Here is a 144,179-nt window from a genome sequence, read left to right as displayed (position 1 = left end):
AAATATTTTCATGTCTAGGTTGTTGACCGTTGACTTCTTTTATCTAGCGCCAATCTTGGGTGTACAATAAAGTCATGCCTTCCATAAATATACATTGAGATCGAAACTGGACAATCATGTTATATTGTAACTCCGTCAGTCAAGAGGGAGTGGTCCAATTTCAGTGGTTCTAATGCAATCTTATTGCACCAAAAAAAACTAACAAACATCTATTTAATAAAAGCTTGTAAAAACACAGCCTTAATCTAACACAATGAAGTGCACAACCTTTTCAAATAGCGGAATAAATCAACATTAACAAAATCAAAGGGCCAAGAAACCAATGTTAAAATATTTTATGATGTTATCCTTAATTTAATTTAAAAAAGTACTTAGATAATAAGAATGTCCTTATTGTTATTTTGTTTTATTGTAAATTTGTATAATTAAGTAAGAAATATTAGGCTTTTTTATTTTTTATCTATTACATATTATTCCTTAATTTATGAATACCAGTAGTATTTCTTTAATTATGTATTAACATTTTAACACATTATCAAAGAACATAAACAAATTGCTTAAAAATATAAACATCAATAATATCCTTAACATTACACGCGTATGGATTATAATCCAGAGGCTACACGTTCCATTACGTTGGTTGAAATCTCTCGAGTGTCATCCACTAGATGACGTCATCAAAAACTTTATACAATGAACGGTAGCAAGCAGATTGTGAAACCAGTTAAAGTATCATATACAAGTAAACTATACAAATTCAATTAAATGTGAATAAAAAATAACTACAATGTGTTCAATTTAATTTAGATATTTAAAATGTCTTTATATCTTTAAACACAAAGTTATAGAAAACGACTATAAAGGCTGTATATAATGTGCGGTAAGCGTTGTAGGTTTTTCTTCTTATCGGATACTATGTAACAAAATTTCATCTATCACATATTTATTTACGATATTTTCCTTTACCCTCAAGCATAACGAATTATAGACACAAGTCAAGCACAAAGCCCGGTGGTTCTTCCCGGATATTCGAATAAAATCCCGAGTATTGTTAGTAAAAGTATTTTATCCGCTGAACCATAGCGGTAGGAATCGTACAAATCTACATTTATGAAATTAAAAATACTTTACATTGGTTTAATGTAGCATAGTTAAGAGCTAAATACAATCATACAAAAAGAATTACTTCTTAAAATAAGTTTAAAGTTGATCGAAGATTAAGAGGACGGATTATGAGTACTAATACAAAAAACATCTGAATAAGTATAATTTATTAGTAAATACCGTGAAATGAAGCTCTTTGAATGTCGTCGTGTTATAATTTCCTTTTATCTGCGCCGGGCTACTCCTGCGAGTCCCCGAGGACGCGGCGACGTCTACCATATATCAACGAGCCCGCTTTTAATCTCGCTAGCCCTATTTATTCACATTTATTTCAAATATATTTTCCCCTCGGAACTGCTAACATTTCTCGCGCTCAACTGATTTGTGTCTCTTCTATTATTGCCTGTTGATAAAATTATGAAATGTTTTATAAAAATATTTAATTTTCACATGTAAGGGACTGGTGATAACTTATATTACGTTTTAAAATATATTTTTTAAATTTATTTCATAAAATGTATCACTATGGTTAAGTTTTGGTTAGCAAACTTCACCTAAAGACAAGATACACCATGGGTTTTTTACCATCTTAGGTTTCATTGTCCATTTACGTATAATAACACTGGTGCACTAACCCTTTTTACTCCAAACACAAAACATTGCGGTAATAATAAAACTTTTTATTATTAGTGTGGGGGGTAAAACTACACCACAAGCTACTTTAACCTCTACCCCTCAATGAAAACCATTTCTTTATTACCACAGTACATTGATGGTAATTTTAATGGCGACCATTCTTAAAACACGAGTGTTAAACATAATTATACGCTTTACTATAATGTCAGTGTAAGAGCTCTTATGCGTCTTCATCAATCTTCTGTAATTACAAAGTATTCAGCGTTGTAGATGACGTTAAGGACATAATATATAGTATTGAGGTCGCATTACAGCATAATATACTCGTCCAGGCTGAACGTTTCAAGCGTGCGTGGATCGCTAAGTGGAACTTGCAAGAAATACGGAAAAATGGTCAAAGTAGTCGCGGTTATTACGATCTCATGATTAGATTTTATTTAAATCTATATCGCTAACTGGATATCAAGGATTTAAGCCTAAGTGTTGTTGCACCCAATAATGCCTGAGGCAATTTAAAATATGACGTGCTAAAGTATAGTGTTATGTTTAGTTTTATACAAAATGTACATTCAAATAAGAGTATGCAAAAAATCTTATATAATACAAATATAAAAATAGCTTAAACTCCAAGTATAATACGTTACAACCGATAATTAACAACGGATAAATTAAATCTTAATTAATATCAATAGCACCCGATATGTTTTCGGCACAGACCTCCTATACACTCAAGCGTATTCCTCTAGATGATGACTTCTTTCATGTCACTTATAATAAAAGATGAGATCTTGGGAGGTGTAGAATAGAGACTGTTGAGAGTTTTTATATGCACCGTGTCAAAATATACTTTATATGACGCGCCCTATTAAAAAAAATGGTTAGGGCGCGAAATAGCTCAACGTTACCGGCCGCACGTCGAAGACACACATGCTAGTATTTTAGGCACTGTTAATGCTTAGATAGAGATAGATTACTGTTAATATTGTACATCATTTTATAGCCATTTAGTTAGGAATAACAGGTGACATTTGACAAAATAATTCATTTATAAATAAAGTTTTTATGAAACGAATTTATTTACATGTAATGCAAATTTAATTAACTAACTTTATAAAATGAGACATTTGTTTGTTTATATGTAATATACATTAAGTACACGACCTTTTTTCCTTCAGGTAGAAATATATATTTATTGCATTAGAATCATGAAAATTAAGTGTTTAAAAATACATAGGTATGAATTAAAAATAGTAACTGTATAAATGTTGACCGCGTGGAATGGTGGCAAGAATGCTAGCAGCATTTCCCCGTCTGAAAGTTTAAGTTATCTTATATAGTTTTTAATATCTTAAATGTATATATCGTATAAATTTGAGCTATTTTTATGGACAGATAAATAATTTACAAATATAACAATTATGCTTTCTGATTAATGCAGTTCGTTTATAAACATAAAATATGTATTTTAAAACTTGCACCTGAATTCTAAATTAGTTCAACTTATTGAGCTAAAGTTTGGCACTTGATGAATTTCCTTGGTGCGAAAATAGTTTCCGAATCGTTTGTTTTATCCAGGATAATAAATTCATTCGATCACCACGAAGCCTGCGAAATGAAGAATGTACAAATGTGTTTATTCCAATGATCGATAGCGACGCCGGGAGGCTTATCCCGATGCAAACCGAATCGATACTGAATGTACGCGGCTTACTTTGGCTTCTAGTTTCATTTAAAGAGACGAAAATTTTCACGTCATTGTATTATGTTTTTATATTATTTATTTAAAATACGTGACAAAATATATCTAATTCGCTATAAATGTTATTGAAAAATATCGATATTTTCTAAACATTTAAGGTATGTGTAAGGTTCTTCTGAACAATTTTTGGCCATCGCGGTATTTTAGATTTCTTAATTCTTAGGGGAATAATAAAGTTCCTTAGGCCATGTCCTACCGCGGTATCATGTTCACCGACCGCTACAGCAGACGGGTCGTTGACGGAATCGTTCCGTGGAAGATTTCCCTTAGCGTATTCAACGGACATCTCTGCTCCCACAGCCATTCATGTCATTCCATTCAGTGCACCGGATAAAAACTCGTTCGGCCCCCGACGATTCTCATGGTGCAGAAGGAGGGTACTGATATGGGTGCAACTATAGGTAAACTCTTTACCGCCAAATGGGAAGAGATTTGGTGTAGTACCAGTGGCTTTACCGACTATTGAAGTAAATTAAAACTTGGGACGCTCCCAAGTTTTAATTTGAATCTGCGTGTTTGATATCTGTAACCGTACTATTGTTTTACTAATGCAGTAGTTATTATATGTTCATATTAATCTATTATTACACTTGGTATAATTGTGTGATATAATTTTATGTATTTAGATAAATGGATATTTATAGTATAAATTATTAACATTAATACAAATTAAAATTTAATTAAACATTATCGAAAACTAACTAACAACCACAGCGTTAACTAGAAAACTTTTAATGAGGCTGGAATAAAATATCATATTATATTTTATTCCACACTCATTATCCAAATTTTAATTACAGAAGTGCTAAAAAACGAAAACGCTGTCTAAAATTTGTAGTGGTACCAAAAAATATGTGAGTTACATTTTAAGAGAACAAATTAACAAACAGGTCATATTAAGTGCGCAAAAAAATATAATTGTGTTATAAATATGACGCAAACAATTTTAATTGCCGGTGGCAGAATGTGAAGGCTCACCAATTATTGTACTGTCAAACAGCGTTATTTTGTGTTACAATGCTCAGCGTTAAATTTTTACAGTGTAATTATCTAGAAGGGAAGAAGACTAATAGTTCTGTTCTCACGAAGGTGCTCCGCCATGTTAAATTATCGGTGTGAATGAAAAAAAAATATATGTACTTAAAGTTTGTACCGAATGAACTTTAAATAGTTTCATTCAGTTATTTGGACTATTACAGGGCTTTGACGTTTTTAAGCTAAAATCTTTATTAAATATAAAAGTGTCACCCTCGCTTAATTTACTAATTCGTAAAAATATCACAGACTATATTACAACCACTACGTTTTAGGAAATACTTGAGACATAAAAAGAACCGGCGGAAGGAATTCATTGGACCTTTTTCTAAATGATAAAATTACATTTTTTGTTATGATATCGGTAGGCGGACGAGCAAATGGGCCACCTGATGGTAAGTGGTCACCAGCGCCCACAGAAGGCTTTGTAAGAAATATTAACCATTCCTTACACCACCAATATGCCACCAACCTTGGGAACCAAGATGTAATGTCCCTTGTGCCTGTAGTTACACTGGCTCACTCACCCTTCAAACCGGAACACAACAATACTGAGTACTGCTGTTTGGCGGTAGAATATCTGCTGAGCGAATGGTATCTACCCAGACGAGCTTGCACAAATTCCTACTACAAAGAGATATATATATACCTACTAGCAATGACCAGAGACGATCGTTTAATTTCCTAAGTTTATAATTATGCGAATGCATGAATAGAATACTTCGTCAATAATAATTGTAAGCACAATTATTATACACGTTGTTATTCGGGGTCACAGTGTCAGTAACACTTATAATGGGGAATGTTCGGTGTGTGCAGCTAGGTATGAGCGAGATGTGCTGAGTATAAACGGGACGTATTGAGATGTATAATGTCTTCAGACATAATAAAAGAATCAGCCTGACGCCTTAATTCTTTTTGTAGACACGGCTTGAAACGGCATGCATTGAAACAATATTTTATTTTGCCAAACTAAGTATTCTATGAACTCTAATAAATAGTCTTTTATATAGATTGATATTGTTTTTAAAATTTAAAATGCACTTAAACTGACTATTTTGGAACATTGAACGATAGAAATAAAAAAAGCAAAGGTCAGGTCGTTAGTTTTGAGTACTACAGACCTTTGAGTACTTATTTATCAAAGGTTCTGCCGACTTGCTAATCATATATATTTATTATATACGTCATCGCTCAACAAACTAATAATGAGACGTTGATTTTATAATTGTAAAGTGCTTAATGCTAACAGCATTCTCTACCAGTCTCTCTTACGCACTGCAACAGTAGGCGTATAAAAGAAAACAACACTATCTTACAAAAAACATAGTTTAACACACATATCTAAAATCAAAAAAATTGTAAGTTCTTTAAATCATTTGATATAATATGAAATTAAATACTAAATAAATATATTTTTACTACACAATAGTCGCTCTAAATACTTTATGTTTGAGAAAACAGAGAGCAATAATAGAGTACAGTAATAATCTTTAAATCTAATCTAACAATTCAGCAATACTTTCATGTGTTCTTCGTCGTCGGTAGAGATTATTTTGGTTCACGCCTTCCCCGGCCTCACGCCTTCCACGTCTCGATCGTTGCTTTTCCTTTAGTATAAAACTTCTATCCGAATGGCTCATCCGGTTAATCCATAGCGAATCTAACACGAAAGCATCTAATAAAGTGCAGATGTCTCTGCGCCAAGCAGACCTCGCATAAATAGCTACATCCTGTCATATCAAGTGTTTTTACGTGACATCCGAACGTCTCGGCAGTATATCAATGGGCACGGTTTTAATCTCGCAAGCGCTATTTATGTACATTGATTTCGAAGATATCTGTTGAGCGCAATTTCCCCGCGGAGCCGACATTTCCTGCATTTAGCAGATTTGTTTTCGTTCTTTGTTGTTGCTTTATGAAATAAAGGATATTCAAATATGTTTTGTGAAACGAATAACGAATCGGAAATACTTTTCCGTGCAGCTTCGAAATAAACAATAATAGAACATTATTTATATGTCGCAGTAGCTTAGCAGTTATTCGGATAGGAAATATTTCTAATGATTCAAAAAAGTTTTAAAATTTTTATGATCACAACCAAGATTATATTGAATGAGTCTCGTTGGCCCGGTGATAGGAAGGCGTAAATTTTAAAAGATTGGAGAGATCGAACTCTAGCAAGCACCTCGAAATTTTCGTATGTTTAATATGTGTGTATGAAACATCCTTGCTTGGTGGTAAAGGAAAATATTGTAGGGGTACTTGCATGATGGAATAAGCTCTAAAAACGTCCTCCTCAATTGAAGCCCAGCAGTGGGTAATTTCAAGGATGTTACGTAACTAAAATTATACAGAAATTGAAACAAAAAATATTTAGTTCGAAAGATATTTTTCATCCATAAATATAATCCACAAGCCTGCTGCAAGCTGCTTTCAATGAAATTACAAATAAATTATACTTGAATAGCCAAATTAAACGCCAATTTGACGGTGTATATCTTTAACATAAATAAATATTCAAGGATAAAGTCAAATATCGAATGAATAGAACTCAGGACGAGGTTTTTTTTAAGAATTCAAGAGTTCAAATTTACGTAAAACCTTTTAGTTTTCCAAGTGCATTTTTTATATCTCAAATTAGTCGGGCTTTTTAGGAATTTACTCGACCACTATATATTTGCTTAGCTGAATTTCTCTACGATAGAATTCGGAAAAAACCTTTCATTAGCAAGGAATAAGGTATTTTTTAAGCTTAACCAATTAAAACATTAATTAACTATATTATTGACAGACATTCCTAGACAGTTACAACCAAAAAGAACAAAACAAGACAAAAAATTCGCTCTGTCACAAGCGAACTGACAACATTATAAATCTGACTTCCCAAGGTCCTTGATTAAACGGGCTTTTGAGGCTCTTATAGGCGAGTCCGCGCGAGTACGAGCGGCTCGCTTTGTCATTTGTTGATGGTATACGGCCCGTGAAATCACAAACCGTGAGGAGCTTAGCTGATGCGCAAACACAGTATCCGTAAGATGTGGTCTGCGCTTTATCGATATCCTAGTTCTTCCTGGCCTTCTTTTATCGTTCAACACAAATGGTTCATATTATTTATTCGTTCTTAAAAGACGAGACAGGTAACAGGACGAGTAATGCTTATTCCATTTAGTAGCAGCGTATCCACAACAGCTACAAAATATTTTATACAAGTTGACTTCAACATTTTTCATTTTCATAATACGAATCTGTCTGCATATGTCTGAGGCGCGGAAGCTAGATTGAAGCTGTAGGACAGGTGCCAGATACAACGACTCGGTACAGATTCAAGGAAATACATACACAAAGCTCATGAAAGGGATCCAACACATCCCCTAACAGGCTTTAATATTCTAGGCTGAGATCGGATTCGTACTTTTGTTTTTTTTATTCAACAAATTTTCTTCCAAATTTTATTGTCTATGTTTCCTCAGTAGACCCTATAGATAAATTATAAAATAAATTCACTTGACGCAAAAAATGCGTCCGAAGAAAAACAAAGGAATATTTAAAACCGCCAACGCTATACCTAACTCATAATTAATGATGTTTTGCGTAACCCTATTAATAAGAAAGAAGACGCCTACATAGGAATTATTTTCTTTTACATATTTTGCATTCAACGTGTTTGAATATAAGGATTACATAATACCCACAGTATATTTTCTATTAACCCTGTCTCCTATACAGAAAACTCTAAAATAAAATCTGTGTACTTAAGCTATTTACAAACGAATGCTGTAAAAGAGCAACACGATATATTATTACTCCCTGTCTATTAGAACGGTCAGATCACACCGGATTTCTTAGATATTACATCGCTAATTATCGTCTCTTTATTGAAATTCAACCAGGGAGACCAAACTCAAAGACAAGATATGTTACATGACTATGTTATAGTGCACAAATACGTGCAAACAAACTAGTATGGATACAGCGAGTACACTTGAATTCCAAGTACAATGTAACATCTATCAGATATGACTGGAAAGTGATCAGGGGATTTAGCCAAAGCGCTTCGTTGGCTTTCAAAGTTATGAGAGTTTCACACTGGAAGATTTCTAATTCTGGATTTACTATTAAATTGAAGACATCGATATATTAACGACAAGGCATTTTAAGTTTCATTTGTGTTTATCAAAGAAATTCAAATCCAAAAAACCATTACCATTAGCTTCGAAATACAACCGTAAACCGTTATTTGAGTAGTTAATGGAATATTCTATTTAACGAGTTTTCCTGTTTGTTTCGTTAAGTATTTCTTTGGGTCAAGATAATGCCAAGGTTCAGTGAGCATCGTTTACTGCGAGAACATTATATTAACAACAATAGAAAAAGGTGTTCGGAGATATTATCGCTTAAGGAAATTGTACAATCATAAAGGGTCCAATACAATGTAATAGTCTCTACGAACAATAATAAGAATTTTTAATTACATTCGTATCGATACAAAGATTTTTGACTTTAACTTAATATTTTACTACAATTATTTTAATAAAAAAAAAACTTGTACCTAAAAATGCATATTGTGGTCATCTTAAAGTTTTGATGGTTTTAAATTAATAAATAAATATACAGATCAGAAGTCTTAATCCAACGTTTTCATCTACTTGATTTGTTTCAATTCATCTCGTGCTCGGTGACGAAGAAAAAGACCGTGAGGACCGTGTAGCGGATAAAAATCTATCACATATGTGTGCTATTTACTGACACGTATTAAGACAGCGTTTTTGGACAAGAAACGCTAGATGTAATTACAGTAGCGCACACGTCATCGCTTCTGCCTGTTAACATACCTGCCCGCAATGTCCTTGATGTGTTACCATATTTGCCGTAGGATATTGGATGATAAATAATAGAATACCTAGTAGGCATAAAAGGTTGTTAACTTTATTTTTTATTCTATGTGTTGATTATTCCTTCAAACTTTATGCAAGTATCGCAAAGAATTTACTAGATTTATTTTAATTAAGCTTCCAGATTTCACAATGATGACTTTCAAAATCATTTAAACGAATGCGGAATTGAATGTGTCGAGGTCCCTGTTGACGACTAGTTGCATACGCGGTTTCGCCCTCATGGAATATAGTTTGTTGCTATAAATGTAAAGAGTGTATATGTAAATCGGTAGCAAATTTTCTTCGGGCTTCCTATACAAATACAATTATTACTAAAATTTTATTGGCTTCAATCTCATTACTTTATTCGTCGTCAACTGTAAGGCATAAGCAGTAGCTTATGTCCTTCCTTGGGATTCCATGCTTGGAATTAATTGCTTCAACAAATTGTGTTTAGTGGTTTGGCTTCCTCACGTTTGAAACCCAGATAGGACTAATTCATTTTTAAATAGAATTCTAAAATCCTAAATTAACCCTAATGTCAAAAATTATGAACTTCATTACAAATTTTCATCCTCTTATTTTCCATTTAATATTTATCTAATTACTATCCCTCCTAGGGAGTACATTTTCAAAAACCCTTGCCTTACTTATTAAGAATTCCTTTGCAAATTTGTATTCTCCTATACCGACCGAATTAGGTTGGGCGTCGAATTATTTAGATAGTAAGCATTTTATTTAATTAAATAAAACTTAATATTAAATATAAATTAAGTAAATTTTAGTGAATAAAAACGAGTTTATATCTTGCAACAAAATCTTAAACCATTTCCAGCAATCGTTTGTGCTGAAACAATCTTTTGGTATAGATATTGTAATTTCTACGAAAAGGCCGCTATAAAAGTTTATTTTTGATGAAAACATTTTTGACGTCACCTACATATTGCATTGCATTTGCCCATGACAATGTGTGACACACACACACACACACAGACACAAACTTGTGCATATTCTTCTGCTTTATAATATGTCCTACGTAGCTACTCCCAAGCAACGGTTCTCTGTATTGCTTTATTTCGGACTCTTCGGTTAGCAGCCCCATAAGTGTGTGACAAGTGGCGTTTATTATAAGTCTATATATAGGTGGTCCATTCGCTCATCTGCTCTCCTATATTAATAATAAAGGAAAACGTCATTAATATAATTTTATGCGCTACCAACGTCCCTTTAAAATTTTAAATAAAATATAATTATTGTTTGAAATAAAATAAAGACTCACTACGCTTTTTACGAGGAACCTAGGGTTCGATGGAAAAGTTCAGTTGAGTTCCAAGAGATTTACCTTTTTATTATATTATATTTTAGCGTCTTGGAAAAATAAACTAGAAATCGAAATATATTAGAAAAGATCTTAACCCAGCTTTAGGGCATTGACATATATTTTTGTTACTTTTATTTCATAATGAATAACATTTGTTTATAGTTCAATTGACATTCATTTTTTTTATTTGTGCCAAGAGGGCACAGATTATTTCGTCATTATTAGTTTGACAGTTCCCAAAAAAATAATAATCAATGTTCTGTGTTCTGTGGTCTCAATAGATTAGAGAGCGCTCGTGTAATGCATTACTAAGTGTAAAGTTAAGGACTCATCAAAACAAACCAAATGAGGTCAAACTCGAAGGGTTAACTTGTTGCCAATAAATAAAGAGGGAGAACTTGGCTGCCACCGAAATAAATAGTATACAATTCTTGTATTGTCATGCGAATAACAGAACATTTATTTACATAATAATTATTCTCATTGCGGGCAGTAATGAGTTTATACTAATTAAATCATGTGTGCTGGTGGCATTTATACGTTGAATCGCAATTCTGATTCTCTGAGCGAAAAAATGACCCAAATCTACTGCCACCGATGGAGGCAATGCGACCGGTTGTTACTTATTTCAGAAACGTTTTTGCACTAATAATTACATTGATTTTCAGTTGAGTCTCAAGAGATAACGTTATTCTATGCATAAAAGATAAATTGCCCGAATGTCACGGAGGGCGCTGGTTGCCGCCGTCATTTATTTAAAAGGCTAATTAAAGGAGTATGGTTCGACACATACTCCGAATTGAACGCTATAGAAGACGGTAGGCAACCGTGCAATCCAGTTTTGAGTTACAACAAATGAATAATATAAGACCTTTCATATATATGCATGTGTGTGTGTGTATGTGTGTGTGACGTATCACTTTGAATGTTACATGAGATATTATATATAAATGCTTAGTGATAAGTTGATGGTGTGACTTTTTTTAAGATAAAATAGCGCATACTTTGTTTTTTGTCAGTTTTGTTTATACTTTCCTTTCAACTGTGCCGTGTCCTAAATAAACTTCTTTTCTTTATCTTTTTTTCATAGTTATCTCTCAAGCGATCTCGAAGTTTATAAAACGGATATCCAAACGCCAATATTACTACATACGATAAATTTATTTATACATATTCAATCTGTATACTTATGTATATAGTTGCAATTGTAATACTTGCAGCTTTATGTATATAGAGCGTAGAACGTTTATGAAAAAGGAAGGCACAAAATCCTGTCAGTAATTTACTGCTAAAGTATACACAGTACGCTGATTGTATCTTTATTTATCTACACAGCTAACACGAGGACGTGTTACTAGTGTTCGTTGAAAGTAATACGCGGTACCGGGCGGTCCGGCGGGTTTTTCTAATTAATGATGTAGATCGCGTGCAGGTATCCAGCTTGTCAGTTTCTCAAAAGAAATTTGTAAGATATATCTAACATAGTTTAAAACTGTAATTGTATGTACATTACATTAGCAGCCTGTAAATTTCCCACAGCTGGGCTGAGCATATTCCACCACACTGCTCCAATGCGGGGTTGTGCATGCAGAATTTTGTTGAAATTAGACACAAGCAGGTTTCCTCACGATGTTTTCCTTCACCGCTGTGCAGGAGAAAAATTATAAACACTAATTAAACACATGAAATTCAGTGGTGCTTGCCTGGGTTTGAACCCGAAATCATCGGTTAAGATGCACGCGTTCTAACCACTGGGCCATCTCGGCTCATGGTGTGTAATTTAACTATTTCTAGTTATCTATATATCGGCGGCAGCGATGGCTGAGCGATAGAATTGTCCTTTTCTGTGTTCGGTGGTACGGAGTCCATCACGATGAATTAAAATAACACGTGGTATAGCGACAGAAGTTTTATTACGGATATACAACTTGGTTCTTAAATAGGTAAACCGACAGTTTCGCCTTAGAGGTGTGAGTTGATCAGTTACTCAAACGTAAGTGTCGTTATCCAGTCCACATAATCTCCAACACGACTCTGTCCACGTGACTTTAACATTCCATGACGTCACGGCGTTTACCCACTACTATAATAATCAAATAAGCTTCTTTTAATCAAAATGATTGATTTTCCACGACATATATATAAATCATGGTGATGAATAACTACTGGATTGATTATGGCTCCTCTTTCTTTTCGTACCAGCCTTCTTAAAATTATAAGTTTATTTACATTTAGTTATTTATTTATTTATTTATTTATTTATTATAATATCAACACCAACAAGAAGTACACTCATACACACAATATAGACATTAAACATAAGGTTTATATAAACCAAGTGTCTCCTTAATTATAGGTGTTGCAAGATATGTCAATATTACAAGTTAACAAAATATAATAATTTCCAGATTTACAATATTAATTACAATTAGAAAGAGATATTAAGAATTCAATTATTAGAAAAAATTAACACATAAATATAAATAAAATGAATAAGATATTATTATTAGAATACATTAAGATTTACGATTAAAATACGATTAAATGCAAACAATTAATTATAAGGTACAATTAATAAAGGGGTTAAAACATAGATTCAAGACAACAATTTATACATTACTATTTAAAAAGCATTGATATTTTTTTGCGAAAGAGATTCAATTTGTCATTAAATATATCAACAATAAGAGCTTCGTTTGACTTTTTCTCATTGTTAATCATATTGAGCGATTTATAAATATTGTTATGATCGATGATTAGCCTATTAATCGGAGAGTAGCGCCCTTGACGGGAGCGAGTGAGTTTTTCAACGAAGGGAGTATACACTGATGGTCTGGTGGCCTTAACGGGAGCCCGAATCATAACTTTAGAAAGTAGATAACTACAGTCGATTTTACCGTTCAATAAGTTATAAAGGAAAACGTTATCAAGGACACGTCTACGATCGTGAAGGGAAAGAAGATTAAAATATGCAAGTCTATCATCGTAACTTGGCAGTCTTTTGGCTAGATTTTGACTAAAAGATAAGTGCCATAAAAATCTTCTTTGTACACTTTCAAGCCTATTCTTGTAGATATCGTAGTGAGGATTCCATACAATGCTACCGTATTCCAGAATACTGCGCACTAAAGCAGTGTATAAAGTAATTTTAGTCTGAGGCTGTTTAAAATCCTTACAATTACGCAAGACAAATCCCAAAGCCTTAAAAGCTCTAGTTACTACATTGTCCACATGAAGATGAAACCGCAATTTAGTATCTAAAATGATGCCTAGATCACGTATATTGTCCACTTCTGTAAGCATATGTCCGTTAATGGTGTACGATCTATCGAAAGTGGTTTTTTTCCTACTGAACCGTATAACGAAACATTTTTCAGTGTTTAATCTCATGTCGTTTATGTGACACCATGAGACCAAACTATTCAAATCTCTCTGCAGAAATATGGTATCTGAAGCATTGGATACAGGTCTAAAAAGTTTGAGATCGTCAGCGAATAAATAACATTTAGAGTGTTTGAAGCATGAACTAATGTCATTAATAAAGACATTAAAAAGCAAAGGTCCCAAGTGAGATCCCTGAGGTACTCCAGAGTGAGATATGAAGGGTTTGGATGAGTAGCCGTTGATAACCACCTTTGACTTACGATCGTGGAGATAAGACCCAAACCAGTTAAAAACAGTGCCCGTTATACCAATCGATTTAAGTTTTTGCAATAGTTTATGATGGTTAACTTTGTCAAAGGCCTTACTAAAGTCGGTATAAATAGCATCAATGGAGTTGCCACCATCTACCGCCTCAGTAAGGTCTTCAACAAACGAAGCAAGGTTAGTTGTGGTAGAACGGGCCCTCAAAAAACCGTGTTGTTGCGGTACAATGGTCTGCTTTACTTGTGATAAGAGGCACGGGTATACAAGAAGTTCAAATATTTTACCAAATACTGAAATTATAGATATCGGTCTATAATTTTCTGCCGAAGCCCTGTCGCCTTTCTTATGCAAGGGTATAACCAAAGCTTCCTTCCAAGCTGATGGGTAGACCCCTGTACTCAAAGATCGGTTGATGATTAATGTAAGTGGCTTGACTAATAAAGTTATATTTACAAACAAGCAATGGATCTCCGTAATGTTCCAAGTCCATACCAAGCGGGCGGAAAATTGGTGCCCTGGTGGTAAGTTGTCACCAACTATTTTTTTTTTATGGCATTGGTTGGCGGACCAGCATAAGGACCACCTGATGGTAAGTGGTCACCACCGCCCATAGACAAAGCCGCTGTAAGAAATATTAACCATTCCTTACATCACCTATGCGCCACCAACCTTGGGAACTAAGTACGGTAAAACGGTAGAATATATGATGAGTGGGTGGTACCTACCCAGACGGGCTTGCACAAAGCCCTACCACCAAGTAAAACACACATCGGGCCTTATAAGAAATATTAATCATCGCCAACCTTGGAAAACAATAATGTATGTCGTGCCTGTAGTTACACCGGCTCACTCTGATGAATGGGTACCTACCTAGACGAGCTTGCACAAAGCCCTCCCACAAAGCCTTACCCCAGTTGTGGTACATTTGCGCTGGTAGTTCATATATTTAGCAATACTACGGCGTACCGTATATATTAATTTTATTAAAATATGATATTAAAATATGATAGTGCTGGTTTCTGCAGAGTCATCGATCGACTGTTTTCAAGCCGACTTTTTAAGCTGCGTACAGACTGCCGCGTGAATCATGGATTAACGTCGTGATTTTTCCGCAATTCAAGTGTAAAAATTATGTCCCTCCGCACTAGCAATCTATTATTATTCAAAGCTAAAGTTAATTTATAACACGTACTCGATTAGCTAGACGCTGCAATATTACTCGTAACTTCCGGTATAATTCTATCGCTATAAATATTGACTAACTAAAATGAAGGAAATTAAAAAAATCAATTAGCTACTTATTTCACAACGCGGGTATGGATCCGTTCACGTTCATACAGCATTCCACAAACCGATTAGCGCGGGCACAAATAACGCTTCGAAACGAAGCACAAGGTGCAGACATGCGTAAAACAAGCATGAATTAGAATTCGCGTTCGCGATACCGAACATGGCGCGAATGTAGAGCCTGCATTATTTATTAAAACTGCACCATTATAATCGTAACTCTACGCTTGATATTTACCGAGAAACAAAAATCTTTAAAATGTTTTTCGGTCCGTCCGCTAATGACTGACCGATATTCGTTGATTGCAATAATCTCAAATTTATTAATGTTCATATACCTGATTATTATTTACCATATACATATATTAAATTGATCAATACACTTACACAGAGTAATATTTCATTAAACATGAAATAGACGTCAAACAAATTTAACAAGATTAAAATGTTGAACAACATTAACGTGTTCAAGTGGTCCATTATAATATTTTTTATTTGTCATCATTGTTGTCTCGGAACGAAGGCTAATAAAAAACTACGTACGAAAAGATTCTACTATGAAGAACTGATGAGAAATTAAGTGGCAGTTATATAAGGAGTACTTAGTACACTCTTACAAAAAATGTAATTACATACTATGATCAACTTCTATATATCCTAGTCGGAAATGGAATAAAACTAACTACGCTTTCTATCGTTAAGTATTACATTAAGCGATAAGCTTATTTTTTTAAGCACAACAGTCATGGCCAAAGGCATACATACCAACGGAATTTTATTATACAAGCGATAAAGTTTCCACGGGAAGGATATATTGATTTTGCGCAGTTGGCAACTTGGTATAAGTTTATCTTTATTTCTCGTGTTCATACAATGTTTCTCACTGATTCTATTAATCTCAATACGACTGTAAATAGCTAGCTGTGATGCAACTAGGTATTCCTGCGTAGATAAAAACATCCCGGAGGGACTTTCGACCTACAATATTATAAATAGATCAGACTGTTTTTATAATAGAATGAAAACTGTTGGATGATTGAATGTAAATAACAGTAGAGTTATCCCAAAGGCCGTGAGACACAATACTATGAAAATAACCAAAATGTACTAATTGAGTAACTTAAATATCAGTTCCTTGTCTAACTTTTATAATCACGTAAACTGCTGAGGTTTAAAATGTAAAGTCTAAAAATATTGTATAAGTATAGAGTATTAGTTTTAATTTTACTTGGAAAATTTAGCCGCCTTTAAAAATTAGATAAATTATTTTAGAAAAAGTATTTTGTTCGCGATTTATGGTTTTATATCGTTTAATGATATTTCATTATTTAAAGGGAATAATTAAGATTTACAATGAACATAAAATATTTAATATTTTGATTTGCGAAAGTTCCCGATGAATACGAAATAGGAAGACAATGTATGAGGGTCAAGCCACAGACATGAGCTCCTTTTTAATAACGTCTCTTTTTACAAATGACCTTAATGTCGTAGTATTAACGCCAATATAATATACAATAAACATAATATATAAAATCAACAATTGAAATCACAATATACCTTATTCAAGTACAGACTTACAAGTACTTAAATGCAAAGCGGTTCTGAATGTTCTACAGAGACGAACCGACCAACGAAAAAGATATGAATGTTAATAAAATACAATTAAATTGTTCTCGTTCGAAAATCTTCTACTGCTTAGTAGTCATTTTTTTAATCAAATCTTGTATAATGTATCGCATTAAGTAACATGCCTCATTTGTAATTTTTTTTAACATAAGATTGACAGTTATATCTCACCGCTGTAAATCGTATCGATTTGGAAAATGCCTCAAAAATTTATCTGTTTCCGAAATCTCCAAACAATTCCTCGGAACATTCTCCGCGAAAAATGCGGTAGAAGATGCAGAGAAATGCAACATCTCTACACAAAGCCAAAAGATCAAGCAGTTTGGATAGGGCTTGATCGTCGATAATTCATGCTGCTCTGGGTTTAATACGCTCAAACGGAAGAGGCTAGTGATGAGAATCACCCGAACAGAGGTGAGAACAAAGAGTAGAGAGCAAGAGTTTGTGGAAATTTGCGACGTGAAGTACCGCCTTGCCTTGCTGAGTACACCAAGATCTTCATATGTCAATTTGCCTTTACCTTCCAATTGACCACGGAACTTAAGGAGGTTTGAAACATAATAACCTTAGTTTATATAAGTGTGTCATAAATGAGAAATATGAATGATATAAAAATGTATTTACAATTTCCTGATACATTGTTCAATGTATCCTAAGGTTTAACCAGCATTAGGTGTGTAGGTGTACGGAAACAGTTTTAGAATAAAAAAATACCATGATATTTCAGCCATTTTTCACACCTTTCTCGTTTATCGCTCTTTATAGTAGAGAAAACTGAATCGAAATCTGTTTAATGGTTTAGAAGAAATAAGCGAAGATACAGACAGAGGAAAACGATGAATTTGTTCTATACCATTTATAGATATGAATTTAATAACATAGAAACATGTCATTAAATGCCACCCATATAATATATTCCTTAATTTATAATTTAGCTAAACAGCTTTTGCGTGAATAATGTGAATTGTTTTATGTTATAACATTTACATTTAATAAATTCTACAAAACCGACGATTAGTCATTAGCTGTACGCTGAACGAGTTCGTTCAATTTATACAATGATTTATCAACTATGATATCGTTTAGTGCACAATTAATAATATCTATGCCCTTTTTATTTATTTGTATTTTTAATTGAAACTTTGTAATATTAGAATTATTAGATGTTTTGGAATGAATCACGTAACGTTTTAAACGTTTCTGACTCTAAAGCATTTCGCCCTCGTCACATATAGTGCTTACAGTTCAATCTGTGTTACGTCAGTAATATTTTCTCATCGATCTTATATAATTTTTTTTTTATTTACGTGTACAATTGAGAAAGCGAAGCCTCTTGACTGAATTTGTGCCACAGCGGATAATCTCAAGGAGTAGCCGACTCAAGAGATATTGAAATGCAAGAATATGTCTGATGTGGCAACAATTCACAGACTTCGAGCACAATAACAACGGTTTCACGGGCATCCCCACGAAAGCGTAACAATCTTGCCAAAAATTAAATACCTTATTCAAATCAAAATTCGAACCCAGGAACCCAAAATACAAGCTAACCATCAAACCAACGAGGCAACTTGGTGGAATGTGAAACTCCCAAAGGTCCGTGTACCGCAAACGATAATTTGCGTTCGGTTAAAATCGCTTTTAACCTCAGAGCACACGATCCATGCAAATGTGCGGCTCTTCGTGAGTTGCAACGCGCCACCAGTATGACTTTTTATAAAAACATGAATCATTGTTTTGTCTTTTAATACTTCAGATATAACCGTAGCAATATTCGCGAGGCGCCGTGTTTTCCTTACATCTGCAGAAGCGGTTTTCGTTGTTCACTTACGAAAACAGCGGCAATATTGTATATTTTTTATTTTAGGTAAAACAGCAACATGCGCCTTCGTAACATGGAAAGCTTTTCGATTAAATGAGGCTCACAGGCTAACAAGCCCTAAACAACTAAATATACTTGAGCATCACGTACACTATAAGACATAAACGCACGCACTGAAACACACATATACAAACAACACGCCTGCACAGACTAATAAAACGCTTATGCAGGTATTTCAATTTATATTTATAATTATTCGGTTATGTATGACTTATATTATTGTAAAATTTCTTTAAAATCAATTCCGTAGTTTTGCGTGAAAGAGTAACGAACGTCGATACATCCAAAATGTTCTTTGTAATATCAATAAGTATTACCTAAAAAATGCACAACCAAAACTGCCATTATACATAATATGTCATTGTAAATATGTCATATAAGTATATAACAAAGAAATACCGAGCGGGTGTGCATGTAGTGTGTGGCATACCGCAGCACCTTGCATGTCGATTCAGAAGGCAATTTATGTAGACAGTTGTTTCACTGGATTAAACGGAAATCAATAAATTCAATTGCCTTGGGTAAAGATTACCGTATAGCTTGATAGCGAATGGAAATTGAAACCGATTGAATGGATTGAAAACATTCTATCGAGTTTTCATAATCTACCAGCCGTGCCTCCGCGGCTCGGTAGCAAACGCGGCACGATGTCAAAGTCGCACATTTGATCCTTACCTCTTGAGATATTAGCTCTTTTCGCACAAATTATCTTGGTGCAAGTCCGTCCGGGTAGGTACCACCCACTCATCAGATATTCTACCGCCAAACTGCAGTACTCCGTATTTTTGTATTCCGGTTTTAAGGGTAAGTGAGCAAGTGTAACGACAGGCAAAAGGGATATAACATCTTAGTTCCCCAATTTGGTGGCGATTTGGTGGCATTGGCGATGTAAGCAATGGTTAATATTTCTTACAGCGCCATTGTCTATGGGCGATTGTAACCACTTACCATCAGGTGGCCTATTTGTTCGTCCACCCATGTATATCATAAAAAAAATATTTGAACGCTTAATTGGAATGAAATTTAGGAGACTGTGATAATAGTCTTCTTTATATGAATATACTGAATTTCAAGCTATTTATTTTTTTTCCACGTACTGCAATAATCTCTAATACTGTGTATACAGACAGAGTCTGTATACACAGCATTAGAGATTACACTAATGACAGAGTCTGGCACAGAAGTCTTCTCTCCAAGCTGCCGGCATACGGTCTGCCGGTTCAGCTCTGCACCTGGATTGCTAGCTACACAAGCGCAGCCTTCGCGTTCTAGTTGATGGTTGCGCTTCAAAATCCCATGTAGTGAATGCTGGAGTCCCCCAGGGGTCTGTGATATCCCCCACGCTCTTTCTTCTGCATATCAATGATATGCTCTCTCTCGGGAACATACATTGCTATGCAGATGACAGTACAGTGCACGGGGGATACCACGGACGCGCAGCGGCTGGACGGGCGGAAACTGAGGAGAGACGGAGGGATCTTGTTATTGAACTCGATAGGACGTTAGGACTCATCGCCAAATGGGGCTCTGACAATCTTGTTGAGTTTAACGCCAAGAAAACACAGGTGTGCGCTCTCACAGCGAAAAAGTCACCATTTTCCCCTCCTCCTTCCCTCTGTGGCACTACGCTGGAGATACATAGCAAAGTCGCCATACTGGGAATCGACGTTCGGTGCGACCTCAATCCAAAGGATCACATCGAGGCTGTTATAAAAACAGCCTCACGTAAACTCGGAGTCCTGAACAAGGTGCGGCGTTTTTTCACGCCTGCTCAACTGCTCTACAGCAGTATAAAACACAGGTACGGTCCTGCGTTGAATATTGCTCGCACCTCTGGGATGGCTCCGCTAAGTACCTACTGGAGGCCTTGGATCGGTTGCAGCGACGTGCGGTTCGCATTATTGGCGATGTAAAGGTCACCAACACCCTCGAGCCTTTACAATTGCGTCGAGAGATAGCGGCACTCAGCGCTTTCTATCGAATGTGTCACGGCGAGTGCTCAGAGGAACTATTCTCCCTTATTCCTGCTTCCCCTTTCCTTCACAAGTCCACGCGTGCTGGTTCTCGATGTCACCGCCTAACTGTGACATCAATTCCATCGCGTACAAAGAAATTTGGCAACTCTCTTTGTCGCACTTCCAAAACATGGAATTCTTTACCAGCGCACGTATACCCCTCCTCTTATGACCTGGGTTCCTTCAAACGAGGCGTGAAGAGGCATCTTGCGGGCCGGCAAGGCGGGGGCGGCTAGAGCAGATCACCTTTCCCAACTGCACTAGCCGTCGTCGCGTTTGGACTCTAATACCACTTACCATCAGGTGGAGCAGAGTCATTTGCCCTCCCGGGCTATAAAAAAAAAAAAAAATACACTGGGCACATAAGCTAGTAAACATTTATTGCAATCACGACACTAAGCGCTATTACCACTTAAATATATTATACTAGCGGCCCGCCCCGGTTTCACACGGGTGCAATGCTGCCACTAAATATACTACAGAATGTCTTACAACGTTCACAGTTTTTCAGTCGTTAGACAATACAAACCGCTATGTCCCTGCGTTTTAATCCGTAATATCTTCGAAAATATTCATTTAAATGACATGCTTAAATGCACAATGTATTTAAGGTACTTAATTGGATAAGGATTAATGCTGTATTGCTTAAAATCGCTTCGAAAATAAGCCATTATTTCTCGTAAAAAGTAAAGGATAAAAAATAGTTATTGTAGGTTATCCCTAAGAGATAGACCATCGCGGATTGAAGAGCTTTTAAGGTGAACAATACTGTAGTACATTATTTTGATCTATCTCGTAGGGTTGAGCCAGCATTTGCAATGTAAGCGCAAAAATTGTGTTTAGTTACGACATCACTTTGGAAAACTCTAAATTGATCAGTGTTTCTCTACTATATTGTGAATGTATAATACACATAAACCTTCCACTTGAATAAATCTATCTATTCAAAAAGAGAACGCATCAAAATCCGTTGTGTTATCTTAAAGATCTAAGCATACACAGGGACAGACAGCGGTAAGCGACTTTGTTTTATACTGTGATTTGATTTGGTTTTGATTAATGATTACTTAGTTAGTCTTTATTATTATAAGGTGTGTATGTTTTAAAACGTCTGATAAATTTGATATGACTTTAATAAAATACAAGCTCCCTCGATCTGACGCGGGTATAATTAATACTGTACGACGTAACTTTGTTAAATAATATTATGTTTATGTAGGCCGTACTGTATTATTACATTTTATTCAATACTAAAGTATTTAAATAAACGATCATATGTAATGGCCCAGTGGCTTAAACGCAGCTTAACCGAAGATTACGGGTTCGATTCTGGCCAACCACTGAATTTTCATGAGCTTAACTTGTTCGCTATAAAATACATCGCGAGAACCGCTGAGTGTATCGAATGTAAATCTGCCACATTTGTATCCACACAAATGCATTTGAGTAATGAAGTTCAATAAACTCCATACGCTCTTTTCAAAAGAAGTGGACACTTTTCCCAGCTGTGGATATTTTACAGAAAGTTACAATATGTGTAAATTCTACTGATCAAAATTGTAACATGTTTGCGGCAATTTTCCCAAACCAACAATTTCCTCTCGAGCTACATATAATAAGCGATAGCACATAAAATGTTTGTACGTTATAGTTTTAGGACGGACACAGAACAATCTATAAACTAGGATTATATAAGACATTTCAATCGGGTTAGAAGTGAATGAAGGGAATGAATAGGAAAATAAAAATAAATCTATTTAATATTAATATGGTCTGTATATCATGTCTCTAAATAATCTTGCATATTTATAAAATGAAAGAAAAGTTAATAGAAAACAGGACACATTGTAGACTATAAAAAAAAACACAAAATTAAATAATTTAAGTGAGGATACTTAAAAAATATTATGTAAAAGGAATATTAATATTTAAAATATATCCAAATAAATTAACTTAAAACGAAAATACACTTTACTGAATTTCAATCGATGTTTGCAATCTCGGCATAAATCAAAGTATTAATATTGATAGGCACCTCTCAATTTCAGTCAGATGTTTTCTTACCTCAAGAATATAGTATTTACAAAAGAAAATCACAACTTTACCACCTTCACCGGAATTCTAATTAAATAAATAATAGACATTAAATATATTGCTATCAGACCTCATTACAAAATATCGTTATTTTAGCGTAATTGCTCGAGTAACATTTAAATAGCAATTTGAGGTTTTGTTACAACTATTAGACGTCAATTTGTAGTCGAAGTTAGGTTAGGTTCAAGCAACAACAGACCGAGCCGAACAAATTTAAGTGATTAATATTTCGGCTATTACTAATATCCATCAAATTATATGTTTCGTAACGTATGTCTGTACACCGACACAAGAATATAGGCCACTGCGTCGTATGTCTAGTGGCTTACAGGGCTGCCGATTTCAAGGTTCTGGGTTCATTTCTCAGATCGAGCTCATCATTATTGGGTTATCCATCAAGAAGTTGGCATTGGTCATGCGCTCAAACTCTCTCTGCTGCATTCAATCCTGGGCAGTTAGCTAGTCTGCGTTGACGATCGGCGATTCCAACCGTAGGTATATTAGATAGTAGGATTATTAGAAAACATACCTACGATTTTATTACATTTTAGTGTCATCGATTAATTTAACATTCCTCATCTGCCTTCCTAAAATAAATAAGATAGGTATCGTGGGACACCCAGTTGGAACTAAGTTGCTTTCGCTATAGAAAATCAAAATCAAAATATACTTTTTTTCAAGTAGGCTTTTACAAGCACTTCTAAATAGTCATTTAACAAACTATTTAAAGTAAAGCTACCACCGGTTCGGAATGTAGATTCTACCTAGAAGAACCGAAGAAACTCAGTAGTTACTCTTCTTCAATAACTAAAAATATAGTCATGTTAGTTAAATACAATTATAATTATATTAAATATTATTATTGTACAGACACACAATATAAATGTCAAGAAATAAAATACCACGTGACGGAATAAGCACGACCTTACACTTTACAAGGAAGTGATTTCCTTATATACATACCACTTTTTATACTTTTAAATTTAAGTCAAGGCAAAATAATTGATTGAACTCGTATTATAAAAGCAACGCTACGAAAATTTATCCGTCTATGTATTTAAGAAGCGTAAAATTATATCTAGTCGAAATAATCGCTGCCATGCGGCCGAGTCGGCCCATTACCTTTGGCTGCCGGCCAAAAGCCTACACCGATGTACCGTATCCTTGTACATTTATTTATTTAAAGACAAGTTTATTGTGTCCCGAGTAATATATACGTGGGATTATTCATTCCTTTGTCAATACACCAGTGACTTCAATTAAATTATTGTATTCAAAGACGCTTATTACTTCACAAATACAATATCAAAAAAATCTGTAAGGAATGCCGAAGCAATATTCTTAGCATAATTTGCTTCGGTTTTTTCTTTTGTTTTCAGCACAATCAACATTTCCTTACAAAAATCGTTACTTTTAAAGTTACAAGCAATCATAATTAATAACCTAATTAGCTTTTAAACATTCTTATTATAAGTAAGGAAGAGGAAAAGTCGCAGCTATTTGCTGGATACGGCTGTTTTGGTACGCACGTCGAATAGCAATATACCCTGTGATGCGGCAAATATTAAAGATACCCCTTGCTGGTCAGTATGGAAATGCCATGCTTCATAGGTAGGAGAGCTTAATGAGCGGAGCTAGTCACCGTACTAAAGGAGATCCCTGACCCGCTTCGACAAAGACAAACGGGGCAACGCAGACTGCACTTCGCGCGACTTTTCTTAGGGTAACGATTTCCTAGCTAGAGCTTATTGATTTTTTGCTGAAGCACTATTTTCATACATTCATTTGGAGTGATCGTAACATCCCAAAAATATTGAAAATTTTACCGCTAATTTTAGGTAGTCTAGTAAGAAAAAGTGGGCGCATAAACATTTTGCAGCAGTAATGTATATTGTATGTATTACAAAGCTTAGTATGTATATGCTCTAGTTGAATTATTTTGTGTTCTTCGAAGTATTAAATAATTGAATTGGACAAAGCCATTTAAAATAATAAATAAATTAATAAGTAATTAAATCTTTTGTAAATGATCTGTCATTGTTGATGTAAAATATGTGTAATCAATTTATGTATATATATTTACTAATTATTTAAAATTCATAATACCTACTGTACAGGTCACATACGCTTGGATTAGAAGCAGGAAAGCTGGCATCATTACCCCGTTGAATCGCAATTCCGATTGTCTTGGACAAAAATGAACGAGTTCTCGCTCCTGTCACCAGTGGGGGCAATAAGACAGAATATATAATACCATATGAGTACACAGATGAATTTGTATCATTAATTTTAACATTTAAGTCTCTCTACTTTCAACGAAATTGTACAAACATCGGGGCTCTGATAGGAAACTCAGAGAATTGAAACACTCCCAGTTATTAAGTCTTGACATAGTTTTCAAGCACTTATTGTTACTAACACTAAATTGATTATGTTTTCTGGTAATTAATAAATATAATTAAAAACAGATAAATAATCCCAGACTATATGCTATAGCAAATCCGACATTCTATCTCTTTGGTGATTTACTTAACCGGTGCAGAAAACCTTCGTAGTAATCAATTTATTATCGATAATAACTGTATCATATTCCCGGTCAGACGAACCTGCTCGTACTATAATCTAGTAATCACGTTCGCTAAGTTCACAAATTGTCTGCGTTCGGTGGACCGTGTAACGAGCTATAAAGCTCTCATTAATTACAAATATAAACTTACTTTAAATCAGGTCATCGACCGATGCAGAAGCTTAATTAAATATCTATATTTTAGTTGCAGTTTATGACGATTATGATAATTTATATCTTGATTGATATAAATTGATTGATCCAACAACGCATTGAAATAACGCTGTCCTAAAATAAATGTCGAAAATTTAGACTTCAGCGCTCATCACTAAGAATCACTCATACCTATCGGGGTAAACATTAGTTTTTGTCAACAAATCCTAAAATCCCAAAAAATATTATAAAATCAAAATACCGCCTACGCCACTCGCTCTTTTGTACGCGTTCTTTTCAATATCTTAAATTTCTGAAAGTACAAAGTTTAGAAACGAAACGGAAAATTTTATTTAAAGATTTTGCTTAAACTTATGTGTCATTTATCTTGATAAGGGTTAATACTAGGTGACAAATAAATCGAGCTGAAGTAACGACTGTCTCCCTATTTTTGTACGAAAAATCTTTTATTATATACTCTTTATCTGCTCTCGATATAATAATGTCACCGACCTAAAAGCATATTGATTAAATGGACCACCACCAGCAAAAGAATTCCCAATGAGGGTTCCCAATCAGAAAGACGGCCATAAATACTTTCCATGCAGTTACCAACACACTAAACACACGCGTGACCTTGTCGTGTTTCCAACATCAGCAGGATGATTGACTTCGAATCTCACTCGCGAAATGTTCAGATCGACTTACGCCCGATACGTGTCCTATAAACGTTACAATTAATGTCGCTTAGCACTTTTTTACAGATTGAACAGCTCAGTTCGGAAGAATATCAAAACTGTAAAGTAACTCTTTCTCTCTTTTTATTAGATCATAACAATAAGGCCTCTGAAATGATCGTAATGAAACTTGAAATAGAGCCTGGAACCTCAATAAGGACGTAGGCGTATAAATTACGGGATTTAGAGAAGAATAAGGGATCTACTAAAACGATTCTAAGGTGGACGAAGTCTAGGGATCATATTAAATGTATATGTATACCTAATGTAAAAAAATCTATAGACATATTTTAGAGAAACCTGACAAGCGTTCAGGATAAACTTTGTCCAAATGACGACACAATAAGCCAAACGTCAGAACAATACTCAGTCTTATTATACGGAGAAGCAAATGTAATACACGAACTACATTTTATAATATAACTAGTTGCTACGCGCGGATTCACTTACTTTAAAAATTAATGCTTCACCCCTGGGGGTTGAGTCGTAATGTCGTAAATCCATTTTCAATAAACTTGCTATTTTATTGATAGTCGATGTTAAAAATGAAATACTCGTTTTCTTCACTCGTATAATCACTCGTATTTTTAAAGATAAACTCACAAAAAAAAACAAACAGAAATCTCTTCAATATAAAATAGATGATCTTGACATCGCGATTTAACATAATGCACAACACCATCTATTCATAAATAGAAGAACTAAATATAACACAACATCCACTAATAGATGGCGGTGTCCGCCATCATTTAATAAAATCAATGTTAACTTTTTACTCATTCCGCCCACCAAGGACTTGCTCCTTTACACCATAATAAGTAAAATGATCTTATACACTAATTACAAATTGCAATAGAGTAAGTTTAAACACGGAAAAAAAAAGAAAAGAGAAAAAAAAACACACACAAACACAAATCACATTATAAATGGAGTATTAAAACTATTTTTATAGAAACAAAACTTCCGCCCACCGTGAGAATGTAGTTTAAATCATGTAGGTTTTGTTAAGAGACACAGTTTACTAATTGGGCGCTTAAGCAATCCTCTTTTACATTTTAAGGTTACTACTCGAGTTACATTATCAGACCCGGCATGTTTTTCGATTACTTTACCTAAAAGCCATTTGGCGGGTGGTATATTATCATCTTTAACAATGACTACATCACCTACGTCAAGTTCAGGCTTTTTACTACACCATTTATTTCTTTGATTTAAATTGCATAAAAATTCCTTTGACCATCTTTTCCAAAATAAATTAACCATTTTTTGAATCATTCTCCATCTATCTAAACCTGTTACATTTTTATCAGAATAATCTACATCATTAATATTTAATAAGGATTCACCTATTAAAAAATGACCAGGTGTCAATGGAAGAGGGTCATTAGGATTATCACTGAGAACACTTAAAGGACGTGAGTTTAAGCAAGCCTCGATTTGTGTTAACAAAGTAGAAATTTCTTCAAACGTCAAAGTTGCATCACCTACGACTCGCTTTAAATGAGCTTTAGCACATCGTACACCCGCCTCCCATATTCCTCCAAAATTAGGTGCACTTGGGGGAATAAAATGCCAATTTGTCGATTCTAAAGTCAATAAATTTACCATTTCATGTGATAATTCTGATTTAGCTCCTTTAAACATATTGTTAAACATGGCGTTTGCTCCAACAAAATTAGTTCCGTTGTCGCTGTAAAGATCGCTGCAATGTCCTCGTCGAGAAATAAACCTCCTAAAAGCTGCTATGAAACCTTTAGCAGTTAGATCCGACACGGCTTCGAGATGGACTGCGCGAGTTACCATACAGACGAACAAACAAATGTATCCCTTGTAGGATTTAGCTCCTCGTCCAGGCGAAAAGCGTATATTAATAGGACCCGCGTAGTCCACTCCAGAGGTCTTAAACGGGCGACTAGGTTTTAATCTGGCTTCTGGAAACTGTCCCATCAACTGTGTTGCCACCGCTTTAGAATATCTTAAACAAACGACGCAGCTTTGATAGTACTTTTTTACCATTTCACGTGCTCTCAATATCCAGAATTTACTCCTCAAGTAATTCATCATGAGTTGTGGTCCGCCATGGAGAGTCTTCACATGAGCATTAGCCACTATTAGTTGACTAAGATGATTCTTAGCCGGTAAAATAATGGGATGCTTCTGATCGTAGCTTACCTCAGATTGGCTCAACCGTCCACCCACTCGTATGATCCCATTTATGTCTAAAAACGGGCACAGAGTGTACAGAATGCTTCGTTTAGCTACACAACCTTTTGTTTTTAAACTCCGTATTTCTTCCTCAAACTCATACTCTTGAGCTTGTTTAATACACAATTTTAAAGATTGTTCAATTTCAACTGGTGTTACAACTTTAGAAAATTCTTTTCTTTTTTCAAATGGTAGCCGTACTTTAAGAAATCTTCGACATAATGAAATCACCCTCAATAATTTATTTAATTCAGAAAACTTCACCCATTCAAAAGTTACCTGTTTTTCCATTACCATAAATGACTTAACTCGTTCTTCTTCGTTAGTGTCAATTACTTCGGGCTTCGTAACTTTAATGTTAAATTCAGATAAAAAATCAGGACCGTGCCACCATAGATCGTAGTTGTTCAATGCCATTGGCTTCAATCCTCGTGATGCGCAGTCAGCAGGATTGACGTTAGTTGGCACGTGTGCCCATTGCTCAAAATTCATTATTGTAAGGATATGTGATACTCGGTTACTCACATACGTCACCCATCGATTCACAGGTCCTCGTAACCATGCTAATACAACGGTTGAATCCGTCCATGCGAACATGTCACTTTTAGGTATTTCCATCACTTGAGAAACTTCGTGTAATAGTTTTGCAGCTAAAGTTGCTCCACAAAGTTCTAATCTAGGTATTGATACCTCTTTCTCGATTGGTGCAACTTTAGTTTTGGCTGTGACAAGGTTTACGTATACGTTGTTATGTTCATCTATAACTCTCAAATAAACTACAGCTGCATATGCCATATGTGATGCATCGGAAAACGCATGAAGTTCCAGCTTACATTTTTTTGTACATCCAAGCCACCGTGGTATTAAAATATTCTTAATATTACGCAACTCATCCTTGTAGTGTAGTCACTCTAATAATAGTTTTTTGGGTAATTTATCGTCCCACTCAAGATGCTCTTTCCACAATTTTTGAATGAAAATTTTCGCTGTAATTACTACTGGAGAAATCCAACCAATAGGGTCGTAAAGTCTAGCTATATCTGATAAAACCGTTCGTTTTGTAATAGGCTCTTTGGTATCAGTCAAATTTACTACATACTCAAAATTATCGGTTAATCTGTTCCATTTAATTCCTAAAACCTTCATCATACCATCACTTTCTATTGTCAGAGACTTCACGGTGCTTACCTTATTTTGCTCAATATAATTTACAAATCGTTGACTGTTGCTACTCCATTTTTGCATTTCAAAACCACCAGTATTCATAAGCTCTGTCATTTCTTCGTAAATTTGTAAAGCCTCTGTCTCTGTTTCACACCCCGTCATCAAATCATCAACATAATAATCATTTTTAGTAATGTGCGCAGCCACTGGAAACTTATCCTTTTCCAGAAGTGCTAATGTCTGTAAGGTCTTAACTGCTAAATATGGGGCACAGGCCGTACCAAAGGTTAATGTTAACAATTTGAAGTGTTGTATTGGTACTTTATCATTAGATCTCCACAATATTCTTTGGAAATTAGTGTCGTCTTCATGGACAAATACCTGCCGATACATTTTCACAATATCTGCAATTATAGCGATTGGATGTTTGCGCCACCTCAGTAACGAATGACGCAAATCCTGTTGGAGTTTAGGACCTATCATAAGATCATCATTTAAAGACACATTGTTAACGCCTTTATTAGATGCATTAAAGACCACTCTGACTTTTGTCGTTTGCTTGTCTTCTCTCACTACTGCATGATGAGGGAGGTAGACACACTTAGGATTGTCAATATCATCATTAGGTACTTGTTTCATGTGGTTTAGTGTAGTATATTCTTCTAGAACTCTATTGTACTCGTTTGAAAGCGTAGGATTCTTACTTAATCGTTTCTCCAATGAAAGTAATTTGTTGATGGCTATATCACATGACTGACCATACTGACATTGTGGATTATTTGTTTTAAACGGTAATTTGACAACAAATTTTCCATCTTCTCGTCTTAAAGTAGTTTCTTCGTACAATTTCTCACATAGTTTTTCTTCTTCTGTTAATCTTTTCTCGATACTGTTCGGCTCATTTTCTATTTCCCAAAATTTTTTCAATAATTCGTCTTCTTTTACTTGTACATGTAAGTTTAAAACATTCTCTTTTACCGACTCTTGTTCTATTTTTCCCGACAAAACCCACCCGAATAAAGTATTTTGTGCTAGTAAATTCCCACGTGGACTCTTCTTCACTCCATTCTGCAAAATTTCTCCATACACGTCAGCGCCAAGTAATATATCAACTTTACCTGGTGATGAAAATTCTGGATCTGCAAGCGGTAACGATTTTAGCTCAAGCCAGTCAGGTATACGAACTTCACGGCTCGGCAACAATGACGTTAGTGACTTTAATACATAAGCATTTACACAAACCTTTCCAACAGGTTCATAACGCGATTCAATTTCTACATTTACTGCATGTTTAATATTAAGATGACCGTCTCCCAAACAAGACACCTTACCATTCACATTTGTACGTTTAAGACCCAACAATTGCACAATATGTTCGCTGACAAAAGAGGCTTGAGAGCCTTGATCAATTAATGCTCTGATGACGAAACAACCATTTTTAGATTTAGATTTTACCACTGCTGTTGCTAGTAACACGTTATATGTTTTTATATCTCCTCTTGAAAAATTTGCTACTACGTTCGTCTCTGATGTCGTTTCTCGTTCTCGTTGTTCAGGTTCTCCTTTATTTTGTTCGGTTTGTCTCAGAGTGTAATAGGCCTCTTTGTCTTCCTTTTCAAAGTGAAGCAAAGTGTGATGCTTTTTGCCACACTTATGGCATGAAGTGTTTTGATGACATTTATACACAGAATGTGTTGGCGCCAGACAATTAAAGCAAAGTCTTTTTGCCTGTGCTATATTCTGCCTCTTTAAAATTGGTTGTTTCTTAAACTGGGCACAGTGATAGACAAAATGTGGACCATTACACATTTCACATGTCGCCTCTGGTGAAGCATTTTTTACTTCAAGTGCTGTATGAAATGACTTAGTCTTTACCGGTTGATGTGATGATCTTGATTGAATCATGGTTTTACTCATTTGCTTACCAGTTTCGAGCAATTCTAAAGTTCTGAATCGTGTTTCGATAAATTGTTCCAATTGAGACCATTTGGGTAAATCATCTGTAGTTGAACTTACATAAGTCTCCCACTGTCTTAGTGACTCGTGATCCAATTTAGACACCACTAGATGTATTATAACCGGATCCCATTGATCAGTGCTAATGTTCAGATTATTTAGAGCTTTCAGACAAGATGTTGTTGTATCTAACAAATGTTTTAGTGCATTTGTTGATTCATGTAGTATTAATTTTTGTCCAAATAATGTCTTCATAATCGCGTTGCAATTATATTTCTTATTGTTGTAACGTTTAGATAATTGTTCCCATGCTTCTTTATAATTAGCTGATGTAGTAGGAAAATTTCTAAGTAGCATTTCGGGTTCTCCTGATAAACTGGATTTTAAATAATGCAGCTTCTGAACCGGAGAAAGAGTATTATTCTCATGTATCAATGATAAGAACATATCATAAAAAGATTGCCACTCGGTATATTTCCCAGAAAAGTGTGGAAGCTGTATTCTTGGTAATTGCACCTCGGAATTAATAAGTTTAGAATTAGCTGAAGAACTTTCTCTCGTGTCCATTGAAGATGTTCCAGAGAGTGGTTTTGCCAAAGCAATGTATTCTTTTAAAATAGATTTGTATTGTATGAATAATTCTTGAAATTGATCCTGCATATCATCTCTGAAATATTTTAACACTTTTAAATGTTCCTCCGTAGCTTTAGTAATTATTTCAAGATGATTTTGGCTAAACACTTCTTCCAATTTCTCCAAAGCTTCCATTCTTGCCACAAGATAACTGTATTTTGCTCGCGCCTCTTGATTAGCTTTCTTAAAATTGCGTTCGGCTTTAATCAATTGATCGAACAACTCTTGTTGCCCTTTTATTAACTTCTCCATGTTTATTTAAATGCAATAGCTTACAATTATAAAGTTTGAATTCACTATAAATGTTAAAGTTCAATCAAATTATTATTTTTTATAAGTTCACAGTATTGCAAATTACTCTAAGTCCAAATCACAAAAATTTTACAAGTCCTTATCGCAACATCACAAAATTTTACAAGTCCAATATAACAAATAATTCTAAGTCTATAATATCACGAAATTTTTACAAGTTCAAACTGATTTAATTTTTTTTTTTTTTTAAGTCCACTGAATACGATCACGAAATTTTTGCAAGTCCAAACTAATTTAATTTTTATAAGTCTAAAGACTTACTTGTAAAGTTCACTTTCCTGCGTATCCTCAGTTCTCACTAATCACTATTCACTAATTCACTTTCCTTCCCGGGTTTCGGCACCATGTTAAAAATGAAATACTCGTTTTCTTCACTCGTATAATCACTCGTATTTTTAAAGATAAACTCACAAAAAAAAACAAACAGAAATCTCTTCAATATAAAATAGATGATCTTGACATCGCGATTTAACATAATGCACAACACCATCTATTCATAAATAGAAGAACTAAATATAACACAACATCCACTAATAGATGGCGGTGTCCGCCATCATTTAATAAAATCAATGTTAACTTTTTACTCAGTCGATGTTGATTAGAAAATTTGAATGCCATAACTTTATATTCCAAATTTTGGGCAAGAGAAACTACAGAAGAAATAACTTGCCGGTTTTTCACGGTTGAATCTACGTCCCGAACCGGTGGTGTGCTCTACGTTTACCATAATTATATTAAATGACGACTCTAAAGTGCTTTTAAAAATCTACTCGTTAAAGTATATTTTTATTTGATTCGATTTCAATTTTTTTTATGGTATAATTTGGCGGACGAGCATATGGGCCACCTGATGGTAAGTGGTCACCACCGCCCATAGACAAGCTGTAAGAAATATTAACAATACCTTACATCGCCAATGAGCCACCAACCTTGGAACTAAGATGTTATGTCCCTTGTGCCTGTAATTACACTGGCTCACTAGCCCTTCAAACCGAAACACAACAATACTGAGTACTGCTGTTTGGCGGTAGAATATCTGATGTGTGGGTGGTACCTACGCAGACGGGCTTGAACAAAGCCCTACCACCAAGTAATCAATTAAAAATCACGCATAATTTGAATATTAATTTTAAGACTTAAATTGAATGCGTATTTGTACCAAAAGTCAGGGTTGCCATTACCAGTTTAACAAATAAGGCAGCCGGGAGATATTATGTGATCGACAATGTTTCTGCCGATGTAGAGAGCTATGTAAACAATAATCCTGTTTGATCATCATTATATAGACTACACGAGCAATTATTTCGGTTGACTGATCGGATATTTTATGTTAAGTGCAAATATAAACTAAAACAATATCATATACCTCTGCGTCTGCCAGCAAAGTTGAGCTTTCAAATCATTAAAGAACGTCCTCTTGACGAGGCTTGGAGCTTATTGTGCCGCACTGCCACTACCACTGCCAGCTGTCCACGAGTCCACTCTGGGAAATATTGGTAAATGCTAATGAGCCATCTGGGGTCTTATCTGTACCATCTATACTTATATTTATACAAAAATATAAACTAACATTATAAATCTGTTTATTTGAAAACAGCAACTTTGGAGTTTCTTGCCGTTTCTTCACGTTAGAGCACGAGATGAATTATAAACACAAATTAAGCACATGAAAATTCAGCGTAGCTTGCCTGGGTTTGAACCCGAAATCATCGGTTAAGATGCACGCGTTCTAACCACTGGGCCATCTCGGCTCAGGAGCCAGTCGCTGGTACATAATGCACAGGAAAATATACTTTGTTGTATGCTGTTTAAAATAGAGACGTTTAAGATAAACAAAGCTATAGTAAAATATTATGCTCATAAATCATGAAGTATATAAAATTATTAATAATCTCCTCACAAGCCATCATAAATTCTCTAAGACAATAGAAATTTAATATCGTCAGGAAAGATGTAATTTTACGTTAAAGTTTTGCAATAGATAACTCCTTCATTGGAAACCGCTGGCAGATAGAGTTATTGAGTGCTACTTTCGCTCTAAATCAATAAGCTTTGATTGTATAATACTATTGTTTAAACTTGCCGTTTCATTATGTCCACTTTCAGAACTATGTTCAACTCTCAATGTGCAATAATATTTAAATCATATTTAAACATCGACTCATTAACATTCTTTATTAATTCCATGAAGCCTAGTATAAAACTGGCTTATCAATTGTGCGGTTGAAATGAATAAGATCCTGTTACACGTAGCACATTCCGGAATCAAAAGCTTTGAAAATTGTTGCGATTAATTTTTTTCAATTTGATATGTTACAATCATTTCCGGTAAAAACTACTTTTGAACTTTTGACTAAACATAAAATAATTAAACTTAAGTAAGTTTTATTTCTGTAAGCATGCTATGTGAATGTCGGATAGCATATATTCTAAATTGCTTAAGATTCAGGTGTCCTAATATACGAACACGAAATAAGGCTTTGTTTAGTTTGCCCTTATTAAAGTCAAATTATGCACGAAATTCTTTTATATATAGAGTCTGTAATGAATATAACACTAAATTTTCTAGTATTGATATATTTACAGAATCGGTTGCTAACTTCAGGAAATTTGCGTTAGAACCATAAAGCCTAGATCTTTTATTTATTTATTTTAAATTTGCTCTTCTTTCATAGATTTGTTTTTTCTTATTATTATATTAGATATTATAATTAATTTGTTCTGCTCTTATTATGTTTCTAGTTATAAGTGGAAACTTTACTGGTATATGTGCTAATTTTTATGTTATAGCTTTAAGAATGACTTGTACAGTTTGTTTTCCTAATAAAGTAAAATATGTCAGTTATAGGACTATACGGTCATGGATTGGTCATGTAATATCTATTAATTCTATTACATATACTATATAGATATATGTATGTATATATGATTTATTTATAAATATCTATAATCTGTTTTATATTTTATTTATTAGTATTTTTTGTATTTATGTATCTGCTATGTTTATTGAGTTGTATTTGTTATTATTCCATTATGTAAGTTTTTAATGCACCAACATATTGCCGTCTTCCATACACATTATTCCTCTAACCCAAAGGTTGTCTGGAAGAAATGGCTTATAAGCCATAAGACCGCCTTTTGCTTGGCCAACTTCGTTTTAAAGACTATATATATATATTTTTTATCTTTATGTATATTTGGTGTGCAATAAAGAGTAAAATAAAATAATAAATAAAATAATTCATTATTTATCCTTAGTCAAAAGTACCCTTGACGATGATTCTAATCAAAAATAATTTAGGCCGAGTAAAGTTTGTATATACATGCATATTAAGTCGTTACAAAAAAAAAACATATATGTAACACAATAAATAAATCTAAAATTTGAAATGTATACAACCCACTCCCAAAAAACCTCTAAAACTATGTAAATATACGTGTGGGAGATAATAATTTTTAATCAAGTTGCGATCTTATAAAACGGTTGTGCTATTGACTCAAAAGGACGAGTTGCTATAAAAAGGCTCGACAGATGTCAACAGATCAGAAGTGGTTCAGTGTTGAACACGGCACATTCGGTGCTCTGAACTGTTTTTTGGTGATTAAACCAGGTGAGCGTATCTTTGTACTTATTCTGTAATTTAACTCAATTATTCTATGTATTATATCGAATTCATTGTAATTAGTGTTTAAGAATAAGTATAATTTATTGGTATCGTTTTAAATATACATTGTTTACTTATAAATTGGTTTTACTATTTATTTTGTCACCCATTCTCTCACATACGAACACGTATATATATGTTGAGACCATTCCAATAAGATCCTTGGATCATTGGCTATCCTGCTGATTGCAGACGATGCTGCAGCATCAGGTTAGGGCTCTATGTTTTTGTTATATCATTAAATGAATACTAAATTTTGAATCGATCAGTCTAGTAGAACTTACAGCTGTTCAACAATTAGAAAATAAGTGATAATATCCAAACAACAAAGGAGATCTTATTTAACCATCGCTAAAAGTCATCTCGATGCACCAACATTCGTTGTATTCGATCAAATTAAATCTACTAATATCAAGAGTACTATTAATTTTATATATAAGATAACAAAGAATAACAAATGAAATGTATGGACTGAAACGTCTAAATAGTAAATACACAAAAAGATAACAGGATCGATAAGACAGAACCTTTTTTCCGTTCTCACGCGCACAAAAGCTATTCACAATGAGAATGCTATCCTAAGAGAATTTCAATCCCAAGATTTAGCAGCGCCGACAAGTTCCGACCGGCCTATACGATGTAGTCTGTAAATCACAATAGCATGTTGTGGAAATAGAATCAATTCAAGACTTATCGACTAATCTGCACACGTGCGGCGCACGCATCGTCTAAGAAGATTGTTTACCGTTTAAACGCTCCACAAATAAATTCACCGACGACATTTTCAAATTTAAAGAATCAAACCATACGCAAAAGAATCCTTATGAAAACATCGTCATTTTTTTAATTTTTTTTATATACGTAGGTGGACTGGCATATGATCCACCTGATGGCAAGTAACATCTATTAATTCACTTAACAATTACACTTAACCATAAACTTTCGCAGCGTAAGAAGTATTAATAATTCCGCATATCACCAACGCACCATCAACCTTGGGAATCAAAGTGCTAAGTCTGTGTTCTTATAGTATCACTGGCTCACTCACAAAACCAAGCGAAATGGCGTACCAAGTAAAATGGCGGCTCAATGAGAGTTTTTGATCGAAAAAATATTTCAATCGATTAGAGTCATCAACTATCTTAACGAGAAGTAACAAGAATTTATTGATTAGTACTAGGGTCCTATTCTCTTATCACGCTGTACCTAATGGCCTCCTCCACTAGTGTAACGATTTTATTAAAGACAAGTAAAAATAATAGTAAACATAACTATAATTTATTTGTATGAAGTTTACACAAAGAAAGATTTTTTTTATGATATCGGTAGGCGGACGAGCAAATAGGTCACCTGATGGTAAGTGGTCACCACCGCCCATAGACAATGGCGCTGTAAGAAATATTAACCATTCCTTACATTACCAATGCGCCACCAACCTCGGGAACTAAGATGTTATGTCCCTTGTGCCTGTAGTTACACTGGCTCACCCACCCTTCAAACCGGAACACAACAATACTGAGTACCGCTGTTTGGCGGTAGACTATCTGATGAGTGGATGGTACCTACCCAGACGGGCTTGCACAGAGTAAAATGATATATTTAAATGTTTAAATGATATATAATAATGTTTCAATTTTATTTCTATTCAGTAAAATAAGTTTTACTGATTTTAACATTTCAATTTCTGTTTAACTTCAAGACAAAATATGTCACACAGCATATAAAAATGGTAAATTTAACCGTTTACGATATAAAACATTAAAACGTTTAAATGACTAACCTAAATTTGTTCTTTGCCGACTCTGGGCAAAGACGTCTCGTTTTGAAGTTTGTATCTGATTTCATAACGCTTCTCCAATGTCAATCGGTAGTAACACGTGTGGCAGATTTTTATCCAACACGTGCACGATCACGAGGTCACGATGTTTAACTTCACGGCCAAGCAATGAATTATAAACACAAATAAAGCTCTTGAAAGTTCAGCGATGCCTGAAACATTGGGCTACCTCGGCTCAGATTTACGCTTCTACATTACGATATAGATATAACTACTGAAATTAGGGGCAGATAGGTACTACGTAGGAGGCCCTGAAATTTATATTAATTGACTTGATGTAATGCAAGAAACCGTACTTGTAATGTTACTATTGCTTGAGTAACGACAAAATATTGAAAAGAAGTTCAACGCTATCAGATTTCAGTAATTTGTGAGATTGATTAGAGGAACACAAAAGTTCAATAAACGAAGCTAATCACATCTCCTTTCATTCTTTATTGCAAATTCAAAGCAATTTTACGGCTTTTTTCAATCACGACGCTGCCTTACTTCGACAACTTCTTCATTAATAGTCGGGCGGAATTTCTTTTTAAATTACGTTTTATTTATGACAATATTTTCACCGTAATTTAAATTAAAATACTTTCACTTTACATTTTGGTAAATCGGAAAATATTAATTATCTCGGAAATCGAAAACATTTCTTGATAATATTCAAAATAATATTTCAGATTCCTTTTGCATCACAGAAACAAAATTACAAATTGAGAGTCAAAATTTCTATATAATTTGTATAAGTGGGCTTAAAGACGTTTTTTATCGAGTATTTGCGACCTCTGCCGACACTCAAAACTATACTCACGTGTACACAGGAAGTGGTAATTATAAACGTTTCTCCATTGAACGAAATCTAACTTCAACACACTTTAATCACAAATCGGTATAAATAAATTATTTATAACTTTGATGCACAAATTGATATAATTTGTAGAAATTAAAATATGTATATATTTCAAGAACATCACATGGCAGATTCTGGAAAGGCTTAGTTAAAGCTTAAAAAAAATAAAATGAATTTGACTCGAAGGGTAGATTAAACATAAACGAAAACTTTATATCTATATAATTCCCATGAAAAACGACGGTCAGTCAGACAAAAGCTAAGCTGCCGTGATAAAATTAGCCCAAGAATAACTAACACACACATATATACATGTATATATGTTATATTATATTTTTAATAATTGGACATGGAAGCGCCTTCATGGGTTAATAGATCTACAATAAAATGAGACGTGCTTGATTACGACGACGTATATAAAAGAGGCTGAGGAACTATATCATAACTATGACCCGGAATTGTGCATATTCAGTATTTTCCACGAGTGAGCTCTCTTGAGGAAAGCTGTATAGTTTATATTAAAAAAGTGCGTCAGCACGGAATCCATAGTATTTATAGTTTTGAAGTTAAAAAATCCTTTATAGCTTTCACGTTTAAAACAAACTTTAAAAACACTATTTTTATTTTACAAATAATAACAATTTTATTGCAAAAACTACTGAGCGAAATATGTGACAAATTTCGTGAAACAAAATGGATCATTCAATGGATATTTAATCTGTATTTTTAAAAATTTTAATATTGTATTTAAGTTAAACAGAACAAAACTTGCAGCTGCTTTAAACTTAGGCATAGTATTATATTATTTATGTTTTAAGAACAGCTGATGCCGAATTTTCTGTAAATGTTTCTTCATCCTGCAACAGCAGCTTTCGTATGTCTGTTACAGTTTTGCAAACATTCGACAACAAAGCGACTGGTCGGCAATTCTCTTGTTAATTACTCCATAATAATTAAGTTAGGTTAGGTTAGATTATACATAAATAGTTTTTTATTCCTTAAATGAACTATATCAAACAGTACCATATTACTGTTAATTTTTAAGTTTTCAATACTTTCCGTTATGAAATTCTTCTAATTCGTAAACAATAGACTTTCTTAAGTTCTGCTTGACACTTTTCGAATTTCAAAGCCAGTTTGGCTGTAAAAAAGTATAGCATAGCATCACTTAGGGGAAAGGTTTTTTTTCTAACAATGTCCTCAACCTTGAACTCTAAATATCGACGAGACGTGTTATAATAAATTCTACTTCTATGGCGAGCCTTAGAGAGAGCATTCTCTACTTTAGCAAAGATATCTTTTAAAGCACCTAATCTATTATAAGCGTCCGCAGAAATATTTACCTCCTTATAAGTTTATATTATATTGGCTTCCAAGAAAGTTCTCTGCCTTCTTATATATGTTATAATTATATACACAATTCTTCTCTATGACACAAATTTAGTCGTCATTATAATTAATTAAAAAATAATAAACTTAGTTGTTTGTGGCATATAATGATCGATCGATCATCGATTTCACACATGCGGGCTGTTTTCGCTGCGAGAATAATTAGAAGGAGATATTAAGCACATGACAATTTACTGGTGCTCCCTCGGATTGAAGCCAGTAGTCTTCGAGTGAGATTTGGGTTATCTAGCCACTGAGCTATCTCAGCTCTAACTGACTTATATAACTCAAGCTTAACTTCAATTTAAAACATAAAAGTAAACAATTGGTCAATTTATTTAAAGTAGAAGAAAATTGAAAGAAAATAATGAAGAGAACTTTGCTAAAAATTTAGAAGTTACATAGCTTACCGATACTAACAAAACTGATCTGCGACAAAAATCCATTTTAAAACAATTCCCTGTCTAAAACTTCTTGATATGTTCCTGTTTTATAAAATAGTCAGGCGGACGGGCAACCGCTGCTCATAGACACGGACGCTGCAAGAAATATTAATCATTAGTCACATGACCAATGCTCCTCCAACTTTGAAAACTAAGATGTTATATCCCCTGCGGCTGTAATTAACTTGGCTCACACACTCTTCAATCTGGAGCACAACTATACTAAGGATTACTGTTACGAGGTAAAATGTCTGATGAGTGGGCGGACGGGCATACACTTCATTTCAATAAACATACATAATAATTATTTATTTTAATCCGTACTTGTGTTGTGTGAGATTAATCGTCGGGGTTACGAATACATGAATTCAATTTCAGAGTGGTATTCATTAAATAAACGATAAACAGTGCAAATAGAATTTAAATTTTCAAGGGAAATATTTGTAATATGTTTTTATAAATATTTGCTGAACACGTTTGTTTTGAAACAACTTTACATTTGCTACTTCATATAGTTTAAGTTAATTTAAAGATTCTGCGCTAGATTATACAATGAAATGAAATTGCCCAAATATTTGGGCTTAATGTATCTGCAACTCTCTTTGTCACTCCCTTTCTTTCTCTCTCTCTCTCTCTCTCTCTCTCTCTCTCTATCTGTTGCTAAATAGGTTTTGGAACTTATTTCAATGTACTGCTCAACTCTATTCTTATTTTAACATAAGTTCACAATTTATTGAACCAAAAAATCGTGTATCGTGTAGCTGGTGTGCAGCTTACTCGTAGTGATATTGAAAATGGTTCTAAACTTCGTTCTCCAGCCCCGTACGTGCGGTTTATTTTCTCGAACTTGGCCTCATCGTACGCTTTGCACTTTGTACAAACCGATTTACATACTGCATAATTCTGAAATGAGGTCTATGCGAATATGTCGTGATATCTTGGAGCTCTATATGGAGCGAATGCATCGTAAAACAACCGCAAGTGAAGATTCCATATTAAAAAACTTTAATTACCTGCCTTTAGAAACTGTTGCAGCAGCTAAATGCTCCGTGTTGAATTGAGTTTTGTATTATAAAGGAACAGTATAGAGGTATCCAACAGTTGTTTTCGACGTTAGCTTGAAACTTTTCCGTTGTTAACGTTCCCTGTGATAAATCTCTCGTTGAGCAGCTCTTTGTTCAGATTTGTGTTGAAAAAATGCTCGCTGCTACCATTGTAGTATTTGATTTGATGAATTATGAAACCTCTTGTTCATTAAACACATAAAACATCTACCTTAAAAGGTATCGACTTATATACACTGAGTAATAAGATAAATTAGTCAGTAAATGTCCCATTGTTGGACTTAAGTCTTGGCGGGTTGGTGGATCACGTGGATACGAATTAAGTGCTGCTTGTCAGAATTTGAGCCCGCGATCTTGATTTAAAATTCACGTAGTTAGTTACTGGGCCATCTCAAGCCTTAAACGAGACTCTTAGATTTAAACTATTAAACCTCTTGGTTTATTTATAGTACAACATGACGTGATTATAAAACGATGTATATATGGACAATATTAACAAATCTAAATATATCAAAGAGTTATCGCAGAAATAATATTCTATCGTCTCACGATAACGATTCGCTCTTGAGTACAGTCATTATATAATTTATGAGTTTCTCTGTCCTCATATACAATTCTGGAGGATGGGCGCGTCAAGTCGTCGCTCATTAATGAAGATTGATGACCACTTACCGCATATAACATCCTCGCGGTCTTAAGTATCTTTACTGTATTCCGTCTCTATGTTCAATCATTCATAATTATTATTTTCTTATGGAGTAATTAATTCTTGTAATTTGATTATTAAATTATATATATAATTAAAAATTAAAAAATATATATATTAAATAAAACCATGAAACATTAGATATTCCTTGGTATCTGTACATCAATTTGTTTGTAAATAGTTGACTATGTACAATTAAATTTATAGTTGAGAAAAAAAAAGTTGATTAGGCCTTTTGGCCTAGTTGGATCGAATATATCTTAATTAGATACTGTTGAAACTAATATAATTATATTTTATTTAAAAAAATCACACCTCGCTTTATTGCTTCAACTGATAGGAGGGCTGACTTATTCAACGCGAAAATACTGCTAGCATTTTTGCTACCATTAACGGGGTCGTAATTTATACAGGAGCTGTTTATTTTTATTTTTATTTGTGTATTTTGAAGGCATTAATGTAAATATTTTTTATTTAAATAAATATTTCATTACAGTGGATAGGTCAATTCTTGTTTGAATGAAACCTCTGTTGTGTGTATTGATAACATTACAGTTTCTGATATGAAATTTATGTATCTCTCATATCTTCGACTGCGGCCACTTCTCTTTGTATAGGTTTGACAGTGTCGGGTAGACGAGAGAAGCTACGTCAGAGGGATCAGGACATCCTCAGGCTCACTTTGGTGCGGGCCTTTGCGAGCGGTGGTCGTTAGATAGTCGCTTTTGTAATATTCATGGTCCTTTTAATTTTATCATTAAGTTATACTAGATTCGTAATTCGTAATTCGTAATTCGTAATAATTGTACTAATTAATTAGACGATCGTGTTGGTTTTAAAAAGTTTAAGATTAGAAATAGTGTTAACGTTAAAATTGTTGTTTTGAATAATTATAATAGATAGATTAGTTGCGTGTTGCTTTTTTTTTTTAATTTATTCTACTTCTGGTTTTAAATACTAGTTTATTATGCTATATAGACATTATTTACAAACTATAAAAGGCTTTACATTCTCTTTATATTTACGTATTGGTAGGGGGTCTGTGTAAGCCCGCCCGTGCGGGCGCCACCCACTCTCTGTAACTACAGGCATAAGAGACATAACATCTTATTTTGAAAGGTTGGTGGTGCATTGATATTACGAGAAATGATTCATATTTCATACAGCACATACACCTACGTTAGGTAGGTGTATGTGCCTTTGATATAAACTAGTAAATACAATTCTTAAATCCTTGAGTTAAACTAGTAGATAAAATTTAATAATAATTACGATGTAGAAATCAAAGTAATTAAAGAAATTCTTGTATGAAGCAAAACTCTAACTCACGAAATGGATGAGTAATGAATCATTTATGTCGAAAACGAAAACAAATTAATTAATTTACATTAATTTGTGTTTAAATAAATAGTTTCGCCTTTAAATTCCATACCAGAAATAATATATATAAAAAAGTATGACTAGAAAAATAACGGGCCAATGGTTCATTTAAAATAAGTTTTATACGCAATATTATGAGGAAGATAATATATTATTATTTTCTTCCCCGCTCGAATTACTGAAATGAAAATATTCTAACATTACAAGTCCGTTATACTGGGTCATTTCATCTATCACAATTTTTACATCGCTACTCGTAGCTACTACTCGTATTCGTACTTGAATTAGGTCGCTCGAGAAGCAGAAGCAGAAAACGACATCAAATGGAAATATTAATAATTATTAATTATTTTAGGTTGTGGGTTCGACAAATTAGAACCGACCCCCATCCCCACTGGAACCCGGAGAAAAAACACGATAATTTGAGTGATTTATTAAATAATCTAAAATTACACTAAATAAAATAAAACGTTTAACGTTTGTTCAGAGGATTAAAATATTACTAAACTAACGATGTCACACCTTGGGAATTAATCTGTCTTCTCGAGACCATTTGAGGTAAAAAACAAAATCTATCTGATTTTGAGCGAGTATATGTAATACGGTATAATGTTTTTGCATATACTAAACAAATATTTTGTACAAACTTTCGTCAAATCGAATATTATGAAGCGCTTGACTTTATTTTAGAAAATATGGTTTAAATTCTTGAAGCGCTTAAGTCGTCACCTAAACCAAAGCAGAGTAGGCGTGAAGAGTAAATCGCGTTGAGAGCTCTCTACATCAATCTTTTGTAATTAGTTAGTGACGGCTGCCCGCTAGTGCTAATGACGAGCTGGGCGGGCCCGCGAACACGGTCATAAGCTTCGTTTAATATTCGGATTAACATATTTATAACTATATTCCATTTTACATTTAAAAATAATACATATATAAGTTTTCATAAGTAATATTTTTTATTCTATAGGTGGCAAACTGTCTCGATGCTTACCTGATGAAAAGTGACTACCAGCACTCATGGACATCTGCAGCACCTCCAGTGGGGGTCTTGCAGGTGCGTTGTCATTTAAGAAACGTGTAGCCTCTTTTCTCGAAGGTTCAGAAGTCGTTTTCGAAAAGTGATTGCACAGAGTAGGTGTGACACGTGATACAAAAAGTAAATAAAAAAAACGTTATATTTTAGATTTTCAGAAATCTAAGTGGTGAGTATAAAATGTTAGAATTATAACGCGATGTCCAGAGGTAAAATTCAGCGGCCGAGATTAGTCCAAACATTTTCCGTGAGAAATGCAGTAGCAGATCCAACATCTTAAAGCCAAAGGATCATCATCAGGTCGGTAGATCAACTTTAAGTATTTCAATTTTAGCCGTAGCAGCAATGGGAATGTTCTCGTTGTGTGAAGATACGACAAATGTCGACTTTTTAGCCCGCCAACTTGTATTTTTGCTGATTTACAACAGAAGATATGCAGAAGAAACAGAGTAGTACGCAGCCTTGTGGAACACTAGAATATTGACGAATTTTAAGTCAGAGCATGCACCGTCGACAATAACCTTGACGCTTCGATTTGCCAAAAACCTTGTAATCTAGTTGCATAATTTCCGGTAAGTCCGTAGTAAGGAAGCTTAAAAAAAACGCTTTGTGCCATACGCTAATTCCTCCTGCTTGGACTCAACGCCTCATCCATGTTTCAGCCAGAAGGCCAGCTAGGCGACCCCATCGGAAACCGTACTAGCGGCCGTTAATCGGTTGGTATTCCTCTAGGTAGCGCAGGAGCTGGCAGTTAATAATGGATTTCATTCTCTTGAAGAACAAGGATGTAATGGCTAGGCCTATTATTTGGGTCTTATTAGGTCTTAGTTGTTGCCTTTTTTAAACCAAATGTGTAAACATGTCCGTAGCATGATTGGAGGGATGCCATTGGAACCACTCAACTTATGAATATCCAAGAAAAGGAGTGCTCTATGAACTGCACTTTGCTGGAATTAACCTCCGGCATCGTGGTATCACACCACAGAATTGTTGGTGGTGACTTTCCTCGATCATCCAGAGTCGAGTTGGATGCAAAGAGAGAGCCTAACAAATCAGCTCTATTGATCGCGATATGGGCCAAGGACTCACCATCCTTGTGCGGGGATGGAAAAGAAGGCTGACGAAAATTCTCTTAGACAGCCTTAGCAAGACACCAAAACGTACGTCATCCATAAGGGAGACGCACTAATCTCTCGCCAATTCTGCCAGGCAGAGTTATATTTTCGGCAGTCCTCAAAGCAAGACCGTGTGGACCACGCAACAGGCACTGTACTCTGACGAACTCAGAGGAGCATCGACGATTATTTGGAAGAGTCCGGAAGAGAAGTCAGCAGAAGGTCCAACAGAGAAATTGACTGATCTCCCACATCTGGTACTCGCACTGGCGAAGTAATCGGCTGTGGCAGATCACATGCTTGAACATATACTTGCATGCTTTAGCGTATCATTCGGCTAGGTTGGCATTAAAATGGCCAAGAATTACGATCGCCGCAGTATCGTCATTCGATCGTTTAGGTAGACATCATTCATCACCAATATAATCTAAATACTATTACAGTTTGAGCTAGCCAATTAGTCAAGTTGATCTTTATGCAAGTGTATGTCACTCTTAATAAATTAAACGGCATTGCAACGTAGAACCAATTTAATTACTTAGTAGATATTATCAAAACAAGTATAATAATCCATCCGCGTCTCCCTACTGTGCAAATATATCTTACTCGCTCGCTCGTGCTTTCTTCTTCTATGGTTATTAAAACATTTCGTAATATCACTAATGGATGTATGTTAATGATATGTAAATAACGAAAATTATTAGAATATTTCGAAACAATCCGTTATCAAACAATCTGATCTGATCGTATGCTTTACTTACTTTTTCTCTGAAATGTTTTTTGAATAGTCGTCTAAGTAATTTTTATCCATAAGTTCTCGTCAAAATGATAATTTTTTTTTGCAAAAATCTTTTCTAAATATTATAAAATTAAATGACAAAAACGGATCGGTATACCCCTTCTGCTCCAAGTATACGCCACCCCATCATTTCCATTGATTCAAGACAAATGAGAAGAAAGGTCGAGTCATGTATAAGATTCTTTGGTAATAAATTGTTTTTCTGTACTTTGTAACTTCACATAAAAAGTTAGTGCAAAAAAAGAATCTATTCGATCTTTGTCCTATTTCCTGTTATTCGGAGGAACGAAAATGCGTTACATTTCCAAGGTATACGAAAAAAAAAATCTTAGTAAAAAAATATTATTTAAGATTTTCTTTCTATCAATGGATTTTTTCTTCGGTATCTTTCTTCTTTTTTGCTTCAATTTAAATTGGCAAGATGAAAAGCATTCTTATAACTCATTAAAATAATAATGAACAAAAACGGTTCACATTTGGCGAAGATAACGAAGATCACATAAAAATCCAAATAAGTCTAAATTAAAAACCCGTATGAAAGACCAGATATGAAAAGGCATTTTGTCATATTTATAAAACTTAGATGCGATAGCAAAAGTAAAGTTACACGCTATAAATGTTTGCTGGACTAAGGCCTCCTCTCCTTTTGAGAAGAAGGTTTGGAACTGACTCCACCACACTACTCCGATGCGGGTTGGTGGTACACATGCAGCATTTTTTTTTATTCTACTGACACCTGCAGGTTTCCTCGCGATGTTCTCCTTCACCGCCGAGCAAATTAATTAAAAATACAAATTAACGGCATGAATACACACGACATACACATGTTTTAAACACGGGGCTACCTAAGCTGATATATGTGTATTAGATGCGATGCGCAAAATACTTTCATTTGTAGCTTTGTTTTATGCAAAACGCAAGGTTTTCAGAATTCAAATACTTACTATTCTCTAACACGTCACTACCCCGCAAAATACATGAGAGTTATTTATAAATATATACGCATAATTAAATAAGAATCCTCTACAGTGTTTATGATTGATACGTGAAGCACCTTCAAGTCTATAGATCACAATTTTCAGCTGTCACCCGTTACTCAGCACGCATCTATTAATTCCATTTACTTGTCTCTGGCACTGAAAGCACATTATGCCTAGAATAGATACAAAAGTAACAATATCTAACATAAAAAAACGCTCCTAGTCTCTACCCAATGTTTGGCACGCATACTTATAATATTATTAACGTGAAAGATCGTAAGTATGGATCCTTTCTTACTCGTTCACGCAAAAACTACTGAACGGATTTGGATGAAATTTGGAATAGAGAACTTAAACTCTGATACATCTTAACATATGGGCAACAATACCTGCCCCCTGTCCTCTCAGATGCGCAGAAAGAATCTAGTGTTCTAATGTTGTTATTTAAGATTTTATTATAGATCATAGTAAACTACAGCGACGACGATGACGGTTACCTAATAAAAACAAGTATATTTAAGTAAGTATAAGATTAAAAGAAAAGGAGAAAGACATTGTTTCTCTAATTTCAGCAATTGCAAGTATATGTTATAATTTAAATTTAATATTATTACAGATTAATAAATTAAGGTACGGTAGACTGTCAAACGCTGGTTTGAACTCGTCTGCTGTACAATTATAAAGTAAAAAATATATAACACAAACGCAACCAAACCAAGGTATATAATTTTCTATTTGACCTGGTCTTTCCCATTTCATGATTCCCTTTTAGTGTGTCAACCACCATCACCTTGTCAGCATTTCTCGGACACGAAGAAACAGTAAAACAGTTTTCGTTGTGTGTCATTTACTAAATTTCCTGACTCATCCTCTTGTTTTACTGCCATATTCCAAGTAAGTTAACGTTCAAAGTTTTTTTTTAAACTTTATTCGTTTCGCATTGTTTTTAGTAAATACACTTCTTTCTTAAGCATTTACAATTGAGCTTATCTGAGTTAATCTCCATTGCAGCTTCATTTACCTAATACCAATCTGATTGATTATTACCCCAACAAGTCCGACCTGGCGCGGGCCCTCCAGAGAATTCATTGTGAATGGCTCGCTAATTCTTCGACAAATGAATGACAGCTGACATATGTCACGTCAAATCACCGCTTAATGCCGTTTCCTAGTAATGAAGTTTCTGTATTTTTACAAGCTTTTATTGAACTTGCAATATTTATTTTGATAATCTGTGTAAGTCTACTCGTGCGAGCTAAATTATAAATACCTTCTCACAGTTTAAAATATACATATTTGTCCACTTCTGATGATGTTTATGACAAACTTCTGTACTGTACACCCAGGATTTACTTATTAGAACGTACTATTTTTTAAAGTATTTACTATTTTTTTTAATTGCTCGTATGATTTTTCATACAAAGGTACTCATATACATTACTTGTCGTACACCAATATTATGATCCTAAAACTTGTTTCCACAAATCCTCGTCAAATTTAAAAGTATTACATTAACGCCGTATTATTTAAATCTTAGTCCAAGTGAAAGCTTAGAGCCGAGATGGCCCAGTGGTTAGAAGGCGTGCATCTCAACCGATGATTTCGGGTTCAAACCCAGGCAGGCACCACTGAATTTTCATGTGCTTAATTTGTATTTATAATTCATCTCGTGCTCGGTGTTGAAGGAAAACATCGTGAGGAAACCTGCATGTGTCTAATTTCAACGAAATTCTGCCACATGTTTATTCCGCCAACACGCATTGGAGCAGGAGAAGGTTTGAAGCATATTCCACAATATGCTCCAAACCTTCTCCTCAAAGGGAGAGGAGGCCTTTAGCCCAGCAGTGGGAAAATTTACAGGCTGCTAATGCTAATAATGCCAAGTGAAAAACCACAACATTCTCAACTTGACATTTAAATCCGACAATTGACAATTATTGCATTAATAATGTGAAGCTATTGGTCGCTTTCCATGCAGAATAATAAATTGAATTGTATAGAATTAACTCGTAACAAAATTAAATTGTTGTAAAAGATAATTTCCAAGTTTCTTGTCGGTGGCAATTTAATTCATTTTCTAAAATAACAACACAATTGTGCTTTTAACATCTACTCAAATATGTAAGTATATTTAGATTTTGTCAACATACTACAATACAACTACGATTCCAATTTTCAAAGGGCCAGGTGTTAAAACATTTTCGTTTTAATATACCGTTATTTCTTACAAATGTATTACTCTGAGAAAGACAAATTGTACATTTTATAATGAAAAAATTACTCATTATCATTCTCAGGGACACGAAAAATGTCACGGAAGAACATACTACAGTCAGTTCACATTTTACATTCTCGACGGACTCCCTCGCTTAGCAGTCGCTTTCAGCTGGATCGACATCCGGCACGCAATTTATTTCAGTCAGTCATTTGGCCAGATCGGACGGAAATCAATACATTCACTAGTGTAAAACAATTTGTCGTTCGACTAGTTTAAATGAATCAAACATTCGTGCAAGTCGAATTGTAAATAGGTACACACTCGTACATCTCACACGAGGAAACATTTCATTGTTTAGTTTACATTTTCGACAAAGAAAATAGCTTTTGGTTCAATATTTGTACGTTGTCAATTGTTTATGCAAAGTGACTGAACCGTCGAGCCGATCGAAAGGAATTTGATGTACAGGTCACCTGGGACCTGGATAAAAATATCGGCACATACATCACAGACTTTACGAAAAAAAATGAATGCTGGTAGTTAAGTTCGATCACAAAAACTGCTACTAGCTATTAATATAACTACCGCATATACAAACACAAGCCTCGTTGGTCTAGTAAATTGGTGATAACGCTGAAGTTCCCCGGGTTCAAGGTTCAAATCCCGAAAAGCCCAAAGCTATGACGCAAAAACAAAAATCTCTAATTTCATCGTGCTCTTGTTTCATCGAGCACTGAGAATGAAGGAACAGAATACATTTATGTTTGCGCTCTGCTAACAGTATCTTATCGTAGACAACACTTTTATATTTTTTTAAATTTTATTCAAAAAAACAATTATTCCCTGTAGTTTTAATATAAAGTTAGTAAATCATTTAAGATAAACTAACCCTGGGCGAAGGATTCCTCTCATTTTATTTAAAGAACGTTTCCAAATGATTCCACAACGCTGCTCCAATGCGGGTTGGTGGAATACAGATGTGTTAGATTTATAGCCGAGAAATGCTGGTTGGCTGGCTAGCGTAAGATGAATTATAAAAACAAATTAAACACATCAAAGTATTGTGATACTCGCCCGGGCTTGAACCCGGTTTTCAAGTTCCAATATTCCAACCACTGAGCCTCGACTCATTAAAAACATTCAATATAGAAAATCGTAAAAACATCTATTTAAAGCATAATTCGGATATGAAACAATTGAATTATCTTGGAACACCTTAAAGAATCTGAAATTCTCAACATTTAAAAACGAGTAAAAATTGAGAAAATAAACAATCGTGAATTTTTATAAACAATATCGTTAGTAAAATACTGTACTACAGTTTCGGCCCACAATTATTCCGGCAATATCAACAAAGAATACATTGTACTACTACCGTCTTTAAGAATAATAGAAGAAACGAATGGGAGGTGTAGTGGATTGTGTTGAGTGAGCGACGGTACAATTAATTCATTCTGTGATTTAGGAGAAAGTAAAAATATCGGTGTGTATAGTGAAAGCTGAAAACCGCGTCTTATAACCACCAATAAATCTCGTTCTTTTTAAAATCACAGAATACTACGCGCTGTAGGAAATCCGGTTGATTACATTCTTATGCAAATTGCCGGTATCGAAGGCACAGCGTATGGTAATCTGAACACCAATATAAATTCCATTCGGATCCTTAATAGAAATTCTCTGTCTTATTTTAAGTCTTTCGGCTCATAAATAAATACATATCTTGTAAGCATTACGTTACAAATGTAATTTATATAATATGAACTTCAAACGTATAAGGAAATCAAACATCTACATTCTAGGTCGAATATGACAAATCGACTTATATAAATACATTTTCGCTTCATTCATTCATTATTTACTACACAACCCCCTTGACTTGACATCCCCCCCGCCCCGAGTCTACCGCAAAGGCGTATTGACTGATTTTCAAAGAAACGCGTTTTTATGAATATAATATTCTTATAAAATTCGTCTAATATCATTAAAATATACGAAACAAATATATCACACGTACGTTAACCAGAAAATTACTTTTACAACTAACTCGATAACTTATTCCATTCAACGACTGCTTACCTTATATAGTTTTACCGCACTTTAGTTGATGAATGAAATACTTGAAAACAAAGTAACGTAGACTGGTACCCCGGATACACCATTTGAATATTCCCCTGTGGTCCCCAGTTAATCCGCAGCCGCAATACGAATCCACTTCTCGATAAACGAATAACTAATACGTGTATTGCTAACAAAAATAAGTATTTTTTATCGCAAATGAAATCCGCCTAATTACAAAATCCTATCTTATTTTTAATTAATCCGATTTTAGTTGCCGTGCGACTTTATCAAATAAATATATTTTATCCTCGAGGAAGCTATATAGTATATAAAACATATTTTATTTGTTTATTCATTAGGAAGTCAACGAAATAAGATTAAATAATAAGGATTAATTTGTTTAAAACCTAAATAAAAATAATAATAATAATAATAATATAGCTTTATTTATCCCATAGATGCATATATTATAAAAAAAAATATAACAGAAATTAGCAAATAGATCTTTAGTGGTAAAATCATCTTTAAATACACTACAATAATAGTTGAAGTGCATAAAATAGACATTTGATTTTAATAATCTCTCATTCAATTGAATAAAAATCTACCATATATTAGAAAATAAAATAAAAAATAATAATTAATTAACTAACGTAAAAATAATTAATGGACATTAAAAGCACTATCAAATATTAAAATTAATGATTAAACATTAAATTCAACGATTGATTACTAAAATAAAGTATTAAATATTAAAATCAGTTATTAATTATTAAAAATGAATTAGTTTGTTGTAATTTTGTATGTATACCCTCCTCCAAAATAAAAATAACGTTATAAAATATATACCAATTACAGGCTAACTTTGTGAGAAAATTAAAGTTATTTAAATAATCGTGCGTGTTTAAGAAAAAAACAATTATAATTTGAAATTAAAAATAACAAACAAAAATAAATTTAATTATAACATTATATGAGGAAAAACAACTTAAATTGCATTATTTATTATTAATGTTTTTATGTTAAACATGTTATGAACCCGCAGGCGTCCTCTCCACTTCGACCTGGATGAGTTTTTTCCACTATGCTCCTTATGGTTGTGGTACTTAAGGATATATAATTATGTCGCCGACTTTCGTCCAACATATGCAGTTTTACTGAGCATGTTTTCACCACCGACCATGACATGAACACCAATAAGTACAAATTAAGCATATTGTGAAAATTATATTTTCCCGGGTTCGATCCCGCAATTTTTGGCTTAGATCGACATAAATCCACTGCGTTATCTCGGTTCTAACATCACAGTGTTATTCCTTTTAATTATTATTAATTGCTATTGGCAGAGCAGCGATTGAGCGAGTGATCCCTCTAACGGTATGAATTGTTGTAACTACTCATAGACACTGCATTGCAGTTGAGAACTTTGAAATAGATTTGCGTTTATTTTCTCTTAGTAAAAAAAAAACAAATACACAATATTATAAAATACATGTACCACGTTAACAGCTTTATCGTCGTAGTATCAAAATATAGATCATTTAATCAGACTTTTAAAAGCATATTACAGAATGTACTGAGAAAAATCGGTAAGAAACATACTAGTTTCTCGTTTTCTAAAATGAAATACATAGTCACCTACAATCAAATTTCTATGTTCTGTATGGAAATTGACCACTAATAGTGCCCCTAAAACGATGTCTTGAATTTGCGAAGTTGGAAACTTGGTGTTATAGGTTTAGCTTCAGTTATCATCCTACGTGTATACCATGATTCTAAATAAATTGATCTTTTATTTTGACGCAAATATTACTGTTTTTAACCGACTTGAAAATAAAGGAGGTTAAATTTTAAGCGTCCTGAAACGAGTCCCAAACTTAAATATTATAAATACAATGATTATATAGTTTAAATATGAATAGCCAGCGTGTCACTCGGTCCGGATGAATTCGCTAATTTGCGTATAGTTTTATACGTGTTCAGAACTTGAATGGTTGCCAAGATGAATGCTGAAGCGACCGGACCGCCATACCGCGCACGTGCTCTCAGGTTCGTATCGTTGACTTTATTACGAACCTAAATAAAGTTAACAAGGTTATAACAGTCGACGTTTCACTCCTGAATTTCACGAGAGCTACATAAACTACGAAGAATCTATTATATACCTACGAAAACGAGCTTTTTGTGGTCCTCTATTATTTTTATTTTTATTTGCACTAGGTACGTGAACAGAAGAGCTACCTGATGGTAATTAGTCACCACCGCTCATGCATTGGCGCTGTTTATATATAAATTATCCGTTTCATTGTCAATGCGCCCCCAAACTTGGGAGCTGTTATGTCCCTTGTACCTGTAGTTGCTCCAGCTTACTCATCCTTCCAACCGGAACACAAAAATTCGCATTATATCCGTTTCAATATGTAATGAGTGGAAACTGGTGAGAGGCACCTATCCAAAAGGGCTTGCATATAACCCTGCTATCAAGTAAACTTCAAAAGTTCGGTTGTGTAGAAAAAAATTACGACATTATTTTAAGCCTGTTAATGTTTCTGAATGTCTTGATGTTAAAATATAGAAATCGATGTTAAAGGTTCTTACGAGTTAAAGACTGCTGTTACAACGTTTTTGAAAATGAACCCCATGGGGGTGTGAAATTGGGGATGACCGTTAAATAAGTGACTTTTGGAATCAGTGTTTATGTTTCTGTATAAAGTAAAATGTATTTCATTCTATCGTTTTAAATAAATAGAAAACATATTATAATATTTTTATAGATGGGTTGTGATAATTTGTTTATCCGTTGAAGTCGCAAATTAAATCCTTACGACCTTGTTACTTGCTTCGAAATAAAGGTTTTTATTTGAATATTCACGCTATTACTCTCTTAGGTCTCTCAGGTAATCGCTCTGAGGTTCCGCTAATCTAATTCAAATTAAAGTGAGTAGTTGAAAATTTAAATGATGTCTTCGTTAGCAGATTGTAAATTCTTTATTAGTTCTGCGTAAATAACAATAGTTAGTTACCGAAACGATTCCTATTTGAGTTGAAAGATATTGAAAATTATTTCAATAATTATTCATTATAAATATTATTCTTATACATTATTCAGCGGTTGTTTTGATTTTTAGTATTTTTTTTAAATAATTCGGATAAGTCAGTGAGTGAGTGAGTGAGCCAGTGTAACTACGCAACGACGACGCAAGAGATATGTATAACATCTTAGTTCCCAAGATTGATGGCGCAATGACGATGTAAAGAATGGTTAAAAATTTTGACGGCACAATGTCTGTCGATGGTAACCACCTACCATCTAGTAGCCCATTTGACCGACCCTTTAAATAGTTTAGTTTACTTTAGTTTATTTTTCTTTAGTAAATATTCACCTGATCTAAGTTTCTAAAATAATCTTAAAATGCGTTTTGTAATATTATGTGGGCAATTATTGGTAGGCCAATAGAAAACCAAATATATGTATGCTTTTATTCAATTTTATGACTTAACTTTTTACTTTTTTTGTAAACAGAAACAACAGTTAACAACATTTTAAAAATGCTAATAATAAGATTAAGTTTCTTGAGTTTAGGTTTAAAGAACCTCGTTTCGCATGGAAATCATTTGTTTACTTTATTATAAGTACACAAATTTACATTAATATAATATGATAATATTCCCACACTCCATAATTGTGATAGGCAGGTTAGCTGCACCAGAAATTTGCTCTCTTAAACAGTATATTCTTTTGAATATGGGCCCATAATTCCCGCCATCGGAATGTGACATTATTAATATTTCTTCGGTTTTATTTTAAAGTAATATGTACTTGGAAGCATCGCGCATTTTTGTATCCTTAATGATAGTATCAGCTACGAATCCGGTTCGAACCTGTTCTACTTCTGAGACTGTATTTATCATATCTTAATCATTAATTTAAAGTTTATTTGCCTTCTTTGAGTTTTGTCTTCGTATAATCGTTTTAATTCTTGTCAATATTAACTTGCGCACGATAGAACATCATTGATTACACTGCGTAATATACTCGTAGGTATTTATAATACACTATAGTTTACAAATTAATCAGATATTAATATATTAACAAGCCATATCGACCGTTTGTCACTAGTAGCATCTTGATTTATGCGGAACAGGCATTAATTTTTGCGTGATAAGCGATATTTATTGCTTTTGAAATTAATTTCGATAATTAATTTGGTATATGTTTATTAAACCAAATTAAATTCGTTTACAACATGCAGCATATTGATGATTTTTTATGACGAAAATGTGTGCAGTATAGAGACGGAAAATAATTCTTTAGGAATTAATAAGCCAATCAGATTTACCGATAATGTAAACGATAATAATGTACTTAAATGTATAGTTGTTTTAAACTTTATATTCCGTCTTCGTATCATCCTCCCATCAGTGGTATATGATAGATTTGAATATGTACGTTCGTCTATTAACGTAATTGAACCCCCAATCACGATCGAATCAACAATTGAAGGTAATCACTTTGAAACGCATTGTAAAGGGGCGTGCGGATTAAGGCGCTGAAAACCACGAAAAAAGGCTTCCACAGACTTACCTTAAACTCATTTTTCGCTTAATCTATTTTTTAGGAAGTTCATATATGTATGAGCGTACTTGGGTCGCTTACTTGAATATAAATCTGAGCATAAATTAAATTTTCTTGTCATAGAAGGCAAACGAGCAGGAGGCTCATCTGATGAAAAGTGACAACCAAGCCGCGATTTATAAAATAAGTAGGATCTTTTCTTGAAGGTTCCCAATTTGTTTCGGTTCGAAAAAAAAAAACCATTAAGGAAATGCCTTAAAAATTCGCTGTTGTTTATTTCCGTACATCGAGGTGGCGTGGATGAAATTTGTAATTCTGATGCGATACCTTTGGATTATTCTTCACTTTCAAATGTATTTGGAATCTTTCATAGTACTTGATAATACTTTAGTACATAGAGCAGGTAATCTTATACTACTTAAATTAACAACAAATATATCAGATACGTAGTAAATTTAATCAAGAGCACCAATAGCCGTTAGTAAATTTGTGATTGCATAGAGCGATGTAGAAAATGTCAACAAGCGGGTTGGGGAACGTGCGCCGCTCACCCGAGCGGCTAGGTAGTGGTCGTAGCAGCCTTGTGCGAAAACCGAGATTGACGAGATTCTAATCTGCACGCACCATTATTGACAAAATTTTAGCCGAAGCGAGAGCTACGAATGGCAACAGACCAAACAATTAAGTATCAGATTACCGTCAGAGCGCGATGCGGAGGTGGCCCAGTGGTAAGAACGAAGGTTCAAACCCGAGCTAGCACTGTATTTTTATATGCTTAATTTGTATTTATAGTTAATACAATTAGGTTGTCATTAGGTTATCCTTTTCAAACACTTCCCATTTTAAGTATGAAAAAATATGTTAGCAAATATATTGATAGAAATAAAGACAACTAATTAATGTAAAAACAACTATTTAATGAATTCAGTTTATCATATTGACTAATTAAACATAAACAAGGTTAACAACTTATTCATAGTTGCGTAAGATTGTGTCGTGAAATAAATCATAAGCAACTTGCATGTTTTGCGAGACAGTCTTCACTCCCGGCGCTGGTAAAACACTGCGAAGATCGAATACGTCATTCTTGCCACCTGAAATATGAGTAATATTGGACTTAATTGTGTTTGCTTTGCACCTGAGTGAGCCGAAGCCGGACCGTAGACAGCAAACTAAGCCAGAATATAAATACCTATATTATAAAAAAACTTTTATGACATTGGTATTTATTTTATAAATTTTAAGAAAAAATATTTACTGATACAAAAGTAGTGTAAGATAGATCTTGAATTCCAAAGGCTTTCAGTATCAGCGGTTTCTGCGCTTGCGCACATCCGACGAGAACGAGGCGCCTTATATCTTTGTGTGATTGTTTGTCCACCTTACACAAGTGCCACCCACAAAAGAACATCGAATCCGATAGAAGCGAAGCCTACGAAACAAAAATATACCAATATATATTAAAACTAAGAATTAGAATTGAGATTTCGCGACTAGTAATTGATTCAGACCACACCTGATACGTAATTTCTCCCGCGTTCCAAAGATTCAATGCTAATAAAAAGAACAGGGAGCCCACGAACGTGTAAGTCATGAAAGCATTCGTCAAATTCAGATGAGAGGAAAGCTGAAAATTTTTAAACATTATATTTCAAGCTTCTTGTAAACATTTCCATTCCTTTGCTTAAGAAAGTTGCTCACCGCCAGCCGGAGCAAAAGCAAAACGGCTACTGCCGAACTTTCGCAGACTTGTAGCGACATGATGATCCCAAAAACGCGATGTATTTCTTCTACTAAACTAAATAATAAAACACATAATGTGTATATGTATGTATAGCTACATAGTATGTTGCACGGTATATGAATGACTGACGGTATAAATTGATGTTTTAAAGGTGAAGTCATACTCACAATTTCAGTTTTTGATGCATTTTAATACCCGCTATGCATCCTTCTTTTAATATTTGTGTAGCGGCTTCATTAGTCATTACCAAAATATTCCTTTCGAAGGCTATCCTTATTTTCTCATAATGATGGCATAAAGTAATAAATTTGTAGGCCATAATAATGACGTGAATTATGGGCATGCAGTCAGCTGCGATCATGGGTAGCATCATGTACAGCCAGGTGACGTAGAAAAATACGCGAAACACACTCGCTGCGAGAGAGTCGTCGTGATATGTTGGCAGGTAAGTGACAACCGTGTAGAAAGGAGTTCCTGCAAAATATTCCTTAAAAATCATTATAGTTCTCGTGTAATAAGTCAGAGTTATTTCAATTTCTTGATAAAGACTTAATGCAAATCTTCTATACCACGCAAAAACTGCGGAATATTGTGACATGAAATTTGTATCATTACTGTATTTAGTGTATTTCAGAGAAGTTTTTTTAGTTAATATAATTCTACATGTAAAGTAGCCACGGCAACGCGTGGCAGGGACTGCAATTACAATATAAGACACAGTGTAAAGTTAATGTTCCACTGCTGGACAAAAGCCTTCTCTCATCTTAAGTATAAGTTTGGGGATTTTCCCACTACGCTGCGCCTGTACGGATTCTATGGTTCGTGGAATTGAATCCACAGTCTTCGATAAAGATGATGAATTCAATTCACTGAGTATCAAACAACACAGGCAAAGATATATGCTATACGAATATTAAAAATAAATTTATTCATAGAGAATTAAAAAAACTATAAAAATTAACGACTAGAGAGCGCTGGTAAATGAGCTGCACGTCCGATGTTCGCTACATCCAAGTTTAGTCATTTTAAATATTCTCGCAACGCCGAGAAGTAAACTAACAAAATCGTATTTCATTCAATGTTTGTTTCTGACTCTAACAACTCGACCAACCGTGTAGACTCGTGTGTGTTGAACTGGTAAGTTTGGTTTCACAAGAAACTACTTGCCTTCGACCAACACTTTCCTGAAACTCTCCACTCCGTAAGCAATAAGTGACAGATAAACTGTTATAACGTAGAACGTAATACCCCACAGCACTTTCCTCTTCTGTTTCCTCATAACACTTTCTTCTTCTATATCTTTCATTACGAAAGACATTTCATAATTTAACTTCTTGATAGAGTTCTTGTGGTAAAGCATTAAAAACATTTTGATAATAATAATATCGTGTATAGCTGAGAACATTATAGCTGATTTTTTCTCAACTTCTGGAAAATTACCAAAAAGAGCGGCCATGTTTTCCAGCAGAATCATCGTTACGTAAATAGCAAATGAAATGAAACTATACATTTTATAACCTATTGATTCATGGTGTATATTTTCAGACCAAAAATTCCCAGCCCCGGCATAGTATACGTAATTACAAAAACTCTTCAACAAGCTCTCTGTACTTGCAGACATTTCGGAGCAGTAGGATACAACAGTCACAGAGAGTCGCAATTGTTAAATGTGGCAAAGTGACGCTGATCCAGGCATTATGGAAATGTGGGGATGGTAGTTGTGGCTTTCAAATAAGGAATAACTAATTGGAAGCGAAAACATTTTACTGAAAACTTCTTTCACTATTAATTTTTAATGAATACTACGAATTACGATAACTTTCACTAACTTTGAGGGTTGCCGTATTAAATAACGAATAATTTATTTTATTAATGGTTTAATGTTGCTTAAATTATCCTAATTAGTAACGTTTTAATGACACTGAACGAAATACTGCTTCGTAATAAAATAATATAAAGTTATTCAAAACATAAAGTACGTGGCTACTCATATATCCAAAAAATGTATGTACTATTGTAATTATCAAGTAATTTTAAATTAAATATGACGGATAATTTTTAAGAATGGAATACGATTTAAAAGATTTCAGCTCCCAATGGATAGATAAAAATAATGAAATATTTGTTCTGATATTTATTATTCTACAAACTAAGAATTTAACATACACGAGTAATTCGAAAAATACAACTCAATACAATAACGTCAATAATTGCTAACAGCTTAATAATATAATTCTAAACCATTATTGCGTTACAACTATCAAAATTATATGAATATCCTTTCGGTTATTTGTGTAAGCGATTAAATAAATAGAAGTAGTGAAACTTTAATTAAGTTGCTTTTATACGCGAGAGTATTAAATGGCTTCGTATGAAATAAATGTAATAATAGAGTGAAGTATCAGCCTGTAAATATCCCACTGCGGAAATTAAGCTTCCTCTCCTGGAAAATTTTTAGAGCTTATTCCACCAAACTTTTTTTACGCAGTGTTCATAAAGGTATCCCGGTTGCTGTCCTCTTCGTCTTTTAAGCCCCAAGTTTGGTGGCCGAGAAAACGTCGTACGGCCGTCGAACGTCGGTTTGGCCCTTTCCCCTTCCTGCCCCACCGTCTTGTTCTGGGCCATAGTCTCACACAAGGTGGCTACGACCTTCTGAGCACGCCTCCGGCATATGCTGCGTCTTTGCTTCGCGTCCGTAGTTTAGAACAACTATCTTTCAAAACAAACGTGACCGGACGTTTCCTGTATAAATCGGAAGGTGACTTGTCGTTAGTACACCTGCTTATATGCACACATATACAGGTTGATGGTCACACATTCATGGCAAATATTTGCCACGCGCTGGTTAAATCACGATGTTTTTTCTACCACGAATGCGAGAAGATTTTAAAAACAAATAAAGCACATGAATATTTAGTGGCGCTTGCTAGGATTTGAATTCACGATTTCGATTTCACATTTTCAAACCACTGAGTTATTTAAACATAAGTTTGTATATTACAAAAAAGCAAACATAAGTACCGTAAGTATTAAATAATAATAAATAAATAATTATTAAGTATTAAGAGCATCTATAGAAGCGCATAGAGACACTATCACCTTATAATCTACCATAATAAAATAGCTTCCGACCGTGTTTGCATATGTAGTCTGGGCTGTTCACTTGTAGTCGCATTCGGCATAATGAAAAACGTTGACTTTTGCTAGCAATCAGAGTTTCAAAAGATGAGATGTTTAGTTTTTTTGTAATAAGTATATTTTGATATTGTTAATAAATAAATAAAAATTGTAATCTTTACAAAATTAATAAAAGTAATTAAAAATAAAGACCATCTTACATGTAAATAATGTTTATATATCCTGGTACAGTACTTTAATATATATTTAACGGCGGAAACAATTATCGTTTCAGAAGAGCTTGACCACGCTGAGAATAGCTTTTACCAAGTAACATTTAACAATCACACTGCATTTTATTTGGCTTTGATAGTTCAGTGCTAAAAACGTTTAATTAGAATATTTATCAAGGTCACTTTGTGGTCACAAGATTTGTAACGGTAAAACTCTGAGGTGATGCTTTTGAATGTATTTGAATCCGCCACTGATAATATTATCTCCCCCGCACTAGTCCTTGAGATTTGCCGCCGAAAACTATGACCGCCGAATGAGTAAGCCAGCAACAGGCATAAGGGACAAAAGACAAAAGTCTTCGTTCTCAAGGTTTTTAAGCATATTGGAGATGTAAGTAATAATAATAAGGAACCAATCAATGGACGGTGGTGACCACTTAACATCAGGAGGCCCACTTCCGTCCCGTCCGCCTGCCTATTTATTTATGATGAAATAGGCAGGCAGTTAAATAATACTGAGAAAATTAAACCATATTCAAATAAAAAGTATGTATGTAAGTTAAACTCTATAATCGATTGGTAAGCGAATCTTATTAAACAAACTTCACTTGCTTGCACAACGCCGTAATATAACCGAGGAATATTTTATAAAAAATACCAAATTCCTAGCTGCAAATATAACATATTGATAAAGATATATTTAAGTCATATTTATATATGAATATAAATTCACAAATTATCTCTTAACGCCGTTTTCAGCTGTCCCGTCTTAAATTACCACTCTGTATAAAAGTTCAGTGAAAACGTACCCTAAGACAAAAACTTTTTTAAAACCCGTCCGATCGAGTCTTGAGTATGGATTTATAAAGTCTGTTTGAGAAAGGAAGCCTAACATCTTTTTCCAATATACACCTGCAGCAATATATCAATGAGAAGCTCCCAAAGGATCTGCGGCGAGGGTCACGTACGAGAATTGTTTTTCGACGAACCCAGCATTACCTCTCACTTTGAGAGGAAAACTTTTTACCCTATATCTTACAAGAGCCATTACTTTAAACAAATTTTCCTAAAGTACGTTAACACGTGCGCCTACACACAAGTTGAACATTCGTTTTGCGATTTCATTTGAGATTAATAAAATGTAAAATACTGACTGTTTTATTGCACAGAAGGCTAAATAACATTAAAAAAAAAAACATTTGTAAGCAAAATTGATTATAGTTATTTACAAAGGTATTTTCGCCAAGAAAGCGATCTCTTTCTGACAACGATTGGATAAAGGAATTCAACGTGAAATTGAAAAACGTGTATCATACTTATGTAAAACTAAAATGAACAATAAACAAATTAAACTGGGAAAATTTACTTGATAGTTGGGTTTTGTGCAAGCCCACTACCGCCGAACAACGATCCTGAATGAGAAAGTATAACTACAGGCACAAGGGACTTAACATCATACTTCTAAAGATCGGTGGGCCATTTATGTCGTGCGGGAAAGTTAATATTTCTTACAGCGCCAATTAATCTGACTGATGGTGATCACTTAGGTAACCTAGTTGCAGTTGTCGGCCTATTTGTTTTATAAAAAAAAAACCGCGTAGTACAAGGTCTAGATATAATTTTCAAATGACTCGATGTTCGATGTGCGTAACACATTATAATTACAGCTACACACATATACACAGATATATCCCTCGGCGCTACGTCGATGTCCATTCAAAAGGAAAAATACGCTTCGATACTCATACGACGCTCTTTTCAATTACTATGCTTAAAAGGATTAGTATCTACATACATAAGTTTTGGTCTACTGTTAATACTACAACATAGAACTACTTCAATCACTTCGGAATATTCTATTCCAAGTTGTTTGAAGCCTTTAAGGAATCATTATGTTACGGAATAATAAAACTATTCATTTAACAATTCATAAATATTACAAAGATTTATAGGGCAGGGTTCAAAATTCAAATTTAAATTTCTCAAGTCAACATAAAAGTGTTACACTTTCTTATTGATTGTCAAGAATCAACCATCGGATCGGAAAGAAACATCTGTAATCTGAGAAGAATAGACGAAAGAAACGGGAAATCTGAGACTTACTAATCCTACTGTTATGGAACTTAAACTATTGCTTTGGTTAATGGTTCCACAAGCATATCATACATACATACACTATGTTAATATGTTGCATTTTTTTATGAATATAGCTTAAAATCTTGACTCTGTTGGGTCGCTATCGGTGCAGGTTCGTTTGGAGGGAACGCTGCCAAATCTGTAACAAATACATAAAAACTTTATATAAAATGTGTACGTCTTCAAAACGTCTACAGAAAAGTCAGCATATTTTGTAAAGAACACAAAGTATCCATTTAGCAGTAAATATTTTCATAAAAACAAATAATACATACTTTTAAACTTTTTATGTAAATAAATATTGTATTTTACAGGTTTCAATACGAACCAGTAGTTTGTAAAGTATTACGAGATAGCTAAAAAAACGCGTGAAAAAATCCGCGGGCTGTGTTGTACGGTGTAACACATACGCGCGAGTAAATTTGTTAGCGAGTGTTCCTATGTTATTCTTTATAAAATAGCACTGTATAAAATACTTATTTTACTCATTAAGCGGGTAGCTATTACATAAACTAGAAGATGCTGCATAATCCTGCATGTGTCGGATGTGAACCAACCTTTCTTCTTAAAAGAAAGGGAGACTTTACCCATCCCTGCGACAATTCCAGCTTTGTTTAACACCATACTGCCATACCGACAAAGCAAACGGAACAAAAATATTACAAATATATTTTTTTTAATTGTGTTTTATTGACTCTCTCTGACTCTGTCATTAAAGTGGTGGGAAAGGGTAACTACTGAGTTTCCTGCCGGTTCTTCTCCGAATCTACTTTCTGAACCGGTGATAGTTTTACATTTAATTCAATACAGTAACATGACACGATTTAAAAATACTCTTTTGAGCCTTCTTTAATAAAAAATGTTTTGATTATGATTTTTGATTGTAATAATTATTAAATTTGATGCTTGCATAAACGTAAAACGCATTTGCTAGTTACTTCAAAGTACAAAAAACGGAAAAAAATCAAGTTATAGATTTATTTATAGCAAGTGAATTTCTACTATGTCGTATATTATGTAATAAATTGATTTGAAATTTCAGATATCGTATTTACTCGCCAGTGTTGCTATTAATCATATCGCTAGAGTAATAAGACCAAAACGAGCTTGTATAACACAAAAAATCAGCGGTGACTTATCAAGTGGCGCTCTAGGTGGCGTTCAATTTAACGCGACATTTACCTCTATTAAACTGCATCAAAGCTGTCTCGATATTGCAAACGGTCGCTATACTTTGGACTCACGCCAGCTATTGTTACTTATCCCGACATATTCCTGGTTAACTTCAATACTAAAATTACCCGGTCATGACTTGTAAATGAATGCAGCATTTTTTTATATACTCAGCATTTATGGTACTTAACACACTGTTATTATTGTTGATGCACAACCAATACGAAAAAGAACGAGTGGACGAAAAATATAGCCACGACTTGAATGAATGAGTTCACCGACTAGTAATCCCACGTTTGCATTTCATTCCTTTCCTCTTTCATGCATATTTTAAGATTAAGTTACTCGGTGGAATCATAGTTGGTTTTCATGTGCTTAATTTGTAATTATAAGGGAATAGGGATAGGAGTGTGTGGATAGGAATGGCTCCAAAGTCTAATAGGAGAACAGATCTTTCCAGTAGTGGAAAATTTACGTGTAGTAATGTTGCATTTTACACAATAGCTGCCATTTCTTATTATGTATTAAACTAAATCAGAGCTATAGAAGATCAGTGTTCCCAATATCAATGTAAATCACGCCTCCTTACAATAATATTGCAACATAACACACAAAAATAAATAATCTAACTATTGCAATCCAATTTGGCAAAATTATAACAGTAATATAATATAACTTTATACTAAAAAATAACCCCAAACTAGATTCACAAGTTACTAACTCTGACAATTATATATTCTTATAAATTATTAATATTACATAACTATTATTAGTATTAATAATCACCACTAATAAAATGCGTATTGTTATTTTTCTTCTGTAATATCTTTTCTCTCGCTTTACGGCTATCTGTGGGAGAAATTTTGTGAAACGGGACGGAAGTTTGTAACAGGAAGCCATGGTAGCGCGCGCTATTTGATTTGACCAATGAACACGCGTGCGAGAATTTTCTGCCACATTGTCACAACCCAATTTACAAGACGACATAGTGTTAATGTTGTATATAATCAAGGGGCGTTGTCAGATTTTACATATAATATAATATGCAACAGTAACCGTACAGTAAGGCTCACGTGTTTTTTTTATTTTATTTTAAGTATGTAATTCAAGAGTAAGATATCTTATTCTTAGATATCTATATTTATACCCATGTAACATCACAGTAATCAAAGAAACAAAGAATTTAATTTAAAAATCTCACATTGAACTATCGTTTAATTAGCTGATTCTGGGAAACTTCATGAACTATGGAACAATTTATTATTTATAAACGTTTTAATATTACTCAAATGATAATTGGAAAACTTTCGCAGCGGTCTGTGAACACGTCGGTTCTGCGGTTAATTAACAAGGCATTTAATTAAAACCAAGGATTTTGTTGAGATGTTTTCGATATTGAAAATTTGAGATATCATATGGACTTAATGGGTGATTTACATGTCATGATGGAACTCGTTATATACCTGAAAATCATTTAATTTTAATTATCTACTTAAGCTCTTTGTATAGTTTGGATATCTCGTGATGTGTCAGTCGTAGATAAGATTAAAACTAATATCACAATCCGATTCGGATGATGATACGATGTTGGAGATATGGAGCACTACAGCTTTACCTGCTTTACAGACAGAAGAGAACCACAAATTACATACTATATCCTATAAAAAAAGTTTTTTTTTTTATTACGCTGACCCAATATTTCAATTTCATTACCTCGGTGTCTGCGGAGTTATAAGCTCGCCACTTAACCAACAAGGCAGTAAAACTTTAACAGGCTTATGTATAAGATTGTTAAGACAGTGATTAATTTAACAATACTGAGTCTTATTTCGAATGTTAAATCGATATGACAGAAAGAGATATCAGATCAGTACTTCACAGCCGTTAAAGTTTATGTAGTCACTTACAGCCTATTCCAATGGAAGTAGGAATAAAGATAAACAAGCCGTTGATATACGTATTTCATGCGATTTGCTAATAACTCTGCTAGAGTGTACACTACTAACAGTTTATAATTTAACTAAATTTAGATTTCATTTTACTTCCAAAATTCTGATATCAGTTTCGTGGACATTCAAAACATTTCTCCTATTATGGTTGGAATAGAGAATCCGATTGATACTATGAAATTTCCATAACAAAGATTAGTTCTAAAATGTAAATTATATTCGGTTTGTAACACTTTTTTCGTTTTGTCCGTTTAATAGAACCATCATACATCATTTCGTAACCCGTCGATAGATTACTTCCTACTGGCTATGAGGTTCAACTACCTTAAAATTTTGTTAAGAAAATTACGCTGCAGAGTAACAGTAGCGTAGATTTGAAAAGATCCCGATTGGAATCAGATAATCAGTAAAAACGGAAAAACGTGCTCAATATTTCAAAGAGATTGCGATTGAGACACGCCAAGGATTGATTATTATTATAAGTAGCTTTCTTATCGACTTAGCTCATCATTAACATCTTTGCTCCCAAGGTTTTTGGAACATTGGCGTTGTAAGGAATTGTTAATTTCTACATTGTTTATGAGTGGTGGTGACCACTTGCCATCTGGCGACTCATTTATCAGACCACTTATACATATATATCCTTATAACGCATAGTGATGCACTTATGTCGAGGCCAAATTGACCAATAGAAATACGTCGTTCAATTCAATAGTTCATCCAATAATATAGTCCCGACATAACGCAAAATGCCGTGTTATTAGAGCTAATACCATTTACTACGTGTAAATCGTCGAGTTTAGAGTCGCTTTTGCATAAATGTGTATATAATAATTTGGGCGGCATGTACAAAATAATTCACAATTGTTTCATTTTTTTAAAAATACAATTTCAGCAAAATGACACTTAGTACGTTTGTAAGCTAGTACTCTTTATATTAAGCAATCTATATAAAATAATAAATGATTAAAGAAAACCTAGCTATAGTGTATTTTTCTTGTTAGGCAAAATTTACCTAATATTGAAGGTATGAAGTAGATAAGTCTCGAGCTGAGAGCACTACGTAACTGCAACGTATGAATTTATTTCAAGAAAATCAGATATTTGTTTGTCAACACACTGGTGGAACTGGGAAAAGCCATTTTAAAGTTAAATTAGTTCAAAGTTTGCCATTTCCGAATGCTCGCTGCCTTTCAGTGAAAGAACGCGCCATTTTCTTGAGCAAAATATACTTTTCCAGAAAATATGATTTCACATATTATACAAATATCGCGTGTATTTAATATATTAATATTATTATTAATTTTAGTCGCAAATATCGCTAATACCCTACACCGCTTTACTGAGACTTCGAAGCCTTATAACTCTAACCATTCAATTTTTATTTTTAGTTGAAGTTCCAAGTTGTACTCGAGAATGCAAATTGCCCTAAACTGCCCTTTGATCAAATACCTCCCTGGGAGATTAGTTATGCCTTTCAGCTTCATGCCAAAGCATGATCATCGCTTTGTAGCAAATAACCCTGAATGATATGAAACACGAAGAAAATTGAAAGAAACTCATTCTTTCTAAGTTTTTTCCTGTCAATAAATTATGACAGGAAAATTAGTTAAATCTCATTGTAGTAACTAGCGACCTTACTCGGCTTCGCACGGGTTCAATTTATTAATAAAATTAATAAACTGAACTTTAGCACTTGAAATATAGCACTCTGGAATAATGTAGTTTTCTAGCAGTGAATAACATTTTAGAATTGGATGATTAGTTTCGTAGATTACTCCCTACATACAAACAAACAAAATTTACCTCTTTATAATATTCGTATATATTAGGATCAGTTTTTTCCAAAAGTACGCGACAAGTATAGTATGATATTGTACATTATTAAGTATATAAAATTATTCAAAAACTTCTCTCCAGTTAGGCGTAAACTCGTGCTAGGATTGCGAACGACAATAGTCCAAAGGATCGTGCGAACTAAAGACTTTCACATCACTGGACGGCTTCTATACCGACGCGGTATTAACACCGACTATTTGACTATCTGACTCTCATATTTGAAGCACTTTCAAATATAAGTTTTAATTCGACAAAATATATAATTCATTGTTTTACACTGACTAAGGTAATTTTAATGAAATCTTGATACATCTGATGATACAGACATAGAATAAACATGTGGATGAGTTAAATTGAATTCTAGTGAAGTACGTCGTCAGCTCGCCCAAATATATCACTTGTAAATAGCATTTTTCAGAATAACATGTTTCTGTCTATCTTTATGTATATAGTAGTTTATCATAGATGTAAGCTTACTGTAAAAATAATAATAATAATAACTCTGTATACTGTATGTATGTACATTGATAAAAAACCTGCTACCATGTGGGTTACGAAAACTGTTACTTGCTGTTGAAATATAATCGAAATGCTGTATCATTAAAGCAGTTTTATTAAACTCATCAGTTTTTAATGAATGTGTACTGCTGTTAGTAGACTAAAATCGTTACTTTATGAAATAGCATTACAAACTTACTACAATAAGTCCTTGCTTATAGGTTTTATAAATATTATTAGAAACTTTAAATAATAATTATGAATAACAATCAAAATAAATTAGAAAAACATTCGAAACCTACGACACACTTAACTATCTGAAGACAGGGAAAAGACAAAATTCAATTTACCGAGAATAATAATCGTAGACGCTTAAACCTTAACATTAGACCTTGTTCCGAGACAAATACCTACTTCTAAGAAAAACTCGGAATAATAATCTAATCGGGATAAAAGAAACCCTTCAAAGATTGATATTAGATGCCTATACTGTAGCGACGAGTCTGAGATGTACCTAATATTTAGGAATATATTGAATCGCTTACATTGACGTTTACCTATTTATCGTTTCAAGCTGTATTCAAGGTAAACATGAGAATGTGATTTAACGAGAGACCAACCTATTTGTTACCTATAAAACCCATGAGACTCGTTGCAAACAAACGCTAACTTTATCAGAAAGCCCGTGTTGTAGTCAAGAATGCCCTAATCGGCCATTTGGAAGCGTTAAGCCCCTATTTATTATCGTAACTAGCGGGGCACTATCGCTTTCAGAGCGAGTCGGAGATCGTTCTATGTTTCTTACTAGCCATTTGTCTGTACCCTCTTACTAATTCAACAAAACGCGAGATAGCAACTTTGTTTCGGAGATTACTGATAGAATAGTCCGCGATCACCTATCAGATGTTCGGAAGTACCTGAAAATCGAAAACTTCTACAATCTTGTAACGAACTATTGTACTTGAGTTGAGAAGTTACAAATTGGAGAATCTGAAAATACTAACGAATGATTAATTACTTAATAAACATGAATACTTCTAAATATTTGTCTCAAAACCTCTTAAATAAATTTTTAAAGGAAGAAAATCTACTTACAGAAATCCCGGGTATCTGCAGAATATCGCTAACAGATTCAGATTAAATAGATTAGGCGTTAAAATAGGTTTAAACTAAGATTTGACTTTATCGAATACATAATAATCTATCGAATTTTGTATTTATATTTTATTACAAATAACAATGTATAGGACCACTGTTGTTTATACAATAATTGTCACATCATTATAACAAATGAATTATTCCAATTAACTGTTTCGATGAGATAACGGCTAGCTTATAAGTCTTCAGACGCCGAAATGCTGGCCTTAAATTCCGAATCGATCCAATCAAAGATATTCAATAGTCCTGTGTCTACTCATAAACACTAGCACGTTCAAAAAATATAATATTCACTTTTAAATATATTATTTCACAGTACAATGTCTTATGGTATTATGCTTTGGGGTAACGCAGCCGCTATCCATATTATATTTGTGCTGCAGAAAAGGGCTTTTCGCGTAATCTATAACCTAGGAGCAAAATAATTATTGAGGTATAAATTTAAGATTTTAACTATTCCTTCTCAATATATACTCTGTAATGTTATGTATGTACGGGAAAATATTTTCCTAGGAAAATAGATTTTTAAATTGACTATAAATTCTTTAGTGTACGATTACTTCAATGTTATCCCATTAGTTATATCTACCTCGATGAACAAAGTCAGGATTCACTGAATGATTTATAATAATCTGTTACATAAATGTGTACGTAATTTTCGTTTATCATTTACGGATAATCAGACGTCACTAGGGCTAAATAAAGATATGGATATTCCATCAGCATGTAATATTGTGAATAAAGACGTCAAGGAGTAATGGCTACATTTTTACCCGATATATTGTACACGGAGACTTAGTCGAGACACAAGGACACCTACGTTATATATAACTTATAAGGACTCCTGTGTTTAATAACATACACTCCTTGTTAGAGTTTAGAAACAGTTGTTATTGACAGTAAAGTTTAAATAAAAAATCAAACAAACATGACAAATATATCTCCAATGAGGTATTATTCACTATTAAGGTTTCCTTACACACAAGAGTCGTATAAATACTCATTGCTAAAAGATGATTGTTCCCAGCTCATAACCTTGATTGTGATATATAACTGTTTTTGTTTATCGCGAACATTTTATGTTATAACATATTTCAGAATACACTTATTTAAATCAAGAGCGCAATTTTGATGTTGTATAGTCGCTCCTAGAGTGAAAATGGGCAAACTGACAGTAATCAGTATTCAGTGTTAATGAACAAAATGTATTCATAAAAAATATTCTGAATAACTATTCGATCTGTATCAATTTTCATTTCTTGTATTTACCAGGTTGTGGCTCCCCGTCTACATATTTCGTATCCATCGGCTACTATTTATAAATGTAAAGCCCATTGTAGTTATATCTCCGGCTTCTGATTATAGTAGTGAGATCAAATAAATACCAGTTTCAAGTCTAACCATAAAAAATTAAAAAACAACCAAACTTAACAAAAATCGGTCTAGGCCTTTCGCCTGATGTTTACGCGAACAATTTTAATATGTTGTAGATTATTTATGTGTTCGAAAGAAAAAAATATACAGAACTATATGTTTCCAGTATATAATTATACTTACATTTGACTCTATAAGCGCTGTAACATTTTTGTACAATTTAATCAGATACCATTATCGTAAATAATTAGATTGTCTACAACATCATTACGTATTCATGTTATTGAATAAGTACTGATTCATTGTTAAGCGCTTGAATATGTATACCATTAGTTGAATTATATCGGAGCCGCTTATAAAAGCTTTTGAAATCACTTATCTACAGAGCGGCCATTAAGTAGTCAAAGTTTATGGCCTGCTGAATAAACTTGTAAAGAATAGTTCAATGATGAAGTTAAGGCGTAATAAGCGTGTGAAAGGAAATAAAATTACTTCCAGAACCATAAAAAAACTTAATAATTGCAACAGGTCGATTAAACAAGGGAATCTTGTCAAATATATACGAAATGAATTAACCACTTCTACGACACACGGACTATCCTACTTTGTAGAGAAGCGTATACATTATTTGGAAAAGTAAGCACAATATTGATTCTATTTTAAATTAATGTACTCATATTACATAAAAATCCTACAAAGATTTTATGTACTGAATTATTTCCTCCAAGCCATTGTTCACTCAAGCAAAGTTCTAATTCACAGGCTTTTCTGGATAGGAAACTTTGTGGCGTGCGTGGTACTTGCGGCACTGTTACTAAATGTGCAGTATAGAAGATTTATCGTAAGTTTATGGGATAAAATATACCCAATTTGAGTTTCTTTATATAACGTAGGTGAAAAAATTATATTTCTTAAATTCACGATATTCATCATTTTGAAATTAAACGTTTCATACGTTCAATAAAAAAAGATTTTATCAGTTTTACTAAGTTAAATTTCCACAAAAGTTTAATGGTTTTGTTTTTATATATAAAAGAGTTAACTGATTATAATCAGATATTTGAAAATTTGAAAAGTGTATCACTATTAGTTAAGCACTTGGAACTTCCGTGTTTTATTTAGTCTTTATTTGTTTAAACATGTTTGTCTGACCAATAACTGAAATAGGAAAAAGGAATGCTCCTGAGATGTTGCTGATGAGAAATCTCATCGAGCACGCAGCTACGAGTAATGTATGAATAAAATATTAATTATTTTCAGGCGGCGCCGACCGTGATGAGCGTCGAGATGAACTACTTTGACTGGAACATTTCATACCCTGCAGTTACGCTTTGTCCGCTTTATAAGCCAGACGTGAAAAAATTTCACACGTATATCAAGTAAGTTTTTAATAAAAAAAATATATCACACAAATACATTAATAAATACAAAACTAATAATTACAGCCAAACATATAATTACACGGGATTACATGTGGAGGGATATTTATGGGCAATATCGCAAGCTGCGCTGGACACTTTGGAATATATGGACTTAAATATCCCGGAAGATGTAATCCCGGTAAGCAACGAATGATTTAAACTTAATGCTGATAAGAAATAAGTAGCAAATCTAAATGTATTTTGCCTTCGTAGCTTTTAACATAGTTTAGGTTAGTATAGAAAAAGTAACAGCTCTTATACGTCCCATCGCTATACTGCAGTCTTCTCACCTCTTAAGGAGATTACTCTTAGGAACAAATATATCGTCTTTTATAATATATTACTCAACTAAATCAAATAAAAATTACAAATTAAAGATAAGATACACTAAAGACTCGGACAAATCTGTACAGTAATAAAAAAAAATGGTAATTTTAATGAACGATTGAGAATGTCTGGCATTGGATTGGATTTTTCATAATAATAAAATCTTAATAAGATAAATTATACTATATAATAGTCTATAACAAGTGCACGGTAGTCGGTAACAACATTTATCTTCTCCAATTTGACAGCTAATTCATCCGAAAGATTACGCGACATTGGCGGCTTCAATGTTCAGGAAATTTGAAAACACATGGCTGACCACTAATACGAACTGGTCGATTACCGTGGATGCAGCCATGACGGAAATGGGCATGTGCCACGTGATTAATTCCAATGTTGCGATATATGACAAACCTCAGTAAGCGCTATTTCTATTAGCACTGTATTCATTGTGGATAAACAGCTTTTCTGCATACAAATTTATTTCGAATAAAAAACTAGATAAATATTCCGATTAACACAAACATTTTGGCATAAGTGTACATTTTTATAAAATAAATCTGTCTTATATTCGAAATAAATGAGAAACGAAAGAGGTAATCTACCAAAGGTATTAAAATTCAAAGTTTGACTATAAAGTGAGCAATTGTACGTGTGTGTTCGTATAAAGAAACAAAGGCGAAGTTTACAAGTCGCATGTAACTCTGTATTGTTTTTCTATTACAGCCACTGGAACGCTAAAGCGCCACCATACGTGAAAAGTAACATAGAGATCTCTGTATTTGAAGCAAATTTCGTTATTGAGATTACAAATTTTTCGAGTATTTACAAGGTTTGAGTTTGTTTCCATATCAATTCTTTTTTTTTCTTCTTTAATAATCTAAATATTATAGTTGTAGATATCTTTCAGCGTGTGCTGAAATAAATTGTACGCTTCCATAATGTAATTGTGTATTGTTAATTATTACATTTCTGAAAGAAATTCAAAGGACTTACGAATAAAAGGTGCGTTAAATTCCTAACATTTTGATATTGAGATGATATTAAAAAATGATGAAAAGATAAGAAACAAAAAAGATTAGTTATATTTCGCTATGTAATAATGATAAACAAAACAGTCAAAATGTGTATGTTTACTAATACTTTATACTTAAGCTTATTTATTACAATTCAAAAGTTAATTTATATGCGTTATAATATTTTAAACTACTCCTATATATATTGCGCATTCATATGGATAGCCTAATCGATCACTATTGTCGTCCGACACGTTGATTTTACTAATTCAGTCAGTACGCACGTCTAGCGCTGGCGCTGTCCTAAGACCAAGAGCCTCATTCAACAAAGGAAGACTCACTGACAGATACACCATTCAAGCATTTTATTTCTATCAGTCGGCTAACGCATAACAAAATGCATGCCCGTCTTATATATTTTTGAAATTGACATCTAACAACGTTGTGTCCTATGTCATTCTACACGTAGATACACGGAGGTATAACAATAAGTGTAGGTAAAGAGGTACATATATAATAAAATACAAATAGCAACTTTTGGATTACACGCGATTCTTACAACATTAATATTACCAACAGGGTCCTTCACCCGATTACTTTTAATTTAATACATTTTTATTTATTAAATCGATATTCGATACACACACATACAACGTTGTATAAGGAAACCATAATTAAATGCTAAAATCATTATTAAGAAACAGAAAAGTCCACTGGGGATTTATTTAAAAAGTTAAGGTAAGGATTTCAGACAGTGCTCAACTTTGGTTCTGCTCTATAAGTCATATGTTCGGTCTACTCTTAAGTATGCCTCTGCCTTTTGGAACCCATCAGTATATAACTACATAGTATAAAACAAAGTCGCTTTCCGTTGTCAGTCTGTCACTATGTATGCTTAGGTCTTTTAAATTACGCATTTTGATGCGGTTTTTTTAATAGATAAAGTGAATTGAAGAGGAAGGTTTATGTGTATAATACATGCATAATATAGTAGAGAAACCGATAATTTGAGAGTTTTCTAATGTGATGCCGTAATTACATTGTTTTGCGCTTTCGTTGCAAACGCTGACTGAAATACCACGGGCTGGGGTGTGCGCGGACGTCAGAGATAATATCTGCTCTCGTCATCTCGACAGCCTTGAAGGGCGGGGACACCCTTCAAGGCTGATCCAGTTGAAGCAAGATAGTCTTTGCTCTGTGGCATAACTCATCACTAACTTAAGCCGGTAAATTTAGGGGTTACCAAAGAACTCTGTTAAACTTTCTTTTACTTAATGCCCCATGTAATGTAAACAATTGTTTAGAATTATGTTTATTAGTACCTAATAAGTGGTTGTCAATTAACATAATGACTTGTATTGGGTACCTTATTAGTATTATATTGGCCTTTATTATTGGAAAATATGAGGCTTCAATAATTTAATATTTAATTCTGACATTAAAACTCACTCAGGCTCTCTCGTAGTTCTTATTACCACTAAGTACCTACCAACGCCATTTTTTTGTGAAATACAATGCTATGATATCAAAAAGCACTAAATGCACTTATTAACATTTTTAACGAATATATAACACTGTAATTCTTAATAAAAGGTCCTTTCTTCGGTAATTACGTATTAACGCAACAGCTCCAAAAATAAACAATATACGCTTGACAGGTAAATTGGCGGGAATGTACGCACTCCACCCGGCAATCTCTGGTACCATAAATAGAGATATTAAAGATTATCTAAGTAATTCACAGGATATTTACATAAATTCACAGATTCAAAACAACTAGTTCTGCTGGGGCCCTTGGGCACTCATGAATTTGGGGCCCTTTTGGTAGATATTTACTACCATGTACAAATAATTTACTTATGGCCTGGCATTAAGTATAGTTTCAACGATGCGGTAATTTTCGTATATTCGTAGAAATCTGATTGATTGTACAATCTTATGGCTATTTTATAGCCTTTTTTGATAAATATGTTAGTTATTTCTTACAAATATATCACTTTCAAAAATATACATAGCAGTCAATATGAGAACAAACATGTGAAAGAAGTTCTTGGTTCATCGGGCCCCTCTCAGGATAGGGGCCCTGGGCACGTGCCAGTAAAGATGGTAATGATCTCATTGGCATATAAGTAATATAAGAATATATTTTACATTACAAAATATCAGATGTAAAAACGTCCTCCGTATACATGTGAAAGAACTTTTGTAAATGCAATTAATTATATAATCTACATTCGATACAATTTGCAGGTTTTCATCCACAGCCCCGACGAAGTAACGACGAGTACAACTTCATCGTTCGGTTTCGACGTGGAGGGGATAATCTCATTTGGCTTGTCTGTTTGGAGTAGCAGAATATCGGACTCACTGCGTTATAAATCACTTTATCTACGAAAATGCAGGTAGTATCCGCTCGGATTAATATTTCCACAGCGTTACCCTCCTCGATGGGCTATGTTACAGCAACAGCGATACTTTTGTGTTGCTGTGTTTGAGTGGAATGTTTATTGAGCTAGTGAGAACACAAGCTCAGATTAAAATATCAGTAACAAATTATAACATCGAAAACACAGTAGCTGCTGTTGAGTTCGTGAAACGTAAATATATACCGTGAACAAAAAGGTTTCACTTAGTGTAGGGTGTTAGAAATGACAGGATATCCTTTTTTTTACACTTAATTTTAATTTTAATTCTTCCCGCTGCGTGTCTCTATATATGCTCAGTTCTTTAGAACTATACGACGGATCTTGATGTAAGTAGTTATTTTTAATAGATAGAGTGGTTTATGTGTATAATACATGCATAATATAGTAGAGAAACACTGATAATTTCTGGTTACTAATGTGATGTCGTAAATAAGCACATTTTTTGGCAGTTATATTGCAAACGATGGCTGAACCCTATGAGATAGTTTAAATTAATCTACTAGTGTTGTCCACCTTAAAAAGGTCTACAAAAAGGTATGGTATATGTAATTTAAATAAATAATATTACGAATTTAAAATGCAGGGCTGTGAACGTTGTATATAAAGACATCTCTGTAGTATCATATGTATCAGGTATGCGAAGCCGGGGTTGGGTCGCTAGTATTTAATAATAAGATGACCAGTAAATGTAGCACATGGATCGTAATAGAGAATCGACGAGAGCGTCTATGAAATTTCATAATTTTATATTTTCCACCTGCCCGTAGAATGACGTAGCTTGCTGGAAAAAGCTCCTAAATATGATCCTTGCCCGACTGCAGGTATTTTACGATGTAACCCTTGTTTTAATTGCAGATTTTATAATGAACCTATAAGCAAAAGGTATCCCATTTATTCCTACAGTCATTGCATGTTAGAATGCAGAGTCAAGATGATCCAGAAACTTTGCGGCTGCGTGCCGCATTTCTACAGGCCTCTAGGTATGTTGTAGACTCGAAATTTACTTACGCAAATGAGCACTAGATAGAATTTATGCAAATTCACTAAGGGGTTTTAATGGGGGGAGGGTGACATTTTTTAGAGAAGTCTTTTAATTTTGAATAAAGAAAAAAATTTAATTTGGTTATAAGTTTTTAGTTTATAAACAAAACTTAATTGTTTGAGTGTTTTTGGAAACGCTTTTAGCCACACGTCTAAGTCCGGTGACAATATAAAATAAAAAATCCGCCGAGTGAATACAAAAAAGTAATTATGACGCTAAAGTAAATAAAACATAAGCCTTACCACATTTAAATAAGCAAATTTATTTTATATTTTATTTTCTTCAGTTGAAGACTTTTTGTTCCGAGCTATATCCAAACATAGATTAGATAGATAGCAAAAAAAAATGCTAATGCTATAAACAAACATAGATTATACAGAGCAGAATTAAAACGGTCGATCTCTACGAGTACATACATGGCAATATAAATCTAAATTCGACTATATGTAACAATTCAGTATACCAATTTCAAGGCAAATTCAACAATCACAACCTCAACCGCACTATTACTTCGATGTTGTCTTGTCTTCAAGCAGCAATGGGCGGTGGGCTAGACCCTCGCTGATTTGTGTCCAGAATTGCAGATATATTTAATTATTATAATTTAAATAACGGTTCAAAATGATATATATATTTAAAAACACGAAAACTTATACTGATTTACATCCACGAGTTTTTTTAATATTAACATAGCTATAAGGTGAACTTGTGTGCACGCGGATTTATTCGCAGTTTTTACAGTTTGTAACTATAAGTCTTAATGTTACTGAATATTTTAACATACCTTTTAGTTTTTTTTTTTAATTATATATTTATTCAATTGGTTATAATAAGGAATATGAAATATTTGTAAAAAAATGTAGAAAGTTACTTAATATTCGATAAAAATCTTATTATTTTATATAGTAATGTATAGACAAATTTAAAAGAATTAATTTAAAAAAATAAAAATAATCTCAAAATATATATCTAAACAACAAATTATTGTGTTAATTTGCTTATATATCAAATACGAAATAATAAGCCCAAACTTTTCAATAATATATTTTTAGATTATTTATATAGCTAGATTGAGCCAACTTTATTAACTTGATGTGCGCCACAGCCGCGTTTGACACTCTCCAAACGTCATACCATTTCTTTGTGTGCGTGTACTTATTTTGTTCGACGCGTGACGGACGTCCCGGCTGTGACAGTCTATCTAGACTCATAAATAATCGAAAAGTTCATTAAAAAACGTAAACGTTATCACACGCAACCCTGATTTCCGCATTAGTAACAATCGTGCGGAGCATGACGTGCGCTACAAAATGAGAGATAGATAAATTAAAGTATAATGATATGAATTGACAGGGCACGAGCGCATATGCTACATAGCGGAGTTGAAGTGCGTACTGCGCCACAGGGCGCAGATAGTGTCGCTGCGGGGCGCGGGGGGCGCGGCGGGCGCGGGGCGCGGCGCGGGGCGCGGCGGGGGCGCGTGCGGCTGCGGCGGCGCGTGCGAGCTGGAGCTGTACTACAAAGACAGCGAGGACTTCGAGCGCACCGAAGGGTTCAACCGGCTGATACTCAAAATCACGTCCTTCCCGAGAGTCCGAGTCGTCCGGGACGTCATCTTCAGCTCCTACGACATCCTGCGTACGACATTTTGCCTTTTCCGGCAGAAATGGCAAAGTGATCTTTGAATACATAGAGTTCCTCTCGTTTCAGTGCGGAGCGGGGGCGTCGTCAACTTGTGTATCGGCTGCTCGATAGTATCCGTCGTGGAGTTCCTGCTGGTGATCCTCAAGATCTTCTCGCACGTGATCGTGGAAGCGCTCGGACGCTTCAAAAAATATAAACTGAAAACTTTTATGGGTAGAGAGAAAAAGTCGAGTCAAAAATAAACTCAATTTATTACAATTTAGTTACACTTTTTTAATTTAATATGTTTTCTCCTGAGCCTTCTTCATTTCGTGACATTTTGATACCTAGAAAGGAAAATAAAACATGTCTTATCAGAGGGTAGTCGCATAGGACCCTCAGCGCACGCGATACCGGCCACGGCGGCGCTGGCCGCTCCATAAATTCATAAACTAAAGCCGCCGTCCGCGGCGTGAGTGGCGAGGGGCGCGTGTGTTTAAATGTTTATTCCGCCGAGCAGCTCGGACTCACCGCGGTGGTTGGGGGAGGTTGTTTCGTTTTGCATTGCGTAACTGTCCCATCCCATTAAACTCCATTCCGTATACCGTTGCTTTGCGTTAAAATGTCAGGACCTCGCCGTGGATGATTCGGGCTGAAAATGTTTTTCATCTTTTAAATATAAGTTTTAAATAACGAAAGAAAAACATATAATCGAGCTGAATGCCACCTACCAAATTTTCCTTTTACGCAAGGAGTACACGGAGTGGATTCGATAATGTTTTAAAAATGTGACTTGATTCTCTTATAGATGGCGGGATGATAAAAATAAATTAATTAGAAAACGAGTGAATCAAGAAAAATATATTATGCTTAATAATAGAAGTTAATTTAGATTTTATTGCTAATTCAGTGGACTTCTTTAATAGTAAGACTAATAATAATGAATAAAATAATACTAATTTACCTCGCATTGTACTTTTACGAACGTTCTTAAATTTCTGCCGGTCTGGGCAAGAACGATCGATCACTATGTGCCATTTAGTTCAACTTTACGGTTTAATAACGTTAGAAACCGTTTTCAAAATGGACGTTCATCTGAAAACCATGTTAGAATGTTAATAATGATAACGGGCTCGTTGTACATTTCAATAATAACCTAAAAATATTTCAAAAATTTTATGGCACCCATAATATTTTTATCTGAAAAAGAAACCACTGGACGTTACCATATATTCCCAAATCGCGTCGATATGACCCGGTGAGAGGAATACGACGCGTCGCAGACCAATCGACCCGTAACTTTGGGAGGTCGTCATCGTCTCTAAACAAGTTAGTACCCGACATTTTTGGCAAGAGAATAAACAATATGCGTATGACATCCATGCGTACCCAATGAAACAATATTTAATGTCTCCAAATTCGATGATTGAGAGTTGGGACACTTACCGTTGAAACGAAAAGTTTTCTCGAGACGAGTCGACGACGGTGCGTCATTCCATCTTCGAAATATTTTCAAAACGTTGGGATGGTCGACGATGCACCAGAACCTTAACTCACGCAAAATCAAACTAGATATCAATGAAGCACTGTCAGCCTCTTGCGACACGCGGTCGACAAATTCATATTCACTTTGCTATATTGTCTATACTTAAAAAAATATACTTTTGTGATTCTTAAATTCTTCTGAGCCGGAGAAATTCGTTCGACCACAAATTGTATCTTTCACTTATTTCTTGTACAAAAATTTTGGCAACTAATTATCAACCTTGTCAAAATTAGCCTTCCCTTGAAAAACCTTCAAAAACCTTAAAACATGTAAAAACTATCGAAATATCATTCTTACCCAAATGCAGGATCGATCGATAAAACTCGACATTTTACGCTGAATTCCTGTGATCAGATAGTCAGTTTACGTTATTTATTTACAACTATTCGACTACAATTTACCTTCACGACCGAGGCGTAAGTTTATCGCACTACTTTGGACTTCTGAATCGTTATTTATGTAAGAAAGAAAAGCATTTTTACATCAAATCTCCACGTGCGTGGAAGAACTGAATCCGCACCAAATCAGACATCACTAATAACGAATTTAAATAAATTGTTTAGTGATACGTGAAAGTACATTGCCGTGGATGTAACTAGTTGTATTTGGCGACAGACGTCACCACGAACGGCTATCTAATGAGCCACATACGGGTAACCGATGGGCAAAGCGTCAATGGTGAGAATAAGGTAACTTACCGAATATGCAGATCGAATATTTCATTCAATCTCATTCGAAATCATTTCTCTCTTCGATGACCATAACGAGGACCAATAATTCAAAGTATTAGCTATATTATTTTATTGAAGTTCAAATGAATGTACAGTTACACAAAAAATGTTACAAGTCGATAAGAAAATGTAATATCGGGCTTATAAAGTTCGCCAGCAAGGAAACAATTTTTTGGAACATCTCCAGAGAGTCGAGTGCACAACACTACGCTTTAAATGAGGCCGAAGCGCCCGCAGCCGCGGAGTCGGCCAATGGCGGTTCCGGGACGTTCGTTTGTTTGTAACAAGACATGACTTATTCTAAACTAGCCTAATTACAAATATTAGTCAAGAGTAAAGTTCGATCTAGAGGAAGCAGCCCCGACACGTTACGCAGCGGATGTACTAAGACGATGATGGAAACCGGCTTTCGACCAAGAGACCAACTTCAATATCACATCCCTGAAAACACAAAAACAATTTATTTTCCCACCACTCTTAAACAATATCCAAAGCACATCCTACGTTAATTATACAAACGGTTATACATCATTGAAAAAAGAATCGAGACCGTTTGGCAGACAGAATACCTTCCGCGTACCTTGCAAATCATTTTAATTTCCTACACCATCGTCGTATACAAAAATGAAATTTAGACCGAGCGACCTCAAAAGTTTAACAGCGGTTGCCAGTTGTCGGTCCTCGATACCAGAGTTGCGGGTTCGAATCCTGCTTTGACACATTCTTAATAGATTTTTTTAATAAAAAAATTATGATCAATAATTGACTTCGCGTTGCTGGATATCACAAAACAAATTTTTTATCACTACTAACTAGCGCATTGGAAAGATACCAAAGACAGCGACATTATAATAAGATGTAGGAGTAAAAATGCCCTTAAAAGCAATCCGAAGATAAACGAAGAAACATAAGCAATTAGTGAAGCTGTTACTGACGCAAGTGAGAGTCAGTACGACATCGTGACTAAACATATAACGGCCGACTAACGTTGGTCGGAAGCACTGGCGCCGCGCACGAATGGACTCGGCGTGCGGCGGACTTTATTAATAAAAACCATAACAGGTAAGTATAGTAGAAATATTTTGTATACGATTCAAATCTGTCAAACGAATAATTCAATTCTGGTTTCTTGTGTAACTACGCAATTTGGTACCGACGATCGACCTGCAAGGATGTACGACGTATGGGCGGAGGGGGGGGAAGGACATATGTCGATGTACAAGCGCACTTGTTATTATATTAAGGATTGCGGGACTATTATTATTATTATTAGTATACGCAACTTACAATATTATTTTATGTAGGAAGGATCCTCAGCTGTTTTTATTTAGAAGTTTAATTGCTCTTTTAGTAATATTCGACAAATATTTGAATCTTGGACAGAACTTCAATGAAACGATATAACTTTTGCCAGTAGATAGTCATTCGGTTGGGCATTATAAACTCTTGCTCTACCAAGGACACAGGGACACACGATCCCCTGGAAGTGTTTTGTCCGGCGAAACAGAACAGCAAGGCACTCACTCCCGGCGCCTCAGAAGAAGCGCACGTCGATGGTGCGGCCGTCGATGCGCGTGCGGTCGAACATCTTGACGGCGCGCTCGGCGTCCCAGTCCTTGTGGAAGCGCACGATGGCGGTGTCGGCCGCCGTCATCTCGGCGAACTTCACGTCGCCGCACTCGCTGAACTTCTCGCGGATCAGCTGCCACGTCACCGTGGGCGGCAGGTTGCTGATGATCACCATGTCGGACTGCTTCTCCCGCCCGCCCTGCTGGGCGCCGGAGTCGCGGCCATAGCCCTGGCCGGCGACGGACACTCCCCCCAGTTGGCGGTTGGTGCCGGAGAGGGGACCGCTGCTCATGGTGGGGTTCGGTCCTAGGACGTTATTGCCGAGGCCGGAGTTGCCGAGGACGTTGGCGCTCAGGTCCGCAGTGGTGAGCCCCAGGCTGTTCGTGTTGTTGGCCTGAGCCTGGCTCAGCACGGTCGCCAGGTCGTTGGCCGTCAGGCCCTGCTGCAGGAGCTGGTTCTGCAGGGCTCCTAGCCCAGTGAGACCTAGAGCCTAAAAATTGCTGACTTCAGTTTTTGGGTCATTCGTTACTAATAGTTAAACATCATTCTTTTGTTTAATGCAAAACAGTTAGACAATTTTTAGGAAAAATAGATACAACCAATTGTGCTGAGTTTGTATTGAGGCAACTTAACCAAAATATGAGAAATATCCTATATTTTACATTAAAATCTTACCTGCAATCCTAAACTTCCACCTAGTGCTGCATTAGTACCCAATGGATTAGCAGATAGACCAGTTCCTAGACCATTTAGAGCAACATTAGTAGTAGGTACAGCTCCTAAAACTCCAGCACCAATTGTTGAACCAGCATTTGTCATATTTAAATTATTTGGAGCTGAATTTTGTGGCAAATTCCTGGCTACATCCCTTAGGGGTTCTCCATTCGGTCCGAGCCCCACACCAATACTTTTGAGTCCTTCAGGTAGTCTGAGATCAGTCTTGTCAGACACACCTCTATCCATGCGAACAGTCATTCTGCGATCGTATAGCATTTGTTTGTCAAACATTGATATTGCCTGAAACAAATTGAAATGGAAACATGTGTACTGATCATACACAAAAACATTTTTATTTTGTTTATAGGGGAAAGATCTACCAAGGAAACAGAATTTAAGAATACTTTTTCAAAAAAGTGATTTACCTGTACAGCTTCAACGGGATGGTCATATTCAATTACTGCAAATCCTCGACTGTTACCATCTTTATCAACCGCCAAATCTATATTACGTACTTTCCCTGCCATTTTAAAAACCTCCTTTATTTTCGCTCGGTCTGCTTTGTAGTCCAACTACAACAATATCCTTATTTAGAACTGATTGCAATTATATACATAGCTAATAATATTTCTATAACATAATTACGTATATAGATACTCACATTTGCAACAAATACTTTCTTTACTAATGGTGGTTGTACATTGATTGATTCCAAAAATTGCAAGCTAAGACCATATGTGTTGTAATTTTCAGGTTCCCTTGGTTTATTTTGGCCCCAACTGGAGTATAAAATAAATAACATTAATTGTTTTAATTTATTTTCCTAGGTCATGAACTGTGCTGATGAAATGAATTGTAAAAGTGTCTACATTTGCCCACTTGATTTGCAGCATAATTCATGGCCAGCTATAACTTTTTTTTTAACAACCTATATTATCTTCTACTACATTTCAAAGTTTTCAATGCTGCAGCATCTGTGGCTTGCTGTGATGTAGACATTAAACAGCATTAGTTGATACACCATATAAATCTCCTCACTAATATTACAACATATCATACCCATCTTTATCTTCTCTCATGTTTCTTCCTCCTCCACCACTGCCGCCACCGCCGCCACCACCACCACCTGATCTTGAAGTATTCAATCTGTTTCTTTCACTACCTAGAAACAAATGAAATTACATTTAAATATAAAACAATAAAAAACGAGTATTTAGCCAGTATTTACCCAGTATGCAGATATAACTTCTATTGGGACAACACTACTAAGAAAACAACTTTGAAATTTTTATTTTCTGAATGTAGGAAGATATTGCAGGCATGAATAAGGAATTTTAACTTTTGCCATCCATGCACTTAAACCATAATATTTAACATCTCTTATTGTAACATAATTACATGGGCCCTGGCCTGTAATTACACTGGCAAACTCATCCTTTCTTTCAAATTAACTCAACAATACAAAATATGGTAGATACAAGGCTTAGGTCTAATACAATAATAACAATATATATAAAGTAAAAGAAGTACCAGTTTCCTCCTTCAATACAAGTTTTCTGCCGTTAAGTTCATATCTGTGCATTACAAATAGAGCCTTCTTCATAGCTTCTGAATTAATAAACTCAACTACACCACATCCTCTAGGCTTTCCATTTTCATCATTAAATAGTTCGACATACGCAACATCTCCAACCTGGAAATTTGATAAATATAAAATGTACCGTATCCATTGCAGCTTTCCATGTTCTAAAGTAATTTCAGAATGCGCTATGCGTATATTTCATGACAAACCTTTTCTTTGAACAAATCCTTCAATTCTGTCCAGCGAAACTCGTAAGGAATATTTGATACAAACAAACGTTTTCCTTCCGATCTATCTCGATCGTTGGATCGGTCTCTTGGAGCGTCTGAAAACCTTGACGGTCTATCACCCCGCCTCGAGCGATCTCGGTCCTTTTCTCTTTGATTGTCCATTTTCTGTTTTCTATATATTTATAAATAAAAAATAAAAAGCTTCTCTGATATAATTTACTCTAAATATTAATAAAATGTAGTAATAAAGCCGGTAAACATCAATACCGGTTAATGACAGGGCCAAACCACGTTTAACAACTTCTAACAAGAACTAAATAAAAAGATATTTACCTTCTTTTACGAGTAATAAATTTGCTAACGGTAAGAGCACAAAAACTGTTTTTTTTACAAATCTAACAAAATTTTTATCAGTTCAACGGGCAAACAACTTCCATCAAACTATAAGTTTGAATCAAAATGGCGTCGAAGTATAACTATAAACTAATTACAAACATGATTTCATTTATGTAAAAAGTACAGATAAAAAATAAAACTCAAATATTCTGAATCCAACATTATGGCTTTAATTATTATATAATCGGGTATTAACTAGAAACATTTATGAACTTATATTTTTTTATGAGATTTAAAAAATTGAAATTATTACAAAAGTTCACTAAAACATCGTTTTTATTTGTTTTAATTACAAGTAGAATATAGTTGTCTAATAGCTTAATTACAAAATACCTTTTTACAAAATTCCGACTTCGCTTAGGTAAAATAAGGACTTTACCCAATAACTCTAAAAAAACAACATTTTATTAAATGTCATAGAGTATTTATATTAATAACTATACCTGAAGGGTATTAGATACTATAGCAGACTTCAGCCACACATATAATTGATATTACATTTAAAATGTACATGTTTATATTAACAGTTAATAATTATATAATAGGCTGGCATTTATGCACTGAAACTTATATTTATCGAAATATTAAAAAAAACATAAGTTCTGCGTAAATCCGAAAATAAATAACTCCGATCCCGGTTGATAAATCCGAGAATTAAATTAAACTCTTTAATATCTCTATCGTGCCAATATATAATTGGCACGATAGAGTTACACAAATCTCAATTTCATTGTGATAAAAATTTGAAATAAATTTATTATAAAGCTATATTACTATTAATTATAATTTAAATTCATGTTTTATTTCCAACTTTAGGAAAACAACTATTGATAAACATATTTTGCAATTGATCTTCCTTCTAACTGATAAGCCTTACAATTTGTTAATATTCCAAATAAAGAAATTATAATATTATCTTTGAAATAATCGAATAAATTGCTACGTGCAAGTTGCAACCCTAAAAGCAAACATAGCGGGAGTCAAGACTGAAGACAGTCATTGCACGCATGTACACATTTACGAAGTACTTATACATTATATTATCTGTGATTGTATTGCTTATGTATATTTTTCGTCTACGATAGCCATGCAGGCCATCTCTGTTATATTTTTATTTAATTAAATAGTATAAAAATACCAATAATGGAACAGACAAAAGCTAATTCGCCTAGGCTTTTTGTGTGCACCGCTATAGAAAACAAGGATGAAATAGAAGAGGTATTGTGCACAATTTCATAGTTTCCAACAAAGAATCATTTAGTCGGCCATGTAAAATCATATTTTTCTTATTGTATCGTTGGCGGCGCTGCTGTCTGTGGCGCGAAATTTCAATCTATGAAGTATTTTGAAAGTTTAAATAAACTTTTTTATTTATTTTTTACTTTCAGAGATATGAAAGGGCTTATAACTTTTTTCAATCACTCGTGGCGGACTGCAGTGAAAAAGAAGCTCATGACGCCCTTAATAACGCTGTATGTAAAAATCATGAAGACGTGTCACTTGGAATGCTCATGTCCATACTCACAGAACCCCACAATGCGACGAAATGTTACCGGGACCTTACCCTCGTCACTCGAGATGGACTAACATGTGTACTTAACAACTTATCTAACTTGATTTTGGAGAGGTATTTAAAATTCCAAGATACTACTCGTAATCAATTGTTATGGCTTTTGAAAGAAATGATACGGAATGCAGTGAACGGTGTTGATAGTGTTTGTTGGAACTTGATGCGGTATGCTTCTGGTGGAGATGTTACTCCTAAAAATATTTTCTTAGTAGAATCTCTTTTAGATATTTTTATTGACAATCGAATGTGGCTGGATAAATATCCTGTACTTGTGTGTATGGTAGTGTATACATATTTAAGGTTGATAGAAGATCACAATATTCCACAGTTAATGACACTAAGGCAAAGGGAAGTCAATTTTGTTATTGCTCTCATTCGTGAGCACTTTAATGAAGTCTTAACACTTGGAAGAGACTTAGTACGACTGTTACAAAATGTTGCTCGAATTCCTGAATTCAACCAACTATGGCAAGACATTTTGATAAACCCCAAAACATTATCACCTACATTCACGAATGTCATGCAACTCCTTCAAATTAGGACTTCGAGGAGATATTTACAATCCAGATTAACACCTGAAATGGAACGAAAGTTAGTCTTCTTGACGTCTCAAGTTCGATTTGGTCATCATAAAAAGTACCAAGAGTGGTTTCAAAGGCAATATTTAGCTACACCAGAATCTCAGACACTCAGGAGTGATATGATACGCTTCATAGTGGGAGTCATACATCCAACCAATGAGCTACTTTGTTCAGATATAATTCCAAGATGGGCTGTTATAGGATGGCTCTTAACTACCTGCACATCAAATGTTGCAGCATCAAATGCAAAATTGGCTTTATTTTATGATTGGCTTTTCTATGACCCTGAAAAAGATAATATTATGAACATAGAACCAGCTATACTAGTAATGCATCATTCAATGAGATCACATCCCGCAGTTACAGCAACTTTACTGGATTTTCTGTGTCGTATCATTCCCAACTTTTATCCTCCTTTTGCTGACAAAGTTAAACAAGGGATATTTAATTCATTACAACAAATAATCGAAAAAAGAGTTTTACCAAATTTGCAACCTTTATTTGATTCGCCTAAGTTAGACAGAGAATTACGCACAACAGTGAGAGATACTTTTAAAGAATTTTGTAGTAATGGAAATGGAGAAGGCGTATCTGGTATTCGAGAAGATGGAAATGATGATTTACCACGAGGTGGTCCAGATGAACCAGCCTTTTCTGATGACGAAGATGAACCTCAACCAATTATAGCAGAGGACACCGATGACGACGATTTGCCACTATCTGAAGTACGAGCGCGTGAAAGACCTGAATTAGCAGCTGCTCTTCCACTTATATTACGACCATTTGCGGAAACGTTATTAGATGATCGATCATCTTCTGCGGCCACTGCACTGCTCAATGCCTGTACAACTCCCATGCCAACGCCGATTGCTCTCGCCGATTTATTTGCGGCGACTTTACAGGACGCGTCACCTTTACGAATAACCCGCAATCCTTCTCCATCAGAACTAGAACAGACACTGAACTCCCCTATATTCTCATTGTTTAATTGTCTCCATAGCAGTGATGTGACTGAGGTGAAACGTAAACTGATCTTAGAGACATTAAAGGAAATTTATGTACAGAGTTCTGTTCAGAATGTAGGTTATTGTTTATTATTTTATTTAAAAGTTTGTTTTGAAAGGGAACGACGGGCTGAACGTGATCCAGTAAAAAAAAGGAATGTCAAATTTAAAGCTGATGTATATAAAGATTATTGTAGTTTTTTAGAGTTAAAAATAGCAGAGAGCTTGGCAGACGATTTTGAAAAGTGTCAAGAGAGTGATGCCAATGTACTTGTGTGGTTAATACCAGATGTTTACAGAGAATTTAAGGATCAGGTTCAAAATCACATCAGATTATTGCACATTATTGTTTCTACATTAGATGCAGGACAGTTGCAGCGTCTTGTGTGCCTCACATTACAGGGAAATTTGATGATGTTCAAATCTGATGATATAACAACAATGCTTTCTACAAGTCTGAGTTGGGAGACATTTGAACAATATTGCCTATGGCAACTCTTGACGGCTCATGAAATATCAGTAGAAGATGTATTACCTATTATTCCTAAATTGTCATATAAGGATCATGCAGAAGCTTTGACATCAGTACTATTAATGTTGAAGCAGGAGCGACCCACTGGAGATGTTCTGAGACAAATGTTTTGCAGACCTGTTGATGAAGAGGATACATTTGTTGTCTCAACTGTGATGTACTGGTGTCAGGACTATGAAGATAAGGTTGCAGATTTGCTAGCAGTACTATTAAGCACGAGGTATCCAGGCACCAGTCCCAATAAGAGAAAACGACCTGGAAAACACAACATTCCACCCAATGCACCACCATCTGCAGAACTAGTGAGTTCATCATTTTATACCTAAGTCACTGTAAACTGGCCACTGATAAGCTATCTACCTAAATATATAAATAGTCTCTATATTTAATTTGTTATTTTCCTTTTAGGTTTTAGGTCATTTAGAACAAATAAGAATATGCTGTGTTGATCAAGATGATATGTCAATTTTTAACATGGAATGTTTGCAGAAAGCCTTACAACAGTCACAGTCAAATAGTAGTGATAGTTTAAAGGTTAGTAAGTTGTTATCTTAATGACCACATACTGTTGTTGAATATAAGAAATAAAATATTTTTTGGCATTAAATAGTAGTTTAGACATAAAAGTAAAGTAACAAAAATGTGTTCTTTCAAATTAAATTCAAGAAAAACATCTGTTCAGTTCTATTTTGATATTGTTCTAAAAACAACTTCACTTCCATCCACCAACTTAAGCAATATATATATTTGTAGTATATCATTATTCCTAATAATAAAATTAACAAATAGCTCAATATGATGTGATTTGTTACAGAGACAATATAATGAACTATTTTTATTAGCATGGGAGGATGAACTTCCAATTTCCAGAAGAGCTAGAAAACTAGTTTCGAACTCATTGCCAATTAACCCTAACTTACATTCATCAAATGAAGATAGTGAGGTGAGTCAACGCATCGTATTTTAGTAGCTCTGTTTTGAAGTAATACATGAACAACTTATTCATCATAACTTTTGTTTTCAGGAAGAAGAAATCGTAAAACCGAAACAAGCGAAACGTCGAAAGAAGGCTATATCAGATAGCGATTGACATATCTCATCGAAAAAATATGGTAATTTTAAACACCAAAGTGCAACTCAACAATACAATAAATATAAATATGATTAATACATAAAAATTGTTTGTTACCTTATGTTTCCCAGGGATGCGATTCTAAGAATACTATTCTTACTATTGTCATATTATTTTGCTTAGATAATTTTATGTAAACTACATAATATTACTATGTAATATTACTGTTATTTTTGAAATTATAATTTGCCACAATTAAGTGTTATGTTAATAAAGTATAGGAACATAATTTTATTAGTTATATCTAATGTTTTAAAAAAATGAAAGGTGTCCAAAAAATATCAAGATTAAATTTGTATACTCATTGATTTACCATTGAATAAATGCACAACTATAGAGAATTCTGGTGATGGACAACGTTATTTTAAGTACTTCCGTTGTAAATTCTGTAGTAATAGTATAAAAAATACACTATTGTTATACTTTGTTTAGCCACACATACTATCTATGTTGGACTTATTTTAATTATAAGGTATGTGACCAAGAATTATATTCAAAAGATATATTGTATTGATGCAATTTTCTAAATACATTTTACACTAGGATCAATAAAGTATTGCCCCTAAAAGAATTTTCATTTAATAAATGAACCTTCATTTAATAACTGCAGTACAAATTTTATTGTTTTAATTATGCTCTGATCATAAAGAATCCCTTATTACGTCATCTCTAAGATTATTGTTTTAATAAAACTAAACGAATTCACCAATTATTTCTACAAACATCCTAGTGATATTACCTAAGTCTTCGATTTTAATATTCTAATAAATATATACATAAAAAATCTGTACTCTTTGAAGTCGATTAAGAAATGAATATTGATTGTAGATATTGTAAAAAATACTTTACTTAAAAAGGAGTCTTATTAACATATTAGTTGTATGACTTGTTTTGTAAAATATGTATCATGACCATTTCATTAATTACTTTGCATTCTGGTAAAGTGTCTATGGCTGTTTTAATTATTTTATATCAATTTTTGTAGTGTACATTGAAAATGACATTAATTTTATACGATTATTACGACTTTTTTAAAATTATATTTTAAGGTCTTTCAAAATTATCTAAGACCTAAATAAATTTGTATCTTTTGTTTATTTTTGTTACATTTGTGTGATTTTCGTAGAATTGTAGCACATACTTTAATTGAAACATCTTTGAAGAATTTCTTTTCAGATGACATAAAATAACCAAATTAACATTTAGGATAAAACAGACAAAAGTTTGACTGGAACAAAAACACAATTTTTAGTCACAATATTTTTTAATAATACAATACATTCAAATTCAACAAATAATAAGTCTGTCCTGGTTTTTAAGTAAGTACCTTAATATTATGTGTAGAAATTTAAATGGAATAAAAGTATTTTGTATAATTTTACTTAATCAAACAACTTTACAATATATCTAATGTGATAGAAAATCTAATCAAAACATCTTAATTTCTTATCCTATTCCACACCACAATATAATATACCAAAACCACCATAAAAAAGGACAATTTTGAATAAGTTCAACTAATTTTTTCCCTGTTTGTACCTTTGCCTCGCTTGAGCTTTACTGTATTTAGTTTTCTTTTCTGGCATGGCCTCTTTTTCATTAGTGTCATTTGAAACTGAAATAATACAAAAATAACATACAATAAGTCTCAAGAGTCTAACTTTAAACTGAAGGAAATTATGCCACTTCATTATATTTCATTTAAATGTTTGCCATTATAATTAATAAGTTGTTATTACTTTCATAAAAATTTTTTTGGTAACTTTGGAACCTTAAATTTGACAACTTGATGTGGCTTGGTGATACAACATCAAGTGTATTAATATACTCAGTAACCTGTCTCAATAACAAAGTTTACTTTTATCTAATTGGACTTTTGGTTTGACTATGTTAAATCTATTATTATTTAAAAAAATCTATATAGTATATGTATAATAATACAAACCTAAGTCTGGTGGTGGTTGCAAGGACTTCCCGGCACTCCATGCACTCATTAATGTAGAAGTCTTCCCAATAGTCCAACCTAAGCCCGCCAGTGCTATTGAAAATGCCACCATACTAAGAGGTTGCTGAAAATGGAAATATTTTTGGTTTTAATTTTAATAATTGGAATATAAATTTATACCGAAGACATTGACATCCAACTTTAGCTTTGTTATAAAATGTCTTAGATACAATTGAACTCACTGATAATGTAGGATTTGCTGTCAAGGAGTAGTCTAATACTACTATACTAATACCAATAATAAATCCAATACATGTGCAGATCCAGATAGTGTTTTGGTTACCTAAAAAAAAAAACATTTAAGTCATTATTTTTTCATATACAATCATTGAGTTTACAGATTTTTGTTTTGAAACAAAAGTATATTGCCTTTTAATTTATTTTTTTGCATATCAGTTATGTTTTTAATGGATTCCATTAATTTTGGATTGTGAGGTTCCAACTGCAGTGCTCTAGTATATGAAATAATTGCTTCATCATACAATCCACTGGCAGCTTCAACTTCAGCACGCCTAAAGTAGCCCTGAAATATATTTTATTCCAATTATAATAATAATTGCTTATAATATATACGTATACGTTTATATTCTGTACAATAAGTTTTGTTACCTTTGCCCACTGGGGCTGTAATCTAACAGTTTCATTTGCGTCCTGTAGGGATAAATAATGTTGATCTAGCTTCAAAAACGCAAACGATCTATTACTATATAAGACGTAATTATTAGGATCCATTTTAATTGCTTGAGTGTAATGTAAAACAGCTTCAATATATTTCCCATCCTTAACACATTCGTTCCCTTTAGTCTTCAGTTCTTCAATATTTACGGGTTGAGTACCTCTTTTTGATTCGTCCATTTTAAGCAATGTTCATTAATATTTATAAATTCAGACTTTCAGCAATACTATACACTCACACGTGACATGTTTTTAATTAAATAAAAAGTTACTTTAAGTCTTCATGTGATAATAAAATAAAAATGTAGCGTGAAGCGTCTCATGAAGTCAAGCTCAAGTCTCTCAAGTTGCAGCTGTCAGCTATCATTTAAACGTCATCTGTCAAAAAGAAATCATATGTTCGGTTTGGATGGACAATAAAAAAGATAAATATGATTGTACTTTATAAATATTTTTTTAAAAGTCACAACCTATTGCTACTACGTTCCATCTCTATTTCTAATTTATGATTAATTTTTGAGGTGACAGCTTTCAACGTGCAACATCATCGAAATTTATAAAATTAAAGGTATATAATATGTCAAATAATCAAATTGTCAAAGTCAAAAAGGTAGTAAGTATTAAGTAGCAAATTAGCGATAGTCTGATATTGACATTTTGCAATAGTAGTACCTATTTTATTAATTTAAGAATACTGTTTACTAATATTCATAATGGGTTTAAAAGAAGCTGCTATATATTTAGATAATCAGTTCAATACATATTACGCGGGCCAAACTGTTAACGGAAGGATAGAATATGTTTTTGACAGTCCAAAAAAAGTTAGAGGTGAGTATAAGCCTATTTAAAAATAATGATTGCCTCTAAAGAATGACTCATAGTTTGCTAAAAAAATAATACTGTACCTCGTTTACATTTGATTAGTGTAATCTGAGATCACCTATTTTATTAATACCACGAAACTTTTCTTATTGTTTGTTACTAGGAGTACACGTAAAGTTTAAGGGCGAGGCTCATACCGAATGGAGTGAAAGTAAACAAGAAGAGGATGCAGAAGGCAAGACACAATCCACTGATACTCTTCATACAGGAAATGAGGAATACTTTCAAATATCATATTATTTATTGGGTAGCAGTTCAGGTAAAGGAACTCCTAATTTTGAAGATTATAAAGTCTTTTACCAAACTTTGATCTCAGTATTTACAATTATTGAACAGGTAATGAGATAGAGATCCCTGCGGGCAAGCAGGTGTACAACTTCACATGCGCTTTACCACCCGTCCTGCCGTCCTCCTTTGAGGGCCAGTATGGCTTTGTTAGATACACGGTGAAAGTAACTCTGGACAGGCCATGGAAATTCGATCAGGAAACTAAAATGGCATTTACAGTCATCAATGCTTTGGATTTAAATCTTAATCCATCTTACAGAGTAAGAGATTATTAACTTTAGATTTTATGCAACATTACTTTTTTAAAATATATTATAAATTATTGTTTACCAAAAAATTATTTCATTAAAAAATTTGATATAATAATGATTTGGTGAGTTCATTGAAAAATTAAGATAATTTATATATTTTTTCAGGAGCCCATTCATTTTCAAATGGAAAAAACATTCTGTTGTTTCTGCTGTGCTTCCCCACCACTCTCAGTAGACGTGAGGGCGCCTGTGTCAGGATACTGTCCTGGACAAGTGATTCCAATTACAATAGATATTGAAAACAAGAGCAATGTGCAATTGCATCTTGTTAAGGTTTTCTTGCGAAAAGTAAGTTATGTATATTCTGAGTACATTTAATGATTATAATTATATTGCATCCCATAGAGAATGTTCACACTGTAAACTTTATTTAATATAACAGTTTTTATTTTTGGTTTTCCTCTTAATTTTTGTGCTTAAAATACCATAAAACAGAGGTTTGAAATGCACTAAATGATTTTAATGACACAATATTATAAGGAAATGATAACAATAAAGAGTATTGTGAATTATATATGAATTGTTTTGGTGATTTTGAAAAAAATTATGATCTCATGCCAATGAAAAGTTATGAAGTAATTTCAATTTGTGGCTAAAATTGCACTTTATGACTTAGGTGGTGACATACAGAGCAACATCTCCGTCTACAGTGACCAAGAAGGCTAAGGATGTAATTTTAACAATCCAGGAAGGCCCAGCCCCGGCTGGTTCAACTAAACACTGGAATATTTCCATGGAAGTACCTCCGATACCTCCTTCGAATTTGGTCAATTGCAATATTATTGACTTAGATTACGATCTAAAGGTATGATTTTATGCTATCTTAAGTGATAATATAATTCTCCCATCCCCTCATGTTCTCCTACATCGGCCCCTTCAAACAAATTTACAGTGACAAGTAAGATATGCCATTATAGTCCTTTTAAAAATAATTATGATTCCTATGTAATTGATTTCAAGGTGGAGTGTGTCGTACCCACGACACACATCAATATGAAAGACCGCAAGTATATAACTATTGGGACGGTCCCATTGGTGGGGATGGCCGGTCAAGCGGTACCACAGCCGTCGGCGCCCACGATGCCCAGCGACGGCCAACCTTCCCCCACCCAACCCGCCGTGCTGCCCGTGACGCCTGGACAACCCGCACAACCTGGAAATGTAAGTTATTGTTGCAGCTTGATTGCGTTCTTGTTGTGCTTTTAGAGAAACCCTTCAGTTAGTGGACTCATATAACCTGTTAGCCACAGTGTAAACTTAACGTTTTCATACGCGCAGACGGCGGGTGGCTGGGCGCTCCCCGGGCAGCCCGCGCAGCCCCCGCCCTACCAGTCGCTGTACCCCACGCTCAGTGAGTCAAACATTTGTGTATATTGAGCTATATAATTCTACAGTGTATATAGATATATGTAGCAATGATTAAATCGCGTCCTTGTATACAATCTCGCTGTTAATTATAAAATATAATGTAGTGTCACTGTGAATGCTTGACATTGCAGCGGAACCGGTTTACAAAGTGTCTCCATACCAAGCGCGAACGATCCAGGACCGCGGCGAGAGCAGCGAGATGGGCATAGCGGGCCCCCCTCGGTTCGCGCCCTTCTACCCCACGTATGCGGCCGTGCAGCCCCCTCCCCTCCCGCAGTAGGCTGGCGCGATGCGATGGAAATTGTGAATCTTTTTTATTCTTCTAAATTTCTTTAATCTTTACGGTCACCCTAAATTCTAACATAAAAACAGAAACATACACTCGTTAAAGCAAAAATACATTTTGCTTCGTAAAAAGTGTTTAAGGAAACAATAGATCCTGAAAATATTTTAAATTTCATGACATTTTTTTTATATACAGATTATTGTAATTAAGTAATAAAAAACGACTTGTCCTTCACTGATACGAAATAAAATTTGTTAAAGAATAGAAATGAGAAAGATGTTACCTATCTATAATCATCTACAGAAGTGATTCAACGAAGTTACCTCAAGATCCTTTTCTTACTCACAAGTTACTCTACTCGTTCTCAAACGATGGTTCATGACGCGTTATATTTTGTATTGTAACTACGACCTCACTTATAACCGCCGCTCCGCCGCGACGTCGGCCGCCAGCGGGCCTTTAGTTAAACAATGACTTCTCTCATCTCTCATCAAATATATAACCTTCGAGAGAAGAAGACACAGCCTAGCTTAACCTCTAAAACACCACCTTTTTATTAAACACTAGTTTTCGGCCTTGGCTGCGCTCGCGTATAAGAGTGGTCGTCAGTGGGGCTATTACTTTTTTATTCCTTTCATCTGTGGGGCTATAACGGTTAGAGCATAGCGACTGTTTCTCTTAAATATTTGTTACAGATTGTTATATGTTGCAGTCGATGAATGAGTATTATGGAGTATTATGCTACTGCATAGGTCCAAAATACTGATTTATAATATTTTGATTTAATTGATATGAATAAATATTTGTTAGCAACAATGTTCAATTCACTTCAGTGGTTTGGTCGTGTTAGAGTAACAGACAGACACACAGACAGTTACTTTCGCATTTATAATATTAGTATATATAAAGCCATTGTAAGCTTCAATTAAAATATTAACGTCGATGTTAAAGCAATAGTGGTCCACACTGTTTGTATGTCTATATATACGGTATACCTGTTTTATATAAAAAAAAAAATGTGAATCTTCTGGGTAAATCTCATTTTGTAGTAAATTAAAAACAAAAAAAAAATTACATACTTGTATTTATATTTAGGTTTTAAGATTTGTTTAAATGTTTTATTTCATAAAATCATCATTAATTTTCCTCCTAACATACCACTATGTTTTACTTAAATTACACATTTGGTGGTGGTGATATCTTTGATTTGATGTATTTATTACGATGAATATAAAGGACACAATGTTAAAAATGCCAGAGCTTATGTCAATTGTAAGGCTTTAAATGTATAGAACTCCAAACTGCCTGTTTTTTAAAAGTATATGTGACAACCGCATGGTAATTTATTCTTATTAAAATTACTATTAAATGTATTGTTACTGAAATTGTTTTAAATTAATGAAGTTTAAGTAAACGCACAGTTCGCAAATATATACGTCTAGATGTTTATACTTTATTGGTATAAAATAGTATAGAGAGTAATTATGGTATATTAAGTAATTTTGATGTGCTTTCGTTCTTTAGTATATATTAATGTTTTATTATAGTTATATTAATGTTTTCGTCCAGATTTTTGATGTGTTAACGTTACGTTTTATGATTTCGGATATTTTATTAACCAATATATACTTTAAGACTTAATTTTCAATATTAATATTCACAATTGTGAGAGTAAAGAGACATTTAGATATGTCTAAATAAGGTTTGCTCATTACTTTTGTAATGTATGGCTCGAACTTTATTTATTAGAGAAGCTTTTTTATGATAATTATCTTATCTGATTATGCGATTTATGAATGTCCTGTATTCGTGATTATTTATACATTTTTATATTGCAGGCTGTGTTGCTAGTATCGTCATTTTAACTCGATTCACTGAAAATCTCATTTTTTTAAATATATTTTATGTCAACGGCCTCAGTATTAGCATTTTACAAAATTTATTAATCTGTTATAAATAAATTATAATACCTTTTTAGTGTTTTTTTATTTAACCCCTCGCCTATGGAAAACAAAAGAAGAGTTTTATATTACAAGGCTTTTTATTTTTTTATAAAGAACTAGCTATTGCTCGTGGCTTTGCTCGCGTGGAAGTTGAATATATTTATTTACAGATTAACTTAGGTATTACGTAACTGTATGACCTGTTTGTATGTATTTCACCTCTTAGGGTAGAATATTTAGAAAAGCTTAAATATATATCTTCTAATTTTTTTATCAGTAGCCCAAAAATAAAGTTTCATGCTAGTAACTTAAAAAATTGACGGACATCCAGACTAGTTTAGTCTGGAAGTCCACCCTTATACGAAATGTCTACCCATTTTTAATCAGTACCTCAAAAAACCCGGCCGGCAGCCACGCGTCTGAGTGGCGGCATGCTGAGTAGCATAGCTGTTGATAACATTTTGATATATCGAAATTTCTATATTAGATATTATTTCGAAATATAGTTATTTATTGAAAATAATAATAATTACAGTTAAAACTTAGTTGTTTTAATTGGTTCGAGTGTCTTAGAACGTTAAGCACAGAACCAGTTAAAACAAAAGAAAAACAATATTGGATTGTATGTGTGCGTGTGTGTATGAGTGCTAGACTGTGTTGTATCTCTCGACTCCCGAACGAACTCATCCGGTGCGCGTGATTGCTCTAAAGAGTTTTTATTCTTTGTCAGCTCTTTGCCTGCTTGCTTTTATTTATTTTGCGAGTATATATATATAGCAAAATATATTAGGTATTGTGCTAAGTGATTTAATATTAGATAAAAATAGTTTCTTAAATTCTTTTAAATGAGTCAGTTGATAGATATTCCTAGGTAGGAAGTGGTAATCAGAATGTTATCAGCACCACACGATACACTTCAATATATCGTATCAGTCTGGTGGCATTGTTTTATTTGTGCATAATAATTTAAATAAGATTACCAATTCGCTAATGTTAATACGAATGATGTACTCATCATAGTCAATAAAATATAATTTTTATAGTACTAGAGCTGCTGATTGAGACTACTATAAACTGACCAGAGCCAAATGTGTAAAAACTTATTGCGTATAAAACTTTTAAAAAAGAATTTCCTGTGGATCGATACTTTTTTATATCACATCCCAATTACAACGTATACGGTACAGGACACAGGTTTGAAACGATGTATGTACATATATATTCGATGTATAAAGGGATAGGATGTTTTGTATGGTGATGAAAAAATGCGATATTATATGTGTATCTAAAACACACAGCATTGTTTGAAGAAGCATCCATAAATCTTACCATAAACAATTAAAAAATAGAAGTTCATCTTAACTCTCTTTCCGTCCTTTGTTATATTTCTCTTTCACACACAGCAGAGCGCGCCATTTTGTTTCAAATTTGCGCGCCACTGACATTGTCAAATCATAGCGTTTGTAAATCTTGCCGCGTAAACTTTTAAAATTTTTCTATCGACTTTTAGAAGTTCAAAAATTAAATAATATAGTGAATTTTTGTTAAAAACGTGCTTGCACAGCATTAAGGAAACCATTTAAAAATGAGTGTCGTAAACGGTAAAGGTAAGGGTAAGGATATGACGGATGCCGCTGCTTCGGATGGAGAGCGGTCGTCTCGACAAGTATCCGAGGTGTCCAGCGATCAAACCTCCTCCACCTAATAAGCGACGTAAGTATAAACACCGTGGGTCGGACCCGCGAGTTGATTCACTAGTTAATCAGGTAGATTACATTTCAGGCTACTTAACTCAGTTGCCTCATTATATTGTGGCCCTGACTCAAGATTCGCAAGTAAATAATATGAATCCCAGTAGTGTGGAGAGAACAGATGTTCCTGCGAGTGAATTTTTAGTAAATCCTTGTCCTGTTATTAATAAGTTACAGATGGGGGATATAAATACAGAGTTTGATGAGAAGAGGGTTATTCCCATAGCTATTAAGGAACGTTTAGATGAAGTTACACATTTACAACATTTTGACACTCAGGCTTGGAAGGGAATTCGCTATAAATCAACATTACAATCTTTTGCTGCTTCTCCAGGTTTTGTTGCATTAAAGGTTAATGAGGAACTTTGTCATTTTAACAAGACTAAGGATTATTTAGAATCAGCTGAGAATATGTTAGCCGGCTTAACTAATGCAGAGCTGGAACAGAGGGAAATTTTAAAGAGTAGCTTACAAGATATTGTTAATTGGGCTGCTTCAAATCCAAGAGATTTAAATGCTACATTACTCTTTGATAAAGTATCAACACGGTTTGGTCCAGGTTCATCCTTACATAAATGCTCTGAAAAGATTATGCAAATCATTTGTGGCAGGCGAGGTGAATGCATTGAAATAAGAAGAGAGAGAATTTTAAAAGAAATTAGTAATATTAACCTGCGATCAACTCTAAGAAACATTCCACCAAGCTCAGAACATTTATTTAGTAGAGAAGCCTTGCAACCTTTAATTCAGTCCTTAGGTGGTTCACAAACATGGCTTAACATGCCAAGCTATTTAAAAAGAAAAACCAACAACACATGATCGTCCATCCACTAGTTACAAATATGATAATAAATCACAAATTCAAAATACAAATAGAAACTTTAAGACCAGTAAGAAGATGAGGAATAATAATAATAATTTTCGTTCATTTAAGAAACAATCTAACTTTCGAAACAACAATAAAGAAAGTGCTACCAACTTTACCAGGAAACAGAAATGACATTATAAGGACTCAGAGGGTGTTTCTAGGGGGATGTTTGCAACAGGCAGTTCAAAGATGGCAAGCTTTGGGTGCAAACCAATTTATTATAAATATAATTACCAGAGGCCGCATACCTTTCAAATTGAAGGCCCCTCTTCAGTACCCAACAGTCAAATTATTAAAGAAATTTGCAACAAAGATATCCACAAATATGACTACAATAGTTCAGGACCTAAAAGACAAGGGAATTTTAGAAACACCAAGGATATTGAATACGGGTTTTCTATCCAAGATGTTTTTGCTAAGAAAATCAGATGGTGGGCTCCGTCCAATATTCGATCTAAGAGGGCTCAACCGATATATTGCTACAAAGCATTTCCACTTGGTATCTCAGATGGATGTTATAGACTTGCTACAGAAGAACGACTGGATGGTCAAGATAGATTTACAACAAGCCTATTTCCACCTACCAATAGCAGAATCACACCGAAGATTTCTTCGAGTTTACTACAACAACGAAGTCCTACAGCTAACAGCTCTACCCTTTGGCCTTTCTTCTGCCCCCCGAACATTTGCAGGCTTATCAAACTGGATCGCAGAGATCCTGCGAACAAGAGGTATCAGACTAATGGTCTATCTGGACGATTTTCTTTTAGTCAGCCAGGACAGAAGCTTATTGGTGAACCAAGTCACAGAGACCATAAGCATTCTCGAGAGTCTAGGGTGGCATATCAATTTTCAAAAATCCCTGATAACACCTGTTCAGCAACTCGAATACCTAGGAATTTTATGGAACACTTACAACTTTACAATGGCCCTACCTCAGATGAAGGTAACAAAGATTCAATCTGTAATCCAAAGAATTCTAAGGGCGGGCTGCTGCGCTCTTCGACAGACACAGAGTCTGCTAGGCCTCTTAAACTTCGCAAATATGACCATTCCCCGTGGACGCCTACACTGTCGGCGAATACAGAGGTTTTTAAAGATTTTTCCTCAACACAATTTACGACAAAAGTTAAATGTTCCACCTCTTGTGAAGCAGGAGTTAACCTGGTGGCTCGAAGCCATAGGCCACAGTTGTGTGGATCTGGACCAGAGGGAGATCACTCATTTCTTAACCACAGATGCAGCGGATGCAGGCTGGGGTGCTCAATTAAACGAGATTTGTCTGTCAGGGAAATGGTTGCGACACCAGAAGTCTTGGCATTCAAACGTCAAAGAGATGTTTGCAGTGTACTGCGCGATAAATTCACGACAAGTGAATCTAAGAGGGGCGCACATTTTAGTTTAGTCAGACAACAGGACTCTGGTGGCGCATATAAGAAACGAAGGAGGCACGCGCTCTCTAGCCTTATTAGAGTTGACCATAAAGCTAATGGAGTTGGCCGAGCGGCTCCACATAAAAATTTCGGCGGCGTACCTCCCGGGGAGGTACAACGGCATAGCCGACCGCCTTTCAAGGAATCGACCAGTGTGGCATTTGTTGCCCTCGGCCTCGGAGGCCGTATTCAGAATATGGGGCGTCCCCGAAGTCGACTTATTCGCGTCCCAAGACAGCGCAGTCGTAAAACGGTACGTAACCTGGGACTCCAGAGATGGTTGCGCCTTATTCTGCGACGCATTCAGTCGACAATGGAACTACGATTTGGCTTGGGTGTTTCCACCACCAAGTCTAATGCCAAGGGTGTTGCGTCACCTAAACACGGCCAGGGGGACATTTATAATAATAGCACCACAGTGGACACAATGTTTTTGGCTGACAGACTTACGAGCCAATGGGGCCCCCATATAAATAAATTGGCGAATAGACTTAGCTCTGCAGCCTATGCGGTAAAAAAAATTAGACTTTTGACTGATGTGGATACGGCACGCCTTGTGTACTTCAGTTATTTCCATAGTATAATGTCGTATGGCATCCTACTCTGGGGTAATGCAGCTGACATTAATACTATTTTTGTACTGCAGAAGAGGGCTATTCGTGCAATTTATAACCTGGTCCCAAAAGATTCGTTAAGAGGTAAATTTAAAGAAATTAAAATAATGACTGTCGCTTCTCAATTTGTTTTTGATAATGTTATGTATGTACGCAAAAACATAAATGATTTTCCCAGAAATTGTGACGTACATTCTATTAACACTAGAAACAAGAATAAACTTGTTACTCCAAGTACCCGATTACACAGGGTTAGTAACTCTTTTTTGGGGCAATGTATACGTTTTTACAACAGGATCTCAGAAAACGTTCAAAATTATTCAATTATAAAATTCAAAAGAGTCGTTAAAGAGCGTTTGTGTGCTAAAGGATATACAACACTAATGACTTTTTAGTTGACTGCACACCTTGGGAATGAAATGATCGCCTCCAGGCTGTTTCAAACAACTAATATATACTTATCATTGTACCTACATGGAAAATGGTTAAAAAAAATGAAAAAATATATATCCCGCTGAGTTTCTTTCGCCGGTTCTTCTCAGGTCCGAGGTGCTAAATTCCGAACCGGTGGTAGATTTTTGACAATCAATAAGCAAGTGCAAACACTTCTATATTGAATAAAGATTTTTGACTTTTGACTTTGACTTTGAGCACGAACTCTGGCAGAACCATTGGTGATACCAGACCTACATCATTATTTAATAGATCTGACAACGGGGAAGAACCCACCAGATCTGGAGAAGTTAAAGCTGCTAGCGTGGAAAGTTGGGGGTGGGCAGATAAAATAGCGCACTGGTCCTTAGAGGAAAAGGAATTAATAAATAAGAGTTGGCGAGCAGCAACTAAAACTACTTATAAGGCCCCTATAAAAAGATGGATTTATGGTGTAAATTCCACAGAATAGATCCTAAGATGCCTCAGGCTATAGATGTTGCTAGATTTTTAGCCAAAATTTATTTGAAAGATGGGTTAGCTTACCGAACTGTACTTCTACATAAGTCTGCAGTCTCTACTTACTGTGGTTTTAACAATTTATCAAAGAATTTTTTTATAAACCAAATATTAAAAGCTATTTCCTTAGAAAGACCTCAAGAAAGAAAGACACCAATATGGGACACATCATTATTATTTGAATGGCTTAAAGACACCAAATTGTAATACAATTTTTGATATAGTTAGAAGAACAGCAATAATTCTTCTTTTAGCTTCTGGAAGAAGAATTCATGACCTCACACTCTTGGATGTATCTGAAGAAAGTTTAGAAATAGACCAAGATAAGGGAGTAATTAAGTTATGGCCAAGGTTTGGCTCAAAGACAGATGATATCAATAATAGACAACCTGGGTGGTTATTAAAACAACACACTGAAGAATGTTTTTGTCCAGTAAGACACATCAAAAAGCTAATTGAGGTAACCAACACTAGACGTTGAAGGAGGTTTAAATAACTTATTTATATCAATTACTGGTGTGATTAAACCAGCCACTCGAACAATGATAGCAGGCTGGATAAAATCAATATTTAAGGACAAGGGAATTGATGCAACACCAGGTAGTGTAAGATCTGCTGTAGCATCTAGAAGCTGGTTGGAAAATAGACCTATAGATGAGATTTTAAGTAGAGGCAATTGGAGAAGTGCCCAGACCTTTAGAAAGTATTATTGTCGAGTAGTGGAGAAAAGGGGAGATACTTATAAGGAAGACTTACTAATGAAGAATTTTTCAAATATTTAGTTAAATACTGTTATTATTTTGATTTAATATTCAAGACTAACTTGAAAGAATATAGTATAATACATAAACTTAGTATATTTTTGTTGATAAATATTGATCTCAATTGATAAAGTTACTTAATTTACCTAGGGGTAGAATTAATAATTATTTTCTAACTATATTTCTTTTTTGTTAATTCCTGAGATATATTTTGTCAATTTATTTGTTTTTTAATTATAATATGATGAATATAGATTTTATATTTAAATATTATTTCTACTGACATGATAAGTATATTCAATTATAGGGTTCAGTAAAGGAAGTTGAACATATAGAATATTTAGAGGAGAGTTCAGGCTTCTTGAATAATACTCTTGATGAGTGGTCGAATGAATGATTTAATCGAAAATTGCAAAATCAATTAGCCAATTAAAAAACAGTATATAAAAACAATAAGTAACAAAAGAGGTGGGAGATGTCGTTCCGTCCTGCTCGCGCACGCTGACGTCACGCGCCGAGCTGCGCGCGCATCATGCTAGTTCACATACCCGCGACACCGTAGCTATAAATTACGCTCCGGCACGTCGCGTCGGCCATTTTGTTCGAGCGCCGCGCGGAGAAAGGACGACTGCACCGAAGATCGCCGTGTCGACTCGCCATGTGTTGTGAAGTGAAGTTCTTGAAGTGTTGAAGAAAGATGAAGATGCTTGAAGAGATATGAAGATAAACGAATCTAAAAACAGTTCTTATCAGAGCTATCTTGCGTGCCGTTTCTTGTTTCAATCGAACATGACGTAATAATAAAAACAGTCCTTTTCGGGACTAATCTTGTTTCAACGACGAAATATAAACGCGGTGCGCAAAACAGTCCTTTTCGGGACTAATCTTGTTTCAACGACGGCGTCTTACAAAGTGCTGCTACAAATATATTAAACATCATGTTTGTTTTAATTGATTATAATTCACATAGCGTTTGTATTCTTACACCAGCAGATATCAAACAGGTCTTCAAGCAATGCTGTGTGTTTTAGATACACATATAATAAATCTGTTTTGCATTACAACAAAACAGTTATTATGTGTGTGAGAAAACACACAGCATTGTAGCAAGGTGCTTGCTGGTGGTGGATGAAGACTATGATTTGACAATGTCAGTGGCGCGCAAATTTGAAACAAAATGGCGCGCTCTGCTGTGTGTGAAAGAGAAAGGTAACAAAGGACGGAAAGAGAGTTAAGATGAACTTCTATTTTTTAATTGTTTATGGTAAGATTTATGGATGCTTCTTCAAACAATGCTGTGTGTTTTCTCACACACATAATAACTGTTTTGTTGTAATGCAAAACAGATTTATTATATTATTTGATATGAGGAAGGATATGAAGTCTGTTTGTGTACTAATATTATAAAAAAAAATAACGATTTTTTTTTATGGATGTCTTTATTGATTTTTCCTTCACAAAGTAATAAAACATTGAGCATTATCATTTGTAACATAATTCTATCAGAATGAGTTGTGTGTTCACTTACCAATACAATATAAATAAAAAATACAATTTTGTAATCCAATCAAGTGAAAGTCATATTTTATTTTAGAAACAGTTCTGTCGATAAAAAATTACAACATTTAAAAAACCTTATATTTGAGTATGGAATTACTCGGTAAATCTATACTAAATAAAATGAGGTAAAATTTCTGAATGTCAGAGCCGATATAAGATGTTAATATAATCTTTGATTAGTTAATATCAATTGTACAGACATGTAAATAAAAATAATCGTAATTGTTTGAATTAGTTTCATATGTAAATATGAACATCGATTTTAGTGTAAGGTTTTTAAATAAAAAATGAAGACATTAAAACATAACAATAGGTCATATTGTGTTGGATTACTACTAACGACTACACATATGATATTGTTAACACATTGTCTAATTTTTGTTACTCTGTACCCTCAATGGTATATATTCAGTATTTACGTAACAATAACATCCTAGTTTATGAAGGAAAAACAACAAGCATTTATTGCTGAATATTGTCTAATACGGAGCATTGATTTTAATGATTGCTTATACCAAGGATAATGAATAATGGAAACAAAACCACGAAAAAGATGCCCTAATTGAGTACAGTTCTACCACGCTATCCTTTCCTCTGTATGTTTTCGTTTGGAAGTAAACAAGTTAACTACTGAAGGGCGAATGATGATGATTCCGTACTTTGGATTTAAAACGGTAGCGGTAACGGTATCCACTCAGGGACAGTGTACGATTATCGAATCACGAGTTTAAACAAATTTAGCGCTGAAGGTCGCCGACCCGCAGGAGCGAATCGGGCCGCTGGGCGGGTCCGATACTACTATGTGTCAATGCGTGTAATTCCCGAATATTTGATCAAACATCTCTATATCTATCCTGTAATTTATTATAATTCCTCGCGCGTGAGAATCGAATCGAGCGCGAAGGCACCTCCCGCGCGGCGCGCCGGCCGCCGGTCCGCGGCGAGCCCGGCCGAGTCGCTCTCGTCAGCAGCGTGTCGTCCACCCCGGAACTGCGAGGTCGGCTCTCAGTACTGGCCGGCGCGCGCGCGGAAGCCGCCCTGGTACGTGGAGTCCTGCGACAGCAGCCCGTCCGGCTGCGACGGGCAGTCGGGCGCGGCCGACTCCTGGCTGAAGTCGGGCTGCGAGGCGCCCTGCGACAGCGACAGCGGCGGCTGCTGCGACAGCGGCTCCTGCGAGAGGCGCGGCGGGCGGCGGCGCGCGCGCGGCGGCTCGGCGGGCGGGCGCGCGCGCGGCGCGGCGAGCGCGGCGAAGGCGGCGGCGGGCACGGGCGCGGCGGGCGCGCGCTCGGGGCCCACGTAGGCCAGCGGGTCGCGCGGCGGCCGCGCGCGGTCGTACACGGAGCCGGGCACCATGGCCTCGCGCGCGTCGAACATGGACGTGGACATGAAGTGCGAGCCGGGGTTGTGCGCGTTCACGAGCTTCTTGGGCTTCGCGAACTGGATGGCGGACTCCTTGAGGTTGGACAGCGGGCCCTCGGTGAGCACGCGCCGCTCCTTGTAGAAGGCGAGCAGGTGGTTCCACAGCGGCTGCTTGCTGAGCACCTTGGGGTTGCCGACCACGATGAGGCCGTACTTGGCCCGCGTCAGCGCGACGTTCAGGCGTCGCGGGTCGCTCAGGAACCCTATGCCCTGGTGCTCGTTCGAGCGGACGCAGGACATGATTATGATATCTTTCTCTCGACCCTGGAAGGCGTCGACGCTGGCCACTTCGATCTCCTGGTAGAGTTTGGCGTGTAGGCTTCCCTGATACTGCATATGTTGTACGAGATACGACCGTTGTCCCTCGTACGGCGTTATGATGCCGATCTGTTCCGGGCGGACGCCGGCTTTCAAAAAGCGGGTCGTTAGTTTTTCTACGTTCGCCGCTTCCGTTCGGTTTAAGTAGGACGTTCCCGAGCCGGCTATCTCTTCCTGGCCTTGAGTTACGTAAAAGAACATCGGTCTATCCGGTCGGGGCCAAGGAAAATCGATTTTGTGTAAACGTCTTTCTTCTGCACTTACTCCATTTTGAAGGGAACCCTCGTAAAAGAAATCAGACGGAAAACGTGAGAGTTCAGGATGCATACGATATTGTACCTCTAATCTAAAAGGACGAATACCAAGGACCACAAGTCTCTCGAACAGACTCTGGCTCAGACCCGCTTTAGCGGCTTTTTTGCACATGACGACGGGACCCAACTGACAATGATCACCGACAAGAATCAGTTGTCTGGCTCCGAGCACCACTGGTACCATACATTCGGGCTCAGTGGACTGCATGCCCTCGTCTATCAGGATAGACTGGAAACGCATTCGAGCGACTCTCGGATCCCCTGCCCCGACACAGGTGGTGCAAACGACGTCAGCAGCATCCAGAAGTCGTCTCTCTGCAGCACGACGAAGTGCACGATAGCGTCTCTCATCGGCAGCAGATAATTCGCCAGCTTCCTCTTTTAACCTCGTCAACTTGCGCAGCTCGCTGTCGGCCGAGCCCAGGGCACGAGCCTGTTCGTGTAGTGCCAGGAACGACACAGAAGACTCCATAGCTTCTCTTGATTTGGCGCACAGACGGACTACTTTGAGTCCGGTTCTATGGATTTTCTCGGTGAGTTGGTCGACGGCAGTATTGGACGGTGCACATACAAGTACTGGGCCACCGTTTTGCCGAACAAGTTGATATACAATGGTCGCCGATGTGACGGTCTTGCCTGTTCCTGGAGGGCCTTGAATCAAGGAGAGAGGTCGTTGAAGTGCATGCTTGACAGCATATACCTGAAAACAAAAAATGAAAAATGAATAAAAATAAAAATAATAAAAATAATAAAAATAAAAATCTGTGAATGTTATGTACACTTGTAATCGATGTACATATCAGAAGTTGATTTTCTTTTTTTGGATGTTGTGTAAACCATCAATTAATATGTATATTGTTAGTGTACTTATTAAATATATAAATAAATAAATAAAACAAATTTTAAATTCAATGGTATTATAAAATATTTAAAAGTATTAACAGGTTTTCCAGGGTTATTGGTAATTCGACGTATTCCCGATAGGAGGTAATAGGGGGGGACTATTTGCAATAATTTTAACCCCCATATGCATAATGCAAAAGTGAACCATTTTCGAGTTATCGCGTTTTTTAGATTTTTTCAAAATAAGTAAAAATTCAACTTTAAAAAATTTATTTAAAAAATCGGGTCGGGTCGGTGGTAGGTAGCAGTGCTATATATGCATAGGAGGGTAAAATGATTACCATACCTGAGACCTGTTAAGGTCTGGTAGATTCGGCGCACTGAAGTGTTTCGGCAGATGCACACGAAACAGGACTTCCTCCACTTCGTGTCCCAAGAGGCGGCGGTATATGTAGCCCGAAACCGACGAATCGTCCACCGCGAACTTGCGCAGAGCCAACTGCATCCTGGAAATATTTATGATTATTATTAAAAAAACCTCTTTCCGTTGGCAAATTAAATTTAAGTATTCGTTAATTACATTTCATGTCCAAACTTACAGGCTATTATCAAATTATTTACATATTCTTATACACAGGTTACCATTTAAATCATCTTCTCTTATACATTGTGATTAAAATATCGCAAAACAGAAGCTAAAGAAGTAAAAGTCCCAAAATTCTTTAAAATCTATTACAATTATAACTATAAATAATAATAATTACTACAAAAACATTGATAACAAATGCTTTTTTTCTTTTTAACCACCAAATTTCTTTCTTTTCTTTAAATATGATAATACTAAATAACACTTTTAAATAGTGTTTAAATACTGAAATATTTTCTCTTCAAATAATGACATTACTTTAAATGCAATATTTCATAAGTAATTTATCTTAGGCCGCTACAGCGGCGCGGGCGGCGCGGGTCACGCGAGTCGCGGTGGATATCGCTACACATCCTATTGCTACTTACTACATGCATAACTAATTTTATTATTATTTTATTTTTTCATTCAGAATTGCTTAAACGTTTTTTTAAAAAGGTTTATACTTGCTAATGCTTTAATTTCACCTGTATAATGTTTACAATTAAATAATCAGTCAAGGTTTATATACGAAATGAATTTCTTATGTACCTGTCAAAAGAAGTACTCTTCCAGATAAAATCGACTACGAAATTGGAAGTGCAGTCAAGGGGAGCTCCGGCTCCACTCTTCAGCTCCAGACCGACATCGTCTCCATAATTATCGGGCACTTTGATTACGTGACCAACACCAGACCAGGCTTTGTGCAGCTCACCGACATATCTGTCAATAAAATTAAATAAAAACGAAACTTACTACCATGAGTTTAACAGTCATTGAAAAATAAATATATATGTATTCATCCTGGTACCTCAGTCTCAGTTCATCCCCGTGCATGAGTTTCATGTCGCTGTCGGTCTTGGCGAGCGTGAAGTACGCAATGGTTTTCTTGTTGAGGCCGACATCCCAGCGCACCTCTATTCCTTCTTGTGTTTGTGACTCCTTTAGTCTCTTATCATAATCAGCTTCTAATTTTACAAGTGGACCGAAGATATTCTGATATTGGTATCCATCTTCGTATCTGTTATAGCAAAGTGTAGGTTTAAAACATAATCCAGTAGGGTATTAGGTGACTACATATAAGGATAAATGCATAATTTATGCGCAATATATGATTTTAGTCTTACATTTTATGTGTGCAAATATGTTAACCTAAGATTTTTTTCTTTAGTTTTCGTTATTTATAATAAAATAAAAATTGTTTACTAACTTTTTAAATGTTTTATGCTAATAATTGACAGTAAGTCTACCTAAAAATCAGTATGTATTGTTGTTGGACAAAATACGTACATGTTATTATTAAGCAATAAGTATAAGTGAATAAACAGGAAAACTTGAACTGGGTGCTCATTATTTAAAACAAAACCTTATGCACATTGCATTGCCTGTCTTATAAGGACAGCATTTGTAAAGTTGTAATTATTTAAAAAAAGTACTACCTTAACAGAACTTGATGGGGTTCCTCGTCCACTCCAGGCTTTTCTAAGTCTTGAAAAGTGGCATCAACGTTGTCACGCCAAAGTTCTTCAAGTCGTCCTATTTGCTGCGGTGTTACCTGTAAAATATTAATTAAATTGAAAAAAATTTTTTTTACATAAGTAAAATTATTGATAATCTACTATTTAAAATTTCTTAATCACCTCACAATGTGTAATATATTAAACAACTATGAAATATGATGTTCAAACAGTAGTTTCAACTTTAATAATACATGATAATACTCACTTGACGAGCTCTCATTTGTTCAGCTTCTGATGGTACTTTCACAAGCCACGACAGAAAGGCACGATCAGCTGATTAAGAAATATGAATAAAACTAATTAATATATATATTTGACTTGTATCCAAGCATTATCTATAATATTAAAACTTACAAATTAATGGTTTCCATTGTTCTTGATCCCAATTCATATCTTTAAGAGAACTTTGTGCGGCACAGGGCTGACTAAAATCAAACAAGGGTAAGTTATTTTATTATAATAAGCAATAAGTATGCAAATATATTGTGTTACTTTAAAAATAAGGAATATTTTTATAAGAGACCAAAACAACCAATAGCAGTATGTGTAAAATATATTAAAGAAGTAAATACCCATTTATATTTATTAATTAATAATTATATATATAGTTCATGTAAAACTGAATTTGTATTGTACTTAAACTTTATAATCAAAATAAATTTTAATTTAATTCAGGGTTAAGTTTAAACTAAAAAGTATAGAATCAGTTTTAACTCTTTTTAAACTAACCCTAAAGTGGTTTTGAGTTTTGATTAGAGTAATAGAAACTTTTAAAGTATTAGAGTAATGTAGTATCCTATAATATGTGGCTTCACTAAAGACTTTAAAAGGCTTTTGTTGCTGTTTCATTATTAAAAGAAAAAAAGTACATTTCAATCTTAAAATCAAGCATTAATACATAAAATAGTTCGGAGGTTGCCTAGTATAGTACAAGTCGCAGATTCAATCCAATGGGGACAACAATAGCCCAAGGTAGCCCCTTGGGCTATTGTCGACCCCCTTCCTAGCACAAGCTTGAGCTTTTGTCACTTTTTGGGGTGCAAATACTATATACCTTAAAATGAGGATAAATTTAAACAATATATGTATATTTGATTCATAAAATTTTTAAATTATAATGCAGATAACAAATTATGTGTAATGTATTTATTTACAGCCAGAAGTAGAGGTCAGAGATCAAGATAATCTATTTCTTTGTAAAGAATGCCTTCCTTAAGAGACCATTGGTTGTCTGGGAATAGTATGATTTCATATTCAGTAGAAAGTGAAGATAACACTGTTCATATCAGACAACATCAAACAATTGAGAAAAACCAATAAGTAAATATTAGTAACCAAAATTGCAATGTACAATACTCAGAACATAAGAATCACTTATCATCGATGAACACTTATATCTTCTTGTTATGGTAATTATATGACTTGTTTTTAATGTTATTTAGTTTTTATTTCATGTACTTTGTATATCTTTATGATTATTTTAGTTTGAAAGATTTAATTAATTTTTAAACATATTATTTTAAACTACATAATGAACGAACAAATTGTAATTGGCTATGTTGATATTAACTTACCGACACAGAAGTACAACAACTGAATCAGCCTTGGCTGGTATAAAACCAAGAACAAAAACATTCCGTGCACCACAGGAATAACATTCCAGTAACGTTTCTCCGAGAGGTCCGTCACGGTGGAGTGCTGCTTCCTTGTGTTTAGCTCTTACAAGATGGTTAATTATGTGTGATCCAGAGGTGTTACCTCGTCCATTACAAAACCTAGAATAACATATACATAGCAAAGTTAATTTAATGAGAACTATTTTTTATTGTATGAGGCAAATAATAGTCACTTTCGTTCTAAAATAATGATTCGTAAGTTTTTTCTTTAAAATTTATGAGTAATGGGGAAAGCAGTGTAACTTATATAAGTTATATATCGTTCGGCCTTACCATTTGTTACATATATTGCACATAACAACGGTTGCAGGATCGTGAATACCACAATATTTGCACGCATGATCTGGCAGTTCCTTGCTACTGTACAGTGCTTCATCTTCTTCCTCAAATTGCAATTCCGCTATAGTATTCCCTACACTTGAAAGTTTCGAGTTAAGATCTGTCCGTCCAAGGCCGTTCACCTACAAATCGAAGCATCAATAAGATTAACAATATGCATACAAGTTGTTTAAATTAGGTTATGCAAATGCTAAGAGGAAAAGTTCACTCACTTGGCTGGATGTTGTTAGTCCATGATCGTGTTGGGATGCCTGTGTTTGGCTTTGCGATGGAAGAGTGAAATCAGTAAATTCAAATTCTGATCCTTGGGTATCAGCACCGATAAGATCAGCTTCCTCGGTGTCCAAGAATGTCAACGTTTGAGAACTTGGACCATACGCGTCGACACTCATGCTTACACGTCAATTTTATGATGTACAAAACGATGAAAATAGGTCAAAAAGTATAAAATACTGGACATCAAATGCCAATCCCATAAAAATCGAACATTATTAGAACGATTTGCTATGAATGATGTTGATGATCAAGAAAAATCGCCATGTTAGCACTTAGCACATGGTTTGTTTCCGTTTACAATCTCTTTAGTCATTGGCAAATCAAAACATAAAAGATATAAGAACCAATTAAAATTCCGTATTAACTGTTGCTACCAATAACCTGCAAGGAAAACACGATCCATAGATAATTTCCTTTTTTTTGGTCTGGCTTCGAGGAATAGTATTTGTTTTAAATATTAACTAACATCACTTAAAGCGATATGACTAAAATTCAAGACTATTATTTAGGAATTGAAAATGTTATAATTATGTAACATAAATCAACCAATTTTATTTTTAACATTTACTAGGTTGGTTAGGAATCGTATTGTAAAAAGTCTCTAATAAGATTAATTACATTTTATGTTCTTAAAATAATAAAATAGCTCCTTTAAATTCATTAATTTCAGTTTACGAGCTATAAAAAGCCGTTACCTAAAAGTCTAGTTGAGTTATATAAATAAAAGTGGATATTGCTATTAAATATCTGTTTGTGATTAATAGAATAGATATCAGCGTTGCAGAACTATCGATAGTTGACATCGAAAACTATTCAGGATATCGATAGTGCTATCGATAGTATCGTAATGGTCAATACTATCGATAGTGCCAATACTATCGATACTATCAATAGTATCGCTAGCTCTCTGTAAGCAATACTATTGGTAGTAGCGATACTATTGCTACTATCGATAGTATCGATAGTTTTGGACTATCGATAGCCAGCGATTTTTTTGATAGTATTGGTTTTTTAATGTACGTAATGTGTTCGTAATGTATTCTAATCGCTACACTCAAGATTACTACAAAAAAGTTTCATTGTAATGCCACCGTCCTCTAAAAGTTTTTTTAATGTTATGAGTATTTATAATGTTTATTCGTAAATCAAACACAAAAAATATTGACAACATTTTTCACATTCAAATTTTTCATTATTCCTTATTCGCACAAAATGTCTTAATTCTAAAAACAAATGTTGTGGTAAATTTAATTCCATTTATTTAAGTATACACTATTGAGAAAGTAATACTATCGAATAGTTATTATATATATAGAATTACTGGCTATAGATAGCACAAAACTATCGATACTATCGATAGTAGAAGTTAAAAGTAATGGATTTTACAATAGTATTGCTCATGGGAAACTATCAATAGTATCGGTACTATCGATAGTATTGACGCGTGACAATACAATGCTGAGATGGCCCAGTGGTTAGAACGCTTGCATCTTAACCGATGATTTTGGGTTCAAACCCAGGCAGGCACCACTGAATTTTCATGTGCTTAATTTGTGTTTATAATTCATCTCGTGCTCGGCGGTGAAGGAAAACATCGTGAGGAAACCTGCATGTGTCTAATTTCAACGAAATTCTGCCACATGTGTATTCCGCCAACCCGCATTGGAGCAGCGTGGTAGAATATGCTTCAAACCTTCTCCTCAAAGGGAGAGGAGGCCTTTAGCCCAGCAGTGGGAAAATTTACAGGCTGCTAATGCTAAAAAAAAGAATATAGTATAGTATCGATAGTATTGGCACTATCGATAGTATTGACCATTACGATACTATCGATAGTACTATCGATAGTATCGCTTGTCACCTTAACTATCGATAGTCTATCGATAGTCTATCGATAGTGGACTATCGATATGCAACACTAATATATATCGTTTGTCCTGTCACTATAATAGTCGGTACAATGTATGAATGTATACTTTTTCATGAAGAAGGTTTTTAAAGCTATAATAACGTGTTACGAAAAATAATATTGCGAATTTGCATGCGTATAGAGTGATCATGGTATGAAAATTTAAGTGATGAAGTTGCTCACTAAGCCGCCAATTAAACGTCAAGACACGAAATAAACAACATCACACCTTATCTTATTTTATTTTACAATGTTTATTTTATTGCAAATTGAAATTGTGAATAACTTTATTTGTAAGTAAGTGTTAGTGGTAGTGAATGAAAGATAAATAGGTTTATTATAAAAACAATTATTATAAAAAATATGAGTAAATTGTTGTGATTATTATTTTTATTACTATTTACAAGCAGATTATTATTATTTTATTGTAATTAATTATTTGCATGTTATTAAATATATTTTTTAATAACAGCGAAGAAGTAGAACTTCTTACGCCTTACTTTACCTTAGTTCACCCAAATTTTTTATATTCACTCAGTGTGCTTTCAAATTAGACGTATGGTGTTCCCTTGGTGACGCGATACGTTTGTCGCACACTATAGAGAATACAATCACTACGTTATGCAGAACATCGGTTATTTTTTTCATACAAAATGAATCGTTTAGTGATGGAAATCACTAAAATACAGTCTGACTGCTTCCGTATAGCCATTAAAGTTAGGGGGTTTTCTGTACCGCTATCATCCTGCTTAAGTTAAGCTTAAGCTGGCGCATAAATTAAGTAACCGTGCGATAGTAGTCCCACTCAAATCGTATAATTTGGTAACGCTTATTATTCTACCTTGTTCGAACTCGCCGCAAGATGCTATTGGAGTACATCAATTTTTATTCTGTTCAAGCGATCGCCATGGTGACCAAAATTTGAGTGCCAATATGATAACTATCGTCCCTTCTCCGTCTTCCCATGTGTTCAATTGTTAAATGACAGGATGGTCGTTTTGAATCATGAAACGTAGTAGACTGCTGGACAGGAGAGGAGGAGATTGAAGCTTATTCCAATTCGGTTTGTTGATGATCATAGGATACTGAAAATACTGCTAAACTTATATACATACATTTTATAATTAGAATAATTGAGACTTTTTGAGTTCATTTTGAAATATCACTAATCAATGCCTATGAAAGCAATATTTATAAGGAGAAGAATTGTGCGTCCTGTGTCAGCCGTTGATAATCCTAGAAAAAATGTAACATGAGCAAGAGTCGCATCTAATATAAATAAAAATAAGTTGCTATTCACGGTACCTAGGGTCAAGCCCAATTTTTTAAACGCTATCTTGAATTTACAAATACAAGGTTATTTTGTTTAAAATTATTAAAGGGGTTCCAGTTCTATCTAATATTTCATCCTGATAGAAATGGCTCCATTAAAATTTAGAAATGTCAAATTAATTTATTAAGGGATAAAAATTCGATTTCCGTTTTACCCATCGCGGTCAGTGGGGCATTAGTATTCTTGACGACCGGGCTATTTTCATACGAACCGAAAAGTTGGCAATGATTATAGAGAAAACATATCTGTATGTAGTACCTACTGTAGCAAGTTCATTAAAGCGTTAGGTTAATATTGTTTTCTATCGATTGACTTTAACTCAGAACAATATACCTATATTTTCTTTAATCATGATTTAATTTTAGTCGAATAAGCATTTTTATGATAAAGTTATAACACTAAAAATATAACTAATGTATACTTACTACTTGTATTTAAAATAAAAATAATTAAATATATGTAAATGTTAATAATAAGTGTAATTTGTTTTACATGTAACGTTATATATATCGGTCGGATAAAGCAGTGGTATTGTAATTTGCAAACTTGCATTTTCATCTATTTTAGAAAACAGGCTTGGCGCTTTGCCAGAGATGTATCAGATATAATATACACAGATAATATGAGTTTATTGTATTAAAGTTTGCGCAAGTCTCACCGTTTTAGCATAATATAACAACTGCTGGTCATAATGAGGAGAATATTACTTTCGCCTTTTATGCATTTCCCAATACGAAGACTAGATGGCGTCACTTACTACATACCATCGGTACTTTTATTATTATCAGTGTTAAATGTGGATAAAATAACATAGACTATTCGAAGTTCAAATCCTAGCAGATAAGAGTTACTATTTTTGTTACACCAAAATTAAATCAAAATCAAAATATTCTTTATTCAAGTAGACTCATAAAAAAAATTGAATTGTCGTGTTACAGTGTTGAATTTAATTTAAAGCTACCATCGGTTCGGTAGTTCAGTACTTCTACTCAGTAGTTCCTCTTTTCCACCTTTTTATTATCAATAATTTATTATCCGTATAGTATTCATATATAAACAAAGGCTGATGGTGAGGTTAGAAAAATACGGTAGCAACTCGGAGTTTGGAAGTTTGATATCTTTTCAGTTGTGTCGTATTGCCATCGGACTAGTAGTCTGGGAGTGAGCAAAAAGAAAATGTGCCTGTGTATGTGCAACACACCTGTGCACAGGTGATAAATCGCCGTGGTCAAATAAGTCAGGAGAATATCATCATAAAGACAATACGTTTATTAATAAATCGATGTTTTTATTTCGTGGCACTTTATTCGCTACCTTCTCATCAAATGTGACTTCTGCGAATTGAAGCAACGTTTTCCTTACGGTTATTTTATGTCAATTTTATACCTATAGCCTGTCAAGTATTTTAAATTAATTTTAAATTATGTTAATTTATAGTTTGCCTATATTTTTTCTTGAATTTTGTAATTAGTGATGGCTATTAATAATTGATTAAAATCAAGCAACGTGTTAAAGTTATGGCCAACTTAAAAAATGTGTCAATAAAATGTTTTGATTACTGCAACTAGTATTATACATACTGATAGTAGTTACGAATATATTTCGAAATAATTGTAAGCATAATCTGTATGATATCTAATTAAATAAAAATAAAAAAATTAATGGCGAGATACTAATATTCAAAATGTAATAAACCAATAATCTCCTACATAAAATGTAATTAATAAAACCAAGGCATTTCTCAGAAAAATTGTTTTTATTTTATTTTCGACGCGGTTGTTTATCTACATAATAGCATTTTAAATTGAGTGACTGACATAATACAACGCACTGACTAAGTCGGTGGGTCTAACAGGATGAAATTTTGTACAAGAATTAAACCTTAACAGCAGACATTTTTTGTTCTCACGATTTATTTGATAGAGTGCCGTAACCGCAGTAAAATTAAATATAAGAATAAAGATTAAACTAAGAATCAAAGAATAAAAATTAAAAGAAAAGAAGACAAAAAAATCAAAACTTAAGATAATTCGGTAGGATTCTGGAATATCCAATCGGACACACGGCTAAATAAAATGATAAATAAAAATATTATTTACTAATAAATATTTGATAAAAAAGAGATTCATAAATGAATAAGGTAAGGAGTATAGACTTGTAAATATAACATTAATTGTATTTATAATTAGTTTTAGCGATGTTACTTTACTTTACTTGTACCTGCGTGGTGCCACTCATCAGTTATTGTATCACTAAACATTAATACTTTGCATAGTCTTCCTATTTGAGTTAGTGAAGTATTGTTATTACAGGCACAAGAAATACAACGTCTAAGAGTGCATGGTTGACGGCACATTGACTGCGTAAGTAAAGTCAGACCGTATGCGGGACCATTTACCATCTGGTGGGCGATTTGTCGTGGACCTTCAAAAAACAAAGAAATTGAAAACATACAAATATAATATGAGCCTTGATATTCACTACCAAATGCTATCTCGAGGGCGTCAAAGATGGGTAATAACTAATAGCTATTATTACTTAACGCACAGCGAACTCGAACTCGCGTTAATAAATCAAACGCTCAGTCATGTTCCTTTAACCAATTAAGGGTTAGCGAGACAGTAGTGTAACTACAACATCGTAAGTACGTATCAAATTTCGGTTCGTTGTATTTTACTCTGAAAACGTTAACTAATTGATGTAAATGCCTCGCCCGATGAGAACGATGCCCTTTGGCAGATGTTTATTTTCTCATTTGAACATTGTTCCCGGTTTTGACGCGCAATGTAGTTAATAACTTTCATTATTACCTTCATGACAATGTGGACTTTGATTATAATTAAAGTAGAATCTCGTCCATTAAGATAATATTATGACAATATTTGCACTCATTCAGGGTCGGATTAAGCAGCGCAGAGACCTCCAGGCAATATTACTATCGGGATCACACCACTAAGGTTGGTAGGTCTCTAATTAGCTGGATGACAATCAGTAATTATATATCTTTCTCGTTGACCTGTGATCTGCTGCAGTGCTGATTATGAGTTTTTGAGTTCTAGCCACAAGTAGAGCTAACTATGATGGGCTTTTCTAATCAGAAATTCTTAGAATTTCCGAATAGAATTTGAATTCTGGAATTGGAAGCTGACAGATCTCTCTTTAGCTGAGTTGGCTTTTTATATCAGTGACTTTCGGGAAACATTAGCTGCCGTGGTCAATTTGATCAGGTGGACATAATCATAAATGATATCATAACATGTAGGTATGTAGAGGTAGGGTGTAGAGATTTTCTAGGAAATTTTAATTGCTGTTTTTATTCATATAATATTCGGAATCATTTTTTAGTACTATATTTTTTACGTATAATAATTTTAGACTCCCTGACTTTAATTTAATCTAATAGATTATATGTATTCGTAATTGTAGGGGTCATTTATAAATTAACGAAAATAACAATATACATAACATAAAATAACAATACTCGTACCAAAGCCATTTAACGCGTGGGTGTAGTTTAACGATAATTTGTTTACCATGTTATATGGAATAACTCAGGTATGACCGCAATATGAGAGTTATAATATATATTGTTTAGACAATTGCATCCTACTTGCTTGTTATTATAGACTAATTTCTATTACATTCTGAAACTGAGCATGCGTTTGTTATATACATTTTGTGCCTATTTTCGCCTCTGTGTTCATATTGATATTTCATTCTTTCGGTTACGTAGGTATAGCATTTTAATATTTGTATTCGAGTAGTCCGAATATGTACATCTACTTTTAGTATAATGAAGAAGTATCGACTTAAACCAAACTCCTGGTACGTCGGAATCTCGGTAACGGTTAGTCATCATTTCTATTGTGTAGGTAATTAATTCTCATTGCTTAGTTTATTTATTATTTTGTTCTAATAAAAAGAAATACTTTTGATAAGTTTACCATTGTAGTTTTACGATGTCGTTTATTCAATACAAGACAATATAATTATTAAGTAATTTAATTAGACGGCGAGTTGCTTGCTTGGGCCGAACTCCGCTGAGCACGAGACAATTGCTGACAATTGGCGCGGAGCGGCGCCAGTTGTGATGTCACCGGCCGACGGCCGACTGTTAGCCGTTTCAGCGTCTTCACTGAACTGCGTGCCTATACTCATTACTATAATAATTGTCAGATATGTGTTATTCAATTGTATTCGAGGCTTATTTCACTTTAAGTCAGGTATGGGTTTTTAAAATTGGCAATATTAGGATACTCTCCCAGTATTTTAACTTCATCAAGTGCAGTTTGGATATATATGGATGTCATTAAATATGCAGAACCCTTTTGTTCATTTAAATTAATACCAGTTGCTAATCGTGGCTCTGTCCTCATATGATCGGTGCTAATGTTAGGTATCAAAAGTGCCGTATGAATTGTTTCAGAGTATAATCTATTTTTGTGGCAATTTTATTCAGATGCATTCAGCCGTTTTGTTGTGATTGAGAAACAGACGTCCAAATTTTCGCATTTATAATATGAGTAAGAAGTAAGATGTCAAATAACATGATTTATTTCTAAATAAAACGACAAAGCTGCATATAAATGTCAATTTTATCTTACATAATTGAATTATAGTTAAGCATACATAGAAGTCATTTGAATTCAATAGCTATGTAAGTTTAACCGGGAAGTTATTATTTATTTATTGATTTATTTAATAAATGAGTAATATATTGGTATTAGTAATGTATAGATACATAGTTATCTTAATAATTCCTTATTTGTTAGATTAGCGAATGAAACCTACTCTTATACGAAACTTTTGTTTCATTAAGTCATCAAACAAGCAGTTAAAATGATTACAGTGCACTATGACGAATATAAAAATATAAATAATTATTTATACTCTTAAATACTGCCCCTCGTATACAATCTGTCCCTGTCTTCCTCTATGCTCAGTGGTGGAGGTAACAATAATAATTACAAATTCTGTTACATCCAGGAATGCGAAAATATATTATTAATAATAGTCAGTACGGTTAGTAATATCAACAAATGGCCATGAGCACCTCCGGGGTTACCTAAAAGGCAGCGCTTCTGGCTACGTCCGCGTGCCCATCGTTATCCAATAACTTAAGAGGAAAGGTAGCCTTTGGCAGCGGTGGGATATTGACTAACTTTACTTACGAGTATCTATGTAACGTAAACACTCACAAACACTCTACGTATTATGAGGGTTATTGGCATTGTATTTCTAAGTATTTGTTAACGTAAGTACAAAGTTTCGTATATATGTTGAACACAGACGTTCTCGTTAGTTTTAATAAATGTTGCCATTAGGTAAAATTGAATGTCATTTATTATTACAAATTGTTTTCTCAGACACGACATACGTTTTTATACGTAGTATTTATCAGTATCTCTTACTGTATTTATTTTACATATTATTATATGCGTTAAGTGTATTTGTATTGTCATATTATGATTAGTCGTATCTGTTTATATAAACAGTAACACGTTAGTGACTCGTATGTGCGTGTATTAATAGTAACACCACCCACCCCGCCAATTCAAGTTTTCAGATATATGTACATAGGTGTCTGGAAGAAATCTCTATTAAGCGATGTGACCGACTTGGTAATGTTTTAATTTAATTGATATTATATAATTTTAATTTCTTCAATGTAGTTCTGTGGTGTCAATGCCCATTTTTCTACTAATGATAACAAAATAAACCCTTACATCTTTAAACGCCAATTGTTTTTCATGATACAGAATGGTATTAATAAGTTTAAAGACTAGTTCGTTCAACTTGTATAGAAACACACCCGCCCCGGCTCCGCTCGTGTGCAATATTGATACTAAATATAATACGGGATGTGTTTATATGCAACGTTCAGAGCTTTTGTGTCATTATACAATACAAACCGCTATGTCCATATATTTTAAATCCGTAACACCTTTGTCGAAAAGATTCATTTAAATTACATGCTGTAAAGGGCCATAATGGTCTATATGAAATGCACAATGTATTTTAGATACTTAATTGGATAGGATTAATGCTGTATTGCTTAAAATAGCTTCGTAAATAAGTCATTCTTTCTCGTAAAAGTAATGGATTATAAATGGTTATTGTGGGCTACCACTACGAGATAGACATATACCATCACAGACTTTTTTGTAGACCATCTTAATGTGTTCAATACTATATTAAATTATTTTGATTTATCTCGTAGGGTTCAGCCAGTGTTTGCAATGTAACCGCAAATAAATGTGTTTGTTTACGACATCACATTAGGAACCTCTAAAACTATCAGTATTTCTGTATTATATTGTGCATGTATTATACTTGTAAACCTTCCTCATGAATCAATGTATCTATTAAAAAAACCGCATCAAAATCCGTTGCGAAGTTTTACAGATCTAAAACAGACAGCGGGAAGTGACCTTGTTTTATACTATGTAGTGATAATATTTGCACCATGCACCTGAGTACAATTTGTGTAACTCTGTATTCTAAAAAAAATTTTAGTTTTTATAAACAATATTCAATATTAATCATCACCCAAACCATTTTTATTTATTTATACATAAGTCATTTCTGTGATAAAATAAATATAATAAAGACAAAATATTTCAACCAAAAGGTTTATGAGGTATAAGAAGTTATTTTGTTAATTATACTTACTGAGAAGGAAGGTGAGCGAGGTTAAATATTCCAAGTAACCCTACTACTGGTATTTTTTGTTCCCCGATACATTATTGTAAAGCTATAAGCAGCGCATTCCTCGGGTTTAGTTCTGCCTTCCCTGACTGAGTAATCTAAAAGGAAACAGTAAGAGTGTAATCTTTTTGTGCTTGCGCGGCCGCGCGGCCGGTGCCAGTACAGCCGTACATTTTTGAATCTCTCGTATCGTATCAAGCGAGGGATCTAACGTACCTTCTCGGAACCGAAACCTTGCCATCGAATGTTGTGTTCACCACACGCGGAGGTATTATACGGCTGCTTGAGTTTCGTTTAAAAAACGTACAATTAAACAGTTGAAGGGTTAAGGGTACCCAATAAAAGCGTGGAGTCAGTATTCGTTGGTTTTCATGTAGATTTTATATATACCTAATTTGATTACATGTGATTTATAACATATACATATATCTATTACATATATGTACATTACATATTACATAAATAATATGTATGAATAATCATTGAGAGTAGTACATATACCGTGACACCTACTTCCACCTATGTTACGTATGAAATGACATCAATCATATAATGTTTATAGAGTATTATGTATGCCAAAGGGTCTTCCAAAGTAATGGAATTGCCTTAAACACGTGAGCAATTATTAGACATGCGCGTTACCTTAGGCGCCACGTCTCATCGGGATTCATGGCATGTTTTGTACATACTAATGTGTAGACATAGATTGACTGCGCTAGCGCCTGCTGCCTGCTGCCGAGGGACGACCTCTCGCTTTTCACACGAGTACATGAGTCACTACCGCAGACGAGAACCTCATTTCATTCGAATATATTATTACCCTTTTAAACTCTAAACTTTCGGACGGATAATGTTTATTTACAATTTTGAAGTTCTCAAAGCGTCAAACATTTTAAGTCACGAACAAACAGTATAAATAATACTTTAGTATTCGCAGGCACGTTAATGCCAAATACTCTTTTTTTTCCAATCGTGTGATAAATTTTAAAGGAACTTGCCCTCGTCCGCGTCGGCTTTCGTTGGTCATTGTCATGGCTGCTCGAAACACGCTGACCACCTTGTACATATATCACAGTACCTAAGCAAGAGTTCAGAACGAAATGAGCTGAAAATTTGCACACACTTTTGGTACCGGTGACAATACAATCTATAAATACTTAACTAAATATTGTGCACGGATCAAATAAAATCATGTTATAAAAAAATATCGTTAATTTTTATTGAAACTGTTTAGTGTTATAATAAATATTCATTCGCTAAGTTACGTAGCAATACTGGTAAATAGATGTTAACGACGACTGGTAGGAATGTCTAGACTCCCTAGTATTTACCTAAACTAAATTGAGAACAATTTACGAGATGTACGTTTTATGTTTGCAGACAATTTAGTTCACGGCTCATTGCAACCTATGATTTTCTTCAGCCACTCGAATTAGGAATCGTTTATCTTCATTCCTATCTCGACTAATGACTACGTATGTATGTTAGATATTCAAATGGGTTTTTCGATTAATCACTTCGGCAACAAAATTTATTGATTGTTATTAAAAAACGAGCACACCGACTTAACGGTTCGGGTTTCGTAGTCCAACTCGGAACTCGGAATCCTTACGATTCGTTTTAATTTATTTACTATCGCGTTAAATTAGTATTGAGCTCATTATTCTTGATATGCGATGTTTTTATTGCATAAGAAGTACACACTGGCGAAATTTAAAAAAAATACTGCGTGTGGTGGCAAGAATGCTAGCAGCATTCCCCCGTTGAATTCTGGTTCTCTGGACAAAAAATGATCCAGCTTTTCTTATATCGCTTGAGTGCGTTAATTTACATTCACTGGGCTGTGATTAAAAGGTATTTCAAAATTCCTCATCACACAAACAGTCTTATTTTAAACCCCCTAATTTGATATTTTTTAATGTTCTTTATATGACTCTCTAACATATTTCAACAAACGACTTCTAAATACATCCACGTAAAAACTGTAATGTTGGAAGTATAATGGTGCTTACTAAATGGGAGCTTACATAAAAAAAATCGGTGAGGTAAATAGGTAAGTTTTCGCTAAACTATTCAACTCAATATAATTATGTGATTATGCTTAAATAGGTTTTGTATACAGCAATAAATAAAACGGAATGTTCTTTAGAAATACTCATTTCTGTTTCGCATCAAATATTTCTATTTCTTTTTTATCGAGGCAGAGCGCTGGCGCCGCGATGTGTCGCGGGCACACCGTGGCATCTGATAACTGGCAAATACATAATAGCACATATTTTTGAACGCATCGTCCAATTTAGGACAAGGTTTCTTCCTTAATAGGAAGATTCATCTCCTTCTCGCGTAGATTTAATAAATAAATCAAAATTAATGGGCGCCTATATGAGTATCAGACGACTAACTTTAGGATTTTATACATCGCTGGGAGTCTTAGGTTCATAGCACTTTTAGTAGGAAAAGGTGGTATGCAAACTTAAATTGTTAACTTATAAATTGACATATATATTAGTCATATTTTATAATTTAATGGCTTTAACCAATTAAAAATGTTCGTTCCATTTTTACTCTATTCTGTTGTATATAGAGGATAATTTTCACCTCTTGCAATAATAGAAATGACAGTTTTCCGCTAAAACGTTTACATCACGGACGTGCTTTTAAATATGCATGTGAATGCTTATACATGGTATTTTTATTAACTATTGTTTGAATTAAATATAAGGCAGTTACGCCAAAACATATGCTTGTCTTAAAGCATTGATTATTACAAGTAATTTGAATACAACCAGGGCCCAGTACCGATTGACGTATTACATAACCATCGTCCGCGGTACTGAGCACGACCAATAGAATACTAAGTTGTAATCATGTCGTAGATTAAGCTATTGAATTATAAAATGCCTTTTTGAAATGAATTACAGCAATATGATTTCAAGAAAGATTTTGCTTGTAACTTTTTTTGGCGATTTTTTTACAATCTTGGTTGTCTCTCTCCATTTGGCTCAGTCTCGTTTAAAATAGAAGTCTATTCTATTTAAAGCGATATAAAAACAAATGTAAAACTAATCTGTGATTCTTTCAGGCCGACTGCTTGACAGAATAATTATAAAAAAATAATGTTTGATTAAAATTACAAATTAATAATTATCATCATATTTGAAACTGTAATCCTTGTGAAGAAATAATCAAAACTATTCAGAGAATATGCAATTGTACAAGGAATATTGCAATACTTTATAAAATTATGAACATGGATCTTCTATTTAAATGGTATTAATTACAAAATATACTTTACTATAACCAAGAGATCGCAGAAGTTTTTCTCATCGACTATTGAGCCGGTTTCGCTTAGCCGTATTAGGATAAGTTGATTCCTTTTGAGTAGAACAAGACCTCGACGGTCCTTAAAGAATTAATTGTAATTGTATTACGCTATTATTAAAAGTATGACGTGGGAATCGTCCAAATTTATACCTATGACGTAATATTGTATCTTTGGACCTCCTAGTAGATAGTTGCGAGCCAAATAACATTTAGAAATGCTGGCAAAATTGTAATGTCATCATTATTTTGTCATTAAGTGTTATCAATACAAAACTGAATACCTTAAACTAATACACATGTATTTAATATAAAATTGCATGTAATTTTAACTTACTGGAATATCCAGTAACTATATTTTCTTATAATAAAATGTAAGTCGTTTTATGGCTTTATAAAAATGTCATCCTTAGCGCGCCAAATTAGGATTACACGGAGGTATGCCTAGGTCTGGGTCTGGTGTAAGTAGGTCATTCCATTACAAGTGCAATTTATCAATAGTCATTGAATGCACATAAGATCAAGCAAATATCATATAGGATTAAAATGTATTTACAAAATGGATTTATATGAAGGTAAGGCACGTGGAAGGCACGATCACAGATATCTAATGCTAAAACGTTCGCTTAGAGTTCGTGTTATTAATACTAATGGAGATAATTGCGTTAATGATTTATTATCAGCGATTGTAGTAAGAATAAGTAAGCGTTCGCGTAGTAGCCGGAACTTCATTATGAACGCATTAAGGGTAGGTCGGATGGCAATACACGAAATCGAGTATTCGTGTATTTCATATGAAGGTGTTTCCTGATCGATTGGGAGTACGTCAGACGCCCAGCCAGCCCCGTCCTCGTCACCTGCGATGCGCTCGCGCCGGCCTTCACCGGCCACGTCCGGTCGTTCACGCACCTTCCATGCTAATTATAGAACCTGTGAATGACTAGCGACACATTCTCTTTCGGTAGGTGTCTGAAATAGACACACATAATACAATGTATATCATCGCCAGCAACGCGGGGACAACGCTAAGTGTCACATGCACATGGAGTCATTATTTAGCTGAAGACATTACATGATCTCACACCGTATTGAATTCAATAATGAGATAGAAGACAAAACCACTTATGTTTTAGTCGACTTATACAGAAGAAGGTTATCAATCCAGCGTAATTGTTGTTGTGTATGAGTTTATTATCTCTTGTAAATTTCGTGATGTTACAATGAATAATTAAAATGAATAGTCTAATCTTTGGAGTTTGATTGATTCTTATTTTTGGAGTTACTGTTAATTCGAAATCAGTCTATAACTTTGCTTGCCCCGAAAGTACATCACTGAAACTGTTTGTAACTTTCATATTATGATATTATTTTTTTATTTAACGGATAAGAATTTATGTTTTTGTTAGACGATCCGTTGACTTTATATATATTGAAATCTTATAAAATAATACGACTAAATTAAAATATTTTTTTTTTTGTCACACAGCGACCAGTGTCAGTCTTTATCAAAATAAATAATGCTGCTTCACTTTACAATTTGGATTGAGCGAGAAAAGGACGTATAGCGTACGGTAAGACGGATTATCTCCATCTCTCTCGGGCTCCATACCGAGTCGATTATAATATAGCAAATATTATATTCGGCATATCTTATTAAATATTATACGACCAAATTCTAGCTTTACATTTGGATTTGAATTTGGAATAGTTAATATTTTTAACACATTTATAACACACACACAACACACAGGATTGTTTTCCGTACAAAATAATTCTCGGTATGAGATCTTAATCGACATAAGACATGACCGTACTCGGTAAAGATCGAAGGGATTGTGTGATCAATGTCGTGCAGAGGTCTCCTTAGGGAAGAAGAAATATTTGTCACTAGCCTGACTTACATATGTACAGCATGCAAATTTCCCACTGCTGGGCTAAGGCCTCCTCTCCCTTTGAGGAGAAAGGAGCATATTCCACCACGCTGCTTCATTGTGAAACAAATGCAAAGAGTAACTACACACGAGTACGTGTCCGGGGAGCGTCATTATTGCATTATTGTCCGTCCCGTTCCCCGTATAGCGATGAAATCAAACTCGATCTTATTCATGGTTGATTAATAATAAAATAAATTTATTAATATAAGTTTTTAGAGTGTAGTCATTGTGAATGAACCCATAGGAGTTACTAGAGATAACATGACTTATCCGTCATTTAAAACATTTTGCTTTAATTTTGTAATTTTCTGATGTGTATAAACTAAATATATATGTGTTTAAACTTGCAGTAGAATAATCTAGAATCACATCATAATAAGATATTATTTTGTTTCGTCTTCCTTGTACGCGTAGATAAGTTGAGTCGATAACGCTATATAAGATTGATATGCATATACATTGGACTTATTAAGTTTTTTCAACGTCATAATTGGCGTTCCTTCTTCGATAGCCTCTGCGTCCACAGCAGACGCTAGACCTATGCATAACATTTATACAACTCGTCTTGCAAGATACTTAGTGGTTTATATTTGTGTATGGTAATCTTAACATCTGAATAATTTGACAGAAATATTATTAAAGGTTATTCTGTGCGTTAGAGTCTAATATTTTCATATATAAGTATTTGAATACTGGTTTAATTTTTCAACTAACGGAAGACCAAACTAATATTGTTATGTAATCAAATAGAAATAAGTTATTAGCAAAAATATTCGTTTAAATATTAGCATTCTTATACAAATATATTTATTTATAATACAATTAAATAAAACATTATATTCTCTGGTTTCTCATCTCAAGTTACGATGACATTCAAAGTTATTGCGGGTATTACGGACAGATCTATTGTTCTCAGAGGGGAAAGTGTCGAAACATCTGCCAGTTTATCTGCCGATCAACGAGCTCGTTCGTGTAATCAATACTCTATAAGTCGGACTGGACTACATACGCACCCCGTCTTGCTCAGTGGACTATGTCTCGTTCGTTGCGCAGCAGTCGCTGATCTGTCACGCCCACGCCCAATGAATGATACAGCCATTACACGCTCGATTACCTCTAAATTACCTCCACTTTGATGTCCCATGTCCCGACGTCAAATCTAGACCACTCCGAAGTCCGAATGGCCGTATCTACTCGAACGTACAAATAAATATACTCGTTGAGTTAAAACGACGATGTAAAGGTAGTTTGCATGGACATTTTGTTCCTGCAAACTGCTTTTAATGATTTTCGTTATTTATTATTGAATTTTTGGTTGGCTCTGTTTGTTGTCACGTAACGTATTGCGCAACAAAAATAATCGCGTTAATCCTAAAATAGCCTTTGTGGGTACAAACCTTAGGAGGTGCAGGGGACGTTTGATGTGTGCAAAGAAAAATAAATGTTGTCAAAAGAAAATTAGTTTACTCATACTCATAGATAAAAATGTATACACATATATATATATATATACGTGCATGAGATCATGCGAAATTAGATGAGTGCTAGATAAAAATTGTTGTTAAAAGGAGTCGCATACAGTTTCCTTTTGGATACTGGAAATTGTTGCATTGTTGAGGACGCTGATATACAAAAGCTTAGGTACGTTAACCTTAATGCATTCTAAATTTAGCAATATGGGTATACTATGTTTATTTGAACGATTAATGTTTAGTCGATAGTTAAAAAAGTAATCAGTACATGTAAATAGGGACATTTAATAGGTCAGAAACTCTAAGGAACCGAAGATATCTGTAAATAAGCAAAATATTTGTAGTTTTTCATATTACGTTTTCATTTACACCTAAAAATAATATAAATAGTGCAATCAGAATTAGTTATTACCACTCAGAAAAATAATACATTTTAGCATTCATTTGCGGGCAGTTACTTAATATTATATGTGAAGTTTATTCAAATGAAATGCACTTTTATGAAATGGGCCTCGCGGGACGCGTACTTACGAGCGATGTTATGCAACGTTCTGAACGCCTTCGTTGCCACAGAGGGCAGTGGAGCCCGCATTAGCATGGACACAATGCGTACCTCTCCGTACCTTTCAACTGCACAGTGAAGCCTTTTAAATTAATGCACATGTTTTAATATGAAAACATGTTTGTGTAATTTGCAGTTGAGCGTTCCGAAACAAACGCGCCGATATAATGGCTAATGATAATGACACACTCGTTTCGCTGCAACCCTGTAAATTTCACTTTGAAAACGGGTCTACGTGTACTGACTAGTGGAGTGGGTGCCTTAAGCATATTCCGGCATTAGGCATCACAAATGTGAGGCTGCACACATCGAAACGATTGTTTTAAATGTCAATAATAGAATTAGTTCCACGTACAATGGATGATTGACGTATCGCAGTGTTCTATCTCTGTGATAAGTTTAATTACAAATTCTGTTCATTTTTCCAGTGGGTGGGTGTCAGTGGGTCGAACTTGGTCGCGCTGGCAGCGAGGAAGCGGTCGGGGGAACTGAGTCACATATGAATTTGAATATTGTAGCCTTCTTAGTATTCCCAAGAGCTCGGTCGCGTAACTGATTGCGGAAGTACTTCCACAGGATATTTTGTTATTAATGTGGCATTTTTTTCCTATTCATTCGAAATGTACTTGAATCAGTGGTATTAATAGAGACAATGTGTTTCACCCGACTTGAGATCGTTAGTAAATCACAAGTGGTTAACGGAACTTGTTCCAGATACAAGTTTTAGTATTATTTGCTTAACTTACATCTGGGCTGTGGAGGAAACCTCGGTGCCTTCATAAGGTTACGCAGAAAGAAAACATGTTTAGCGCTATCTCGCTACACATAATTTGACACCATACTGGTGTACACAAACACAACATCCGCACAAACATAATACGTACTAACTCGTACTTACACCCAATACGACCTCTGCACTTATTTTATGAGTATTATAAGCATTATACTTAAGAGGGCTTTACATTTCTATAATTTTCATTATCTAGAAATACAATCGGTCCGTCCGTTGATTTATGGTATGAAATATATTCTAGGAAAGATTTTTTTTAATAATAGTCGTGTATGTAATGTGAGTGTTTGTAATTATCAATTGTTTTCTAAATAAACAGAATTTTTAAGACTTGCAAATGTTCTTTTTTTAATTTAAAGGCTTTCGATACATTCAAATATAACTTTTAGCGAGAGCTTGCAACCGGGGGTGTAACTCAGTGGTAGAGTGTCTGCTTCGCATGCTGAAAGTCCTGGGTTCAAATCCCAGCACCTCCAAGCCTTTTTATATACATATTTATATTTTGACATTAATTATACTATGAATTTTTAAAAAGTTAAATTATTTGTTGCAAATTTAAAAGCAAAAGAGATAAAGCTCTTTACAGTACATATGTGTGTAACACACTCAGTGTTTATCGAAATGACTTCAGAATCTGGACGAGTTATTTAGTATTCAATATCACATTTAATTCAACACTGCAACATGACGATTCCAAAAAAATAATGAGCCTACTTGAATAAAGAATATTTTAATTTATGTTTTAATTTTCAAATTACCTACCAGTAGTAAAAAGAAATAAGTTTTTATGCCAAAACATTTATAATAATAAGTGTAAACAAATATTAATTTTATCAGACGCGCTGTACTAATCAATCTAATTAACGCACGCCCACGTCATTATTGCCATAAAAATTGTATATCTAACATATAAAATTATAATAGCTATAATATAGATAGATGTTATATGTCACCGAGATCTGTTTGGTGTTTTTTTTAAGCCCTACGATTTCTATTATTACGGGTGACTTATAGTCTAATCAGCGTGACTCACGTTATATCCTAAATGCATCGTTTGACGACGTAATTTGAAAAATATTATATTTATCTATTAATATCAATATCGAACTATATATATAAGTATCATATAATAACACCTTCCGCAAAGAGTCATGTATTCAGTGACATTATCTTGATAAATAATAGTGAAAATAGCTTCAATGTGTAGCGTGTGCGTGCGTGCTCACGTTAGGAGTTAGTGAACAATCTGAGATGGGCCAGTGAATAGGGTCCTCAGTTGCAAACCGGTAGTACATAGTTGTTAATCAGAATTTTTATTGAATTAATGCTTTTAATTGAATATAGGATTTCGATTTGATCTGAACTAGTGGATATGAGCTTAAGATTCCGGATTCAATCTGAAATGATTCGTCTGCTCGCCGAAATGTGTTGGAGGAAACCTGCGATTGTCGGATGTAATTATGTCATATGCATATAATACAACCACAGTGGGTGGGTTAAGCTGGGTGGATTATGCAAGTGTTCTCCTTGAGACAGGAGGACGTGTATAGGTGGTAGGCGGTCATTTTGTTTAAAGCTATTTAAGGGACAATAAATATTTCATAATGATAATACGCAGACCCATAACAATATTTGCTCCGTTTCGCATCGATTATCTATCGCGTGTTGCATTATTACATCATTACACGGAGCCTGTAATGTTTATACGAGCACATGTTAGGCGTGCAGCGCTTACGGAAATTCTGGGAATCCTGAACACCGAACCTTGTTTTAGTTCAAGCGCCGTAAACTGCTCACAACTCGCTCAGTTTTCCGAACTTGACCTTTTACTTTAATCATAATATAAATATATTTATTAAGAATCTCTGCATTTAGCGCTCCGCGCGAGTATACACAATTACACATGATATAAATACGTTATTATTATTGTATTGCTTTGGAATTATGTAGTCGATTTAATTTTGATTGTAAACGTACTATTGTTATCATACAATATATTTATTTTATTCAAACGAAGAGTTAACCGTTCGTGCTCAATATTTGTAAGACGTTAGTTATTAATAGAAACGTACATGAATATGCACGGGTATGTATGACTTTTGAACTCACTACTTTGAATAGTTTAATTTAACAGCATGTCTCCGAGATTGCTGGAACTAATTATTACTAAATCGAATCTTAATTTATTAGTAAGATATATCTCAGTCGGCCCGGAGTCTTATGTGTTGAAAACGTGGAGATGTTGTTGCGCTCTCTGACCCGCAATCGTGCTAAGATTCTCTATTAGATTAACATATTAAAATGTGAACGGAATGTATCTTAGAATGGCAAGTTGTTAACTATCTTAGAGATTATAATATTAAGGAAAGCATCCAGTTAACTTTAGATAAACAGTTTCTATAGACGTAATTAAAAACGCTATAGGTGTTAGTTCATTCGGTCGACTTATACGTTAGATGAAGAATTAAATAAAAGTCTTCCAGCACAACAGTCAGCGGCGCATTGAAAATTAAAACTACAAATTAAATAAACAATAATTTGTCGCTGTAAGAAGTGATTTATTTCAACTCGCAGTGTCGATGTCTGTCAGTGTGTACGCTTCTCCAGTCGCGGAAGGGATAAAGACAAATAAACAATTTTAATATTGAATTACCGCGATATCAGCTCATTAAGAGCCGTGTTCAGTACATAACGCAACAGACCTATGATCAAACTTCTTGGACTTTCTCTAATTCGTTCTTCGATTGGGGGAGGGTATGACTGACAACTTACCATTAGGTGCTCCAAAATAATTAGATAAATTATTTAAAACAACGTAGAAATGAATTTCAAGGCAGGCTCATAAATATTAATGAATGTTCTTCAAGATCAATCAATCGAAATAATAAAATAACTTTGCGGACAGACCCGGTATCGCATGGTATTGATTATGTATAATCGATATAGCGGATAAATATATCCGTAAACTTCAATATGCAGTATCCGTGCATGTGCTGTCTGTATATTTGTGTTCGTGTTCTATATTCTAAACGTCCAACAAAACCAAGGTCTATCTAAATATTTTGAACAGTCTATCTAGACCGCGCGCTTTGCGCGGATTAAAATACTTTAAATAACTTTGTTTTTAGCACGTTTCTATCTGTATCCTAGTTGTAGCCGTTGATAAATAAATAACAATATTGTAATCAGTTATTAAAGTTTACTTCTACTAATTACGTCGTAGATGGCGTATGAAAGCATGTTAACACAGAAGGCTGCTTTGTGGATATTTTGAAATTTTAAATTCAATGATAAAATCGATGAGATATTTTTTTAAGTATGACGTAATTATTCAATGCATTACCTGAGGTTTACCAATAAATGGTCACCGTCCTCTTAAAGGCATTGGCATTGTAAAAAACATTAACTATTCCTTCCACAGCGAATGCGCCGCCAACCATGGTCTACATAATATAAAGAGACTATCTTAGTAACATCGGTTCAATTCTACAGTAACTTACTAGCTACTCGTCCCAGCTTCGCGTGGGCAGGACAGACGATAAATTATTATACTAAACACATCATTATTTTAAAACTTTCAGATCCGAATACACAGTGTTATATTGTATAAATTAATATTGAGTAGGAATACACTTAATGTAGCTTGAAAACCTTTTTAGTTATTTTCTTACATTATTAAGGAGATAATTCCTGTTACTTGCCAGTGGTTTGATTTATTATTTTCTTTTCCGTAATAAAATAAAATCCGAGTATAATATATTTTATGTATGTAAGACGTATACGTATATGTATAGATCACATACATCACGAAAGTTTAGAGCGCACGGTGTAATGAGCGACCGGGCAGTAGGTGCCGTGGATAAGCACGTGTCCTCGGCTTATGCTCGATGAATACGTAATATGAAGTTATATCGATTTAAAACAAACTCGTACAACACACGAACAAACTGACCAGCGACTGGCACATTTAAATGCGTGAGCGCGTGCTCGCCGCGTAAACAAGAAAACTTTTAATAAAGTTCGCGTAAACATTTATTTGTGAGTACGATGGATGTTTTATGACACATGGAATATTAATAGACGATAAATAAAAATATGACCTTTGTTTTCTTTAATTCTTATGTTAAGATAAATAAATTGTAATGAATAATGCACATAAGTTAAAACTCGATGATAAAAAGCAAGGATTTTATATTTGTCGACGTTCAAAATCAAAGATTAACTTTCTTACATTAAAAAATATTTTTATAATTTTAACTTTTTTTAAAATAATACAAAACGTCACAAAAGTGTCAATTCGCTAAAATCTTTGCCGTTAACCCATTTCCCATTTCCCATATATCGGTATTGCTAGCCCAATACATCATTTTGGCATTTTCTCACATTTTAAGTAATATCAGTGCAGTGAAATAATTATTACAATTAGATTTTATTATTCGTTTTATTAGTCATTTTGCATCGTTTTAGATTAATTTATTAGCTGTCATCCAATTGAAATGTTAGTATTTGTATGGAAATGTCGGATATTTTCGGCTTATATTTTTTTTTCGGCTTTATAATTATTTTCTTGATTTAAATATGGATATAATTCCTATTTAATTTAAGGCATTTTTGGTAGTGATACTTGCTACACTTCCTAAACCTTTCAAAGTTTCAATAACTTTCGCTTTCGTTATTTTGATACTATCGGTTTTTACTATTTGTATATAATCTATAATACAATTGTATTCATATCCTGCATGAAAATTAACGAACACTAAAAATGCGTCGAATACACTATTTTTATTATCTAACGATTATATCGTTTATCGAGTAATGTGCCTTAATAATTGACATGTTTTTAATACGAGATTAATGATTTTAACTATAGAAACGAAATCGATCTAAACAAATAATATATTGTTCAAACATGCAATTGCATGGATGGCTGTAATTTGATAGGTCAAGACCGGTGAGAGCTCGATAGACGGCTTTATATTTAATTAGACGTGACGATGTTTAGGTGCTTGTAAAACCCGACTTAAAGTATGTTCATTTCGATATATTTTTTTAATCCTGTAAAATAACGTAACGAAACGAAATAGGATGTAAGTCGTTAAGAAAAAAATAATTATGAAATTAAATCAATTATTGATTCAGTCAGTTACGAGACGTCTCGCACCGATACGCAAGTGTTCTTGCAAAATAAACGTAGGCACGAGTATCCTCGTTCCGTTATTGCGGCCTTTGCGTTACCTATCTTAAATTAAATTACTATCGAATAGACTGATCAAAAACTTGATAAGTTATTTTAATACTCAACATATCGTACAGTCTACATACAAAAATACACGTTTTAGATTTTTTGTAACGCAGTGATATGATCGACTCGTAATAGTACGTCATTAGACATAACATTAATAATAATTACACTTACAAATTAGCCGCGGACACATTTCATGCCGCTAGGAAGGCTTTATTATAATTGCGTCACATAAATATTCAAATCCGATAATTAAATAAACCTCTGCATTGTCGGACTGTCGATCGCGATCCATCAAATGTTGTCAGTTTGTTTTATGAATTCATTAATTGATTACAGGGTCAGTACGAAGTAACTTGTTTTTAAGAGTTAACAAATGTAATATATAATGTTATTTAAATTCGAATGTTATGAAGTGTGAAGCTCACACGATATCGCGGCCACAGTACTAATTCTGACAATTATCTAGTCTAACGTAATTGGCGCTAAAAGATGCCACGGGCTTCGTTTTCGACCATAAAATAAAGATTATTAATTTAAAACAAATATTTTTTTCTCGAAAATCGTTTAAAATATGGTGTAATTAATAAAAATCATTATAATATTTTAATTTAATTAACATTATAACTAGCAACAAGATAATATAGCAAAGGAGGAAGGCTGCGTGTTTCCCCACTCCTCGTGTAATCTGTGGGTAATCTGAAGAGACACGGTGCAGAAGCGATCGAACTCGAACAAGAGATTTGGAATTATAGTAATTAATTAGCGTTTCCTAAACTAAAGTAGATCGTCTAGTTTCGGCTCAGAAAGCGAATCCAAATACACAAATTCAATTGATACAAGCGAGTGAATTTTTATTCTGGGGCGATGAGCTCATTGGGTGAATGGCCGTGGTAGCAGAAACTTCGGTGGAAATAGGTCGCTGGGACTCCATCGTGACATTGACGTGATTGATGCTTATGGATACGAAGCACTTGCGCACGTTTGATTTGTTATGACTTGTGCGTTACTCAAAGCAATCGAATTAAGTGCGAAGGTTTGGGTTTAACGCAGCGATTTTGTTATCCTCGACTGGATTAGTCTCCGCGAATCAAGAATATTGCCGAGTTTATTTGCTATTTAAAACGGATCTACATTTAGTGATAATAAATATTTTTTACAATATACACATGTCATGATCAGAACCAAATATTCGATGTTTTTCTAAGTTGAACAAGCGTGTGTGTTATAGAATCTTTTATATTTTTTCGTCAGCATTATTTCTAACTTCTTACCTACGTTTTCGACTTTACAAATTTAATACGTCGTTCCTGGGACACGGTATTCGTTTCTATAATATGATTCCACTTTTATATATTTAGCCTACTTGAATAAAGAATATTTTGATTTTGATTCAATTATATTCATAAAATTAATAATAATTAAGGCGATTCTTAAAATCCCCTAAAGCGTCCGTCATAAAACACTCCTATTTTTTATGACAGACGCTTTAAATTAATAACCAAATAGCATAAATTTTATGTATTTCTAGTGTTTATTATTAATCTGAAATACATTGAATAATAAAATTTGAACGGACCAGATTTCAATGTCCTAAATACGATAAGAAGTCGATAAATTATGCATATCATTGATTGCAGTTCTACAAATTTTTAATTGGATACATAGAAGTGATTTCGTTGAGTAACCTTATTTCACAAATTTCTAATCAAGAAACAGCAAGGCTGTCCCAGTTCGTTTTTTGTTTAGCAATATTTAAAATATTGGAGCGATGGAAGGACAACGGGGATATTGGCAGTGCATTTTATTCCATACTAATAATTATATTTCACGTGCAAAATTATAAGAAAATATATTTCCATATGTAATTTAACCGTCGATACATATACTACTAATATATATAAAAAAAAACATAATTCACTAACATAACACACATTCTGCGACACAAACACATATTACACATACTCAGTATTTTTGTGTTCAAATTTGAACCGAACCGTGAGTGAGCCAGTGTCGACAGGCATAAGGGACATAACACCTTGGTTCCCTAGGTGGTGGTAGGGAATGGTTAATATTTTTTACAGCGTCTTTGTCAATGAGCGGTGGCGGCCACTTACCATCGAATGGTCCATTTGCTCGTCCGTCTACCTATATCATAAAATAAATAATTGAGAACTATGTGATGTCGTTAATTTTGATGCTACTGATATTACTGATCCGATCTCTCTGATATGATTATATAAACGGTTGCTTCGGAAAAAAATAAAAATATTTAAATATAAATTACTTTTTAACTCTTCCTATATATGTATATAGCAAATGCGTTTAAATAGCGTTTAACGAATGAAAAGGAATGGAAAAAAAGATAATGTGAACGTAAACACTTGCTGACAATAGCCTTATTTATTATTGTGGTAAAGTTGTGTTCAGCCCGATACACAGATGCAGGTGATCATGCAGGATTTGTGTTTATTCTACATAATTTTAGCAAATTGCGATGCTGCCACCGTAATTGCCCCCTTGGTCTAGTACCGTTGGTTTATTGGTGGATCTTAGATGACTCGAAAATCGAATGAATCTTATTTCTCATGAGACTATGAGTAGAGACTGAAACCTGTGCTTGGACACAAGCTTGTGTCATGATGTCGAGACACATATTGTACTCGGTGGGAAGACTTTGTGTATGCCTTTCCCGACCACTCGTCACCTATTCTAACGCTAAGCATCAATACTAAGTACTGTTCAGTTCCGGCTTGAAGTAGTAACTAAAGCCATAAAGGACATAAAATCTTAGCTCCCAAGGTCGGTAGCACATTGGCGATATAAGGAATGGTTAATGTTTTTTACAGCGCCATTGGGTGTTTTCTTTTTCCGAACCGGTGGTAGTGTTTAACTTGACAATCAATAAGAAAGTGTAATACTTCTATATTGAATAAAGGAATTTGAGTTTTGAGTTTGAGTTGAGTTTGAATTGTATTTGTGCAGTGGCGAACACTTACCACACTGCCCGTCTAATTTTATGTAAAAAAACTGACGCTAAAAAGAGGATATTGTTATTATTTTATTTCTTCTATAGTAAGACTTTGATTGAAAACAGTCATTCCGTAGTCCCGATAAACGAGTTGACAATATATCGAATGATGATTGCAGACGACGTTATTAAGTCGCAAGTGCGTAAACATCGCCAGACTTACACCCGCCGTGTCGTGGAAATGATTTTATTGATGTTTTGACATCGGCGGTTTCACAGCCAATAAACATACGAGATAACATGACTTGTAACGATGTTTCATAACGTACTCGGCGATTGCTATAAATGTTTCTAGATTTATACTTAACACTTGCTAGGAATACTTGCTTTTATTTTGCCACTATTTCAATTATTTTTGATGTCTTGCAATCTGTGATTCCTCGTTCGCGATTTCGTTTGAGTCAGAGTCAGTATTGCATCGGTTGAGTTTATCTCAGACGAAACGACAAATCTTCATATGTAAGAGGGACATGACAAGTAGCGGCCGGGACCCTGTTGATAGATGTCGGGGCCGTCATTGCGTTCATTGTTGGAATTGGTAGGCGCCGTCTGTTGCTCTACAGATGCACCCCGAATACGTAAGCGTGACGGGCTTTGCCTCCATTAGTGACTCAACTGGAGTATTCTACTTGAAGGATATGTGTCGTACGGAATAAATACCTAAAAAAATCTTTCCGATCAATTGTGAGCATCTCGTGTTTAAATATATATGTATGTACGTAAATGACGTACTATTATAAAGATGAAGAATTTTAATATTTTTTTTTTTAACGCGCTCGTTTCAAAAGTCTTTTTTCGTTAAATAGTCATTTTATTCGGAATAAAAAATCACAATACAACATCATACGTCAACCTACGCAGGTGGAGGTAATGATTAATGCATGAAACCGCGCGCCGTCACTAGTATACAATACATATAAGTGAGATGTAAAATTTCATGTTATAACGTGTGCCGTTTTCTATTTATGATAATTCATAAACCTATTACAATTGCACCTCGGCGTGTTTTTGCATGAAAGATTTTTTTAGTATACAAAGAACATGCAATGAATTTTAATGAATCGCGTTATATGCACGTATATATATTAAAGTGGACACTTAACGTGATTTAAACAAAGAATTCAATTTAGTAAGGTTTTTAAATTTTAATACTATTTTTTTTTTAATTTGAGAAGCAATTGGGTTCCCGGTTTTCACTTTTTCAAATAGTTGGTATCAGTCAGCTAGTCCTGTACCAAACCATTCCGAGACGTTACCACTTTAATGACGGTTCATGGGGTCAAAGTGAATATGTCTATACGAGTATATATTCAGTATAAACATAAAACTATTCCCTGTGCAGTGTTAGTGGCTCGTATACTGCGTGCTGTACATTGAAAAGCTCGTAATATGAAACTAGAGTATATTCATGTAAGTTAATTATATCATTAGGTTTGGAAAGCGTCGCCGTGGTTTATGAGAGTGGCGCCCGACGCCGGCCAACTCTAAATCATATTATTATTGGCTTTGGGCCGAACAAAGAATATATAACTGTAGCGTACGATTGGGTGTGAGATGTGGGATGCTTATAGTTTTATGACGACATATACTTTTAAAATTACAGAAAATATCGGAATTTGTGCTTCGGATGTTTCAATTACAAATTAAAAGTACGATTTGAAATTATTGCATTTTTATGTGGTGGACTTGTGATAAAACTGTTTATTACGTACGTTTAATTTTGGTATTTCTATTTTAGTAATCATCTTAGACTTAAACCATCGGACTCTCGTCGCATACCTCTTAGACTTTCAAAATAAATCAAAATCAAAAAATATATTGTATCTCGTAATACAATATAAATAAGATTCTATTACCTTTACTGATATACAATAGTATATCAATAGATCAATAGATCGATCAGTTAAATCCGTAACTTTATTTGTAAAAAAATAAAAATTCTTAAGCTAATGAAATGTTATTAGCATTTTATGAGGACACGAGTGTAAAGAAAGGTAACTAGATGTGTTTTAATATAAATAATTCGTTATCGGCTGATTGCTTTTATTAGGCTCACAACGCGGAAGTAGACGATAAATAATTGCTTATTGAGAACAGTTTTCGAGTTGATGACTGAGACACCGGTTATGCGACTACGGAGACAATTTATGAAATGTTTAATTAAAAATGAAACGGACAAGTAATGGACCCATTTCGCAGACGGTCTTCCTTGGTGATTGTTTGTGATATAAACTGAATATACAAAATACATATTCACCAATGCTTGAATGGCATTAGCTACAAACATTTGCGTTACTTTACTTGGAATTGCTCATTGAAGCATAGAGGCGCCGTCTATACCATGGACGGTGATAATGTAATTAATTAAAGTATTTCTATATTTTGTAGAAAGTGGATACACTCGTTTCTTCTGACGGGTTCTTCAACTGAGGTAATTAGTGTTTAATTTATTGCATAATTTCGTAGTAAACACGATGTTCAAGGAATATTATTTCGAAGTACATATAACGATGGCAGTACTACTGAATGGGTAAGCATCTATGGCAAAGGGTGTATTTTCAGAGCAAGCTGCGCAGTTGTTTATTATGAAGTTTGTTTGAAGTGGACTCAGGGCCGCGAGTATTAGGTCGATAGGAATTTATAATGGACTGAGATCTTCTCGCATCAGATACCACTTTGCAAATTAATTTAAAAGAGATTGTAAACAACAATAAACACAACATGCTGTCTCGATAGTGTGAGGCTAGTCCGATGTCCTGACTAAAGTTTTTTGTATTCTGCAGAGTTTAGTTTTGTGTTTTTTTTTTGTAGGATGTCTTTTTGTGCGTGAGTGTATGTTTATAAAGATTTTTTTTTTTTTTATAATATAGCTAGGAATACGAGTAAATGAAATCTATAATGTGACGTCCCTCGTGCCTGTAGTTACATTGACTCACTCACACTTCAAATCGGAACGCAGCAATATTTCTGTTTGGCGGTAGAATACCAGATGATTGGTTGGTACCAACCCATAAGTGCTTGCACAAATCCCTACCTCTAAGAACCTTATGTATATGTATGTATGTGTATGT

General features: G+C 34.3%; 8 protein-coding genes and 1 non-coding gene across 14 annotated transcripts; 4 read left to right on the top strand and 5 right to left on the bottom strand.

Moving 5' to 3' along the window:
* Nucleotides 1-28,014: 28,014 nt before the first annotated feature.
* On the bottom strand, nucleotides 28,015-32,953 carry LOC125067886. The gene is made up of 3 exons (XM_047676782.1): nucleotides 30,100-32,953; nucleotides 28,349-29,670; nucleotides 28,015-28,029 (listed from the first exon to the last, which is right to left on the bottom strand). The coding sequence occupies exons 1-3, from the start codon at nucleotides 32,951-32,953 to the stop codon at nucleotides 28,015-28,017; spliced, it is 4,191 nt and encodes a 1,396-aa protein (XP_047532738.1).
* Nucleotides 32,954-58,157: 25,204 nt separating this feature from the next.
* On the bottom strand, nucleotides 58,158-60,482 carry LOC125067837. The gene is made up of 6 exons (XM_047676634.1): nucleotides 60,029-60,482; nucleotides 59,029-59,335; nucleotides 58,819-58,915; nucleotides 58,634-58,744; nucleotides 58,376-58,549; nucleotides 58,158-58,211 (listed from the first exon to the last, which is right to left on the bottom strand). The coding sequence occupies exons 1-6, from the start codon at nucleotides 60,480-60,482 to the stop codon at nucleotides 58,158-58,160; spliced, it is 1,197 nt and encodes a 398-aa protein (XP_047532590.1).
* An 11,410-nt stretch (nucleotides 60,483-71,892) lies between these two features.
* On the top strand, nucleotides 71,893-80,546 carry LOC125067885 (sodium channel protein Nach-like). The gene is made up of 11 exons (XM_047676780.1): nucleotides 71,893-71,915; nucleotides 72,867-72,974; nucleotides 73,101-73,179; nucleotides 73,599-73,717; nucleotides 73,784-73,898; nucleotides 74,335-74,504; nucleotides 74,813-74,918; nucleotides 77,353-77,504; nucleotides 78,384-78,508; nucleotides 79,924-80,208; nucleotides 80,281-80,546. The coding sequence occupies exons 1-11, from the start codon at nucleotides 71,893-71,895 to the stop codon at nucleotides 80,454-80,456; spliced, it is 1,458 nt and encodes a 485-aa protein (XP_047532736.1). The 3' UTR covers nucleotides 80,457-80,546.
* Nucleotides 80,547-80,585: 39 nt separating this feature from the next.
* On the bottom strand, nucleotides 80,586-87,037 carry LOC125067763 (heterogeneous nuclear ribonucleoprotein M-like). Of its 3 annotated transcripts, none has more exons than XR_007119743.1 (10): nucleotides 86,902-87,037; nucleotides 86,548-86,740; nucleotides 86,287-86,449; nucleotides 85,816-85,918; nucleotides 85,418-85,535; nucleotides 85,182-85,328; nucleotides 84,715-85,056; nucleotides 83,995-84,529; nucleotides 81,158-81,288; nucleotides 80,586-80,845 (listed from the first exon to the last, which is right to left on the bottom strand). XR_007119743.1 is itself a non-coding variant. In XM_047676515.1 (10 exons), exons 2-8 carry the CDS (start codon nucleotides 86,728-86,730, stop codon nucleotides 84,005-84,007), a joined length of 1,581 nt encoding a protein of 526 aa, XP_047532471.1. In that variant the 5' UTR covers nucleotides 86,731-86,740; nucleotides 86,902-87,037; the 3' UTR covers nucleotides 82,524-82,914; nucleotides 83,657-83,666; nucleotides 84,001-84,004. The 3 variants fall into 3 exon arrangements, 2 of the variants coding, with proteins under 2 accessions (XP_047532471.1, XP_047532472.1); XM_047676515.1 differs by lacking the exons at nucleotides 80,586-80,845; nucleotides 81,158-81,288 and adding exons at nucleotides 82,524-82,914; nucleotides 83,657-83,666 and having other exon boundaries at nucleotides 84,001-84,529; XM_047676516.1 differs by lacking the exons at nucleotides 80,586-80,845; nucleotides 81,158-81,288 and adding an exon at nucleotides 82,524-82,911.
* Nucleotides 87,038-87,964: 927 nt separating this feature from the next.
* LOC125067762 (integrator complex subunit 3 homolog) lies at nucleotides 87,965-94,464 on the top strand. Of its 3 annotated transcripts, none has more exons than XR_007119742.1 (6): nucleotides 87,965-88,182; nucleotides 88,353-90,953; nucleotides 91,060-91,185; nucleotides 91,466-91,594; nucleotides 91,676-91,812; nucleotides 94,435-94,464. XR_007119742.1 is itself a non-coding variant. In XM_047676514.1 (6 exons), exons 1-6 carry the CDS (start codon nucleotides 88,108-88,110, stop codon nucleotides 91,739-91,741), a joined length of 2,427 nt encoding a protein of 808 aa, XP_047532470.1. In that variant the 5' UTR covers nucleotides 87,966-88,107; the 3' UTR covers nucleotides 91,742-92,364. The 3 variants fall into 3 exon arrangements, 2 of the variants coding, with proteins under 2 accessions (XP_047532469.1, XP_047532470.1); XM_047676514.1 differs by lacking the exon at nucleotides 94,435-94,464 and having other exon boundaries at nucleotides 87,966-88,182; nucleotides 88,353-88,622; nucleotides 89,193-90,953; nucleotides 91,676-92,364; XM_047676513.1 differs by lacking the exon at nucleotides 94,435-94,464 and having other exon boundaries at nucleotides 91,676-92,365.
* Nucleotides 93,036-94,823, bottom strand: LOC125067765 (hsp70-Hsp90 organizing protein 3-like). Its single transcript, XM_047676519.1, has 5 exons — nucleotides 94,398-94,823; nucleotides 94,158-94,311; nucleotides 93,971-94,071; nucleotides 93,729-93,852; nucleotides 93,036-93,398 (listed from the first exon to the last, which is right to left on the bottom strand). Exons 1-5 carry the CDS (start codon nucleotides 94,641-94,643, stop codon nucleotides 93,301-93,303), a joined length of 723 nt encoding a protein of 240 aa, XP_047532475.1. The 5' UTR covers nucleotides 94,644-94,823; the 3' UTR covers nucleotides 93,036-93,300.
* A 263-nt stretch (nucleotides 94,824-95,086) lies between these two features.
* LOC125067764 (arrestin domain-containing protein 3) lies at nucleotides 95,087-99,575 on the top strand. 2 transcript variants are annotated; one of them, XM_047676517.1, is made up of 9 exons: nucleotides 95,087-95,291; nucleotides 95,449-95,604; nucleotides 95,682-95,893; nucleotides 96,050-96,232; nucleotides 96,561-96,749; nucleotides 96,905-97,105; nucleotides 97,223-97,295; nucleotides 97,444-97,596; nucleotides 97,794-99,575. In XM_047676517.1, exons 1-8 carry the CDS (start codon nucleotides 95,177-95,179, stop codon nucleotides 97,590-97,592), a joined length of 1,278 nt encoding a protein of 425 aa, XP_047532473.1. In that variant the 5' UTR covers nucleotides 95,087-95,176; the 3' UTR covers nucleotides 97,593-97,596; nucleotides 97,794-99,575. The 2 variants fall into 2 exon arrangements, with proteins under 2 accessions (XP_047532473.1, XP_047532474.1); XM_047676518.1 differs by lacking the exons at nucleotides 97,223-97,295; nucleotides 97,444-97,596 and having other exon boundaries at nucleotides 96,905-97,074; nucleotides 98,036-99,575.
* A 7,787-nt stretch (nucleotides 99,576-107,362) lies between these two features.
* Nucleotides 107,363-115,102, bottom strand: LOC125067600 (regulator of nonsense transcripts 1). The gene is made up of 10 exons (XM_047676259.1): nucleotides 114,746-115,102; nucleotides 114,468-114,655; nucleotides 114,093-114,293; nucleotides 112,873-112,943; nucleotides 112,724-112,791; nucleotides 112,438-112,553; nucleotides 111,810-112,019; nucleotides 111,551-111,721; nucleotides 110,720-110,879; nucleotides 107,363-110,230 (listed from the first exon to the last, which is right to left on the bottom strand). The coding sequence occupies exons 1-10, from the start codon at nucleotides 114,923-114,925 to the stop codon at nucleotides 108,485-108,487; spliced, it is 3,111 nt and encodes a 1,036-aa protein (XP_047532215.1). The 5' UTR covers nucleotides 114,926-115,102; the 3' UTR covers nucleotides 107,363-108,484.
* An 18,137-nt stretch (nucleotides 115,103-133,239) lies between these two features.
* Nucleotides 133,240-133,311, top strand: Trnaa-cgc. Its single transcript has one exon. It is a non-coding gene; the product is annotated as a tRNA-Ala (tRNA).
* The last annotated feature ends 10,868 nt before the right edge of the window (nucleotides 133,312-144,179 follow it).

This window comes from Vanessa atalanta, chromosome 12 (genome assembly GCF_905147765.1).
Source record: "Vanessa atalanta chromosome 12, ilVanAtal1.2, whole genome shotgun sequence".
NCBI lineage: Eukaryota > Metazoa > Arthropoda > Insecta > Lepidoptera > Nymphalidae > Vanessa > Vanessa atalanta.
Note: the sequence above shows the minus strand (reverse complement) of the source record. Positions and strands in the feature narration are given on the sequence as shown.

Excerpts from the sequence above, each read along its gene's own strand:
- LOC125067886 (XM_047676782.1), bottom strand. The coding sequence starts at position 32,953 with ATGGAGAAGTTAATAAAAGGGCAACAAGAGTTGTTCGATCAATTGATT. Across the intron at positions 29,671-30,099 it reads TCTGACAATAGAAAGTGATG|CCAAAACTAAAGTTGCACCA; the intron begins GTATGATGAAGG and ends ACCTTGTCACAG.
- LOC125067837 (XM_047676634.1), bottom strand. The coding sequence starts at position 60,482 with ATGTCTGCAAGTACAGAGAGCTTGTTGAAGAGTTTTTGTAATTACGTA. Across the intron at positions 58,745-58,818 it reads TGCTTTTGCTCCGGCTGGCG|CTTTCCTCTCATCTGAATTT; the intron begins GTGAGCAACTTT and ends AAAAATTTTCAG. Across the intron at positions 58,212-58,375 it reads CTTACACTACTTTTGTATCA|GTGGCAAGAATGACGTATTC; the intron begins GTAAATATTTTT and ends CTCATATTTCAG.
- LOC125067885 (XM_047676780.1), top strand. The coding sequence starts at position 71,893 with ATGACAAATATATCTCCAATGAG. Across the intron at positions 73,180-73,598 it reads TGCAGTATAGAAGATTTATC|GCGGCGCCGACCGTGATGAG; the intron begins GTAAGTTTATGG and ends AATTATTTTCAG. Across the intron at positions 74,505-74,812 it reads GCGATATATGACAAACCTCA|CCACTGGAACGCTAAAGCGC; the intron begins GTAAGCGCTATT and ends TTTCTATTACAG.
- LOC125067763 (XM_047676516.1), bottom strand. The coding sequence starts at position 86,730 with ATGGACAATCAAAGAGAAAAGGACCGAGATCGCTCGAGGCGGGGTGAT. Across the intron at positions 86,450-86,547 it reads AGGATTTGTTCAAAGAAAAG|GTTGGAGATGTTGCGTATGT; the intron begins GTTTGTCATGAA and ends TCAAATTTCCAG. Across the intron at positions 85,329-85,417 it reads AGAAAGTATTTGTTGCAAAT|TTGGACTACAAAGCAGACCG; the intron begins GTGAGTATCTAT and ends ATATTGTTGTAG.
- LOC125067762 (XM_047676513.1), top strand. The coding sequence starts at position 88,108 with ATGGAACAGACAAAAGCTAATTCGCCTAGGCTTTTTGTGTGCACCGCT. Across the intron at positions 88,183-88,352 it reads ACAAGGATGAAATAGAAGAG|AGATATGAAAGGGCTTATAA; the intron begins GTATTGTGCACA and ends TTTTACTTTCAG. Across the intron at positions 91,595-91,675 it reads CATCAAATGAAGATAGTGAG|GAAGAAGAAATCGTAAAACC; the intron begins GTGAGTCAACGC and ends TTTTGTTTTCAG.
- LOC125067765 (XM_047676519.1), bottom strand. The coding sequence starts at position 94,643 with ATGGACGAATCAAAAAGAGGTACTCAACCCGTAAATATTGAAGAACTG. Across the intron at positions 94,312-94,397 it reads TACAGCCCCAGTGGGCAAAG|GGCTACTTTAGGCGTGCTGA; the intron begins GTAACAAAACTT and ends AATATATTTCAG. Across the intron at positions 93,399-93,728 it reads GCAACCACCACCAGACTTAG|TTTCAAATGACACTAATGAA; the intron begins GTTTGTATTATT and ends GTATTATTTCAG.
- LOC125067764 (XM_047676517.1), top strand. The coding sequence starts at position 95,177 with ATGGGTTTAAAAGAAGCTGCTATATATTTAGATAATCAGTTCAATACA. Across the intron at positions 95,894-96,049 it reads ATCTTAATCCATCTTACAGA|GAGCCCATTCATTTTCAAAT; the intron begins GTAAGAGATTAT and ends ATATTTTTTCAG. Across the intron at positions 97,106-97,222 it reads AACCCGCACAACCTGGAAAT|ACGGCGGGTGGCTGGGCGCT; the intron begins GTAAGTTATTGT and ends TCATACGCGCAG.
- LOC125067600 (XM_047676259.1), bottom strand. The coding sequence starts at position 114,925 with ATGAGTGTCGACGCGTATGGTCCAAGTTCTCAAACGTTGACATTCTTG. Across the intron at positions 112,944-114,092 it reads GTTGTTGTACTTCTGTGTCG|TCAGCCCTGTGCCGCACAAA; the intron begins GTAAGTTAATAT and ends GTTTGATTTTAG. Across the intron at positions 111,722-111,809 it reads GGGGATGAACTGAGACTGAG|ATATGTCGGTGAGCTGCACA; the intron begins GTACCAGGATGA and ends TTTTATTGACAG.